The sequence below is a fragment of the Wyeomyia smithii genome, chromosome 1 (assembly GCF_029784165.1).
Source record: "Wyeomyia smithii strain HCP4-BCI-WySm-NY-G18 chromosome 1, ASM2978416v1, whole genome shotgun sequence".
Lineage (NCBI taxonomy): Eukaryota > Metazoa > Arthropoda > Insecta > Diptera > Culicidae > Wyeomyia > Wyeomyia smithii.
Window position 1 is genome coordinate 18,835,002 of NC_073694.1, and position 118,445 is coordinate 18,953,446.

Consider the following 118,445-nt stretch of genomic DNA (forward strand, 5'->3'; position numbering starts at 1 on the left):
ACGGATGAATAGATCATGAATGGAAAAGGTAAGAGCAATGCTTTGTTAAAGCGGGTTACCTTAAGATATGTGGGGTAAAGCATTAAATGCATCAACATATCTATTGAACCGATCTCCAACAAAAGGGTTAGAGTCAGATAAAACTCCATAGTAAATGTGGTTCAAAAGACGACCCGATTTGAAACATTTGAGAATCTTTGGATGCAGAGCATTCAAACAAATCCCAAAGGAGAAACGTCAAAAATTGGATCCCAAGAGTAAATCATTGATTTTTGTGGGATACGCAAACAATGGTTTTAGATTGTGGAATGTCGAAACGCGTTCTATTGATAAGAAACGTATTCGACGAATCGGTCATAGTTTATCGGGGAAATGGAATGAATGAATTCAAACCTGGGGAACATGATTTGAAACTTCATACACAATTCCAATTCAGAGATAACTATGAAGATCTCGGTGAAGATCAGGATCATGAGAGTGATCAGTTGGCGAAACTGATTACGGGAGTGCAAATGATAGTCAAGTCATGGAGAGGAAGATGGATACCAACAAGAATTGAGATAAAGCCAGAGGGATAGAAGACCACCTCATAGGTTTTCGGACTACTCAGCGAGAATGGCTACAATCCAAAGTGGTGAACTTCCGGGGCAAACATTCAGGACTTAAAGGAACTATTGGACTGGGAGGAATGGAAGCAAGCAGTTGCATAGAATAGCAAAAACACTTGGACAGTGGTTAACTGTAGTTAAATTGAATAGCAACAATACTTGGACAGTGGTTAACTGTAGTTGCATTGAATGGCAACAATACTTGGACAGTGATTAACTGTAGTTGCATTGAATAGCAACAATACTTGGACAGTGGTTAACTGTAGTTGCATTGGATGGCAACAATACTTGGACAGTGGTTAACTGTAGTTGCATTGAATAGCAACAATACTTCGACAGTGGTTAACTGTAGTTGCATTGAATGGCAACAATACTTGGACAGTGGTTAACTATAGTTGCATTGAATGGCAACAATACTTGGGCAGTGGCTAACTGTATACCAAAAGGAGTGAAACCAATGTACTCAAAATGGATCTTCTCGTTGAAAGAAGATGGAAGGCACAAGGCACGGTTAGTAGCCAAAGGATGTTCACAGCGACCAGGATTCGACTATAGTGAAACATGCACACCTGTTGTAAAGCTAGAAAGCGTTCGTTCAGCACTTGCACTTGAACACAACGAACATGAGCTAATTGTACATCAAAAGGATGTCGAAACAACATTTTTGAATGGACAATTGGAAGAGGGAATCTTCATGAAATTGCCACTCAATGAAAACGGACAAAGTCAGATTGTTCGTCTAAATAAAAGCTTGTATGGACTAAAGCAAGCAAGTAGATCTTGAAACAAACGTTTCAATGATGCTATGGAAAAACTTGGAAGGTTATTCCAAATGAAAGATCTTTCCGAAGTAAAGCATTACCTGGGAATGGAAAAGATTTCTCAGAAGAAATATGTTGAGAAACTTATCGAAAGATTTGAAATGGTTGAGTGTAAACCAGTGGGGACACCTCTGGTTAGTAGCACTAAATGGTTACTGATCAACCATATAGAGAATTGATCGGATGTCTTCAATATCTCTCATTAACATCAAGACCAGATATCTGTGCTGCAGTAAACGCCCTAAGCAAGTAAACAAACTGTGCACCAGATTGGCATTGGCCAGAATTAAAACGAATCCTGAGATACTTGAGGGGATCAAGTAACACGAAGATTGTGTATGCAAAACACAATGATAGACCAGCATTAGTTGGATTTGGAGATGTGGATTTTGCAAATGATCCTGACGACAGGAAGTCGGTATCAGGATATGCATATCAACTTTATGGAAATCTGCTTTCGTGGTCAACGAAACGACAGCCAACAATAAGCCTATCAACAAGCGAAGCAGAATTAATTGCACTGTGTGCTGCTGCAAAAGAAGGGATGTGGATAACAAAACTTCTTAATGAATTGGATGTGGTTATAACACCATTCATTATAATGGAGGATAGCATTCCGTGCATTAGCATAGCAGAGGAGCCGAGATCGCACCAGAGGATGAAACATTTGGACATCAAATATCTCTTCATACGGGATCTCATCAAGCAAGGACGAGTCAAGCTGCAATTCATCCCGAGTGTAGATCAACCAGCCGACGCGTTCACAAAGGGGTTACCTAAGAACACGCATCGGAGATTGTTTAATCTGCTGAATGTGCAAATTGTGGGGAAGTGTTGAGAATAACATTTCACTACAGTTACTATGAAATGTAAATAAAAGCAATTTGCCATTCATCAGGCGCTTTACTTATATCAGTTAAGAATGTATCTTGATGAGCCAGCATGTATGCAATATTGCACGTAAAGCCTTAAGTGGGAAACTTAAAGCTGTACAACACGTGCGCGGCAGCTTAGGTGTGTGTGCTACAAGCAATAGTAGGTAGACAAGTCTAAGAAATGGAAACACAAATTAAATGTAACAATCGCTAGACCAACACGGTCGCTTGTAATGACCTGACGAGATGAGTTCGAATAAAGATTACCTTTTAACCTGGAATTAAAACCGAGTAGTTTAATTTGGCTTTACATTCCAACACTCTCTGCGTATACTCCAACAGCCGGACGTTCGCTTCCGGTGCTTCGAGGGAGGACATAAGTCCTGGACCTGCAAGTGGCCCGACAGGAGCCAGTTATGCAGACGTTGCGGTCTCCCAAGTGCATGGTGTGTTCCACAAAACGGGACGCCAAACACTTTATGGGAGGCCCCAGGTGCCCAGCTGGTAAGCCGGCTGCGAAACCACGGGCATAAGGGTAACGCAACTGAACCTGAACCACTGCTATGCGGCTCAGCAGCTACTACCCCAAGCAGTCACTGAGTCGCTGTCGGACATCGCCATCGTGTCGGACCCCTACCGCATTCCTCCCGGAAACGGTAACTGGGCTGTGGATAAGTCCAGTATGGCGACCGTATGGACGACGAGCAGGTTCCCGGTTCAGGAGGTTATTTCCACCTCAAACGAAGGGTACGCGGTTGCCAAGGTGAACGGAGTGTTCTACTGCAGTGTCTATGCTCCGCCACGTTGGTCTACCGAAAAGTTCACTCAGATGGTCGACCAGCTATCCATGGAGCTAACGGGTCAAACGCTGTTGGTGGTGGTGGGTGATTTCAACGCTTGGGCTGTTGAGTGGGGAAGTCGCTCTATGAACCAGAGAAGTCAGATCCTGTTGGAGGCTTTGGCAAAGCTCAACTTAGATCTGGCCAACGTTGGGACCAAATGTACATTTAGCAGAAATGGTGCGGAGTCGATCATCGATTTGACGTTCTCCAGCCCAGAACTGATCACGAACTGGAGGGTAGACGATGGCTACACCAAAAGCGATCACCAGTCGGTTTGCTATAGTGTAGCAAACAACGCGAGGCGGCAAGTGACGGGTAGAACCAACACTCACACTGTTCGCGGCTGGAAGACATCGCATTTCGATGCCGAGGTATTCGAAGAAGCAATGAGAAAAGAGTGCTCCGCCCGACTGCTGACCAACTAGTTGCCGTACTATCTCGAGCGTGCGACGCCACCATGCCTAGGACACGCCAACCTAGGAATGGGAAGCCACCGGCTTACTGGTGGACCGAAGCGATAGCGGACCTCCGCAGTGCGTGCCTCCGTGCAAGACGGAGGATGCAGCTTGCGCGAACAGACGAACAGGATTGAGCGACGCAAGATCGGCGCTAAAGAGTGCGGTTAAGGCAAGCAAGAGTGCCTGCTTCGATAGGCTATGCGCGAGTGCCAATACGAACCCGTGGGGTAACGCCTATAGGATCGTAATGGCCAAGACCAAAGGAGCGCTGGCGCATGCAGAGTGATCACCAGCGATGCTGGAGCGTATCATCGGGGGACTCTTTCCACGCCACGAGCCTAGTCCTTGGTCTCCGGCAGTCGAGTCTCACGTCGACGTTCCAGTATCTCAGACACAGACCAGGAATGGTCGGCCAACCTGCCGAACATCCAATCCGTGAGCGACGACAGCCGTGTCGAGATTGAGGGAGTGGTTAGGGTTGCGAATGAGGAACTCATCGCCAACTCCCTAAAGGGGAGCAAGGCACCAGGACCGGATGGAATCCCTCACCTGGCAATCAGGCTAGCGATTAAAACGGCCCCCGGGCTGTTTCGGGCAGTCATGCAGAGGTGCATGGATGACTGCCTCTTTCCGGACAGGTGAAAGCGGCAGAGTTTGGTCTTACTGCCGAAAGCCGGGAAACCGCCATTGGACCTATCGGCATACAGGCCTATCTGCCTGCTGAACACTGTAGGCAAGGTGCTTGAGAGGATAATCCTCAACAGACTGGTGAGGTACACGGAGGGTGTAAACGGTCTGGCAAGTAACCAGTTCGGTTTTCGGAAGGGCAGGTCCACACTGGATGCTATCCTCTCCGTCACCAAGACGGCGGAGGTAGCACTCCAGTGCATAAGAAGGGGCATACGCTAATGCCCAATCGTCACGCTTGACGTGAAGAATGCATTCAATAGCGCCAGTTGGGACTCCATACCGCTTGCGCTCAGGAGCATCCATGTACCGGTGGCGCTGTACAAGATTCTGGAAAATTATTTCCAGAACCGAGTACTTGTTTGCCACACGGAGGAGGGTCAGAAATGCGTTCCAATTACCGCAGGAGTCCCGCAAGGTTCTATTCTGGGACCAGTGTTGTGAAATGTCATGTATGACGGGGTGTTGAAACTCAAGCTTCCTGTAGGAGTTGTGATCGTCGGCTTTGCAGGCGACATAACGCTAGAGGTCTACGGCGAGTCGATCGAGGAGATCGAGTTGACGGCCACGCACTGTATACGCAAGGTCGGAGACTGGATGCACTCTAGGAAACTGGAGTGAGCGCACCATAAGGCGGAGGTCACGGTTGTGAATAACCGCAAATCAGAGCAACAGGCGGTGGTCAGAGTCGAAGACTGCACCATCACCCCAAAACGATCTTTGAAGCTCTTGGGGGTTATGGTTGACGATAAGCCCACATATAAGAGTCACGTCAACTATGCTAGCAAGAGGGCTTCAACGGCTATTGCAGCATTATCTCAGCAAGCTTAAACTTTTTGCCAGCGTGGTTTCGTCCATACCTAGGTATGAAAGCCCAGTGTGGTCCAAGTGGTACTAACAGTTATCTTGGTAAACTGGAAAGTACCTACAGGCTCATGTGCCTGAGGGTTGCGAGTGCGTTCCGTACAGTGTCATACGACGCAATCTGCGTCCTGTCCGGCATGATGCCTATCAGCATAGCCATTAGGGAGGACGTAGAATGCTTCGACCAACGTGACACAAGTGGCATACGAGGTACCAGAAGAACACTATCGATGATCAGATGGCAGCAGGAGTCGTCCAATTCCACGAAAGGTAGATGGACGCACCGACTTTTTCCGGTGGTATCCGGGTGGGTCGGGAGACGCCATGGAAAAGTTAACTTCCACCTGACACAGATCCTGTCAGGTCATGGTTGCTTCAGGCAGTACTTATACAGGTTCGGGCATGCGGGGTCTCCCGTGTGCCCCGAGTACGTGGATGCGGAAGAGACTGCTGAGTATGTCTTCTTCGTATGTCCTCGTTTTGCGCGTGCGCGGAGCGACATGATGGTAATGAGCGGGCCAGACACTACTCCGGACAACCTAGATCAGAGGATTTGTGAAGACTCGAACATCTGGAGAGCGGTTTGTGCAGCCGCCTCTCAAATTGTCCAAGAGTTGCAAAGCAGGCGACAGGTTGACCACCAACACGCCAATTTTAGATAGCTGCCAGTCTCCAGATTAGTTAGCTAATTAGCTAAGAGACTTGATAGAGCCAGGAGGTTGCACAAAGTATGAAACCCGCTCCCCGAAGCAATACTCAGCGGTCGTCCCGGGGAGTATTATGGGTTGGAGACAAGAGGGGTTTTAGTGGGTCCGGTCACTGATTCAAACCAACCCCACACTCTCACACTCCATATTTTTGTGCCATCACTGAAGATAACTGTAACTAATTGAGCACCCAGCAATCACCATGGCTTCCATGGCTGCAGTCGGCATTCGTTTTAGTTTTACCAGAGCTGTTGCCACCAGAACGCTAAGCGTGCTGAAAGCCTAAATCGCGGAAGCCGCATTCTTGACCGCGCAATCTAGTCAAGCAGTTCAGTTCAGTCTTTCATCCAAAATAAATTTTAGTTGTTTAGGCTCGTCATTGATGCTTAGTCTAATTCCATTCAGCAGCGGAAGAGTGATAAAATAAGTTCTCCGCTTGGTAGGAATGGGTTTCACGGCTGTTTTGGTGTAACTTCATATAATCAGCCCTTCTTGTAAGCACCACTGGGAGGAGTGATCATAGTAGAAGGAAAAGAATTGGACCTTCCTCCAACATGGCTGTTTCACCTGCTCAAAAGCAATACTTAAACCCGACTCATTGTAATAATATCGACTGCTTTGTGCTGTCGAGCCGTGCGGATAGATTAAAAGGACGTTTTATCGGAAGTTCCCTCAATATTGAGAAAAACTTTGACCACTGTCGCTTTATATTTTAGCGACATCATCACTAAGCAATGCAGAGCGGTTTCGGTCCTCAGAGACTCGCTGCGGATGTAGTTATTCTAATTTTCACCATCAACTTGAGATAAGTTGACGTCAGACTTATAGGTCTGAAAGCTTTGGGCAATGTTTTGTCGTTTTTTGCTCGGCTTTGGTATAAACAGCACCGCAATGTTCGCTGATGTAAATAAGAACCTCCAGGTCGAGCTTCGTAGCCGCAAGGTTACAGAGTCCGCTTTGACAAGCGAATGGTGATAGGTTCGAATCTTAGTAGTACCAAACCATTCGTTGGACTCTAGGTGTATGGGTTTATTCTCAGGCTCTTCCACACAAAGAATCTTCTATCCAGATTTAATAAGCTCTCGTCTAAAGCTTCGATAATATCATTGACTATAGCACGTTATATGCTTTTAGAGTGATAGCCTGCAGAAGGATATGATAAGGTCGATAAGGAAGGAAGTAGGTTACTAAGTCTGAAGGAGAAGACAAAAAGCACTATAACACGGAGCAGGTTACTTCTCAATAAGTAGCACTGCAAAATAGTAAAAAAAAACAGAAATGTGCAAACAGCAAAAACGTCCGGACAATGCCACAATAGATCAAACAACTACTGGTCGCAGTGGGGTCCACACAAAAAAAAACCTCCAGTGTTTCTGTGGTAGTGACAGCAAGACTACCATCTTCTCTTTTCGATAGCCCAAGACCATTCGTATGATTTTTGGACATCGCTTTCTACAGTCGCATTACCTCAGGCAGATCCTGAAAGTTCCTTCAAAAATCGAATTCTAGATCTCCTTTTGACATTATTTGAAGAATGTTCTATAGGCATCATAGTTGGGCATGATTTTAGCCCTGTTGAAATGGCTTCCATAGATTTGCTTCAGTAACCAAAAATTATTGTAGACAAAGCTCGTACCCGTCATGCCAACCAGGACTCATATTGCCTCGTATGGTATGTCCTGAACAACCCGGGGGCTACCTTTATGACCGTCGTATTGGCCAGGCTCGGGATTCCGTCTGGTCCCTCCCTTGCCTTGTTTACCTTAAGGGGCCATCCACATACCACGTGGACATATTTTTAACGATTTTGACCCCCCCCCCTCTCCCCCTCCGTGGACAAGTGCCCATATGAATTCTAAAAATTTAGTATGGACCGTGGACATTACACATACCCCCCCTCCCTTAAAGGGTCACTCGCTGTTTGTGGTGACTCATCAGCCGGAGACCAGGGGTTCGCTCCAACATCGCTGGTGATTGCTCTGCCGGGGCTGACGAGCCTCTGTTCTTGGCCGTAACGACCTTATAGGCGTCACTCCATGGATTCTTGTTGACTCTTTCACAAAGTCTATCGAAACAGGCTCGTTTACTAGCCTTTATTACGCTCTTAAGCGTTACCTTAGCGGATTTGAATGCCGCTTGACGCTCCGATCTTTGCGCATCGGTACGCACGCATTGCATTAGCCGCCTCGCGCAAAGGCATGCACTACTGAGGTCTGGTATCGCGTCGGTCCTCCAGTAAGCCGGTGGCCTTCCATTTCTAGGCTGACGAGACCGAAGCATGGTGGCGTCACACGCCCGCGATAGTGTAGCAACAAGTTTGTCCGCTCTCCGAGAGACCCTCCCCCTTCGAGTTCTCGAGGCCGTTGTCTACCTTCCAGTTCGTAATCAGTCTGGGGCTGCCGAACGTCACGTCGATAATCGATTCCGCGCCGTTTCTGCTGTACGTACTTTTTGCATCTACATTTGCCAGATCTAAGTGGAGCTTCGCCAAAGCTTCCAACAGGATCTGGCCCCTCTAGTTAGTGCAGCGATTTCCTCACTCAACAGCTCAAGGTTTGAAGTCGCCTGCCACCACCAACGGATTTAGGCCCGTTAGTTCCACGGTTACCCGATCGACCATCTGGGCGAACTTTTCTGTAGACCAATGCGGCGGAGCATAGCAACTGCAGTAGAATACCCCATCCACTTCGGCAACCACGTAGCCTTCGTTCGAGGTCGTCACAATCTCCTGAACCGGGAACTCGCCTGTCGTCCATATGGCCGCCATCCCGGACTTATCCGCTACTCAGTTACCGTTTCCGGTAGAGATGCGGTAGGGGTCCAATACAGTGGCTGCTTGGTATAGCAGCTGCTGAGCCGCGTAGCAGTGGTTCAGGTTTAATTGTGTCACCCTCACGCCTGCGGTTTAGTAGCCGGCTTGATAACCAGGCACTTGGGGTCTCCCGTGACGTGCTTAGCGTCCTGGTGCATACTAAGCACTTGGGAGGCGCCCCGCAGTCTCGCGCTTTATGGCCTGCACCACCGCAGCGTCGACATAAACTGGACCAGTCGGGCCCTTTACAGGACCACGACTTACGTCCCCGCTCGAAGCACCTGAAGCAAACATTGCATTGGGCTGTTGGAGGCTGGGCATAGCGACTAACCAACCTTCAGTTTAGTTTTCTTCAGAGTTTTGTTTCATTCAGATGATGGAAGCTTTACGGTGACAACCTGGGTCCCAGAGGGACCCTTTCGGAGGCGAATTGCCTCTACGGCCACCGTGATCACGCATTCCTTCGCGAAGGCTTGTGCAATGTCGTATCCTTCGGTGATTTCGTCCAGGTTTTTAAGCTGGAGTCTCCTCCGGAGAGAGGGCACGAACTCGCACGTCTTTCCTTAACATTTTTTGGGCTATCTCTTTGAAGGTAGCTCCCTTCCCCTCGCGTCTCTGCGAAGTTTTAGGATCATTTCGCCGGTGAGTCTTCAGTCGTGAAATCTTCAGATTTGAATGATTCCAAACGTTCGCAGCAAGAACCAGAGATTCGCGCTGGAAGTTTAGAAATTCGTTCTCACTCGTTGATTCTCCCGCACGGAAGATAACGAATAATTGTCTCTAACGCTCGCCCTCTGCGCGTTCCTCAAGGAATACGCAAGAAGGCAGTAAGAACAACTTTCCTGATTAAATGGCATCCACTAGTTGTGCGTAACTTCCGAGAGAACTCTCGTAGGTGCCGGCTCGATCTCACAAGACCATTCTTCCGCACAGTCGAGTGAGAGCGTCAGGCGCTTACAGTAAGGCCTGCCAGGTTTAACGAGTCAGAGAACCCGCTCACACGACTTTACTAAGAGAGCTCGGTGTACTGCCGTAATCTCACAGACTGACGTAAGCGCCTTTTTTTTAAATATGGGGTTCTTATGCCAATTTGTTCGTTATTCGAAGACCCATCTTTTGGTATCTTTCTCTTAGTTGTTACTTATTCGTACGTTGCATAAAATCAAGAAAACAAAATAACGTATGCACCATTTCAATACAAAAGTGACAAGTAACCCCTTCGTTTTTGGGCCGTATTGAAAAACTGATCAAATGGATGTACGTCATAATGTTGTATCACGGCAGTGTAGGTGCCAGCCCTACATCGTGATATAACACGTGTACCGACCCATATCTTTTACTCTGCGACTAGTTGCCTCACTGGTATCGGTCCCAATGGGCGGGGTAGTGCATTTGGAGTATGGGAGCGGCCCTACTCGCTCCACCAAAGCTGCTTACGGGGATAAGACGGTCCAGTGCCCGACTACTCACCACACCCAGGTATTCCACGAGCTCCGTTAGTACCTTGAGGTTTGTTTAGCCTTTTTAAGGTGTCTGCTTTTGGGAGAGAGTTTAGCAAATATATGGGAAAATAACATACTTACATGCATACAATGCTTATACAAACTTAAACAATACGATTTTACGAGTAGACAACGTGAAACCCTAACAATCAAAAAATTTAAAAATTAGAGAACAGAAAAATTCCTGAAAAAAGAATTCCAAAGCTGAACTTGATTTTTTAGAATTGAAATGTAGAATTTAGTGAAAGGTGATTATTTGTAAATCAATTTGAGTAAATATTAATACATAAAATATTGCAAGAACTCATTCTAGATAATTAGCTAGAGATAGTATTTAAAATCGATTGTGATTTCAACTTGCATGTGATAACACTAGGACAGTACAATAAGAAGCAAAACTTTGTAAGCATTTTTATTTCCATAAATTGTTACCTTAGCTGGACCAAACAGCCATGTTCCGTGAATGACAGCGAAGCGTTAATTTCTTTTTTTTATTGTGTGTGTTAGATTTGGGTGCAGGGTGCGAAACACCGGTAGGTAGCAGACTGCAAGCCTTTCCCTAGCCTTACGCAGTATTGTGGATGTTCAGACGAAATACATCGTGGGCACAGTAGAATGTGTTTCCGGCTGGTTTCAGAACAAAAACCTGCGAGTAAGCGTGTGGTGGATCCTCGTCGCACTAGGAGAAACGTGATTGATGATGAGATGTAGGCGGTAAGCTTGGTTAGAGGGAACGGTTTGGGGGAAGAAAAGAACTTATAAGGGCGAACAACATGCATGTTTCGACAACAGGGTAGAAATTTTACCAAAATCCAGCCATCACACTGAGGGAATATCCTTTCACTGCGTTCTTTCGGTGACAATGCTCGAACTGACGCTTTATAAAGTACTATTTACATGAAAGGTAAAAATCGCATCCAGTAGAAACAAATTATAAAACGAAGATTTTTAACAAACAGAAGCGCGAAGCCGGGAAGATAGCGTGCGTGATTATAAACTGCCAAAAGTGGGTTAAAGTTAGTAGAAGTACGGTCGATCAAACAAAAGGAACCAAAACGAAAATCGTGAAGTAACAGCAAACACAAAAATGATCACTCACAGCGTGATATGTACATAACTTTCCACCTAATTCAATCGTTACCTTCTGCTAATGTCCGGATGTTTGCCTGAGCTCTTCGCCATGCTAGTACAGACCAACAAGCACGAAAGTTTGTGTTCATAATAATTTATTATATCCTTCTTTGTCAAGCTGTTAGTTAAAGCAAACATAAATCAGAAGCGGCACGTTTAAACATAATTTATCAGAGATATAATCCGTTCGAGTATCTCTAGTTTTTTGCTGGTTGTTTGCTTTCCTAAGAGTGTACGGAAAAAAAAAACGGATCAGAGGGTTATCTTCAACAGTACTAAGATGCCTGCTTCCGACCGAGATAATAAAACCTCTCTAACAAAATTGCGTAGTCTCTGCGTGTGTGCTTAGTCACTTTTTTGCTTTCTGATCGCTTGGTTTTTTTTTACAAAATTTCATTAAATTCTATACGTTATCGTTTTTATCTGCTTGCTCTTGTATTCTTTGTGGCGGCTGCCAGATGTCGTCGCACCCCCTTCCTTCGTATGCCAAAGAGCACTGGCTACTGGCCGTTTTGTGAAAGGATTGAACAGTAGTTTACTACAATAATGGTACACAATAGTTGGTCATCTTGCTAGCAAGATGCAATTTTGCAGAGGATAACAACTTTTTAGTTTTTTTTTTGTTCGTTTGTCTAGGCAGCAAAGGAAGTGACAACGGGCCGACAATTGCCACGCTATGCTAAATCGTGCAACGCTAATCTGAAAACGTCGTGCTGTACGAAGAAGCTGGTTCCGATCGGTTTCAGCACAAACGTTTGCGTGTACGCGTGGGGCTGATCTTCATCGGTCTTCAACCGGTACGGTATTGGGTTGTGACGAACAAACGAAACGAGGACACAGAGAATTGAGACACGGGACACACAATAAGAAAGGTGAGAAGAAAAGGCAGACATTAGTTTTTTTGAGAGTATCACCAGTTTAACAGTTGAGCGATTCGATTTGAGACAAGAAAAAGTAACGGAGGGCATACTTTACTCACCTGTAATCTTCCTAGAACATTGATTAAAACTCCTCCATCGAACATCGGCTGACAGTCGATCGCCGTTATTGCTCGGCTAATTTTTTGGAACGTTAGACTCTGCGATGAAAGAACAGTTGTTACGAAATCTAGACAAAATATTGCACGTACAAACTTACTTGTAGTTTTTCGGCTATTTTGGCTGACCCCTGAATTTGCTGGCCCTCAAAGGTCATAAAGGATGAATCAGCCTAGAGAATAAAATTAAATTAAATAATTTTTTGATTATCGAAAAAAGTTACTCAAATCAGTGATGTCACCAGGCTCGTAAAATTTTGCTAAAATCTGAGAGGGCGTGAAATCCCTCTGATTCACCGTCATACTTGGAAATAAACAAATAACTATTCAAAATACACACACTCAGAGAAAAAGAGAAGTGAAAATTACACGCCAAAAATATGCGGTGAGCAAAAACAACTTCTCGAGGTCATATTTGACGTTGCTTTTTATTTTATATTTTAATAAATGCAAAAACCCGATGCAAGAGAGATAGCCAAACATCGCTCATTTTCCATTCCGCGAGAAGTTGAGGTTAAGCCTCGCAGGATCCGTTTTTGTGTGTGTAGCGAAATTTGTCCGAAACCGGTCGGATCTCGACCCAGAATGCTACTTACGTTGTACATCGTAACCAGCGTGTGCCGCTGGTTCGGGTCGTCAAACAGCGTGTAGTAGGTAGTTACGAATCCTTTCCCAATTAAATCGTACTGCGGATTGAGAGCCATCCTTTATCGTCGCTTCGTCGTCTTCTTACTCCTCCCGATCGAACCGTCAAAAAGAAAATTGACTGACTGCGCTATCCGCGAACCGCTGGGCTTGGAAATTTCGCGAGAAGAAAAACACACAGTGACGACACGAAGTCGAACTTTCGCGAAAACTTTTTCTTTTCTGCTATGACAACAACCGACTGGGAAACGATCGGACACACAAAATCCGGAGCACTTTTCGACTTAAAAATGTCCGCAAATAATGCGTGCAAGCAGGAAAGGAGCCGCACTTGGTGGTGCTGAACGATGATGATGATACACGATACACACACAGCTGTCAACGCATGATGGGAATCGGACCGTTTTACCGAGGGTTTGCTTGTGGCAGCAAGGCAGGGTAGCCAGATTTTACTATAGTTTACAATTTAATGCAAACTGTAACTTGGACGAATTGGGTTGTTTAGCTATATCAGTTCTTTATATCATCTGAAAGATCTGCATTTTCCAAGTAAAACTTAATTAAAAAAAAATTTCTATCGTTGTCCTTCGCTTTTTAAATCACGATTTAAAACTGCTCGAAATCTGCTCGAAATCACTACAATGACATTTCGCCCATATACCAACTAGCGATTTAGAGCGAATTTTTAAGGCCCGAATACACACACGGTGTAATGACGCCTTCTCCATACAAATTCGAAGGCGTAATCGCGCCTTTCGTTGGGACGCCTTCTAGCTGTGCCTTCTAGCTGTGCCTTCTAGTGAAGAAGGTAGTCGTTCGCCGCCTTCGGCTGCGTACTTGACTGCCTACCGTGTAGACGCATTGTGCCTTTTACACGGTCTTGAGTCGCCTTCTTTTGACGAAGGCCCTGGCAACGCCGTGTTGTATCATTCTCCGCCTGCTGGTAATTCTAGAAGTGTGTTGCCTTATTTTTTGCTTTAAACAAAATAAACAAACATGAATTGGGTGGCATGACGACAAGAAGGTTGGCACACGGCGGGGTTCGAGATGGCATGATTGCGTCTTCCGTGTAGACGAGTGGAAGGTGGTAGATGCTAGAAGGCACATTGGATGGTTTCAAGAAGGTACTGACAATTTTCGTCAGAAAGGCGTTGTCACACCGTGTGTGTACTCGGGCCTTTATTCTTCATTTAAGAATCGAAGGATTATGACATGAAGTTTTAAAAAATCACGTTTTGCTCAGAAAATTACACTCTTTCAGATGATGTATAAAAATCGGGAATCTGTGATTTGCTAAACAACCCAATTCAAACAAAAATCGTCTTGAAACTCAAGTGAAAGCTTACACAGTAGGGTGGGGCAAAGTGATCGATTTTCCAGAACCAAGTTTTTTTAGTTTCTTTGGGGCCCCAAACAACCCTTAACTTACCGGAAGTCGATTGGTTATGTTTCCGCTTGACGCTTTTCATTTCAAATTTGTATGAAAATTTATATGGGAAAACCTACCTTTTGCATTTACCTTTCTAGAGAGCTCAATAATGCTCTAATAATGCACTACATTATGTTAAAGTATAGTATTTTAGATGCATAACAACTTTGCAGAAGGCACTGAAGAGCTAGAATGTTCCTAAGAAGAGCTTTAGCTATTTAAAGTTGCTTTTATTTAAATGCAGAAAATCTTGTTTTCTGCCAACCTGGTACATTGGTCAGTAGGACTCCCATCAGAAGTTACCTGTCGTAGGGAAACAACGGGCAACACGAACAGGGCGGGCATGATGAACCGTTACTCATTTCTATATATAACTCTTGAAATTAACACAAATCATTTATGCCAGTTACGTACCAACAGGATTCTGGGAGTTTCGAGATATTATGTAGATTGAAACAATAGTTAGTTATTTGATAAATAATCAAAATAAGCTCACTCTCAACAGCAAAGCAATGTGATGTAGTTTTCGCCGTGTCGAATTCAAGCTTCTGCTGCGGTAAAACTTAAAAAAAATGTAGTTATTAAGGACATTGGAATAATTAAGCGTTGTTAAAACCTTTAAATATACTACATGTAAATGAATGATTGATTCCCCCTGCGCAGTGGACGGTAAGCTTTAAACACATGCTTTTTTTACGCAGTGCGTCGTTCCGTATAGAAAAGAAATTCGCTAGAGTCTTTCATTGGTCCGTCTTATTACCACAGCCAATCCGTTTCATATGCACGTTGTGAAAAAGGGGTTTTTCAAGACTGTTTCTATTTAAGTAAAAACTCATATAAAATCACTCCAAAATAGAAAGGTTTGCATTATTTCATGAGAAGCATTAGTCAATGTCGATTATTATGTAGATCGTTGATTGAAATGTTGTGTTTTGAGCAGAATATTGAATGATTTTCTTAGGACGACCATTTTGCCCGTTGTTTCCCTAACAAGTTTATACACTCAGCTGGATCAAGCAAACAAATTTAGGACAATATTCTAGGCGTAGGTAGAATTTACAACGTGTTTCAGAGATTACTTCCAATACAAATCTGACTGACGCCGGTACACTGGCATTGCTGGCAGCAATTTGCAACATAAATTTCGACATACTCAACTTTGAACCGCTCTAGTATTTTTTTGGGACACGCTAGCTCTTTAGTGTTTTCGGCCAAGTTGTTAGGCATCAAAAAACCTACCATTTGAAGTCATGAAACCTATGGTTTGAGCCATTTTGAGCTCTTTAGAATGGAAAATGCAAAAAAGTTGGTTTTTCCATACAAATCTTTATATAAATTTGAAGTACAATGCGCCAAGCGGAGACAAAACCAATCGACTTCCGATAAATTTAGGATTGTTTGGGGCCCTAAATAGAACAAAAGAATGTGGTTCTAGCTTTCTACTTTCAAGTTTCGTTTTTTCCATATAACGATTCCCCACCCTATTAGGCAACATCCATAAATTACGTAACGTAAAAAACCCAATATTTGGACCCCCCAACCCCCTATATGCAACGAAACGTAACGCCAACACCTAACCCCCCCCCCCCATAAAAATTACGTAACTCTGTAGAAGGATTTGCTTGATAAAAATGCTTGTTTTTGGAGAGTCTCTCCAGAGATTATGTAACGCTGAACTCACCTCCCCCCTCCCCTGTGTTATAATCGTTACGCTCAAGGAAACCCCACCTAACCCCTATGAGCGTTACCGACTGGTGAAAATCTGATTGAGTGTGGAAGGCGGCATCCATAAATTGATGCCGCCTTCCACACTCAATCAGATTTTCAATAGTCGGTATTTTTTTTTACAATTTTCGGCCTGTAAATCAAGAAAATTACCGAGATTTCAACATTCAGTATAAAAATTTTAATGATTTACTGAACATGGCTTACTGAACTGCCGATATTTCCGTAAACAATCACCTCACCATACGAAGTCAGCAGTCGGTAAAAATGAGCAATGAGTTTTCAGTGATTACAAGATATGTATCGAAACATCTGTAAGTTCTCCTGAAATTCACTGATTAATTTAAATTGAGCTCTTTGATACACGTCATTTTATGTTTAATTTTCTGATGCATTGCGGCTGCGAAAAAGTGGATTACGGAACATATTTTATACCTGCTAAAGCAGGAGTGGGGGACATTTTTCGTAAGTATTCAACGCTATTTGCAAACCAGCAGATAAACTATTTTATGTTCATTTTGCCGGAGCTCATGAGTATTGCAAATTTCACAACAACTGGCGCAAAACTTTTATTCAGTTTTAATCAAAATATTTTGTTGTTGATTTTATGTAAAAAAAAACTCTCAAAGTCTGACTATTGACCTTTTTACGTACGAATGTGTTAGTGCCATTAGTTGAGGAAAGTATTTACAAATAGCTGTTTTGTTTGCAATGCTATGTTTTTAGCAGCTGGACAAATATTCAGTTGAACACTAATTATGTGTTTTAAACTTGTTTCTGGTGAAAAGTGATAAAAGTCGAAGCAACGAGATGCGATAATTTACACTTTGGAGGAAACAAAACCAACTTTACACGGGCTTACACGTTTACTAGTGTGCGTAGGTGAAAAGTCACTTATCTCTACACACTTAGATATTATCACCGAGTACGGTAAAATACATCACCGAGATTTCAACAGCTGAGATCTTGGTAAAAGTCTCGGTAATACATAAAAATACCGAGATTCTGTAAAACCAAAAATTGAAAACCTGTCAAACTTTCACGAGATTCTCGGTAATGTTTTACCGAAATACTCAATAAATAATTACGGAACTCGGAAAATTTAACTATCGAAATATTACGAGAACTTCGGTAAAATTTACTGAAGTACGTATTTGGCGTTTTTTTCAGATAAACTCAGAATATGATCAAAACCGATCAAATATACAAATAAATTAAATAATTATTTTGTCAACTGATTCAACAAAACAGAGCATTAGTGTAAACAGGACAGTTGTATTGCTTCTAGGAAATAAAGTAGCAACTACCACACTGCAACTTCCATCCGGCGAAGCGAGTCGATAACCTGCAAAATTGAGTGAAGAAAGAATTGAATTATTCCTTTGTCTTCAAATATTCTTCGCAGCAAAATAAAAACAAGATCTAAAAAAGTATACTCACTCAATATTTAAGTTGGTCTGCAGATTTTTCCATAATAATAATCAGCCGCAAATCCAGCCCGTTTTACATCTACACCGAAACACGAACAAAACTATAAATATAAACAGTTCTGTTTTTCGGAATCTCGGTAAGAGCTTTTTGTTCGACGAAATCTCGGTTAAATGATGTCAGGGTTCCGAGTTTCGGTATTTTAGTTTACTGTACTCGTAAATTCTCTATTTTAGGTTTTCTTCGGTAAAAAAATTTACGGTATTCCGGTAAACACGTTCGGTTTCCGATTTCTCAGTAATTTTTTTACGGAATAACGGTAAACTAAAAAGTTTTCACGTAGTTCGGTATTTAGTATCACCGGGAACCATTGTGCAGTTAAGTGTGTATATCTCGTTAAATCAGGCTTGTGACATAAATTTTATCACTGAGAAACTCAGTGAAATAATCAGAACAAACAACAACTTTCACCGAAAACATCAGAGAAATTTACCGAAAAGTCATCGCTCTACTGAAATACTCGCTTCTTTTGGACAGTTCACGGTTTTCTGATTTCAGTTAACCGCAATACGTTACTGGAGCTTATTACCGAAAAGTCAGTTGTTCATAAACTCAGTAAAATTCTACCGATTTTTCGGTGTTCTAAACTATGGATGAATGGAGTCGCAAAAAATCAATCCTATGGCATTGCACCAGGTTTCAAGGGCTAACATCGCAATGTATGTGTAAACTAGATAGCATTTCGCCGCCACTTCTCAAACACTTTTATCTAACAGCTGACAGCGGGCACCCCACCCACGAGCCCACGATGTATAGATATCATCATGATTGAGCCCAGGACATGAGTTCATTGGCTGTTATTCGGTATATGGATGTCAAAAGTTCGTAAAAATATTCAATCAAGTGAATGTAAATAACACCCATTTTGAAGAGTTCAAAATTTCCGTACTTGTGCCCATTTTAGACCAGTTTAGTACAAACGGAGCAAACCGACGACGAAGAAAAAAAGAATCTCAAAATTTAGTACAGTGCAGTTAATTTGGGCGCAAATGTTCGAGTGAAAGCTAGGACGCTTGTTTTCATTTTGATTTTTCTGAAAATATTCAATAGTTACTAGCAAAACTTGCCAAAGCAGTAATGTCTGGTGATAGTGGCGCTATAGTTATACCGGTGGAATCCCCAGCGGAACAGGAGGTAAGCAATCTAGCCGAAATTGGTGCACAATTAAGTTTAGGTTATGATTCTTTTGTGTGCCCGTTTTCAGGAGCGTCAGAAAAGCTGCCGCAAGCTGCTGAAGGAAGTACAAAACGTTTCGACAATGGACAAAGAAAATGCTGGCAAGCCTACCAAATTGCAGAACTTCTTGGCCAAGAAGGAATTGATTAAGAAAACTTTACTGTGAGTTGTTGCTAATTTCAAAATCGAATTTATTTTTACCGTTGTTTTTGTTTATTTCAGTGTTGACCCACGGGATGTTATTGAGCAAAAGCGAAAAAAGCTTGTGCATTCTCAGGCAAGCCAAACTTCCCCGGAGAAAAAGGTAGCGAAGGCTAAGCCTACAGTCACAGAGGAGGATCTTACCTCGATGGAAGGTCCGAGTGCAGTCTATTGGGAAATTCTGGCGGAAAAACGTCGCCAAGCTCTGGAAGAATCACTGCGGGAAAATGAAGAGCTGCACGAAGAAGCGGCAGCATTTAGGGAAGAAAAAGCCGCCTATCAGGAGGAGATCGCCGCACTCAAAGAAGAGCTGAACCTCTCTCGGGAAATGCTAGAGGAAGCTCGCAATCTGGTCGAGGTTCTGACCGAGATGCTGCAGGAAGGTGAAGCCGAAAAGGAGGAAGCGGCTGCCGGCAGTAAGGCGGGTACCAGCACTCCGGTGGACGATAGTGGGGTCGTTCCAGAGGGTGGCAGTGAAGTGGAAGATGATTTGTAAGTGACAATTAATTGATTTATGGAAGCTTAAAAATCATTCTAGTATTTTTTATGTAAATACTTCATCTCAAAATGTATAACTTCGATCAGACTTTCATGTTTGTTTTGTAGTAATTACACCAGACCGTATTGAAATGATTTCCGATTTTGTTGCATTAGACATTAAACTAATAAGGAACATTTTTTTCTCATCGCTGTTCGTAGTTAAGATTCTCATTCGTTCAAACCGTTTAATTGAGTAGCAAGTATATTTTTCTTTCTTCTAAATATGTGTGACAAAACAATAACATGTTAAATATTGTAATGTTGAAAAAAAAAATAAAGGCTTGGTATTTAAGCGATTTATTAAATACTTCAAAATACAGTTTACAGGTCTATTCCATCTATAAATACTGATGGAATGAGTCACATTTTTTCTCAGTCTTCGGAGATACTTTTCGAGAATAATAAACAAAAGCTACTAGATGTTAGTTACTAATCTTTGGAACATGAGCTTCTAGTTGGCAAGAGTTGATCTTTTTTTACTTTCTCGCAATAATAATGCTGAAAAAAAGCTGTAAAAGAGAAATGAATAACCCGTACATGTTACCACCTGTTAGTGTAACAAACCGTAACATCCATTGTAGTACGCTTCACTGGTCCAGCTTGTTGGTGGATCGGTAGCAATCGTGGTAGTACTGCACCCCTTTACTATCCCGATAGCGGTGGATCTTGCCCTGACAGTATAGGCAGGCAGTATAGAACCGATCGTGCGCTTGATCCCCATAGTGCTTCATTATTTCGGCGATGGTTTCCTTGAGAAATTCCTCTCCGCAGGAGAGACAAACGATCTTTTCGGGTGGATTGTTGCGTTCCAGGAAGCGTTGGTTAACGGCATCATGCTCAGTTATTTCTTCCGGACGCCGAAAATGGTTGCCGCCTTCGCGGGAGGAGGAATGTTGGCCGTTTTTCACCGAATTTTGATATGGGAAACGGCTACCCATCACGACACTATTATGCACGCACTCACGAACTGAATGTTTGGCGATGGTGTAATTGAACCATTATTTAATTGATGAGTTTTGTTTTGGTTCATTGTTCTGTGACAGGTATGCGATATGCAAGGATGCCAGATTGACAGATTTCATGCATTACACGAAGAGTAAGTAAATCGAAAGTTAGGTTGTAATTACTTTCCGATGCGTCAAAAAAGCAATTTGAAATTCTAAGGGTGAACAGGTGAGGCAACCAATTTTTAAAACTTTTTTTCCACCACCAGATTATGGAGCGATTATGCAATATATTAGAATAATATCAAATCAAATCAAAATGCCTGAAAATTTTGATTGCTTGATTATTGATGAATCAATTATTGAATTTTTTAAATTAATAATTCTGGAGTACTTTTAGATAAGGTCGTATGTCTAAACGTGAACAAAAGCGAGCAAAGGTGCTATATCCTTGGTTTCTAAACCCGAACATGAGGAGGAAATACAGATGTTCCATCCCAGGAGATTGGTCAACAAAGGAATGTACTTTCTTGGCTTTGTCACTCCCAACGAATTATATTACTTCTTACATTGGTACGGATTGTCCCCACTCTTACATTATATTGTATTATATTGTGCTACGCAGTAGGTCTGGCCGTTGAGAAGAAAAATGTATGGAAACCATTTTTAGAAATGGTGGATATTTTCCAGACGGATCGGCGGATGTAGTTAAGCGGATAAAACACGGCAGGTTGCAGTGGGCTGGGCATGTAGCTAGAATGCCGGAAGAACGACCAGCGAAAACTATATTTAGCAGAAATCCCGATAGAGGCCGTCGACTTCGAGGTATGCCTCGCACCCATTGGATGTTTACTGTCGACGAGGATGCCCGCGAAATAGGTGTTAGGGGAGATTGGAGGATAGTAGCCCAAGACTGAGTGACATGGCGATGTATTCTGAATTCGGCATTGGATCGATAATCGGTCTGTCACCGTAAAAGTAAGTAAAGTGAGGATATCATTTCCCAGGATCCTCTCAAGTACTGACTGTGTTAGTGTAGACTAGACTAGACTAGACTAGGTCGTATGTCTAAACGTAAACAAAACGAGTGAGAGATGATTTGTGCTTGTGAAGTACAAGGGATAAAACTCACTCGTTTTGTTTACGTTTAGACATACACACTTAATTTATCTCGGCAAACTTCCCAACAGCTGATTGAGCTCGGCGAAGTTTTTAACGAATGTTAGCAGTATGTTTCGACGAACATTTAGCAAATATATCGATTTACCGTAAACCAGCAAGTATTGACGTTTCGTTTGCCGAAGTTCTTAAAAATTCTGCCGAAAACTTGTAGAACATTTCGCTGAGTTTATCAGCTATTGAGTCCTCGGCAATAAAATCTAAGTGTGTACGACCTTATCACAAAGTAGTCGAGAATTGTTTGAAGTAGACTAAAGTCGCTTTTTACGCGGGGGATAGGTGTCGCGTAAAAAAACCGCGTGAATTCCGGAATCTGCGTAAAAACAACGCGCGGATTCCGGAATCCGCGTAAGAAAAAAAAGTGCGTATATTCCGGAATCCGTGTGAAAAAAAAACCACGTAAATTCCGGAATCCGTGTAAAAAAACCACGTAAATTCCGGAATCCGCGTAAAAAAAACGTCTAAATTTCGGAATCAGCGTAAAAACCATGTTGATTCCGGAATCCGGGTGAAGAAATTCCGGAATCCGCGTAAAAAATACCACGCAAATTCCAGAATACGCGTAAATAAAACCCGCGTAAATTCCGGAATTCGCGTAAAAAAACGTGTTAATTCTGGCATCCGAGTAAAGAAATTCCGGAATCTGCGTAAGAAAAAAATACCGTTGGGAAACCCGGAACACCTAAAGTCAACAGAAAATCATAAGCAGTATACTTTTTTCTCTGGGAGAAATTTACCTGTCCAAGCCCCTGACAAGTTTTGTAACAATGTCAATATTTTAGACGAATAATTCCAAGCTCGTCGAAACTTCGCATTAGTACACCAGAATCTGTCACCCATACACCAACACTCCTGAGCTAGCCGCACACAAACACATCCGAAGAAGACAGATAACTGCTCTTGTAGTTTCGCGTTTCACCGCGCTGAAAGTGTTTTAGCGTTTACCAACCAGGGAAAAAAGTGAAACAACCCCGAAACAGCAGCGAGAACCGCAACCAAAACCGGACTAAACATACCTCCACTTTGAAGACTGTCCCTAGCGAAGGTAAGTTTCCGGGATCCGTTCCGGTGAAGGTTGGTTTTTTGGTGTTAAACTTGCACCCATCTCCCCTCGGTGGGATGACTGAAAATGGAAAAGCATAATGGCACTGAGAGCTGCTTGTAGTTCATTCTTTGAATTGGTGGTTCAACTTTTTTTTACTTTTATTGTCCCGTTCCCAGTACGATCTACTGCACGACCGCTGCTAGCTTCTTTACTTGGCAAGTTCAGGAAATAAGTTACGATGTCCGGAATTGCGATCGCGCGTCTCGGTGAAGAAAGGAAAGCATGGCGTAAGGATCATCCCTTTGTAAGTCGGTTTTTCTTTTTTTCTTTCTCTTTGTTTTTGGGGCTTCCACCACCAAAAGCTTAGCGTAAAATGAACGGGGCTTGCGTTTGTATGTGTGCGCAAAGAGGGGGATTATTGCGTGTACAATGCAACATTAGATGCATTAGAGTACACTACTTTATTTATTTCATGGATCTTTAATCGTTCTTTTTTATTTAGGGTTTTGTTGCACGTCCGGTGAAAAATGCTGATGGCACGCTGAACCTCATGACGTGGGAGTGTGCGATTCCTGGCAAGAAAGGTGTAAGTAGTCGACGTTTTTTTTATAATTTATGATGATTAAATTGATCGTCTGTTCCCAACAGACACCATGGGAAGGTGGCCTGTACAAACTACGTATGATCTTCAAGGATGACTATCCAACCAGTCCGCCAAAATGTAAATTCGAACCGCCACTATTTCACCCGAACGTTTACCCATCAGGCACAGTTTGCCTCTCGCTGCTGGACGAGGAAAAGGATTGGCGTCCGGCGATTACCATCAAGCAGATCCTGCTTGGCATTCAGGATTTGCTCAACGAACCTAACATCAAGGATCCGGCGCAAGCGGAAGCGTATACTATCTACTGGTATGTTTGTACGATAACGGACTTTATCGAAAGTTTGATTAACATTGAATGTTCTTTTCAGTCAAAATCGTCTGGAATACGAGAAACGTGTCCGAGCTCAAGCCAGAGCCATGGCAGCCACAGAATAAGCTAAATCGAAGGCAGAGTTATTCAAGAGGCAACAACCGACAGTAATACATCTAAGCAAATCGAATGAAACGCAAATTGAAGAAGTGAAAAAAAAACTGATTGGGTATAAGTGAGAAGCGCAAAAGAGTACACGAAAATAAAAGCAAGTAAAGAATGGATAGTTGCAACGGCGAACTGATTGTGTCCTAATTATAGTATCATAAAACCATTACACTACACATATGCTAATCTTTCCACTTTCAAAGCAAAGCAAACAACAGCAACAACAAAAATCGAGCAGATAACACTTTATGCTAGCCTAGTTGTAAGCCATTTTTAAATGATATAATTTAACGGGGAATACCGACAAATAAAACTAGAAACGGTCACTGGAGAGTTCTGTTGTTCTGAAATGCCGCTTACCATAGTTGACTTGAATTTTATCGCTGTCGCATTCTTTCGCCCTACGGAATCTTGGCAGTTTAAGACAGGGCAAGGTTGACGATTTCGTCTTTTCTCGGATTAATGGAAGAACATTTTCAACGTAAAACCGAGTAACCTGTGTCCAAAAACGTCGTACGACGTGTTTGCAGATGTTTCGAAAGCTAGGAGCTGGATAAAGAGGCTGAAACTGGAATTTAATTATACAATTCTTCCGATTTCGAGAGAGGATTCCTGGCCTTTTTTTAGAATAGCAATTTTGTTTTTTGGTTTCTGGTTTTTGTCAAGGTCCGATAAAAAAGACACGAAAACTCAGAAATAATTCATTGTTTGAATAATATACGTCAACCGGTGACTCTTATTAGGAATGATAAGAAGAATCTGAAACCGGGAGCAATGTAGGGATTTAGCGAATATGTCCGCTCGTTGATCCACGGTGCTGAAAGGTTCAATCTTTATAATTCTAGCTGCTACATTGTCTCGAACAAAATGATGTTTGATATCAATATGCTTGACTACGGATTTTGTGCCATCCCGATAAATCCTATGTTATCTACGTAGATAGGAACTGGCGCTTCAGCTTTGCAGTTGAGATCCGAAACTGCAGCACTCACAGCGACATATTCCGCCTTGCTGGAAGATGTCGATACTGCGGTTTGCTTCCGACTTGCCCAGGAAACAGTTGATCCGAATACCTTGAAGATGGAGCCAGTAAAAGACTTGTCTTCAAGGCCGGATGCGCAGTCGAAGTCCGCGCCAAATAGTTGGTTGGGTTCCTCTTTACGTGTGGATCCGCGTGGATTGTCCCATGCCCCACGAAAAGCATCTGATACATCACACTTCCTAATACAGTAACTGTTCGCTAATTGGGCGAAGAGCACTTCCCAGTTATCGAAATCGTCTCGCTAACTGGGATGTTATTTCAATTTTATAAAAGACTAGCTGTCCCGGCAAACTTCGTCTCGCCTATTTTAGTGTTTAATTTAATAGTTTTAAACATTTCAAATTCATTGATTCCTTGCGATTTGTTTATATCATTTGAAATGATTGGTTTTATCGGATGACAACATCCTCGGCTTTTGGCTTTTGTACATCACCTCTATTCCGGAAATACATTGAATGCATTTCAGTTATTTTCATTTTTTTTGGAAACTGTTAAGGGCCATCTTCGAATTCAAATGGTGTGCAGGGTCAATGCTTGGCTTCTATACATCATTTCGATTACGGAAATATCCATATGTAGTAGTATTCGGTTAATTTCGGCTGTTTCCCAGAAGTTGCCATTTAACAATTCAAACTGGTGTCTGAGGTCAATTTTTAGCTACTTGCATCATTCTGGATCCGGTGATACACATATTGGGTGTTTTCAGAAAACCGTAAGTCGCCATCATGGATTTCAAAATGACATTAGGAGACAATTTTCGGCCTCTGAGCGTCAATCTGGTTGGAGAAACACTCATATTGGGTGAAATTTGGTCATTTTCGGCTGATTTTCAGACACCGGAAGTCGCCATCTTACAATTCAAAATGTTGCCTGAGGTCGATTTGTGGCTTCAGTGCATCATAACAATTCCGGAAATACCCATATTGGGTGGTATCTGGTCATTTGTCGCTGTTTTTCAGAAACCGGAAGTCGCCATCTTGAATTTAAAAATGGCATTTGGGGACATGCCAGAAGAAGGAAGGGTGTCGAAACATTATGGACATGTTTGTAACATCTACAAACATTCACTTGCCAAATTTGGTTATATTTGCTTGATTGGTTCTCGAGCTGTGCGAAATTTGAGTATCATTTGTATGGGACCCCTCCCTTATAGAAGAGGGAGGGGTGTCAAACCGTTATGGATATATTTGTTACCCTTAAAAACATCCACATACCAAATTTGATTGTATTTGGTTGATTGGTTCTCGAGCTGTGCGAAATTCGTGTTTCATTTGTATGGGTCCGTTGTTGAAGAGGGTGGGGTGTTTCTTGTTGAAGAGGGAGGGGTGTCAAATCATTATCGATATATTTGTTACCCCTTAAAACATCCACCTACCCAATTTGGTTCTATTTACTTGGTTAGTTCTCTAGATATGCAGAAATTTGAGTTTCATTTGTATGGAACCCCTTCCTTCCAGAGGAGGGGGGGATGTCGAACTGATATGGACATATTTGTCACTCCTAGAAACATCCACATGGCAAATTTAGTTTCATTTGCTTGGTTAGTTTTTGAGATGTGCAGAAATTTGTGTTTCATTTGTATGGGGCCGTCCCTCCAGAAGAGGGAGGGGTCTCAAACTATCATGAAAACCTTTCTCGGCCCCTAAAACCCCTACATACAAATTTTCACGTCGATCGGTTCGGTAGTTTCCGAGCCTATATGGATCAGACAGACAGACAGACCGGACTGCATTTTTATAGGTATAGATTTTAATTTACAAGTTGATCGCCAGACAGAAAGTTCTATTCTGTTTATTATGTTATGTTGCTATTGGATCCTAAACTAGAAGGCTAAATTAGAAAGTTAACCGCGAAACCAACAAGGAGCAGCATCATCCTTTAATGTTCCCTATTTACGTGCCCTCCGTTCGTTTTGATCATTGACGTTTGCTGTTTTGAGTCTTCATGGCCGAAAACGCCTTCTAAAGGCCAGAAAAGGCCAAAAAAGAAAATGATCCCAAATTGAGCTCAGAATGGTCGAAATCGCCTTCTGAAGGCTAGAAAATGCCAAAAAAGAAAATGATCCCAAATTGAGCTCAGAATGGCCGAAATCGCCTTCTAAAGGCCAGAAAAGGCCAAAAAAGAAAATGATCCCAAATTGAGCTCAGAATGGCCGAAATCGCCTTCTAAAGGTCAGAAAAGGCCAAAAAAGTTAATGATCCCAAATTGAGCTCAGAATAACCGAACTCGCCTTCTAAAGGCCAGAGAAGGCCAAAAAAGGAAATGATCCCAAACTGAGCTCAGAATGGCCGAAATCGCCTTCTAAAGGTCAGAAAAGGCCAAAAAAGAAAATGATCCCAAATTGAGCTCAGAATTTCCAAAAACCCTTCTAAAGGCCAAAAAAAAAAATGATCCTAAATTGAGCTCAGAAAGGCCGAAATCGCCTTCTAAAGGCCAGAAACGGCCAAAAAAGAAAATGATCCCAAATTGAGCTCAGAATTTCCAAAAACCCCTTCTAAAGGCCAGAAAAGGCCAAAAAAGAAAATGATCCCAAATTGAGCTCATTATGGCCGAACTCGCCTTCTAAAGGCCAGAAAAGACAAAAAAAAGTGATCCCAAATTGAGCTCAGAATGACCGAAATCGCCTTCTAAAGGCCAGAAAAGGCCAAAGGAGAAAATGATCCCACATTGAGCTCAGAATAACCGAACTCGCCTTCTAAAGGCCAGAGAAGGCCAAAAAAGGAAATGATCCCAAACTGAGCTCAGAATGGCCGAAATCGCCTTCTAAAGGTCAGAAAAGGCCAAAAAAGAAAATGATCCCAAATTGAGCTCAGAATGGCCGAAATCGCCTTCTAAAGGCCAGAAAGGCCAAAAAAGAAAATGACCCCAAATTGAGCTCAGAATTTCCAAAAAACCCCTTCTAAAGGCAAGAAAAGGCCAAAAAAGAAAATGATCCCAAATTGAGCTCAGAATGGCTGAACTAGCCTTCTAAAGGCCAGAAAGGCCAAAAAAGAAAATGATCCCAAATTGAGCTCAGAATGGCCGAAATCGCCTTCTATAGGCCAGAAAAGGCCAAAAAAGAAAATGATCCCAAATTGAGCTCAGAATAACCGAACTCGCCTTCTAAAGGCCAAAAAAGAAAAGGATCCCAAATTGAGCTTCTAAAGGCCTGAAAAGGCCAAAAAAGAAAATGATCCCAAATTGAGCTCAGAATGGCCGAAATTGCCTTCTAAAGCCCAGAAAAGGCCAAGAAAGAAAATGATCCCAAATTTAGCTCAGACTTTCCAAAAACCCCTTTTAAAGGCCAGAAAAAACCAAAAAAGAAAGTGATCCCAAATTGAGCTCAGAATGACCGAAATCGCCTTCTAAAGGCCAGAATAGACCAAAAAAGAAAATGATCCCAAATTGAGCTCAGAATGGCCGAAATCGCCTTCTAAAGGCCAGAAAAGGCCAAAAAAGAAAATGATCCCAAATTGAGCTCAGAATGACCGAAATCGCCTTCTAAAGGCCAGAAAAGGCCAAAGGAGAAAATGATCCCAAATTGAGCTCAGAATAACCGAACTCGCCTTCTAAAGGCCAGAGAAGGCCAAAAAAGGAAATGATCCCAAACTGAGCTCAGAATGGCCGAAATCGCCTTCTAAAGGTCAGAAAAGGCCAAAAAAGAAAATGATTTTGAATTGAGCTCAGAATGGCCGAAATCGCCTTCTAAAGGCCAGAATAGACCAAAAAAAAATGATCCCAAATTGAGCTCAGAATGGCCGAAATCGCCTTCTAAAGGCCAGAAAAGGCCAAAAAAGAAAATGATCCCAAATTGAGCTCAGAATGGCCGTAATCGCCTTCTAATGGCCAGAAAAGGCCAAAGAAGAAAATGATCCCAAATTGAGCTCAGAATTTCCAAAAAACCCTTCTAAAGGCCAGAAAAGGCCAAAAAAGAAAATGATCCCAAATTGAGCTCAGAATGGCCGAAATCGCCTTCTGAAGGCCAGAAAAGACCAAAAAAGAAAATGATCCCAAATTGAGCTCAGAATGGTCGAAATCGCCTTCTAAAGGCCAGAAAAAACCAAAAAAGAAAATGATCCCAAATTGAGCTCAGAATGGTCGAAATCGCCTTCTAAAGGCCAGAAAAAACCAATAAGAAAATGTTCCCAAATTGAGATCAGAATTTCCAAAACCCACTTCCAAAGGCCAGAGAAGCCCAAACAAGAAAATGATCCCAAATTGAGCGCAGAATGGCCGAAATCGCCTTCTAAAGGCCAGAAAAGGCCAAAAAAGAAAATGATCCCAAATTGAGCTCAGAATGGCCGAAATCGCCTTCTAAAGGCCAGAAAAGGCCAAAAAGAAAATGATCCCTAATTGATCGACCAAACTGGACAAGTATCAAGGCAGTATGCCGTAAGTATCATACTGTGAACAATCCAGCAATCAATTCAAATCATAACAATCGATATCGACCTACGCGAACGAAAAGCGGCAATGATTGGAAACTTGGTACTTGGAACATTAGAACTTCTTTCAAACCGACGCGTGTGGGTATCAGCAAGAACATCATATCAAGAAAACTGGCATCTCTGGATCGATCCCATACAAATGACAAGCGTCGAATTAAACAGCGCACTCCATCTAAGTGGAAGTTTGCTATGAAAGCGCTGGTAATTCGGGACTACGAAGCTGCTGATATTTGTTTGGTTTTTCGCATTAGAGAGTAAAGGAGAGAAATATTTTTGTTTTTGTCAAGGACGGCCTCCCAGCTGAACCTTTCATAGCCGGAAATAAGCAGCTGTTGCGTGCAATCCATCGGGACATTTTAGGCCTGGTTGGACGGACTAACTTGCCCAGTGTATGGAAATGGCCACCGACTCGATTGCAATAATTATCGAGGCATAACACTCCTCAATTCTGCTTACAATTTTCTCGTTCACATCCTGTTTCATATACTGAGGCCGTTGCAGGAAGCCTAGGAGTACCAATGCGGTTTCCGGGTAGGGCGATCTACTTCGGACCTAATGTTCATCTTGCGTAAAATTCTTGACAAGTTCAAAGAGGTAAACTTGCAAACTTATCATCTGTTTATGGACTTCAAGGCAGCATACGATTCAGTTAAACGCAATGAATTATAGCAGATTAAGGTTTTCCAACAAAACTGAATTAGCTGATTCGTGTCACCCTTGAAGATTTTTATCATGCGTCAGGAAAGCGAGTGTAATTTCGGACCCGTTCGTGTCGTTGGACGGCTTGCAGCAAGGTTACGGGCTCTCGAATCTGTTGTTTTACATTGCCTTGGAGTGTGCATATTTCGATTAAATTCAGTAAAGTGTACAGAACAGCCGTAAACCTGAAAACCCTGAAATCAGCTTTGGAAAAAAAATCTATAAATTACTGCCGAACACTTTCACTAACCTTTCAGGCTAAATTTCTGAGTTGTAAAAGTCTCGGCAATTAGGTTCGCAGGATTTCAAAACGAATCGCCCTCATTGATTGCGGTTTCTCGTTTCACGTTCTGGTTTAAATCTTCTATTTAAAAATTATTTACTTTTGAGAATAAGCACAAACACACCGCTTGCGTTTGAATAATAAACTTGCTAATTACCGACATAAGGTTTTACCTCGGTACATTATATCGACAGGCACGGTCTGATGAAACAAAATCAGTGACGAATTAGTTACGAATCGATGCATGTTCCAAAGTTCAAATGGAACGCGAAACCTACATGTTGTACATCGCGCACCGGCTAGAACATTAACAATCTAAATCAGAGACCAGGTTTGAAAGGCTGAGACTGAGACCATGAGATGCATTGATAAAATTAGGTTTGTTTTAGAGTTAACCCCAAATTCAATCTATTTGTTATATTGATAGTTTAGAAGGTCTTATGCTACAAGTATAGACTTTTCCGAAAATTATAAATACATCTTCTTTCTTGAATAAAACAAAAAATACAGGATTTTTCGGGTCATTTTTCTCCGAAATATAGAAAATAAGTGTTTTCTTTCCAGTTTCAATTCAAGTTGGGATTATTTTTCGTAGGATACGTGAGTTCTCTGACTTTTCTCTTAACACTACTCATAAGCTTTTGCACAGACCATTTTTACCACTTTAAGCCAATCTTTTTTAAAATTTTTCAACATTGTCTGCTGGTTTGATATATTTCCTCAGCGTTGCCTTGGTTAAAACCCAAAAAGTTTCAATAGGGCGAATTTCAGGGCATTTTGGAGGATTCATCTCCTTTGGGACACATGTGACATTATTTGTTTTATACCACCCTAGTGCATCCTTAGAGTAATGGCAGGAAGCAAGATCGGGCCAAAAGATTGGAGGATTGTTATGCTGCTTAACCATGGGTAACAACCTTTTCTGCAAACACTCTTTCACGTAAATTTTACCATTCATTGTGTCATTCGTAATGAATGGACGAGATATTTTCCCACATTCACAAATGGTCTGCCAAACCATTACCTTCTTGTCGAATTTTTCGGTGTAAATGGCTTTCACTGGTCCAGGGACATACTTTCCCTTCGGTGATGTATAAAATTGCGGTCCTGGCAGAGTCTTATAGTCCAGTTTTATGTAGGTTTCGTCAACCATGATAACACACCCCATTTTTTTGGTCAGAAGTTTGTCATAAAGCTTCCGAGCTCTCGGTTTCACAGATTCAGCTTGTTTTGGATTTCGTTTTGGCTGCTTTTGCTTCCGACGGGTCTGCAGACCCATTCTTCCCTTGGCACGCATAACGTTACTCGCCGAGGTTCCAAGCTTTCTCGCCACATCTCGTACTGATACTGAAGGATGCCGCTTGTAGTCATGCTTGTCATTTTCCTCAGTATGTGAAGGAGAGGAGAAAAAATCCACCGCGCACTTCCCTTCCAGTATGTGCCTGCGTGCAGCAAATGCTTTCACCACACTGCTTCTTTCTTACTCTAAAGTGTCTCAACCAGCTTACAGAGAGACAAACACACTTCCAGCTCACCCCAAATCTGATAGAAACAAGAGGGGTGAATCACTCTACAGAGAAAACGCAGAAGTGCACAACAGTGTCCACTGGCGAGTAGTCCGGAAGGTGAAAAAAAACCTACCGGGCAAAAACGTAGTCCTCGTGTAGCTACGAACGAATTCCACCAGAGTGAATTCGACCGGCACGAGCGGCACGAGCAACGCAGTCTATTTTTTTCTCCCAATCTCTTTTCCTCTTCTGCCATGCTCAAGAAACCAACTGTGTAACGCACCGCAGATAGCTCTGCAGTGTAATTATTGTGCGTGATGTCCACACGTGTGAGAAAGTACACCATAGTTCATTGTCTCGCAAGAGAGAGATTTCAGATTTCACCGCAGTGCGTTCAGGTAGCTCAACAGATAAAAATCGTTTGTCGCTCTCTTCTAGCATGAGCGTATTGATTTGCTCTTTAGTGTGACGGCAGTTGTCTCCGCAGTGCAAGATGTTCTCCTGCACTCTAGAGGTTTACTGAGGAGAAAAATCAAGCATGCTTGTAGTATTCCTTAATCTTTTTGTCCATTCTGGGATCAACAGGCCCGGGTTTTCTACCACGTCTTGGGGCATCAGTAAATGTGCACTCTTCACAATACTTCCGCAATGCGGTTTGAACTGCTCCGACACTTATACCTTCTTCTCTGGCTAATTTTCTTATAGAAAGACCACTCACGGTGCCCCATTTGTGCACAATTCGCTTTCTTTGCTCGGGAGAAAGGCCACGCATTGTAAAAATTTCGCACTAAATGTTAGAAAAAATGACAGCATCTGTTTCTTTTGGATGTAAACAACAGGACGCAGCCAACGTTTGGTTGAATACTGCACGTTATTTGAAATGACGGTTGATCGTAAGTGTATTTATAATTATCGGAACGGTCTATAATATTAAGTGAAATTTGTCTACCGATGAGAATTTGCTTGACATATTTAATGTCGGTTTGTTTGATTAGGGTATAACTGCCTTTAGTGGACCAGTAGCGTAGCTGCATATTTTGCAAGAAGAAGTGTAATTATCTTAACTAAATTAAGTACATCATTAGGTATGAACATGAAGTTGCATGTTTTCCATCTTTTCTGCATGAACACAAATGAACACAGCCCCTTTTTTTAGAATTTATGTTGGCGATTTTTTTGGCTTATGAGGGTTAACAAATGGCAGACAAGTGCTAATGTGGGTTAGAGACGGTCTCTTTTTTGCGCATTATTATATACCGTGTTTACAACTCAAGAGGAAAAACTGCTTGGCAGCAATTTCTACTAAACCATACTTGTAAAAATTTGTTTATGTAGAGGGAAAATGGTCTAAGCTTACTAAAAATTTATTTACATAGTATGTGAATATGACCCCTTATGCACTAACTTTGGTACAGTGTAAAAAGATCAATAATTAAAATTAATTCTTGTTTTTTAATCCTTCGGTCAGACGTTGAAGCTTATCGGACGCGTTTCATGAATCCACAGTACCATTTATTAATACAGACAATATTGCAATAGCATAAGATAGCAAAAAAAAGCAGCTGTATCAACATATCGGCTTTCATCTTGCAGTCCGAATGACGAGGATTCTCTGAAATTATTCTTGCAACTGTAGACTGTAGCCGCTCTTTGGCAATGGAGTGCCATCCGTGTTATCCAGCGAACAGTCGAATCTTCTTCCGCGGCAGTCAATGCAGTTGGCTTGCCTTTTCGCGGGTTTCCGGACCACTTTCTGCTTGCACGAAACATTACGGTGGATCGTGGAACATTGTAGCGCCTGCAAGCTTCTCTAGTCGACGTTCCACGACGTATTTATAGCTTGAAGACACACAGTAACAGCATCTTCACTATATTTTCCACCAGTTTTCGGCGTTTTTCTATTTTAGCAGCAATTTTTTACAACACGATCAAAACACATCTATGGTAACTATGATTCGCTGCGTTACTTCGATGATAGCTTTTGTTCAAAATGAAGCATTTCAAAATAAGGAAAACATATTTCTCCCCTTAATTGGATATTTTAAGAGTTTTTCTAGTTAAATTTATTGCATATCTTTTAAAGACACTATTATTCTACCCGTTCATTCAAAATCTGGTAATTTTCGCTCGGAAAGTGCAGTACAGTTTTTCGTGAAGCCATTTCTTATAAAAACGTTAACGAACCATGGCCAACCAGGCAGCTGTTGTTGAAAAATGTTTTTTTTTACAGCTTTAATGAAGAATATTATAGTAAACGTCTGTTGCAACATTTCTAGTAAAGAACATTATTGAAATTGGCAAAGCACCAATTAAAATGAGTATATTTATAATGTGCCATTTGGTGAAAGAGCTCAGGTGGTCAACTGAAGGAAGTGGTCTATATTAAGCAGATCAACCCTGGATTGATTTTGATCTATATACAAAATTACATGGAATGATCAAAATTTAAATTTCGTCTTCTGGTAGCAATCAGTACGTATCGGTAAAATATACTTGATACTCACGTGTTATTCTGTATTCAAATTCTCCGAGTGGATATAGTGGATTTATCGATTTTTTTTCTGATTAGGTTGAGAAAATATTAAGCCTGTAGTACACTCTAATGGTCAAATATTTGACCTTCTGACATAATGGTCAAATTTATTTGACATCATGGTTGCTGTTTGCCCGTGTTTGCCTCATGTTAAAATTGGAGAGTGACAAACAATTATATTTGACCAAATTTTTATGTTTTGCTCGGCTCAGACCTGACAGATCCAACTCGCCACCAAATTTGTATCTGTCAAAAACAGCCAAATATTTGACGCTTGGTCAAAGAGTGTAATACAAGCTTTACTCTAGAGAACTAAGTCAAAACAAACTCACGAAACTGTTGACAAATAGAACGTAAAAAGCAACGACTGCTTTGACCACGTGCTAGTCACATCGGATTTCTTTCGTTCAATTCTGCTTCAAAACGCCAACTCAAATGCTTGTAAAAGCCTAAACTCTTTAATTATAAATAAAGTACAACGAATAACAGGCTATTTTGTAGGCTGCTCATGCTCATTTCAGCCCAGTTATGTTAAAACGTATACCGCATAGTCTGTGTGACTCTAGAACAAGATTGATGTGAACGAATAAATGTAAGTACATACTGAAATTTGAATATCTGTGAAAGGACACAATAAATGCGAAATCTTATCTTCGTTTCTTTTTAAACCAAAGCAAATTTAGTCTCTTATCACCAGTGGCATCACAACCAGCGGTGCGTTAAACTTCGGGTTGTCCGAGTACAGCGACCAGGTTCGCTTGCGACAGTCGAATATTCCAACGCAAACCGTCTTGATGATGTCCTTGGCGTCCTTCTCGCGGAAAACCGTATGCTCTTTGGCGCTTTGATCGCCCAACATGCGGATCACATCGTTCAGGGTTTTCGGTGCCTTGAACGCGTTGAACGTTTTCATGCGCTCCACGCTGGAGTCCACTATCAGTCCGGTCACCTCCGGCACCGGCAGCCGGAGGTACATGTTGGCGTGTACGATGTACTCGCCCGGACTGGCCGTCAGGATGTTCAGCTGCGATTGGTCCCGCTCGGCTGGACCCATTTCGGCGTTGTGGAACAACCGATCACCGTCTTGTCTACAGGAAAAAATCAGGAATTATTTATCATGAGTGGCAATGGGTGGTGGATATCACTCACTTCAAGAACGTCATATTAACCGAGCACCCATCGGCAGCTCCCACACCGTTATCGCGCAGAATTTGCTGCGCCTGTACAAAGTTTTCCGCCGACAACAGAGCACGTGTTATGAAGTGGCGCGCTGTAACAAAAGGTAGTTAGGAACCAGCTAACACACTTCAAAAGCATCCAACACTCACGCGTTTTTCCACCGTACAACTTTCTAGCGCTAAGCGTGTTAATCGAGAAGACCAACCCGTGATGGTTGTAGTTCATGGTATAACCGGGCAGATGACCAGCATAGCAAAGCGAGGTGAACCGTTCCTCGGTAACGTTGTACTTGCCCTGCGGGGCATCCGAGATGATGTGAGCCGACACGAAGTAGTAGTGATTGAGTACCTCACTCAGTGCATCCTCCGTGTGAGCAAGGATTTCCTGCGAACAAAAAAAAGAATAGAAGTTGAGAGTAGAGTTTTCCTCCGGCAGTTACTAATGGCCATCCGAGACTCACGCAATCCGGCTCGTTGACGCAAACGGTAGAACATCCGATCGGTTGATTGATGCTGTTTCTGCCTTCGACGGCGACCGGTAGGATATCGTCCATGTGGAGTAGGAATAGCTGGAAAAAGTAAAACAGATATTGCGTAAATCAATCGTTTGAGTAGCGTACTTAGAAAAAGTTCACATTTGCAGCAATGAATTGACTCTAGGTTCAGTTTTAATGTATTGAAAGTTTTGTGAAAAGTGTTCTCAGCAAATTCATAGTCTTTCGCCTAAAGAAATACTGCAAGTTTCCAGGTTATGTATTAAAGTATTGAAAGCATCAATCCAAAGGTTCAAGGATCCAATAATCCCTCGATCGAATAATTCTAAAACCATCTTCAAAAATCTTAAGATTTAATTATCTTCCAGGGTTTGAAAAATCTTTAGATGAAAAGATTTTTAGACAATATGACATATAATAAGATCATATAATCAAGAAATAACTCCTGCGTTGACAAATTTTATAAAAAAAATCATTTGAATGTTGAACATGAAAATCTGAAAATGATCGGAAATATGAGAGAAATAAAAAATGAAGCGAATAAAATCTAAACCAATTTGAAATTTTTTTTTAATAAGTCTCAATGTTAATAATCTTCAGCCAACACTAACAAAATAACTCTTTCAAAATAATGTGGGGGTTCTAAAGTGATTCAAAGTCGCAACCAGGGGGGATTACGGCCTATGAATACCATCCCGAATCCGGAAATAAGCTGGTGATTGATCATTCACGGTTGTTTTCTGGATCGAGAAATACCACTTTGGATTTAAAAATGTTATCTGGAGTCGATTTCCGGCTTTTGGGCATCCATCTGGTTCCGAAAATACCCATATTTAACAGAATCCGGCTATTTTTGGCTATTTTTCAGGAACCGGAAGCAACGTCTTAAATTTTTAATGGCCATCAACCGACTTCATATGCCATTTTGAATCCTTTCAACGCTAACTCATTATTTTCGGAGTTATTTCATTGGTGTTGGATAAAAGTTATTGTAATTGATCATTGTCAAACTTGCGGTCGTGACTTTGCACACAACCCTTCTGCTGTTTACTAAAGGAAGTGTCCCGGTATCTATCACTGATGTTGTTACCATAACTACCACTACTGGTACCCGATGCAACTACCGATGCGGGTACCCGATAAAGGACAATTTATTATTCAATTTAAAATCAGGGAAAAAAGAGACTTGTCTGATACAAAGCTGTTTTGATGCTGAAAATTTGACGGCCGACAGACTTTCATTGCCAGTATCCCAAAAACGATTGTGTGTTGTTAAAATACAGCGTAGCTTCTCACTGGAAAAAGGTAATAACCAGTGCTCCTACCGTTGGTGCTTTCCCTCAAAAGAAGTTGAGTACGTTGGCAAATCAAAGATGTTGAAAACCATAACAAAAGGTGAGAAAATCGAAAATGCTTCTAAATTTTCAAGGCCAGAATCAGACAGAAAATACAAGAATTCTGAGCTAATCAGAATTTCCAAAAACGCCTCTGAAAGTCATAAAAGAAAAAGGCCAAAAAAGATTATCTCAGCTCAACTTATAATCATCGAAAAACACCTCTAAAGGTCAAGAAAAAAAAACAACAAGAAAACATATGCAATTCAGAATCGCAAAACAACGTTTTTGAATACCAGAAAATGCTAAAAAAGAATAAGATCTCAAAGTACCAATAAAATACAAACGGTCACAAACTATGCTTAGAATCTGGCAAAGACAGTAGAGATAAAAAAGTAGGAAAGATCCCAAATTAACCTAACGTTTGCTCTAAAAAATGGACAAAAATTGCCGATTTTTCATGGATCCTTCCCACGTACTAACGAAACCGATGCAGCATTAATCAAAGTAACCCATAAGTCAGCAGAAAAAAAATGACAACTCTATCAGTCGAACTCCCACCGTGATAGCGAAAACAGTTCGGAAGTGTGCGTGTTCGAAGATCGGTACCCCGTCACGTCGAAAGCGGAGTTTTAAACGCCGGATACGCCTGTTCCAGCATCTACAACATCTTGGCACTATCGGGCAACAATCAGAGCATCGAAAGAAAGCCCCGCACACTGTTTCCAAAGCTGCAAAAACGTGATCGAAATTATTTTGACCCAAAAACCTTGATTTTAGAGCCACAGTGCCTTCAGTAAAGTTATTCCATTAACACACATAACAGTGAAAAGTGAATTTTACTTTTTTCATAATCGCATATAAAATTTCATCGTGTTAGGCAAAGTTGTAGCACATTTGATAAGAAACAACTCTGTCAAAGACACCATACTTCTATCTGTCTATTTAAATGGACTTATGTGGAGTTTTCCTCAGATTGCCACTAAAAATCAGTTTTTTCAATATAACTTTCAATAGTGATTTTCTACAATTTTTCAATGTTCTACAATATTGTTAGATATAACAAAACAAGCAATGTCTGCGAAGAAAAATTTATTTTTATCTCACATATTTCTCTGGTTATTGACGATTTTTATTAGAACAATGCAATAATTTACTAACAGATATTTTCATAAACTGCAAATATCTGCAGACTAAACCATTTCTTTATTAAAGTATAACTAAAACATAATTCAATCCAGATATAGGCATTTGTCTCTCACTGTCTCCTGTGTTTATATCTGTAAGTAAATTGGTGCACTATTTTAATAGAAATCTTCAATAACTAAATAATTATAAAAGATAAAAATAAATTTTATTATACCGGAAAACATTGTAGAACATTGAAAAATTTGATAAAACACTATAAAAAGTTATATTGAAAAATATGATTTTTAGGGGCATTCTAGAGGAAAATTCACAATAGTTCATTCAAATTGGCAGATAGAAATATGGTGTCTTCGACAAAGTTGTTTCTTATAAAATATACTAAAACATCACTCAGCAAAGTGGATTTTTATATGCAAAAATGAGAAAAATTAAATTCGTTTCTCTCTTTTGGGTAGATTAATCATCGAATTCTAACTTTCAAATGAAGAACAAAACAACTTTGCTGAAGACACCATGGCCCCAAACTCATTTTTTTTTAGCATTGCATTATTTAAGTAGAATTTTAGCATTATTTAAGTAGAAATCGTCAATAACTAAAAAAAAATGTAAGATAAAAATAAACTACTTCCGAAGAAATTGTTCGTTTGATTATAGGAAACAATATTTTAGAACATTGAAAAATTGTAGAGAATCACTACTAAAAATTATTTTAAAAAAACTGATTTTTAGTGGCAATCTGAGGAAAACTCCACATAAGTCCATTTAAATAGGCAGATAGAAGTATGGTGTCTTTGACAAAGTTGTTTTTTTTATGAAATGTGCTACAACTTTGCCGAACACGATGAGTTTTTATATGCAAAAATGAGAAAATTGAAACTTGCTTTTCACTGTTAAGTGGATTGATTACAAAACTGTAAATTCTATGATATGGAGAATAATTAATGGAATAACTTTACTGAAGACACTATGGCTCTAGAATCAAGTTTTCTCGGTCAAAATAATTTCGATCACGTTTTTGCAGCTTTGGAAACAGTGTGCCCCGGTTCTAAACGAGCAACAAGAAGCTCCAAAGGATTCAGAAGAGAAAGACCAACGGAAAAGTGACTACATCGCTACGTGCGCTTGGCTTGGAGGTCGGTGCAACCGGCCAAACAGTGAAAAGTACCTGGCGAACATGGACATACATGTCAGAAAGCAGCAGTCATGTCCACTGTTCTCGGAGCTGCAGGCAATGACGTCTGAATAAGATGGTCAAGTCGATTTTAGTGATGGACGACAGGACCTCTCCCATTGGATGGCAACGAACGGCAGGGCACTTCATATTTTACTTCCCCCACAAGGGAAGTGGGTTCCGCGGTGAAGTTCATTTCATACAACAAGGTCCCCAAAAAGGTGCTGCGGTGGCTGGCAATCAGCGAGAAGAGGAGCCGCTTTTCTTTCGCTCCGGACTTACCGAGAATGGAAAAGTTCATAGCACGAAGTGCCTGCCGGAAGTTGTGTAGTTCATCAATAAAGATCGTTGAAAGATATGAATCGGCTGAATATCGACGTGGTACCCAAGTTGGCAAGCATACCTAATCTCCCGCAGCTGCGTCTGATCGACAAATTCTGGGCAAACCTGAAGCATAAGATCTACTCCAATAATTTTGTCGCGAAAACTGGGGCAGAAATGATGAATAAAACAAAGAAAGAACTCAAAACATGCCTACACGAATAATAGAAAAAAAGAAAGATCAAAACTAATTTTTGAAAATTATTACAAAAAATCACATACAGAAAGAAATAGGATAAGAACTAGGGAAAAATGAAGTAAATAATAAAATATTTTTATTTTATTTAATTTATTTATTAAAATCATCTGACGTAAAGTCCTAATCAATGTTGAAAAAGCCATTGAAAGTTTCTACAATTAATTAATCTATGTTTAGAAATATGACTAGGCTCACCATACTCAAATAAATGCTCTACACTCGTGATAGTTCTCACACTAAACGCAGCAGGTTCATAATAACCAAAGTTTGTACGATGGTATTGGTTTAAAAGCATAGAAGAGGGCCTCATCATGCGTTGTGATGCACGAAAATTCACCATGGACAGCAGCTTCAGGGAATCCATTTCAGAATTCAAAATCTATGCGATAAATACAGCCTGTTGTAACTTACGGCGGCGTTCAAGGGTGTCAAGTCCAAGTAGGCGGCAACGGTCCGGATAGGATGGTAGGTTAGTGGAATCACGCCAAGGTAAATCTCTCAGGGTCAGTCTAATGAATCATCTTTGTACACGCTCAAGGCGCGGGTTCCATGAAAGTTGGTACGGAGTCCAGACCACACTAATGTTTTCAAGTAAGGGGCGGACTAACGAACAATACAGTGCTTTCATACAGTGAGGGTTCTAGAAGTCACGCGCAACTTTAGCGATGAATTCCAATTGTCTACTTGCTCTTGAAAGAACTGCAGCACGATGTTTATCAAAAGTAAACTTTTGGTCAAGAATAACTCCAAGATCATTTACGCAGCACTTCTCCATGACAGTATAGTTGAAAATGATTGGTGTTTGAGTGCGATGAAATGTTATCACTTCACATTTCGCAGTACTTATAATCAGAGTGTTTAGTTTACACCACGTCACAAATGTATTTGAAAGTGATTGAAAACGATAACAATCCTCGATGTTGCGAATCGTCAAGTATATTTTCAAATCATCGGCGCAAACTAATCTGCAACCGATCCCAAGAGCATCAGCGACATCGTTGAAGAAAATAATGAAGAGAAGCGGCCCAAGGTTACTACCTTGTGGTACACCAGACTTATTCGTGAACGCAGACGATACACCGGATCCCAGCTTGACTTGTAAAATTCTATCACGCAGGAACGATTCAAGCTACTTAACGAATCGAGATGAGGCACCAAGACGGGAGATTTTGTCTAACAATATTTTATGGTCGATTCGGTAAAAAGCAGCTTTAAGGTCCGTGTAAATGATATCAACTTGTACCTTACATTCGAGTTCTGAAATGCAATGCGACGTGAAATGCGTTAGATTTTTTGTCACAGATCGTCCGGGGAGAAAACCATGCTGGTCCAAAATAATGTAGTTGCGTCGCTACTCAATACAACGGAGCTTACAACAATCTCGAAAAGTTTAGACGCGACAGACAAATTGGTTATTCCACGGTAGTTTTTGACATTACGACGATCACCACTTTTGAAGACCGGGAACATATAGGAGTGCTTCCAGACCTCGGGGAACTTCCCTTGTACCAAAGATTTGTTGAATATGGTGCAAAGTGGAGCGGCTAGAATATCAATGCAATGGCACAAAAGCACGGCCGGCATTCCATCGGGACCAACATCGTACGAACATTTGAGTTTCCTTTCGGCGGCAGTAACCATATCGTGTGTAACTTCGAAGATGTCAAGATCAACTAGATCTGCAGGCACATTCGCAGCGGCGCGAGCAGCATCGTCAGAAGAAGAAGAGAAAAACTTCGCAATAATCAGAGTCCGAGAATTTATCTTGCTTTCCGTAACAATAGTGATTGTGAAATATTTACGAGTTTAAACAAATCATTAAATTCCGTATTTGGTTCAAACGAAAAAAATATATATATTTTTTGGTGGAAATTTTATCAAGAAGCAATAGAGTAGCATACATTTAAAACGCGTAAACGTATTCAGGTTTTGAACTTTCTTTTCTGAAAAAATGTAAAAAATCGTTGGAGAGCTAGAACTACATGGATTCTGTTTCTGTTGTGTGCAACTATTACGCTACAATGCCCATGCAGGAAAGTGCCAGCAAGGGAATGAGAAGTATAGTTCGTCATTAAATTTGATCTCGACGTATTTTCGTTTGTGTTCAATTGTTGTTGTTGAATTCTGTTATGTTTGTTATAATATTAGCTAAATGTAAAATGTCTTCTTTCGCTTCTGACGGTGGCAAGGGTCGCTGTCACAAAACATTCATGAACAAACATGTCAAACGAGTACTCGCCACCTCGACGTTTTTTCCCTAAACGTATTTTGTCATTTTTCCTAGAAATTAGAACTACGCACGTTGTGCGCAGAGTTTTCGGGAATTACCAATATCATTGAGCTTGTCATAATACCTTTCAACAGAGATTGAATCCAGTAAACAGCAATAAACCAAAAATAACATCGCTAAACGAATGACAGTGCGTATACCTTCGATACGCGAGTGTCATTTGACCATTATTTCTACGTGCGAGAGCCGACGGTCGTTCTACCTTTACGAGCGAAAACTTACTGCGACGCACACTAACGAAGCGAATCAAATAGAAGTGTTGACCGTTTACAAGCCTTGTGAGTAGGAAACCTGTATATTAGAGAAATGACAAGAGACACTCATCGTTAAGGCAACTGTCAACATCAAAACGGAAAACGGCAATGCAAAATTATACAGATCGCCCGTTTTGCTGTTGACAGTTGCCTTAACGGTGAGTGTCTTGTCATTTCTCTAATACACAGGTTCCCTACTTGTGGGTGGAGCTGAGCACTCATAGCTATCAGCAGTATCCGAATGGCTCTCTATTTAGGGCTGTACATTATCCTACGGTAAGGTGAATCGCTTGTGCAGCTTTTTCACAAATCAGGTAGAACAGACGAACGCCGATTAACTGGATCTAACCCCAAACTTCTCTCCACATTAACCTGCCGGGACCCATTATTGTTATCTGGCTAAACCCAGGTGGAAGAGTCACCCTGGCCAGTTTTATTGAGAGAGGGACTCATTTTTGTCAAAAGGAAGCGAAGGAAGGCTCAGTGGGGATTCTGAGAATAAACCCCGTTGTCATCGAATGCCTAGATTCTTCTTAAACTCGAACTCACGACTACTCGCTTGTCAAAGCGGACTCTGTAACTTTGCGGCTATATAGTTCCTTTTTTACACCAAGTTCAATGTATCCAGGATTGATAAGATGAGGATCAAGGATAAAGTATGAAGGACTTAAATTTCTAATTGTTGACGAACCGAATTTTAGGAACCTCTAGTATTTTTTACATTCGGTTCACCCCGCATTCCATTCCTTTGCAAGGAATTTAAATACCAGAGCCTACTACTGCATGCACGACTCTGACTAAATTACAAATATGTGCCATTGAGAGGATATTGGATCAAGATCATTCACACAAACTGCCGCCACCGCCATGCGCTGCGAATGGATCACGATCAAGTTCGGTACCTACTTAGCGGACACTAATTGCCCGGTTTAATCGGCATTCTTCTTAACCTGAGAGTGAAGTACTTATACTATACTCTGCGGTGTTGTACAGCAATAATCATACACCAATTAGGAACCAGCACATTGGAAGTAATTTACGCACATATGAGTAGCAAAAAAAATATAAATCATTAGTCAGCTCCACCTTGCGAACACCGGGATGGATTCATTGATCGTAGTGTCCACCTAATTAATAGAATTAGTTATTGTTTATCTTGGCTCTAAGGCAACTGGAGTTTGTTGTCAATTTGTCCAACAAACTAATCAATCGTCCGTCACACCTGTTTGACGGATAGACGAACGCATGCGGAGGTTACCGAGGCTGGACTTTTTAAATCGCGTCGGTTGTTACTTTGTAACTAAATAGTTGAGATTAACAGTGTTAATTAGATGATTGATTTTCTCGATTGGTTTGTAGGACCGTGTAGGAGGAAACTGTATCGGCTGCATTGCATACCGAACATTTTTCAACCTAGACGGCCTCACACTAATGACAACTGTTTGATGCCTTGTGGGAAGTATTTTGGATGAAAATTCATCTGCAGTTTCGAAACCCTTTAAATTGAAAACGAAAACAATCACTTCACTGCAAGGAAGACTTTATTAACGTCTTTCTAGACACTCCATCTTTTAGATACAGACATAAACTGCCGTAGTGGAAAACTTCGCTCCCCATGGCAAGAGTCGAAGATTGTTAATTGATTAGTTTAACTGCACAAATTATCATAATCGAGATAAATATACAGCATCCGATACTGATCTGGTACATGCTGCGCTAAGGTGCATACCGCTGTCAAGTAATAATGTATCATTATCGCACTCCCCAACTCGAACGACAGACAGAGAAACACACGGGCGGACGCTTGTGGCCGATAATATGCCACGCTTTATGAAGTAGGTACATTATCGACTATAACAATTAGCTAACGATACAAAAGCACGGCTGGGGCTGATTAGGATGTAATGATCGGCTATCGCGATAGGTGCTTAAGGGGATTGATACTAACATTATCAAAGTTTGAAGTACTGTACGTCGCTACCTACCTTATGAAACTCAACTTGTGCGCCATCCGCGGTTCCTTCCAGCTCGCGAATGTACTGTGGGAAGGACTTTTTCACTGATTCGAGGGTTTCGTTGTACACCTTTCCTGCAAATAAAAAAATTTGATAGAATTAAAGTTTAGTTCCCAAAACCAGAAGTTGTTGATAGTAGGTCGTCGTTAAAATTAGAGACCTCGAAGCTGCTGATATTTGATAGGATTCTGCATAAAAGAGAGAATAAAACAAGGAAATAGTTTTGCTTTTGTTATCCCGCATCAGCCGTTGAAAGCTCTTTGAGCTGTGTAGTCGCGAATGAAATACGTACAATGTTTTTGAATGTAATGGATGCTGGATTTTGGGAACTAAGATTTCTTCATTTACTTTATTTTCTTCATGATTTTCTTATTCATTTTCTTAATTATTCAAATAATTCAAGTGAAGAAAACTATTTCTCTCATAAAAATTTAATTTTAATTTTAAATTCTCTTGAAATTTGTGCTGTAATTTTTGATTTTTTTTTACTCTGTTATCTCAATTCCAAACTATTGTCATTTCATTGAATACTCAGATTCTTCTAGTATGGTTTTATACTACCAATTTAGAGATAAACTCGTCATTATATGAATTCTACTTGTTTCAGGTCGGTACTCCAATGACCTCCAAAATTGAAAGGAAAATGATGAAATCCGATTAGTTATTCTGGCTGTAAAATTTGGTCCTTTGTATTGCGCAGTTCAGATTCTGTAAGTTCATAAAATTATTGATTTCATCAAATAATTGTAAGCTTTGTATTTTGCAAATCCTGGAAATTTTTAATTTTTTTATGCCAATTAACCAATAATTTCAGCATAAATGAAATTTTCAGGTTCCGAAATTCCCTAGATTCCTATCTCGCGTGGAATTCCGAAGTTAGTTTTATTTCGATTTTCCGGCATCACTTCTTTAGGATCCAGTTTCAATTACAAATTGAATTGAGATCTGGGTCAACTGGATTTCCGAATTGTTTGAAGATGGAGTCCAATTTTTTAATATTTTTGTTTTATCGAAAAATGTACGGATTTCTGGATGCTCTACTTTCTGGTTTGTTGTTTGCAAATTCAGGAATTGAGTAGATTTTGGGATATTGATCGCCAATTCAAGATTCTCGCTTTTAAACTCAAAAGTCTGGATTGAACCGTCACTTTTTACGCGGAGTGTACGGGACACCCGAAAAAACGGTGTAAATTCCCACTTTTTCGATTCCCTTCGATTTTTTGAATCAGCGAATTCATAGTTTAAATGATTCTTAAACTTGCGTCTTTAAAAATCTCAGAACTTTTGAGTTTCTGTTTCTGTTTTCCGGTTGTGTTTTGCAATTTTATTATTTCCTAAAGAAATTCTAAGCTCTGGAATCTCAATCTATAAGTGATATGTTTTTTCTTGAATGCGGATTGTGTGCACTCTGAAGAAACCTGTTTTTGTTCTAAATTTAGCCTTTTTGGATAATAGGTTTTCGGCCTTTTGATATGTTATTTTAATAAATTCACCTCATTTTGATGGTTTTAATAAGGTTAAGAGTAGGAAAGTATGAAAAAATCAATATCATGAAGTTACTGCTTACTGAAGGAGAATTGCAATTTCAAACATAAAAACTCCTTGGGCTGAATTTCAAATTCACATTTTGAAATTTGAACAATGTATTGGGCCTATTCTGTGTATAAAATTTTACTGATTTTGGTTATCTGTTTTCCGATTATTATTTTCTTGTACATTTGTATTCTGAATGCCAAATCTCATGAATTTGCAATTTCAGTTAGTTCTAGTTTTAAAATTTTTATTTAAGATAAAAATACGTTTACTAAATTCTCTGACCGGATTTTTTGAATGACGATACCAACGAATAATTTTGTTAGTTTATTGTTATTTTTCTGGACTAGATTAATTCCGGACGGCAGATATCCGAATTAATTTTAACCACTATTTTAGTAAGAAAAGATTTTTGAGATTTACTTAGCTTTTTACTTTACGGAAACAAAATAATTGCTTTCATAATACAATTTTCATGGATGGAGTTGTTTTCAATTTCCTAGATTATCACCTTTCTACAGCGTAGATTCTTATAATTTGATTTTGTGTTCTACGAATTTGATTTTTGTATTTTTGTAAGTTTTATTACATTCAAATCTGGGAAATTTAAAAATTGCATTTACAGGGTGGCAACATAGAAGTGATACACGTATTCGAGTGCCCCTCGTTGTATTTCCTGTCACAGCATGACAAACATCTGAGCATGTTTTGAAAGAATAATGTGTTACTGTTTATTCAGAATAGAAACAGTCAGTTTTCAGTTCCACTCTCAAGAAAATTGCAATGGATTCAAATAGAGAACAAATAAGGGTCTTGCACCTTGACTAGCATCGAGATTAGGAGAGAGCGGTCACATCTGAATTAAGGCAGATTATTCGTCTACAAGACCATTGAGCGTTTCAAAGATACCTGATAAAAAACGAAGTGTTCGGACTCCAGCGGTCATCAAAGCAGTGAAGGAACGTTTCCGGCGAAATCCAGCCCGATATGCAAGTAAATGGCGTGTGAAATAAACATGAGCCACACTTCCATGCAAAATGTTGTCAAAATGGACCTTGGATATTACATTGTAGTACATTGTAATTTAACTTAACTTATAGATGTTATTGAAATCGATTCCGAAGAGAAATAAAAACTGGTTTGAGTTTTATGGCATAAATAAAGTGTATCACTTCCACTTTCAGGGTGGCAAACCCTATAGTATCGATTCTAGTTAAAAGCAAAACAAAGCTTTGGTGCTACATTCTAATTCGGAACTTGACGACGCTTGCGGGGCTAGCACTTCGATGCTACTGACACTAACAGTCTCTCCCGAGCCTAGACTCGAAGCTACGATGACTGGCTTGTTGGGCCAGCATCGCCCCTCGAGACCAACTGGAAGGTCGATTCAAGTTATTCTATTGAAATTCAGTATTGCATTTGCAACCAGTGCAGACTTTGTGTTCTTATTTTTTGAATTTTCCGATTTTGCAGTTACTCGAGTTTCAAAGGTCTAAACTTTTAAGATTAAACTGCATAAACATAGGTCTGGATTCTCGAATCTGAATCTTTAAATTCTAATTTTAGTTTTGCCACCCTAATTTGAATATTTATTAAAATAAATATAAAAAAAAAACTAAAATGGATAATTTGGTGATGATGGTGAAAAACTTCCCATGGAAGGTAATTCAACGCCCGAAAGATTCGCCATGGCAGACGAAAACATGCGTGTAGGCATGTATGACAGTTCTTCTTCGTTTTATTTATCAATTCCTCCTCATTTCTTGCGACAAAATTTTTGGAGTAGATCTTACCCTTCAGGTTTGCCCAGAAATTTTCGATGGGACCCAGCTGCGTCGGTGGACGGTGGGCGAGCTCGCCGACATGGGTACCACGATCGCTTCCAGTAATGGGACGATGTCAGATCCGGCCAAAACACCGCGTCTTCGGCCTTATGGTATTACTTGATGAACAACCCAACTTCCGGTAGTCACTTCGTACTATAAATTTCACCGTTCACGGCCAGTCCGAAGCAAAAGAAGAGCGGCTTTGACATCCTCTTCTCGCTGATTGTCAGCCACAGCAACACCTTCTTGGGGATCTTGGTGCGTGAAATGAGCTTTACCTCGGAGCTCACTTCCTTCGTGCGGGAAGTGAAATACGAAGTGCCCTGCCAGTCGTTGCCGAGATAGGTCTCGTCGTCCATCACCACGACCGCCACGTTGCGGTTCGTCGGAAAAATGCTGCGTTATTGCCTGCAGCTCCGAGATCAGTGGACGAGACTGCCGCTTTCTGACATGTATGTCATCCATGTTCGTCAGGTACTTTTTCACTGTTTGGCCGGTTGAAAATTTTCTCGGTGTCGGCTAGGATTCCCGGAACCCCAGAACCATCAACACTTATGTCGGTGGAGCTGTTACCGACTATCTGTTTGGCCGGTTGCGTCGATCTTCCGGACAAGCACACGCAGCGACGTAGCCACTTTTCTTTCGGTCTTCTTCTTCAGTATCCTTGTCACTAACGGTCGTCGATCGTCCGGAACTGGGCTTTCTTTCGATGCCCTGATTGTTGTCCAATAGTGCTTAGCTGTGTACAGTGATAGGCATAAATAAAAGCCCACCTTGAGTATTTAAAACATTTCTCGATTTCTGGACTTTTATATAAAAATCTGCAGCCGTCATTCCACACGATTGTTTTTTAACTATCGCTTTTTCAGATAATTAACGAGTTATGTCATTTTTGTTGGATTTTGTTTACTCCATTACATGACTTCTTGAATGTGTGCAAAAATGCATTACAAAAATAAAAGCCCACTCCCAAAGAAATATATGGAAATCATTGGAAATCTTTGAGTAACTCGTCGTTTTCACTCCGTCGATGTGCGATATTATTTACAATCACTCAGTAGTTCAGTTGACGCGATATAAACAAAGTGTTGTTCACATTGGCACATAAAAGTCGATTTTTGTTGTTTGCACAAAGAGTTTTCATCAAAATTAAAATGGGTGGGAAAAAAATAAGCATGCAAGTCCAAAATCTAGTAGATCACGATCATTTCGCAGCGGAAGATTGCAGAGCAGTTTGGAATAAGCCGGGGAGCAGTCTGTAAAATTGTGCAGAAGCATAATACTTACGGTTCGCTTGCTGACAGATCCCGAAGAGGCCGTCGTCGGAAGACCGATAGCTGGACGGATCAACGAATCATCCGGGAAGTGAAGAAATCTCCAAAAATATCGGTCAAAGTGATTCAGGAAAACCTCTAGTTGGCGGTTTCAGCTAGAACCATACGCCGCAGACTAGTTAAGCATGGACTCAAGAGCAGATTCACAAAACAACCTCTATTCATCAGAAAGAAAAATGAATTGAAACGGTTCGAATTTGCCCGGAAACATGTGAACAAAACCAAAGACTTCTGGAAAAAAGTACTTTGGACTGATGAATCGAAATTTGAGCTTTTCAACAAGAAGCGGCATGAAAGATTGTGGCGAAAGAATGATGTAGGATTGCGGAACGTTATTTGTTTTTTTTTTTTTTTTTTTTTTTTGTGAATTTGCTCTTTATTCCATGCTCAGCTAGTCTACGGCTTTCGGTTCTAGTTGAAACAGCCAACGAGAAGTTTTCCTGAATCACTTTGACCGATATTTTTGGAGATTTCTTCACTTCCCGGATGATTCGTTGATCCGCCCAGCTATCGGTCTTCCGACGACGGCCTCTTCGGGATCTGTCAGCAAGCGAACCGTAAGTATTATGCTTCTGCACAATTTTACAGACCGCTCCCCGGCTTATTCCAAACTTCTCTGCAATCTTCCGCTGCGAAATGATCGTGATCTACTAGATTTTGGACTTGCATGCTTATTTTTTTCCCACCCATTTTAATTTTGATGAAAACTCTTTGTGCAAACAACAAAAATCGACTTTTATGTGCCAATGTGAACAACACTTTGTTTATATCGCGTCAACTGAACTACTGAGTGATTGTAAATAATATCGCACATCGACGAAGTGAAAACGACGAGTTACTCAAAGATTTCCAATGATTTCCATATATTTTTTTGGGAGTGGGCTTTTATTTTTGTCAATGCATTTTTGCACACATTCAAGAAGTCATGTAATGGAGTAAACAAAATCCAACAAAAATGACATAACTCGTTAATTATCTGAAAAAGTGATAAATAACAAACAATCGTGTGGAATGACGGCTGCAGATTTTTATATAAAAGTCCAGAAATCGAGAAATGTTTCTAAATACTCAAGGTGGGCTTTTATTTATGCCTATCACTGTATGTTGTATCCGGCGCAGTGTGTCGCACAGTTGACATTTTTGCATGACACCGCACGGTGCGTTGAGCCATAGACAAAAATCGTTTTTCTTTCTTTTTTATTTGGATGCATTAACTACCCAGCAGTGTTCACAGATATCTCCTGGGTTGTGAACAAGTATTGGTGAGCTTTGGGAAGCATCACAAATACTAATACACGCATAGCAAGCGTCAGCGTCCAGAGCAATCATTAGTTTCACATTTCGTGCTAAATTGTCGCGCGTTTTCTAAACGTTGGTAAAACTTAATTATTTCGTGTATTCCAATAAAATAAAATGGAAAATAACAATCAAGTTTAGTGCAATATATTTCATTGGTAGAGAGACTTGGTTTCGATTGCGTGTATGATTATTCGGTATGATGAGTTGGTGAAGGTATTAATTTTTGAAAAAACGCGAACTCCAACTTTCGTTAGCGTTTTAAAAAAAGTTCCACCGAGTTCCTCTTTAAAACATATATCAAAAGTTTGCTTGAAGTGTCCTCTACAAAATATATAAGAATTAGCTGCAACTTTGCGAGATTTTTTATTTTTCATATGTCGATGCCGATCGCTCGTGAACCGGCAGATTTTTGAGAAGTGGTTTAACTGCAATGTAAGCAAAAGTACATCCTGTGTATTTCGATATTTGACATCGTCTCTACCAGAAGACACAGTTGAGCATGTTAATAAAAAACGCACAAGTTTTCTGCTGCATATTATTCGAAATTGAACTCGAAATGGGAGAAATGTAATAGAATAAAAAAGTATTTCATGGAAAAGCATGAAATTTGGTTGGAATCATCGCTTGCTCTTCCTCGATTCGGTGAGAATAATAATTATGAATAAAACAACAGTTTTTTCTAGTGGGCGTCCTCAGAAACTTTTTGAAAGCTGCCCACCAGAATAAAAAAACGGCGAGTTGCAGAGCTCGTTGAAAATAACTCCCCAGTAGAACTAATATTTGCTGCTACCTTTTCGAACAACTATTCCAATTCATCTGAAGATGACCTAAAACTTGACTTGATAATATAATATGCATCATTAAGAATTTTAAAATTGTTCATTACTCTGGTAATTAAATATATAAAAAATAATAAAAATAATATATAAAAGAATATCTAAAAGAATACCTAAAATAATCTTTTTTGCCTTTCTCCTAGAAAGGTATAGCAATCACTTGCAAAACCGAAAGTATAAAAGTGCTCCAAAGGGCCGAATGGCATGTATCACTCGACTCAGCTCGACGAGCTGAGCATTTTCTGTATGTGTGTGTGTATGTGTGTGTGTGTGTTGAATTTCATTGTAATCGGATTTTTAGTTTAGAGGTTATGTTTAAAAATGTGAAAATCATGAAACATCAATATCTCAGAAACTACACAACCGATTTGAACAAAATTGGTCTCAAAAGAACGGGCTACCTAGAAAACCCTTAAGTTTTAAATTTCATAAAGATTGAACTTGTGGTTCAAAAGTTGTGAAAAGAAATGTGTTCTGAAAACTGTTTAATCTCACTCATGTTTCTCAGAGATGGCTGTACCGATTTTCATAAAATCAGTGTCAAATGGAAGGTCTAATTGCACCATAAGACCCTATTGATTTGTTTTGCAGTCGGACTATTACTTTGCCTGTTAACTTTAAAAATGTGAAAGCTATGCAAAGAAACATATTCCGAAGACTACTTGGACTCACTCACTTTTCTCAGAGATGGCTGACCCGATTTCCACAAAATTAGTGTCAAATGAATGGTCTAGCTGCCTCAGAAGACCCTATTGAATTTTACTGTAATCTAACTGTAACTTCATTTGTAATGTGCCGACTTGTGAAAATCACGAAACATCATTATCTCAGAAACTACACAACCGATTTGATTATTATTATCAGATGAGCGGGCCAGTTAAGGGTTAACTGATGAATTATGATTGAACACGTGGTTTCAAAGTTTGGCTGCCCTACACGTTCCCATTTCATTTGATTATAATCGAACTTAAGCAACCGTTATGTATTAAATTGTTAATAAAACAACGAAAGTCTATTATCTCAAAGATTACATGACCTATTTGAACATAACTAGTGTCATTTGTTTATTGTTTCTCGTCTTCGAATAAAAATCGTACAGACTAATTATAGCTTATTCTAATTTCTAATTCTATTTTTAAAAGCCGTTTTCGTCATACCCAGTTCATTGAGGTCACTGACATCGTTATATGCTTTCAGACATGCATTATATGCACTATCATGTCCGTAACTAGTTCTGCGGAACGGTAAATTAATCGTGGGATATCTTCGGAGGGCTCGCGGGGGTACATTAAAATTGATGTGTCTTAACAGTTCTGGACAGTCAATAACATTTTCTATTATGTCGAAAATAAACGTTCTCTGCAGCTTGATTCGACGGGCTGCGAGAGTTTCTAAGTTAAGAAGCATGCAACGCGCGGTGTAGTCAGGTAAATTCACTGGATCATTCCACGGTAGTTGGCGTAAAGCATACCGAATGAACTGCTTTTGTATCCGCTCTAAATTCACGGCGTGCGCTAGGTGGTATGGTGCCCAGACTTGAACTGCATACTCAAGAATGCTCCGAACCAATGCACAGAAGAGGATTTTTAGGGTGTATACATCAGTGAAATGGCGCAACTGCCTTCGAATGAGTCCGAGCACTGCAAACGCTTTGGCTGCAATCATCGAGACGTGATCATGAAATCGGAGTTTAGAGTCTATTGTGACTCCTAGATCGCGAATAGAAGTGACCCGCTCCAGGACGTTACCATCGATGTAATATGTATGGTTTACAGAGTCAGAGCGTCTTGTGAATGAGACAATTTTGCACTTCGCTGCGTTCATTTTCATGACATTTTGTGAACACCATAGCGAGAGTTCGTTAATGTCGTCTTGCAAAGCCAGACAGTCCAGAGGTGACGATACTACTCTATAGAATTTAAGGTCATCAGCAAACATCTGCTTCTGGGACTTCAGTCTAGTGCATATGTCGTTTACAAACAAGACAAATATAAGCGGACCCAGTACGCTTCCCTGTGGGACACCAGACGTGAGGACGAACTCTTTGGAACACATGGAGTTCACGCAGACTGAGGCTTTACGGTTAGTGAGGTATGAGTGTAGCCATGCGGTGCTGTGCTCTGGAAACCCCATACGTTTGAGTTTTTCGATGGCATAATCGTGTGGTACAACATCAAGAGCCTTAGAGAAATCGACGTAGACAGCATCGACTTGTTTTCTGTTCTCAATTTCAGGAAATAGTGCGTTTGTATAACACATCAGGTTGGAGGTTGTGGACCTTTGTTGCATTAACCCGTGTTGGTATTCTGATATAAGCGGTCGTGCAACTCTATATAGCACGACATGAACTAGCGACTCGAATATCTTCGCAAGTGAGCATAGTATTGATATGCCACGATAATTGTTGACGTGGTGAATATTGCCTGTTTTGAGGATCGGTACAATGCGTGCGGTTTTCCAGACCGTTGGGAAGATCTTCGATGAGAGCGATAAGTTGAAGAGGCATGAAACAGGATGAGCCAGTGATGCTGCGCAATTTTTGAGAAGTAGTGGTGGAAGCCCGTCCGCTCTAGCGCCTTTTGTGGTGTCGACATTTTCCAGTGCTTTTCGAACCTCTCCAATCGAAAACCTTATTTCTGGTAGACTTGTGTCATACGAATTTACACTCTGGAAGCATTCGGGACGTATCACAGGGGACGATGTACTATGGACACTTTGGAAGAAGTCGGAAAATAATTCAACAGCTTCATCAGCCGTATTTTAGGTTTTACTCGCATGTTGTAAACTGGACGGTATTCTAGGGCCAGCCTTCAGTGACTATGTCATACAAACGAGTCATCTCTCAAACTTACAAATAACAAACTTCATAACAATTTGATATGTGGCTCAAAAGTTATGGAAAAAAAATAAATTCAAAGACTATTTAAAACTATACCTATACCTATATACATTGATTCCTTGCGGTTTGTTTGACTTTGATCATATCCTATGGCCGATTCGTGCGTTTGCAGACTTCAACTGCAAACGCACGAATCGGCCATAGGATATGATCAAAGTCAAATAACAAATCGTTTGAAATGATTGGTTTTATCTAAATGACAACATCCTCGTCTATTGGCTTCTGTACATCGCCTTAATTCTGAATATATTCATATTGGGTGGTATTCTGTCATTATCAGCAGACTTTCTGGCATCAATCTGACACCTGACCTGTCTGAAGTCGATTTGTGGCTCCAGTGCATCATTACGGTTCCGGAAATACCCATATTGGGTGGTATTTGGTCATTTGCCGCTGTTTTTCCGACACCGGAAGTCACCATTTTGGATTTCATAATGGCATTTGCAGACAATTTCTAGATTTTGAACGGCATACTGGTTAAAGAAAAACTCATATTGGGTGGATTTGGTCATTTTCTGCTGTTTTCAGAAACCGGAAGTCGCCATCTTAGAATTTAAAATGCTATCTGTGGTCGATTTTAGCTCCTGTGTACTATTCTAGATCCGGAAATTATTATATTGGGTGGAAATCGGCCATTTTCGGCTGTTTTACAGAGACCGGAAGTTGCCATCTTACAATCCAAAATGTTGTCTGAGGTCGATTATGGAACATATTTGTTACCACTAAAAACATTCACCTGTCAATATGGTGCCATTTAGTTGATTAGTTCGCGAGATGTGCAAAAATTTGTGAAGAAACATGTACTTCCAGAAGAGGGACGGGCGTCAAACCATTATGGACATATTTGTTACCTCTAAAAACATTCACATACCAAATTTGGTTGTATTTTCTTGATTGGTTCTTGAGCTGTGCGAAATTTGTGTTTCATTTTCATGGGATCCCTCCCTTATAGAAGAGGGAGCCGAGTTTCAAACCATTAGGTACATATTTGTTACCACTAAAAACATTTATCTGCCAAATTTTGTTCCATTTGGTTGATTAGTTCTCGAGATGTGCACAAATTTGTGTTTCATCCAACTATTATGGACATAATAGTTACCCCTAAAACATCCACATGCCGAATTCGGTTTCATTCGCTTGGTTTGTTCTTGAGTTGTGCAGAAATTTATGTTTCATTTGTATGGGACCCCTCCCTTCCAGAAGAGGGAGGGGTCTCAAACTATCATAGGAACCTTTATCGGCACCAAAAACTTCTATATACAAATTTTCACGTCGATCGGTTCGGTAGTTTTCGGGCCTATATGGATCAGACAGACAGACGGACTTGACTGCATTTTTATATGTAAAGATTACAACATCAATATTTTAGAACCTAAAGAGTGAATATACATTTATTGGATTGAAACGTTCATGTAAATCTATTTTTACAAATAAAAAATTGAATGAGAAAGGCTGGGTCTGACCGCTAGGTGGATTAATTTAGGTTTTTTTCGTTATAATTGCACCTAAGTCACTTTTGCCACTATGTAGAAGTAAGTAAAACATAGAAGCCGCAGTTTCCGTTACAATGTACAACTTTTACAAAGAGGATTAACGGTTTCTTGTACAGGATGAGTGCGTTGGCGTTTGGGACAGTTCTGTGATTTAGTGAATCACATAAGACCCTTATGCATTTAGTAACTCTGAAGGTAACGAATAACTTTTCTTGTTACATCAACATGTTTTATCGACAAAATCGTGTAGTTTTGATTTTTGTCCCGTCTTACCCTACATTCAACGCACTGTGCACCGTATCGAAAAGAATTGTTGCCTCTCTTGCAGACTGCGACAGCAGCGTTCAACTGTACGCTTCTCTATTTGAGGAAATCGTTTGACTAGAAGCCAACACGGATGGTTAACGATTCTCTTTTGTGCCGATCTCCGGCCGCTTCGATATCTCGACTGTAGCATTGTGCGAATGACAATAATTAGCAATCATGCGACAGTTTAGTACAGCAATAAGATGGAAAATAAATAATTTCTATATATGTACTGCCGAAAAATATCATCAATAGTGAACACCAGAAGAAGATTTCTAAACTATTTCATTCGAAAATACTTCGCTGTAGCGAAAGTCTCATCCAAATTTAGCATATTTAAGCAAAAGCAGGACAATAAAAGCATGAATCTTACAAATTCAATTAACGTCCTCGGATCCAAATAAAAATCGATGCTAAGTAAAATGATTCCACTTCAATTCGTAATAAATGCAATAAATAGCACAGACAGCTACAGTCAATAACACACGAGCCAGAGATTGTCTGTACAATGACAACAGTATAAAGAGAAGTGAGCGAGAGAACTGTTGTTCATATTGAATTCGTGACAAAAAGTAAGAGATAAAGCGGATCGTATGCAACTTCGGTAGCGGCTACTGTCGCGTAGTGTTTTATCCCACAGTGGTAATTACAAAAATCTTGCTACTGTCGTGTGAATACTGTAGCGTACGAGTACATTTCTCCATCCTGATCCGGCGTCCAAAAATTACCGCACAATGTACGATTTCGACGCAGCGGGGTACCGTTCTTTAAACGCGTAGCTTCATTGTTTTCGCCATCACGGTTAGGGTTCGACTGATAGAGCTGTCATTTTTTTCTGCTGACTTATTATTGATGCTGCATCCATGAAATTCTAGAGAAGCATTGTTTCCGATTTTTGTAGATTGCAGATTTTTTATTGACGTTGACTAACGTCTATATCGAAGTTAGGCCCCTGAATTTGAAAATCTAGTAATTCAACCAGGGAAAACCAGAGAAAAGTGGTCAGGTTTTGAGCGCTTATTTTGCAGTCATCTATAATCAGGTTTTCGAGGTTTTGGCATCAATCGATCAGAAATTCTTTTACGGTTAAATTTATGTAACAAAAACAAACTATTGTTTGAAATACACTTTTCAAAAATTGGTAATTAATATCGATTGTCTAAATCATACCGCGCAGCCAATCACTACCTCTCTTCCCAAGCACAGTCGACACTAACGGATACAATCGATCTGACTTTGTTGTTATTGTTGTTGTCACTTTCTGTTTCCGATGTTTATGCTGCTGCTAGCGGAAAAAACCTTGCAAATATGCATCTTTTTGTTGGTGTTAATTTTACGACAGCGGCCGGCGCCCCATCATTCTGATTCCAAAACCGCACCAGTGACATGTGGACGCTAGGTGATAGCAGCTGAAAGGAGGAAATACAAAATAGTACCGGTCATCTCGTGCCGGTTTCACCCGTAATGCTGGTGGCTTTAGTAGCAAATGGCTACTGCAAAACACTTAAATGGCTGGAATTCTGGACGGACTAACCAGGAAACTATAATCGGCAACTGGCACCTTTTGGTGCCTCGAAATTTTGGTACAGAAGCGGCTAATTGAATTTTCTGTTTTACCAAATGCTGCTGCTAGCGGAAAAAACCTTGCAAAAATGCATGTTTGTGTTGGTGTTAATATTACGACAGCGGCCGGCGCAGCTTTCAAGAAACATTTGTCTTTACCATTCCATCATCTATGTAGCCCCTCCTTCTTTCTAATTATCTGACGAAGCCTTGGTATAAAACGTATCGTTCGAACATTTCACCCCATCAGTTTCATTATAAAACCGTACCGGATACATACGGACGCTCGGTGTTAGCAGCTAAAAGGAGAAAAAACAAAATAGTACCGGTCATCTCGTGCCGGTTTCACCCGTGATGCTGGTGGCTACTGCAAAATACTAAAATGGCTGGAATTCTGGACGGAAACCAGTAAACAAGAAATCGGCAACTGGCACCTTTTGGTGCCTCGCAGTTTTATAATAGAAGCGGTTAGTTGAATTTTATGTTTTACAATTGCTGCTGCTAGCGGAAAAAAACCTTGCAAAAATGCATGTTTATGTTGATGTTAATTTCACGACAGCGCTAGGTGTTAGCAGCTTAAAGGAGGAAAGACAAAATAGTACCGGTCATCTCGTGCCGGTTTCACCCGTTATGTTGGTGGCTTTTAGTAGTAAATGGCTACTGCAAAACACTTAAATGGCTGGAATTCTGGACGGACTAACCAGGAAACTATAATCGGCAAATGGCACCTTTTGGTGCCTTGAAATTTTGGTACAGAAGCGGCTAATTGAATTTTCTGTTTTACCAAATGCTGCTAGCGGAAAAAACCTTACAAAAATGCATGTTTGTGTTGGTGTTAATATTACGACAGCGGCCAGCGCAGCTTTCAAGAAACATTTGTCTCTACCATTCCATCATCTATGTAGCCCCTCCTTCTTTCTAATTATCTGACGAAGCCTTGGTATAAAACGTATCGTTCGAACATTTCACCCCATTAGGATTGGGCGATCTTCAGGGAAAGATCGATCTTAAGGATCGATTCAGCCTAGAGGCCCTATGATCGATCCATCTGAAAAATCGGAGCCGCATGATCGATCTCTATTGAAACGATTTTTAAGGCACTTTTTGTGTCGCTGTGAAATTTACCGAGCCAAGCACCATTTTTTCTTAAATTAACTTTGGTAATAAAACCAGTGTACGTGAGAAAGAATAATCTGTTATTCATGAAGAATCCAAGTCACTTTAATAGTCGCCTCTCGTCACTGACGAGATGAGCAAAATGTTATATTAGAGAATATGAGTGGAACTTGGCTGGTGACAGCTGAGTCAAACAGTCCAAAATCCAGCCGACTCACCATCTGCAATATAAAAATTGGTCAGGCGACTCGTCACTCGTCTCGTTTTCTGTAATAAGCCCTATAACAAAAAATCCCTAAACGCGATTACTCGAAATAATGTTTTTGGAGCTTGGTTCGACTGTTGTATTATGGGCAGGAATGGAATGGACTATATGTAGGCATGATGATGTTATAACCGCACGCAACCATTCAAAAGCCGAGAAGATAACAGCCGGAAACGATACACGATACTTGACCTGACCAGAAACGGTACACGGTAGCTTGAGCTTGAACGAACCAGGACTATGATATCGTTGTCAAATCTCATATATTCGCTGCGTACCCAACATCTCAACGGTCTGCGGTTCGCCTGACAGATGCGAGAAAAGTCCAGCAAAAATTCCATTTAACTTGAAATGGTTGCCGGAAGAACTCTTCACTCTCACATTAGAAAGGGATAGCATGATGTCATTCCCTTGGAACAACCGCAACGATACCTGACAATTACTCAAATTCGCACCTTGAAAAAGTTCTGCACGCTGAAAAAAAAAAAAAATTTTCATAAGATCGAGAAAATCGGATCGAAAAAAAGCGATCTTTTCGATTTTTTCAGGGCTGAAAAATCGATAAAAAAATCGAGAATCGGGGTCGAAATGATCGATCTTTTGTAGATCGATTCAAGATCGACCAATCCTACACCCCATTAGCTTCATTATTAAACCGTACCGGATACATTTGTCTTTACCATTCCATCATCTATGTAGCCCCTCCTTCTTTCTAATTATCTGACGAAGCCTTGGTATAAAACGTATCGTTCGAACATTTCACCCCATCAGTTTCATTATTAAACCGTACCGGATACATACGGACGCTCGGTGTTAGCAGCTAAAAGGAGGAAAAACAAAATAGTACCGGTCATCTCGTGCCAGTTTCACCTGTTATGCTGGTGGCTGTTAGTAATAAATGGCTACTGCAAAATACTAAAATGGCTGGAATTTTGGACGAACTAACCAGTAAACGAGAATAATCGGCAACTGGTACCTTTTGGTGCCTCTAAATTTTGTTACAGAAGTTTTGTAAAAGAAGCGTTGCAATTCCCTCTACTATTTGCTTCAATGGAATATATTTTTTTTTATAAGAATACGGTAGTCAACGTCATGCGGTCGTGTCTTGAATACCACCCTCCTACTTTTTTGCTTTTTGTTATTTTTCACCACTGTAATGTCAATCACTGACATCCGGGAAGGCTAACCCCACATCTCCCCTTTGATGGAAGGAGTGATTCCAGAGATTTCGCAACTCAGAAAAATTTCTCGGTGTCCGCTAGGATTGGATATACACCAGTTTGATTGGTTATGAGTGGATCACGGAACCCCAGAACCATCAATACTTATGTCGGTGGAGCTGTTACCGACTACGCTAGGTAGACATCCGAATAATTTTGATTTTTTCGTACACCCTCAAAAGCGAGCTTATTCGGCAACTTGGGGTTCAAGCCGATTGCCGAAAGTCGTCAGGTCGTTTTGCAGGATTTCGCCAAAAAAAAAAAAACTAAGCTTGACGAGTCCTGTCTGTATTTTTTACCGAACACTGTTGATGCAGAGGTCAGCAACGTCGCTGACGAATTTCGACAACACAGCTGCCATTCTCATGAACGATTTGGTCGCACATAACACGTGCGAGCAAACAGGCAGCAGATAAAAGTTCTGCTAAAATTTATGCAAACTATAGGTGTTTAGTAGTAGTTTTAGAGTAAATGTTTTGCCCAATGTCCTACTGACGTACAAGATTTATTGGTATTTGTATTTATTTTGCTATTTGGAGCAGGGAAAAGCCCGGTGGAGTACAACTCCTTTCAAGCATATCCTCCAACTGGCACAAAACCTGCTCAGCTTTTATACATTTCACAGAACTTTACCAGTGAGCCACAAGGCTCTTTAAAGGAAGTGCCAATTATTATATATACATTCATATCACATTATTACATTATGATTTTTTTTTTCTTAATACGCAGGTAGTACTGATTGTTTTTTTTTGTTAGTTGAATTCGAGTGAACTTGTCTTTTGTTGGTGGATGGCGGCGGGTGTTTTCGTGAGCAGTTTGGATGCGGTGATTTACAGGTGGCGGGTTTATTGATGGCGAGTACTTGTCGGTAGTTAACAAAGGTATTGAGCGACTCTCTGCTTCATGGTTCTCCTCAAACATACTTTAAATTTCTTCAAGCTACGAACCATCTTGTAAGTGGGTGATGGAGCGTTGTATAGGGCGCACCCTTTGTAACTAAACCTTTTCTTGCCAAATTCGGTGCACTGCCTTGCTAGGACGAAATTCCCTGCTTGACGAGTCTCTCTATGCTGTTGAATTCTCATTAAATTCATATTGTGATGAAGCGTGGTATCGGTAGCAATTTTATGTATTTGCACCAATATCTGCATTTCATGTAGTGCCAGGATTGGCAAGATTGGGTCTTCTGGATCGGAATACAACAGATGCGAAGGGTGAAGCATGGGTTTGCAATAATCTTTTAGGCATCGGTTTTGTAGAACCTGTAACTCGTGTAGGTTAGATTTGCTTGCAAGGCCCCAATTAGCAACCAGATACTGTAATCTGGAATGAACTAGCACCAAATATAACCTTTTTAGCCAGACTGTAGGAACGAAGGCGGATATTTTCCTCATTATTCCGCACAGTGAACTTAATTTTTTTTGAGCGAATTAATATGTGCAGACCATCTCATTGTACTATCGAGCGTTAATCCCAGAAATGTGAACTGATTGACTTCCTCTATAGTATGATTACAAATTGTTATTTGTGGGTGTTCATTTATACGCCGTTGGGGTGAATGAATCAGCATGTATTTTGTTTTCGTTAGGTTCAATGAAAGTACATTCGAGTTGAAGTATTCGTTTAAAACATGAATATCATGCTTGATTTGATGTTGAATCGACTCGCAGTTGTTTCCTTGGTAAAGTACAGAAGTATCATCGGCGAAAAGTCTAATTTTGCCTCTGAGTTTCAATTGGCAAATATCGTTTATGAAGAGCAAAAACAGCACTGGCCCCAAATTACTTCCTTGTGGTACTCCGATGGTTATTGGGCGAAGAAAACTTTAATGGTTTCCAATTGAGACATATTGTTTACGATCATTTAGATAACTGCGAATGAATTTGCAACTCCTCGAATTCCGTAATTATCCAGTTTTTTCAACAGAAGCTCATGATCTATTGTGTCAAAGGCTTTTTTTTAAATCTATGAAAAAAGCTCCTACTATTTTTCTTTTGTCAAGAGAATCGTAGATGTCGTCCACAAGTTCACAGGATGCGGCCAACATATTTGAACCCTATCGAAAGCCGTACTGTTGCGCGTAAAGTAGATTGAGATGTTTAGTGTACTCAACAATTCTTGTTACAATAAGTTTTTCGATAACTTTGTCGAGCACTGATAAAGTCGAGATCGGGCGATAGTTTGAGAGACTCAGCGTATCGCCAGATTCAAAAACAGGTACACCGCGGGCTAGCTTGAGGCACACCGGGAACACACCAGTTGAGATAATCTCATTAAATACTTCAACTAGCAGCGGGGCGAATAAATCGTGGTGAAGTTTGATAAACGATACTGGAATGCTGGCCGGACCTCCTGCCTTACTCGAATTCATCTTGCTGATTAACAATATGACTTCGTTTGCCGTAGTTGGAGTCAGAAACATTGAAGTGCCTCAGGTATTAAAGTTCCAAATTTATGTATATCACGATCACTATTGATTCCATTCGCTAAGATTACTCCAGCGTCACTGAAGAACTCATTAAATGCGTCACAAATATCGCCAATATCGGTCACTACTACTACTTTACTGCAAAGTTTCGAAGCTTTTTTTGGAACTGTCGATTACAAAGACCAATTTTTCAATCGCTGTCATTGATACGCAAAGGTTACGCATGGATATACGAAAGCTTTCATTCAATTTTTGATAGTTAATGATTATCTTCTGTAAACATTGAATGGAACTTGCGCGAGAGAAACAGAACGAGGAGAATATCACACAGTGATCGCTAATATCATTAACGATTGTTTCATTCGTGACAACATCAGCAAGAGAATCACTGCCTACGACGTGATCGAGAATATTTTAACTCGCAGGTCTGGTTACATTAGTATTTGTTACGTGTATGTTATACGACGTTAGCAGCCTTGTGTATTCTCGAACAATATTAGGGGTCTTCACATCGAGCTCGTATACAAATACTAAGCCGTAAACTGTGTATCTTCCATGACTCGTCAATGGAGGTGAGTATTTTTATGGCTGGGTATTTGTATACGAGCTCGACATGAATACCCATATTGTTGGATAATAAATTCGTTGGGATGTTCAATTCGCCGTTTAGAATGCACTTCCCTCTTTTAACGTTTGATAAAACATCTTCAAGTTCTTTTAAAAATCGCCTAGCTTCAAATGCTGGTAGCCGATACAATCCATGAACATCTATTCGTTTTCCGTGCGTAACCAATTGGCAGATAAAAAACAAACATTCAAAACTCAAATTGAATAAATTGCTTTACTTACTAAAGCTCATCGAGCCTATAATTTATCTTTTGAAAAAAAACTACTGAAATCTCAGCGAAGTTATTCTCTCCGATTAGATTCCACTGAAAAACTGGCCCTTTAGCGCAGTCAAATGCGTACTGAGATTCTCGGCATAAAGTGATATCTGTCAACATATTGGTTTCCCGTGATTCTCGGTAAATAGATTCAGCCGAGGTGGTTTCCGGCTGTCCAAATCGCGGTACAAATTATGCCAAGGTTCGGTGAAATTGTATATCTTAGTTTACTAATATCAAGAAATCAACAATTATGATTTTTTTTATATTTAAGTGTAATTTTATTCGGTAGATTTTTTGAATTTTTGACATCATTGATTAATTCTAAAGTTGATATTTCTGGCATCACAGGTTTTGTATTTCGGGATCCAAATTTTTCAATCTTCAATCTTCGATTTCAGAGAAACAAAAAATTTAAAATTGGCGGGTTAAAATTTTGTGTATTCTGTAATTTTTTGCTAATTTGATTCCAGATTTTCTAATTTTCTAGTTTTTTTTTTTATTATCGAATTTTTAGCTTCATAAATGAATTCAAAATGTTGTATTCTTTTGATCTCCTAAGTTTTATCGTTTCATGACTTCGAAAAAATAAGGAACGAAATTTTCCGAAGTCATGAAGGGATGAATGAATTCTTGATTTCGAATTTAAGTTAGTTTAGACTACAATTTCTTGTTTTTGTTCTCTTTTTAGGCGATGAATTTCCCGAAGCTTTTTCGTATCTTGATTCAATTTTTCTGACCTACTAAGTTTTCGTTCTGGATTCCAAATTTTGAGATCTCTCATAACTTTACTGTGGTTTAGGAAGTTTAAATTTCCATTGGTAAATCTTCGATAAACAATAAATTTTTAAATATCGTTTATCGACTTTCGCAGTTTTGTTGGGTTTTTCAAATGTTGGCTTTACGATTTTCGATTTTTATTTTACCTGATAACTTTTTCTTTTTTTTTTTTTAATAGGGGGGGGGATGTTTGTAATGATTTTTTTATGTACTAATATCTATTCAGAATTAATATTGTGTGTTCTGCCACAAATGGTGACATTTCAACACTATTCAACCTTTTTTTAGTTTCAGTATAGCAGACGCTTCGCAATCTAAATTATCTAAAAACAAAACAATATCGCACGCTAGCCTGGGGGCTAATGCGGTCTCGATCAACTAGATTAGTTGAGAGAGTTCGTTATCGATATTGTTTTTGGCACATTTTGCATATTGTAGGATAAGTACAACGATACACCGTGCCCCAGTGCTGAGTCGAGAAAATTTCCAGCTCGAAAAGATCCTCGACCTGATCGGGAATCGAACCCGATATCACAACCGTGTGAGAGAGCTAGCCGACCGACATCGCTAACCACAGAACCACGGGGACCACTAAATCTAAATTATCTAATTTTTATCTAATTTTCAAGTTGTTCGATGTTGGACTTCAGATTCCAAATATTTTTGCTTACAGATGACAATTTTAACGAATGAATCATGTATTCTATGGATCTTGAATTGTGCCAACTCTAGGCTTTTTTTGCACTCAAAATTTCGAATTTCTGGTATAGATCTATTGAACCCTAAGACTTACTTCCTTCATCGGTGTTATACAGCGGCAGATAGGTATCATTCAGTGGTCCGGATAGTTGCAGAAAGTTTTTGATGAGCGAGGCAAAATTTCTTCCCTGTAAAGAAACAAAAAAGAAACGAAAAAACCAATTAACACCATTGTCGTTTCTCCAAGGTTCACATCGTTATAATTGCAATATCAAACAAAGGAATTTGCATAATTTGTTGACTTATAGGCATGAGACTTGTTCGGCATACAAATTTCATATTTCATCGTGCAGACAATAATGACCAGAACTAATTCGAGAATTACTATTCCCATTACTACAGATGAATTATAGAATAATTTAGGTGGCGACGATTGTGTGTCCCTTGTACGAGGTCCAACCCGACAGAGTCGGGCCTCTCCCCAGACACTCCCCAGTTTGCTTGGAGGCACGTTTTCCAACAAATCAAAGTGATCGTCGTGATCTGTTTCCGCATCGCGCCCGGACTGGACCACCATCAAGCTGGAATGGATCACACGAATCCATTAGTCGAGATGATAATGAAACTCCGCGCAGACTCGTCTGTGATGACGGCAGGGCGGCAGGTGTGGCATTTTTCTTCCTTCTTCTTCGTTGCTGCCGGCTAAACAGTGTTCGACAATTCATTCCTCGTAGGTCGATATGCGCCAGCTGTGGTTATGAGTCCGATTGAGTAATTAATAACGGACTTCTTCTACGGTGTGTTTTATAATACCAGAAGAGAAAGGCAACAGTCGGCAGACTGGCCCAGTGTCACTGTCAAGGACACGTTGCGTAATTCCGAAACCTTTCCCTGACCTTACCCTAGTCGTGAAGTCGCCGAGTTGTGGATTGTTTTTTATTCTGTTTTTGCGTTAAGGAAGAATTGTAAAGCTAACTTCCGATAGGTTGTAAAAAATTTATTGGTTGAGCTAGTTTCCAGCGATGGTTATCTAACTCAGGCTCAGTCACAGCCTAATCGATTGCATTTTAATGAGTGTTCCAGTTCAGTAGGGCAATTATCGATTTGAAATTATGGAGAACTAAATCTTCTAAGTCCCACATTAGCTTTGCCACTTAAAAAATCGTAAAAGCAGCCAGAGAGCAATTGCAAGGCTATTAATTTTGTTTGTACACGACAGACGCAATCCACTTAGCCAGTCAATAATTCGCAGCCCGCAAATCGATATGTTTACTTGGTTAAAGTGTCACTACTGCCGTTACTGGTGCCGATTTCCTTCCTTGGCGACATTCGGCTCAGGTTGTTACATCAAGATCACATTCCATGGTCGCATGAACCCTTAAACAGCTCAGCCTCTTCCGGCGTTTTACCGATTATCGAAAGTTAGTCAAGGGTTTTCGATGTGAATCACCAGGTTGCACTAGTTATGAAATTCCACAGTAATTGTTGGTAATCGTTCGTAAATCAATCCAACAAATCCGACTCGTTTTTGCTTGTAGATCACTCTGAGCTTGAACCTCGAAGGGTTCACACCGCGTTTTTAGCAGCTTGAAACAAGATTAGTGGCACCAGGGACAGGGTTGAGCTGCGTCTAACCTTCCATATTAGTTGAGATTGAACTTGCCAAATCCACCTTGACGTGGATCGGAGCGAGCCGTCCAAAGTACAAAGTGCATACTGTTAAGAGCGGGGCATTCACCTGCTCACAGCTTGGAATGCACAGGTAAGCTCAAGTTCCGCTTGGGGGAAGGAAAAAAAACTTAACCTAGTTCCCATAACAATTGTTTATACAGCTCATATTCAACGCATCTAAAATAACCTTGACTTTAACCGCGGGTGTAAATTTTACAAACATGCTGCGTTTTGTTATTGTTGCATTCAGCAGTGCAGTTTTATTTTATAACGCTTCTGAAAACCAGCAAAAAATGTAACTACATCAAGTTACATTACAAAATTTGGGACGGTTCACTTTTGCTTCTACACAGACGGTTCTGAAATGAATGGTTCCGCGGGTGCGGGATTCACATGACCAGGAATTAATAATTTTTTTCCAATGGGACGTTGGCCAACAGTATTCCAGGCGGAAATATACGCGACAATAGAATGCACGAATACATGCCTGAAAAGAAATTATCGACACGCAAATATTTGCATTTTCTGTGGTAGTCAGGCAGCACTTAAAGCCCTGCTTTTACCCATGCTGAGCAACCTAAGCTGAACAGCTAAAGCCCTTGGTCTCCCCGGGACCGCCGTTAGGCATTACTTCAGGGAGAGGGCCCGTCGTGCTTTTCTCACTTACCTCTATGGGTAGCAGAGCAGCCTATACAGGCCAGTTAGTTAACCGTTAACTAACTGGGGCACGTCGATGGTTTCCCGTCGATTGGTGCCCTGCAAAATACTAACGATCTGTGATGCGGCCGTGATGACCGCATCCCAGATTTCCCTATTTTCGCACATCCTACGCACTATATTCTCTGGCGTGGTGTCCATCCCACTTATTGCCAGCATTTCGTACCGTACCCGCTCGAAGCGCGGACATGTGAAGAACACATGCTCTGCGCTTTCTTCCGCACCCGTACAAGCGGGGCACATAGGGGACTCGGCGTACCCGAACCTATGCAGGTACTGCCTAAAGCAGCCATGGCCTGACAGGATCTGTGTCAGATGGAAGGTTACTTCCCCATGGTGCCTATTAATCCAGCCTGCTAACTCTGGAATGAGTCGGTGTGTCCATCTACCTTTTGTAGTGTTGGACCACTCCCGCTGCCACCTGGCCATTGAGGATGACCGTATGGTGTTGCGAATACCCCTCGTGTCGCGTTGGTCGAAGCACTCTACATCCTCTTTGACGATGATGCTGATGCGCATCATGCCAGCCAGGACGCAAACCGACTCGTACGACACTGTTCGGTATGCGCACGCGACCCTTAGGCACATTAGCCTGTACGTACTCTCGAGTACGTGCACTTAAAGCCCTGAGTTCTTCTTTCTGCCACTCTAAACTAGTGTGGGAATGCATCCTGTCGCTCCGAAAGTTAGCTATAAAAAACCAGGTTAACTTATACTGGGTCCCTGGTCATTGTGGAATCGAAGGAAACGAGAAGGCCGACGTACTAGCCAGACAAGGGTCATCCACTAACTTTGTTGGCATAAAACCTTTCTGTGGAGTCTCCCCGAGCGCTCTAAAAGCTGAACTCGGTGAATGGGAGAAAGCGACCACCAAAGCAAACTGGGATGTCATAAGCGAGTTAGTTTTTTAAAGGGGGGATTTGCTAGTAGCTTAAGTATTTATGATAAATATTAGTAAATAATGAGTATGTGTGTCCAATCACAAATGGTGACTTCTCAACACTGTTAGAAATTTGTAATTTTAATTGTTAGGATTTGTTTGCTTTCGCAGTTAGGACTTATCATTCGTAGGCATTTAAACCTACTTGTCAGAAAAGGGGAAGTAAACTTACAACTAACTTAATTGCTAACTTATTGGCTATAAAGAGAGCTTATCGTAGCAATTGAGGATTGCAACGATTTTTGTCGAAAATTGTTAATAATTTTATTTGACATAACTTCTAATGGTTCAACACCAGTAAGTCTATGTAATTCGAGTGTACCAAACCAAGGAGGACGCTTCAAAATCATTTTCAGAATTTTATTCTGAATCCTTTGGAGCGTTTTCTTCCTTGTTGAACAGCAACTTGACCAGATCGGTACAGCATAAAGCATTGCTGGTCTAAAAATTTGTTTGTAAATCAAAAGTTTGTTCTTTAAACAAAGTTTAGAATTCCTGTTGATGAGAGGATATAAACATCTCGTATATTTGATGCACTTGGCTTGTATACTCTCAATGTGCTCTTTGAAAATAAGTTTTTTAACATAAATTAGTCCCAAGTACTTAACCTTGTCGGACCAACTTAAAATAACCCCATTCATCTTGACAACGTGATTATTGTTTGGCTTGAGGAAAGAAGCCCTAGGCTTATGCGGAAAAATTATCATTTGAGTTTTAGAAGCATTGGGAGAGATTTTCCACTTTTGCAAGTAGGAAGAAAAAATATCTAAACTTTTCTGCAATCGACTGCATATGACACGAAGACTTTTTCCTTTTACGGAAATGCTTGTGTCATCGCAGAACAATGACTTTGTGCATCCTGGAGGCAAATCAGGAAGATCTGAAGTGAATATGTTGTACAGGACTGGACCCAAGACTGAACCTTGAGGTACACCTGCTCTGACAGGAAATCTATCAGATTTTGAATTCTGATAGACAACCTGCAGAGTTCGATCAGTAAGATATTTTTTTAAAATTTTGATTAGGAAAATTGGAAAATTAAAAGTTTGCAATTTCGCAATCAAACCTTTATGCCAAACACTGTCGAATGCTTTTTCTATGTCTAAAAGAGCAGCTCCAGTGGAATAACCTTCAGATTTGTTAGCTCGTATCATATTAGTAACTCTGAGCAATGGATGAGTTGTGGAATGCCCATGGCGAAATCCAAACTGTTCATTTGCAAAAATTGAATTTTCGTTGATGTGTGACATCATTCTGTTAAGAATAATTCTCTTAAACAGTTTACTTATTGAAGAAAGCAAACTGATTGGTCGATAACTTGAAACTTCAGCTGGGTTCTTATCCGGTTTTAAAATTGGAGTAATTTTTGCATTTTTTTTCATAATTTGGGAAAATATGCAATTTTGAAGCAGCAATTGAAAATTTTCACTAAAAATTCTATTGTGCTCTCAGGGAGATGTTTGATTAGTATATTAAAGATTCCATCGTCACCAGGTGCTTTCATATTTTTGATATTTTTAATAATTGATTTAATCTCATTCAAGTTAGTTTCAATTATTTCTGCAGGTAAAAAATTCTGGGAAGAAATTAAATCAAATTGACGTGTGACTTCATTTTCAATTGGACTCACAAAATTCAAATTTGAGTTATGAACACTCTCAAACTGCTGAGCAAGTTTGAGCCTTTTGTTCATTGGATACAAGAAAACGTTCACCATCTTTTAAAACTGGAATAGGCTTTGAAGGTTTCTTAAGAATCTTCGACAGCTTCCAAAAAGGTTTTGAATATGGTTTCAATTTTTCAACTTTACTCTCAAAATTTTGATTTCTCAGAAGAGTAAATCTATGTTTAATCTCTTTTTGTGAATCTTTATAAATAGTTTTAATAACAGGGTCACGAGAACGTTGATATTGACGTCTGCGGACATTTTTCAAACGAATTAGAAGTTGAAGATTTTCGTCAATTATTGGTGAATCAAATTTCACTTGAGCTTTTGGAACAGAATAATTCCTGGCATCAACAATTGCACATTTTAATGCTTCCAAAGCGGAATCAATATTCACTTCGTTTTGCAAATCAAGCTCATTATTGAAATTTATCTCAATATGAGTTTTGTATCTTTCCCAATTAGCCTTGTTATAATTAAAAACAGAGCTCATAGGGTTTAAAACTGATTCATGTGATAAAGAAAAAGTTATTGAAAGATGGTCAGAATCAAAGTCAGCATGTGTGATCAAATCACTACATACATGGCTTTGATCTGTAAGCACCAAATCAATTGTTGAAGGGTTTCTTACAGAAGAAAAGCATGTAGGACTATTCGGAGACAAAGAATAGCATCCTGGAGAACAATCATTGAATAAAATTTTGCCATTGGAATTACTTTGAGAATTATTCCATGATCGATGTTTAGCGTTAAAATCGCCGATTATAAAAAATTTCGAACGATTTCTGGTGAGTTTTTGTAAATCACCTTTAAAATAATTTTTGTGCTCGCGTGTGCATTGATATGCTGCGGCAATAAATAAAATCCCAAGTTCAGTTTGAACTTCAATTCCCAAAGTTTCAATAACTTTCGTCTCAAGATGGGGAAGAGCACGATGTTTGATTCGGCGATGAATAACAATTGCAACTCCACCGCCGGAACCCTGAATCCTATCATACCTATGAACCACGTAATTGGGATCATATTTTAATTTTATGTTAGGTTTCAAAAATGTTTCAGTAATAATTGCAATATGCACATTATTTACTGTTAAAAAAATAAAAAGCTCATTCTCGCCTTCAATGAGCGAGCATTCCAATTTAATATTTTAATTGTTTTATTTAAAATCATTGCTAAATTTTAAATTAGAAACAATTTTAAAAGTAAAATTTGTGCCTATTTGGATGGCTTCGAACATTGATTTTGCCTGCAACATGGCGTTCATAAGATCGAACATTGCCTGTGGCAAAAAAGAAAGTTTACCTGCCGTAATAAGCCCCAGGCAGTTGACATTAGAAAAAATATTTTCGGCAGCAATATTAGCTGGAGTAATAGGTGTACAATTATTTTCTAGCGTGTTTTGCTTACCCATATTAACGGTCATTTTCGAACTACCAACACTAGGCGGTATAATGTTCGAACTACCTGTAACCTGTGCATAAGTTAAACGAGTATGCAAAGGAGTAGGTAAACTATGCGTCACTGGTACGCTTGGAGAATTTTATTTTGATTTTTTTTTACCTTGCCTTGCCTTAACAATTGCTAAACGGGCTGGGCATTGATAAAAATTCGACATATGGTTGCCGTTACAATTCGCACAGCGAAAATTTTTACTCTCTTTCACAGGACATGTGTCCTTTTTGTGAGAAGAGTCTCCACAAATGAGGCATTTTTGGTCCATGTTACAAAACTTTGAACCATGGCCATAATGTTGGTAAACACGGCATTGGGTGATTTGCTTTTCACCTCCGCCAAACTTTCGATATAATTCCCATTTTACACGCACGTTATATAAAGCATGTGCTTTTTCATAAAATTTTAAGTTATTAACCTCACTGCGGTTAAAATGAATAAAATAATTTACAAGGGAAATTCCAGTTCGCTGACTGTTTTCGCCTCGTGATTTTTGTTTCATCAGAATTACTTGGGTAGGGGCTATACCAAGTAACTCTGTCAGAGTAATTTTGATCTCATCAACGGTTTGATCGTTGGTGAGGCCTTTCAATACGACCTTGAACGGCTTGGCGCTCTTCGTATCATATGTAAAAAATTTATACATCTTTTCAGTTAAATACTGAATAAGACGATTCCAATCTTTCAATGTTTGGGCCAGTAAACGACATTCGCCTCTTCGGCCAATTTGATAAGTAACTTTGACGTCGGAGAGAAACGTAGAAAGTTCTCTTTCAAAAATATTAAATTCAGAAGCAATAGTTACCACAATAGGTGGAACTTTCTCCTTTTTTACAGAAATTTCACTTTGAATAGTTTTACTTTCGAACATTTCAATTTCGCCGGCTTCTTGCTCAGGCAGAATATCATATAAATTTTCACTGCATAAGCTAGTTTCAGAAAGAGATGCCTCTCTTTTCCTCCCCGTAGCGATGCGTGGTTTCTTTTTTCGTCCTGCCATTTCAGGTGATACGAAAAAAGTTCAAAAATAATATCAAATTGCAGTATTGAAAAAGAAAGAAATAGGTAGTCTTGAGAAAGACTGATGTAAGTTAACTTCCAGGTAATCTTTAAAAGACACACTGACAAAACACAAACTTTGAAGCTATAGGCAGTCAAAGACCAGTCCACAAGCAACCGCAAATACGTCTGATCTGTCGGGCAGCTTGATGATGTTAAATGTCGCCTGTGTGGCATCGAAAGCGAAACTTCAGAACATCTACTCTGCGAATGCCGAGTATTAATACAACGCAGATTGCGTATCTTCGGTATGGGACACATAGAACCTACCGAAATTGGGAGGGAAAGTCCCGATGAGGTAATAAACTTCATACGAAGTGCGTTGCCCAACTGGGATAAATGTGCAATGTGGCAAGGACATCAACTCGCCAAATAGTGGCGTACCTGCTCGTACGCACTTAGAGTAAGTTGAAGCATACCACAAAAGATCAAACAATGGTCGCAGTGGTTCAGTCTTCTACAAGAGGAAAACTACATTAAACCGTTAAATGTTTCGAAAGTCTAGAAAAAATGCAATAAAAGAATCATAAACTAAGTTGAAAATCACCAAAAGAGCAGAAAAAGTGATCTCAAAATTAAGTTTAGAATCACTGAAATACTACAATGAATACAGCCCTAGGGGTTGTATGAAATGGTGGCGTAGGACTTAATGTATATATTATATGCTGCGACAAACTGTTCATAGGAAACACTACCGTTTATATTTGATGGTCGTTATTGTAAAACTAACGATGTATGAATACATGAAAATTTTAATAGTAATATTGATCTGTTTTCTATGTTTCTGCACGAAAAAACCTTGATATTGAGGTTAAAAGAACAAAAAAAATAACGAAACTAAAAATTATGATTTTCGGACATAAAAAAATCGTTTGGGGTGAAAATGGACAGCTATTGGGGTAATACGGACAGTGTTTGGGGTGATGTGGACAGGGTAAAAAATGTGAGTTTTATAGTATGAATAGTTGCTTAATACACAGTAGAAGGTGGTATTAGGCATACGGAATGATAACTGCAATTCTTAGGCATTGCACAGTGGTTCCACAGTAGGCCAAAAAATTTCCCTTCTCCAATTATTCATACTAGAAATTGAGTATGCGATCGTATGTCGCACACGCGCGTTTGTGTGTGCGTGCGTGTGTGTGTGCGTGTGTGTATGCGTGTGTGTGTGTGTGAGTGTGTGTGTGTGTGTTTGTGTTTGTGTGCGTGTGTGCGCGTGAGTGTGTGTGATTGTGTGTGTCTGTCTATGTGTGTGTATGTATGTGTGATGTAAGTTTCATGAGAATCGGATGATATACCTACCAATTTTTGGCAGCACTTTGAATGTTGCTGTGTCAGGAAATTTCAATGATTTTTATGTTCGAAAATCACAATTTTAAGCCTAACTTCGATTACCTAATTCCCTCTAATTTGATCTGATTTTGGATCAACGAGTTTCGTTTTAAGGGGAAATTTATGTTATTTTTCAGAACTCTTGTGTACCGTACAGTCACGTGAAACAGTTCGGAATGATCGGATAATCAACAGCCTATATGAAATTAACCGTATTTTTCGAATTTTTGGGTCCCGGTTTGCATATCGTCGTTCCAAATCAGTTAATCCCAAATTCGCGAAACGGGAAAATATATAACGAATGTACGTTGACGTACGATTTCTTATTTTTCCTTGAAAGGCCTATCAAATTCCTTAAATTTTCCATTAAATCTTTTAATCGGTCAAACGGCTCAAAAGTTACAATTTTTTGAGAAATGATTGCCGACTTTTGGCAACTTTAATTCATAATGGATCACTCGAAGGACCAAACAAAAAAATACGGGTATAAAGTTTTTCGATAAAGAACAAGTATACCAATGTTGAACATGATCTGAACAAAAAAATAAATCTGATAATAAGAAAGGTTTAACGGCATTTTGGGGGAACAACATTTTCGGACATCAGTGTCGCGTACCTCTAACAGCTATACTCCACTCGCTATTGTGTGACAAACTAGACTGAAGCTGAATTTTCTACACGCAGTCTTTTGTATCGAGTTCAGCGGAGTTTTTTGCCATAAGGGCATGGCCACGCAGTTTAGAGAAAGACAAACGGAACAGAACACTTTGTTGAGTCAAAATATAAAGGGAGTGGAATTTGTTCCGTCCATGTTATTGTTATCCGTACTCGGGAAGCAAGGGAATAGCAAGGAAAATGTATGCGAAAGCTTGACCTTGGAACTTTTCACCTTTTTTCACCATTAAGCAGTAAAGCAACAATGTTGAACATTATATCAAAAAATTGTTACAAATTTTATTTATCCACCGACATATAAAAGACTAAGATGTATTAAGTCGTTCGCTTGCTATAATCGTTTGAAATCTGACGCAACATTTACCGGTTTCATTTTCAATTTCACAAAATATAATCTAGTATAGAAAACAAAAACGTAGTCCTACGTCAAAAACTTTTAAGAGGCCTGCCAAACCGGCCAAACTTTTAAGGTCGTGCAGCCAAACCGAGCCAAGCTGGATTCAGAATATGCTCTCGAGCAGAGAAATCACAGCTACATTTGATGCTTTAGATGCTTCGATCACGGTTACAGCGACGAAAAGCTGCCCACAAGGAGGAGTCCTTCCCCCCTTGCTTGGGTCCCTGGCGGTCGATGCGTTATCAAACAAGCTAACCAAGCTTGGCTATGAGAACAAGTACCAAAAAATTCAATATGCAAAATAATAAAATAAAAATGTCGAATATGTAGAAAAAGAAAATATAGTAAGTTCTGAAAAGCTTTAAAATGCAAGAAAAGGAAGAAAATTGTCAAAATATTCAAAAGAAATGAAAAGAGTACTTCAAAATTGTTATAAATGATTAATCAATAAAAAATGTACTAACAAAATAAAAAATATATCAAATAATATCAAAAAAGCTCAAAAAATTGTCAAGAGATTCAAAATTTTACCTAAAGCAAAGATAAAATTAGAAGGTCGAAAAGGATGGAAATTTGTAAACGAAAAAACTCCAAAGGTTTGAAATGAACGAAAACTATAGCACATAAAAATTTAAAAGGATTGAAATTTCTAAGAAAAATTACAAATGTCTAAAAATCAAACGTGGTAAAACGCTTGAGAATATCGAGAAAGGTATAGAGCTTAAAGAAAATAAAAATGTTGAAAATATCTAATATTAAAAATACAACAACAGAAAACATGAACTAAATCGTTGAAATTGTGAGAGATAATAAAACATTGGAACAGAAACCATAGCAATCACAACATTGAAAATAGTGGGAGGTTGTATCCAAGACACGACCGCAACTGGCGTATAACTCCGCAAATACATTTTTGAGAGTATTTCATTAATGAGTCATAAAATACACTATTGCTTTCTCAAATAAAGAAACTCAAGAAGCTTGCTTCATTATTTACCCCAAGGAGGGCAGTTTACTGTTCAAAACTAAATATGATGCTGATCGCAACCTTCGTGCTGCACCGACAGGTAGGAAATAAGGCACTTTGACAACACTTGTTGCCAAAATAGGGCAAAGCTTCATCGCGGACATTAAAGCCGAAGTCCTCAACCGGCAAATCGAAACGCTGCTGCTGAGATATCGTAGGTTGAATTCAAAACCGTCACAACTCAAAATCGATAATTAGTGTCAAATATTTCTTTTTCCGTTTCCGTGATTCTTTTTTATCTTTAAGACTTCTTATCTACGTTGAACCTGTTTGGGTCGATTATAAACATAATGAACATATTATACGAGTTGTGGCTTCATTTTTTCCTCCTGTAAAATTCAACTGATGATATGTGACCAACTGAGCAAGCGAATTGTTTAAGCCGAAAGCAAATTCGGAAAGCCAGCAAGATCTGCCCCGATCCGCTACTAGTGCTACCGCTATTTTTCTGTTTTGTGCTCGCAGAGAAACTGACACACTTGCTGCTTACACCACAGCTGAGCGAAATGTGATTGGTTAATCACTCTTAAAGAAAATACACAGAAGTACGCTGCGGTGTGCACTGCTGAGATAAACTCGATAGAAGTTTAGAGGTGCAAAGCAAACAATTCAATTCACTTTTCTATCTATTCAATTCACTTTTCTATCTGGCTCTCCCCATTTGATATATGCTTTAGAGACACACAACACAGTAGAAGCACTGCAGTGAACTCTGCTGTGTGAGCGTAATATGTGAGAAGTAATGTCCTTTCGTGTGACAAAGCTCATATCAGTTTATTATCTCTTTGGAGAGATATTTCAGATTTCCGACCCGACAGTTTGGAAAATTTGGCACATAAAAATATATTCTTTTACAGTGTTTATATTTTTTCTAGAGCCGCAATTTTATTATCTACAACTTTACTGAAGACACCTTTTCAATCGAACAAGTCGTCTTTTTGATATAGAAACTTTAATCTAACAGTCACCATTTTGAATAGTCCTTTTTGAAGCAACAGTCGCGAGTCTACATGAAGAAATGATATCATAAAATGGCCTCTTCAACAAAAAGGAACAACTGTGAAAAGTTTAAGCGAAATCGGAAATGACATGCAAGAAAATTTTTTTTACCTATTTTCCATGGAATGCCTCAGGTGAGGAATATTGAGAAAAGTTCAGAAATGTTGAAGAAGCTTCAAAATGTAAAAACATCGAACAGTCAGAATTTAATGGTATTATTAAAATATTCAAAGATAAAAAGTGTCAACAAATATCAATAATTGCCATAATAGATAGAAGATTTCAGAATGATCTGAACATAACAAAAAGAATCGAAAAGAGACGTGCTAAAACGTAATCTAAAAGCAAAAAAAATTCGAAAATCTGAAAAAATATAAACTAAAAATTTAAATGATTTTGAAAATGATCACAAATTTTAAAGAGATCTAAAGTTCAAAATGTTTGAAAATGTCTACAAAGGTCAAGTGTTTCAAAAAAGTAAAAGAAATCTCAAAATTACTTAAAATACAAAGAACAGTAAAAAATGTCAAGAAGTGTAACGAATATCAATGGCCCACATATGTGAAATAATAAAACGAAAGAGTTTTTATTATATAGAATAACAAAAGGAGGTAAGCAATATAAATAAAGATTAATAATCTTCACGAATGTTGAAACAGCTCTAAAGGGTAAAAAATCAAAGAAAATAAAGTTGTCGAAATGTTCAAAACAGGGTTAAAAGTGTTAATTTTCCAAAAATATTAAAATAGATACAAAATGTTGGACCTAGAATAACATCTTCAATAATAAAAAAAAATCAAAAGTCATTCAAAAATAAGGTAAAAGGAATGTCGAATAAGAACAAAAATGTAGAAAAGTCGGAAAGTGTAAGAACAGTAAAAAAGTTATCAAAGACTCAAAAAAGAAAAACATAAAAGAGAAGCAAAAATATTAACAAGTATAAATAACCTTGGAAAATATTACAAAACTCAGAAATGCCAAGTGTCAAAATGGTTTTATTTTTAAAAAGAATGAAAATATCAAAAAAGTTAGGAATGTTAAAAAATCCACAATAGGTCGAAATTGTTTAAGTATTGGAAAATTGAAAAAAAAAAACAATACAGTCATACCTCGATATAAGGCAACCTCGATATAACGTAACTCGATATAACGTAATTTTACCTCGATATAACGTAACTTTGAAAATGTATTGAAATTGAAAATAAATGATACAGCAACTGTTTTCGGGGTATAAATTGCTTCAAATAAGTGTTTGTAGTAAGTTTTAAAATTAATGAAACTTATGCGAAAATTGTCCTAAATGAGCATAAAAAAGGTTTAAAAATACTAATAGGTGATGGGAAATAGGTTTTCGCGCATCTTTGAGTAACCGTCAACAGTCTTGCATCAATTAGAAAAAGAGTTTTTTTTGCTTGTTGAAAATTGTCCTAAACGGGTATAAAAATGGTTTGAAATTACTGATAGGGGACGATCCATTAATGATGTCACGCAAAATTTGGATGAGTTTAGCGTTACGTAACGAAAAATGTCTGGAGAGACTCTCAAAAACGAGCATTTTTATCAAGGAAATGCTTCTGCAGCGTTACGTAATTTTCATGGGGGGGTAGGTGTTGGCGTTACGTTTCGATACATATGGGGGGGTGGGGGTCCAAAAATCGGGTTTTTAGCGTTACGTACTTTATGGATGTCACCTAAGATCAAAAAGGCAGAACACCAAAATAAAGCAGAATAGTCAAAAGAGGGTAAAATGTTAAACAGGGACCAGAAGTATCAAGAGGCCGAAGAAGGTGAAAACTTCAATCAGAAACAAAAAACGTCAAAAGGCCAGAAAAGTTGGAATATTTCGAATATGTATAATAAACCGAAATGTTATTCACTTTGAGGATAAAAAAAAAAGAAAAAGGTCAAATGTCCAAAAAATCTGAAATTAGGTACGGTCGAATATCAAGAATCCAAGTTGTAAGGTAAAAACATCTCGAAGAGCACATCAAAAGAGTAGAAGCAGGATCAACATTACCAAAAATGTAGACAAAAAGGAAAATATGAATAAAAGTTAAAGTAGAATATTAAACAGGTTGAGAAAGGTAGATAATATCGGACAAGAAGGCAAAAAAAGATCATAACACCACCAAACAGATACACATAAATAAATAAACAGATAAACCGAAAAATGTTTGACGTGTCTGAAAAATGGACGATTCGAACAGAGTCAGAAATTGATATTTATAACGTTTTCATGATAGATATTTGAGTCATATTCAAACCCATTCTCAATCATGAGCACAATTATAGTAACGAGTAATATTATCTACTCACTCTAGTTCAGTTCCCAACAGCGTATTATCAATTTCTACTATCTAAGCAGAAGCAGCTGTTTGCTCAGCTTTCATCATTGCAATTTGCGAAACCATTCCATGGCATAAATAATTTGCACGATGAAAATTAAATATTTTTCGGCAATAATAAAAACGACCGACACACAAAAAATCAACTAGTAGCTATTCGCCTGCTCACGCGAAATCCAACTGTTTAAAGTTTATTGACGTCGATCGCTTAATGTGTGCATTCCACCCTCTGTGCTATATCCTGAACCGCGATATGTTAATTCGAAACGATCACACTCTGGTTCTACGTTAATAGACCGTATAATGCCCGGTCACGTGAACGATTTATTGCTTCTTAATTAATCGAAAGACACCTTAAAAAATAAATTATAACAATCGCTGGATATCGAACACCACAGCGCTCAGAGATAGAGCACGGCTGTTGTAAAATCTGATCTGATCCATCTGCGTCGTTCCTGACACAGATTTCTATTGTCACGACATGTCTTGCGAGCCGAGCTGACATAATTGTTGTGTTAACAAACTCGCTTGCAACCAGATGCAACGTTCAACATTTGCATGCTACATGTGCATTTTCTTCTTCTCTCGGTTCCCTGGTTGCGAAGCAATTTGCATTTTGCTTGCGGAACTTGAGCCCTTCGTGAGCACAGGCGATATTGGATAGGCTTCAATGGGTCGGGAAGGTTCAGATCCGTTCCCGGTCCGGCACTAGTGACCGGGTTAATGGCGTGGAACAATAAATGTCACGATTTTAAGGTTACACCGTTAATTAAATTCCAATCAAAGTGTTGTTACGAAATTAAAATCCTAATTAGACCTGTGCGCCGATCCTTTGTCTTACAACCACACGCTAACTTATAGCCGTAGCCTAATTCCCACGGGCGATGCTGCATGGTTTTAGAATTTTTTTAACTTTATTTTATCATCAAAAGTTTCCAGCTAGGTACTCAAATGAATTTTTGACATCCTTTATCAATTGTTTAAATAAAAAAATCACAGGAAGGTTGTGTGCAAAGCCACGACCGCAAGGATGAAGTAGAATACTTTTACAAGAAAACCCAGCTGCTTGCGTGTCAGTCATTTTTTAATTTGTTGTTCAATTCAATATCGGATAAGATACCGATCACATCTTGGCTTTATCACTGACAGTGCGAATAGAGTATTTCTTGTGATAAAACAAACAGTGAAAAGCTGATTTAACACTTAAACTTGACGGCTCATGTGTTGTAAAGATGAGTCAACTTTTTATTGAATGCATTTACTAGTGCCCGCTATCGCACAGAGACTGCATTTCACTAAAGTGCCTTACTGCATCAGCTGCTATCGATACTAAACCCGCTGTAACTGCTACGCTATCCGTAGCCATGCTAATATATAACCTATCGATAGTTACCGATAGTAGTAGAAAATCATCGATAACTATCGATAGCCATTTCAGTCGATATTTCCCATCCTTACTCTTATACAGACAAATAGCAAATTTAAAATGGCAAAGTCTATGATTCTGTCGACCGTGCTTGGGAAGCAATCATATTAACGACTAATCAGATCAGTCAAATTTCGCGCTTCAACAAGGATTGACCATTCTCAATAATATATTTGCTGTCATGATTTGGACTCGATAATTTTTGAATTTTGATAATGCGAAAAATTATTTTTTATGCTGATAATGAAAGCTTTTCGGATGTTGTGCTCATGACTGAAGGAAAAGATAATTTAGTACGTTATGAGATACGGAGATGAAACCAAATATATATCTGTTCCGAATTACTTAAAAGTGAAAATTGATTTAAGAGAAAATATTAAATCTTCAATTAGGTTTTTATTTCATCCTGAAAAGGACAATTCGTTTTTTAATTCAATGTTTGATAAGATGCCGATCACATCTTTGCGTTATCACTGGCAGTGCGAATAAAGTATTCCTTGGGGGAAAATAAACACTGAAAAGCTTTCCAGAACATTCTTTTCATTGGGTGCATTTGCTAGTGTGCCTGCTATCGCTCAGAGACAGCATTTTACTAAAATTTCACACTGCATCAGCTGGCCCTGCTTATATAGATGCTGAGACCAATGTAACCGCTGCGCTATCCCCGTTGCCACAGTAGTGGACGCTTCCGTTGCCATTGGTATCCGCTGCCCTGCATCACGTGGTCCTACTATTGATGCTGAGACGCGCTTTGATATCCGTTGCCATACCACAGCTGTGGTCGTTATCCGCTGCACTGCTACTGCTGTTGTATCCACTGCTGCTGCTAAGGGAGGACTGCTGCTGTTGCAGTCTAGAATTATAATAATGAAATGAAGAATGAAAATAATGAAGAATTATAATGAGCGGCTTCGGCTGAAACAGGCTCTTATATAGGTCAAATAGCATATTTTAAATTGCAAGGTATATGATTCTGTCGACCGTGCTTGGGAAGTAATCATACAACGACCAATCAGAGGTCGAATTTTTCTTCGACAAGGCTTGACTATTTTCAATAGTACAATAGTTTGAATAATAAATTTACAATTATCTTCATTTGGGAAGAATCTTAGAAGATTTTCCAATCTATTGCTGCAAGAACGAAGGAAATCCATCGAATACTAACCGATTTATTAGCATTTGAAATTGGACATATTTTTCACTTTTTTCGGTTTTAGATTTTCATTTCACATCCCTATGTAGCCGAACTTCCTGAGAGAAGTATTCTACTTCAAAAATTGCCGCCGCTGCTGCTAATAATCGGCGCACAAGCCTACTCTTTATGTCAAATAAATCTAAACTTCCTACTAGATCGATCAGCTCGCCACCCACTTGAAGCCCAACCGTAGGGTGATTTGTCATTATCAAACAAACGCTGGATGCTACATTGTAACGTGTCCCACGGCCCGTGACACTGACGGCTCGAGGAAGGCTACTTAGGTTAATGTGTACATAGTTACTACAATCGTGGCCCAGCCGTCTGTCGGTTCGTTTGTCCGCCAGAGGCGGCTATCGATGCTTCAGTTAGCACAACTGTTGTTACGCATCAGGCTGTCGCCCTATCGAGTGCACTAGCGGCCGGATCATACCGAGCAGCTAAGTGGCGGTAATCACTCATCCGTCCAAAACACACCGCAAGGATGCCAGCCACACATGCCGAGCTTAGTAGCTCGAGTGGCACCAGTGCGCGTTAAATACTCGAACTGTCGGTATTGAGATATGTTTGTTTGTTTTTCGCAATTCACTGCACCCCAGCCCGAACCAGAACTGACTTCGACCAATCGCCCTACATTTATTTGCCTATTCCGGCTGCGGACTAATTAAACTATCGTTGACTCTTGTTTCCCACATTATGAAGTTGTTAGTCGTTTCTATAATTATACAACTTGTTTAACTGCGGTCGGAAGTTTTCGGTTCAGGGTTATGCATTTCCTACCCCAGATGCCTAGATGTACTCTCTTTCTCGTGTTCGATGCAAATAACTAAATAAACAAGGATCTGCAGTTGCCACTGCAGTTACACCGCCGACGCGTCGCGCAATGGTCGCTATGTTGTTTTCACACCGATTAGCGGTCTAACGGCTTAGTGTCAGACCTGTTGGCGGCGTCTGACCCACTCGCGCGATGCATGCCTAATCAGTCAGCATCATCAGTAGCACTAGCCTTTCCACGCACGCGTGGTTTGCTTTGATTTATTGACCATCAATTCCGTGCGCGTTTGATCGATATGTATCGGAGCAGGCGTGTAAAAATAAAGTAAAGTGGTTTTTAATGACCGTATGCAGATTGGGAATTACGGATACCTACGAAGCATCAGCAGTCATCAGTTTTCTACTGTTGGAAAGTGTGACCAATTTGTTTAGGTCACATGATTTCCTGTTTGAAGGTTCGAAACAGGACATGACGGCGCTAATAATCGTGGCGGGTTAAACCGTGCCTGCAGACAAAACAAGTTTTGGGAGATACACAAAAACCTGCCAAAATCTACTTATAGTGTGATTAGTATGGATATTATTCACGCATAATTATCGGGAATTGATTTGTAACATTTTGAGTATGTCAATTACTCATTGGCATTTATCGATCTTCAGAAAGGTGAACTTCGGACCGACAGACCGATTGGCCTGTTTTGTTTTGTTGTGTGAAAATATTAAAATTTAAGCCGCTTAAACATCATTTGCAGGAAATTTAATAGCCGAGGCTCGTCGAATGATTGTTAAAACTTATAGTAAAGGCTGCGTAAGTGAAAGAACGTGTCGCGGACGCTACGCTACGAAAATAGCGGGTTTGTTGTAGAAGACTTAGAGTATCCTAAAGCTATGAAAAAATTCGTGTTCGCAGAATTGGAGGTAACACCATAACATGAGCTCTCTACTGACGACAAATGATGCCTTGAGCCAAACTTTAAAGAAAAAACTGCCACATTATAAAAAAAGACACGAAAAAGTGATCTTTTTGCACGACAACTCTTGATCACATATTGCAAACGTCCTCAAATTTATTTTTCATACAAGTTTTTTCATGGTTCGTTTAAAATTTCTTTCACCGTGAAAAATTCTTTGAAACTTTTCTTTTGTATTGCTATGAAATTTTCAGGAAAAAATATAGGTAATGCTTTTTCGAATTTATCACGGTCGAAAAAATTTCAATTTGGCGAAATGATAAAAATTGCCTTTTTTGTTGGGTGCTGGAAATGATGTACTTCCATAGTTCAATGGAATATAAGTTCAAGATATAAACGAATCAACAAAAGAAACAGTTTAAAATATTTTTCTCCTTGACATTCTCGCGAACTTTCGCGAAGGCAATTATGCATGCAATGTCAATTTGATAAGTCCTGCCAATTCTTTGGCATAGTTAGGAGAGTTTAATGCTTGTTAATGTGAAACCTTGGAGCGTCTAGATTTTTGTAATTTGATATTGACGTTCTATGATCACCAAACTGTCAAGCAATTTGAGCTTTGGATGGGTCTTCTTTCTCATCTGCTCGAATAATACGTAATTTCTACGAATGAGCCAACATGGTGTCTTCGGTTTCTTGCCTCATTGCTTCGAATAATTTCGCTGATACGGTGCACTCTTTCTGTCCCTGATGGCGTGAACTGTAGATTTCGAGCCGCTGCTTTGTTACTCGATGATCGTGGTGTCTTCCTTTTAGTTGACAAGGCGTTGATACTCATCAATCAACGATTGGAGAGTAATTGGTGATTCAGGCTTTCCATTCTCTAGCATGGAAATTAGTCTTGCCCGAACATCCGCATATTCAGTGGTTTTCAATCCGCTGACGAAAATCAGGCACTTGAAATGGTCCGGTGTTAGGTTCTGGAACTGAAAATCTTAACAGGCTCGATTGACGTTGCCACCGTAGCTGATCTTCAGATTCGCATTTCACTAACTGCAGACACATGAACCGCTTCCGGAACGTTGACGTTTGATGCCCGAAGATTTTATTGAGACTCTTGACTGTGTCTTCAAACTTCACGTCCTTGGGAAGCTTCGGCAGGATGTAGTTGAGATAGCGGCTGTACGAATGGGTGTCCAGCTTCCGGAGAAGTAGACGCACCTTCGCCGCATCCCTGAATCGTTCTCGAAGAGGTCCTAGCTGCGGTTAAACCAGCGTCCATGCTTGCCTTTCTCCTCAGAAAACCTCTAGGGTGCAGAAGAACATCTCACTGCGAAAACAACTGCTCTCACACTAAAGAGCAAATCGACGCACATGCTAGAAGAGAGCGACAGAAGATTTTTATCTTCTGAGCCTCCTGAAAGCACCGCGGTGAAATCTGGAATCTCTCTCTTGCGAGACAATGAGCTATGGTGTACTTTCTCATACGTATGGACATCACGCACAATAATTACACAGCCGAGCTATCAGCGGTGCGTTTTACAGTTTGTTTCTTGAGCATGGCAGAGCAGGAAAAAAGATTGGAAGAAAAAATAGACTGCGTTGCTCGTGCCGCGTCGAGTTTACCCTCGTTGAATTCGTTTTCTTGGTGTAACAACACGAGGACTACACTTTTGCCCGGTAGGTTTTTTTTTCACTTTCCGGACTACTCGCCAGTGGACACTGTGGTGTACTTCTGCATTTTCTCTGTAGAGTGATTCACCCCTCTTGTTTCTATCAGATGTGGGGTGAGCTGGAAGTGTGTTTGTCTCTCTGTAAGTTGGTTGAGACACTTTGGAGTGGAGAAAGAAGCAGTGTGGTGAAAGCATTTGCTACACGCAGGCATATACTGAAAGGGAAGAGCGCGGTGAATTTTTTCTCCGCTCTTTCCACATACTGTGGAGACTGACAAGCATGCCAGCGTCCGAACGTAACTCCGTTTTCTACGTCGAAGACAAATTCGGTGATGTTCGATGAGAGGGACTCCAAAATCTGCTCCAGGGCATGATACTAAGGCTGCTGCTGCTGGGCCGCCGTCTGCTGTACAAGTTGGACCATCTTGAGAATCATATATTCTCGGTTGCAGCTGCTGAGCAACTCTATCTTCTGCCACGTTCGTGGATTCTTGAGATCCTCGTCGCCAAAATGATATGTCCTGAGGTTTGAATGAACTTAAGAGTTTTTACTAAAGAACATCTATTTATTTTCGAGATTGGACAAAGAATAATCAAATTTTCCACTCTGATGTCAAGGACAACTTCTCACTGGTTGCTTTGATGTAACAATCACTAAACACTAGTATTTATTTCTATTTTTCAAAATACCATTTTTTACTTCTAAAATTTTGAAGAGCTTGCCCTCCCCCCTATTGTAGCAAGGCCATGTTAACGGTGAAATAGAAAAAATCAGCAGAGTATTGCGAAGAAAAAACACATTGAAATAGCGGTTGAACGGAAAATAATTCGTCAGATTCAGAGAGATTAGTCTGAAATCTAGAGCAAAAGATCGCTGTTAACTCTATATTTAACCTTAAAGTGAAAAAAAAAAACTCGACTTTAAAAGACTGTTTTGAAATTTAAAACTGAAGAAACAAAGCGAAGAATAAAAAATAAATACAAAACAAAAAATTTACAAATCGTTCAAGCTTCAAAAACTCAAGAGGAATATAAAGGTATAAAAAAACAATAAAAATAAACAGTCCTTTAAACTGAGAGCATTCAAATATGTTATGTTAAATCATTGAAATTTAGGTAGGAGTATTGACAATGCATTTTTAACAACAGATTGGAACAACAAGGCCAGAAAAAAGCAGAAATAAAAATTGATCAAACAATACTCTCGATTGTCAAAATTTGCTTCTGGAAATTGAAAGTTCAGGCTTGCCAAATATGGTGCTCAAGCCTAGGTAGCGACAAAAAACGAACTCTAAATCAAGCTCAGTATCGAATTGATATAAACGTTTCTGAACCCGAAAAATTGAAAAATGATAATGTATCCCGAAATAAAGGTCCTCATCCATGAATACATTTCTAAATACAAGAAAAAAGCAAAACATACAGTCCTGAACATGACTAAGGCTTACTAATAACGCCGCCAGTGACCAAGGAAAGATTGAAAAAATAATATTCCAAACTATTAGTAAAGCGGGCAATGTATGCAGTTTGCGAGGATGCGAAAATGAACGGGAATAGAAGGTGTGACTTTTAGGCTTAGAAAAAATTTTCCCTCGTCCAGACGGGACTCGAACCCGCAATCTCCGTTGATTGGAGATTGCGGGTTCGAGTCCCGTCTGGACGAGGGAAAATTTTTTCTAAGCCTAAAAGTCACACCTTCTATTCCCGTTCATTTTCGCATCCTCGCAAACTGCATACATTGCCCGCTTTACTAAAACTTAAAATGTGAGTCATATGACAAAAATGAAATTAGTTCGTAAAGTAATTCCAAACTATGATCGACATCGTTGACAATCGCATTGAAACATAAATTAAGAAAATGTTCGAAACTTAGGCTCACAAACAGAATATTTAAAGGCAAAAGAATCAGAATAGAAGAAGTTTCCAATTAGGTACAAATCCACTGAAAAATGTTTCTTAAAACCAACACTGATGATGATAATAAACTAGACTCAGAATCATCACTGAATGATTATTAATGGTAAACCTGTCGCTAACAGTCAGAAATTTGAAGCAAAAAATTAATAATTATAAAAAATAGTTATAAAAACAATTCAACAGGGCAAAAACAAAACTGATTTCAGTGGTGTAATTTGGGCTACGGAATCAATCAGGGGAGCGAAAAGACATTTGTCTGTATTAGTAGCAAAAAAAAGGCAAAACACATGCTTCTGGGTTGTAACGTAATAGTTAATGAAAAAATACCATATGAAACGGTATTCCACATTGATTGATGGCACAGGAAGGCAATTTCAGCCAAAAACTTTCAAAATTTGTGAAATTTTTTTGAAAAAATCTACCAAACAATGTTTTTTCATAATGTTTTTGGAATTCTACGTCATCACTGTTAACAGAAAAGAAGCCCTTTAAACCTGAGATTCAAACCATCTCCGTGCCTTTATATATTTCATTGCCTCTGAATGGCCCGCATTTTCTCCCGATTTTAATCCATTGAACATCAGCATTTTGGGGGTTCATGCTAGGAAAGCTGAGTAAAGTAAAACACATGACTTTGGATACTTTCAAGAGCCGTTTGATGAAAATCTGGGATGAAATGCCGACTGAAGTCGTGCGTGTGGCTTGTGATAATTTTGTGAAGCGTTTGCGGACCGTAATCAAATGCAAAGGCGAAAGACTTTGATTGAATTGATTCAACTGTAACTTTACTACTTTTTCATGATAATAGAAAAAAACCAGAGAAGAAATATTTATCTGCTCTATTTTTATGACATCAATAAAGTGTATCACTTCCACGGTGACATCCTGTACTTATTATTACAAGGAAAAAAGAAAACCTTGGAAAAAAAATCATCAAGGTGCTTGGAAAATGATTCAAAAAAAAAAATAACTAAAAATTGGGTTAATGTTATAGTTCGTACCTATTGATAATGCACTATTGAAACAGGAAAAAGAAAAAATATTTCCCTGTTATCCGAAATCCCGATTCAAGCAAAGAATCGCCATAGAACAGTTTTGAAAAACCCATAAAATTAATTATCCCAAATTAGACTAAGTAATTTATTGCAGATTATAGCAGATTCACTGAAAGAGAGCAAAAATTGAAAGCAGAACAAGCTCAGAAAATATAAAATAATCTTTTGAGGATAGGAACAAAACTATAAATACAAGTGTTATAACCGAAAATAAAAAAAAAGATAAAAACCAAAACAAATATTTTTGACGTGGAAGACGAATTCCACACCGGGAAAACGGATTTTCACTTCGCTTGGGACTCTAAACAGGGCTTATTAAATTTAAAATATCTACAAAAAGCTCATGAAGGTGTGGAAAAATTCACAAAAAAATGATGTCTCTTTGAGCTCAAGAACAAATTGGGCTCCGAATCAAAAAGAAGATTTAAAAATAAACTGATCGAAATTAATACTTATTTTATTATAATAATTTATAATGTTAAGTGTTGAAGGCCAGAAAATGATGAAAAATGGAAAAAATAACAATAATGTCTCTGCGGATGATGCGTTCCAAATTTGTATGGGCCCGCGTAAGAAAGACTTGAGTTAAAAACATAACGGAGAAATGTTTGAACTTCGTATGAATATCATAGTGTCAATCTAGAGACCAAAATACAATACAGTCGCCGTTCGATAACTGCAAGTCTTTTAACTGCAACGCTTTTTAACTGCAAGACCGATAACTGCAACAACTTTGCAGTTATCGGACCGCAATCCGTCAAATCTGAAGTCGAAGTCATATTTGACATTGAAGTGACAAATCTCGCGGGGGGATTCTAAATGCATTCGAAAATGAAAATTGTTGAATCTCTAGAAACATTTCAAAAGGACTTTTTCATTTTTCTCGAATTTTCTCGATTTCGTTAACTTGTTGTCTCTTCATTCTAAATGGGAGATTATAGATCTCCACTATTAATCAATGAAGCAAAATCACCATGTTATGTGATTCACTTCCCGTAATTATTATAAGAGAAAAAAAAATTTCCTTGTGCATTGTTTGGCTAGCTTTCCCTACTCAGTGAGGCAGTGCATAGTAGATCACAAACAATATTTCTCGCGTAATTTTTCAAAGCGACCTATCTAACATTGAGAGACTCTCTTCGTTTACTTTCTCTTTGATCAATAATAATGTTTTTTTTTATATTTCATAACACTCAATGCATAGTAAGCAAGACAGTATTACTATCTCTCGATTAAGGGGAAGAAAGCTTAGAAAATATATATAATGACGACGTAATTAACGAAACAAAGTGAGAGATGAGAGAATCTGTCATTGTTACTTAGGTCCCTTTGAAAAATTACGCGAGATTTTGTGACCTAGCGTTGAATAGACCATTTTAAGACAGGTGTCACGGGTCCTGCTGACGTTGAAGTTGCTTTTACTTGCGTTATGTCACCGGTTCCGAGCTTTCTGTCAAAATTTCATTCGTGAATTGAGTTCAGAAACGTCTCGTAAAATTTATCTTCGCCTACATATTGGTTTTTAAAAGTAGTTACTAAAACGCAATGAATTATGATGCGGAAATATGACTATCAAATTGATTAATCAAAAAGCTTGCCTATTTTAATTTTCTGCTATTTTTTGCCACTATTCCATAAAAAAAAAACATTTCAACATCATTGAAAAATTGAAAACAAAAATGGTAGTGACGGACCCCCCTCTAAATTTTGGCGTGTGTCAAGTGTTGCAGTTATTGAACGGCATTCGATAACTGCAATGTAAACATGTTGCAGTTAGCGAACGACGACTGTATTTGAAATTTTCAGTTTTTACACCAAAAATTTTGATTTTTTAGGAAAACGGATACACATATGATTACTTTCGGCCTGAAACGGCAATCGTGATTGAAATTAGGTCTGAAACCGTTTGTTTCTTGGTGTAACAACACGAGGACTACACTTTTGCCCGGTAGGTTTTTTTTTCACTTTCCGGACTACTCGCCAGTGGACACTGTGGTGTACTTCTGCATTTTCTCTGTAGAGTGATTCACCCCTCTTGTTTCTATCAGATGTGGGGTGAGCTGGAAGTGTGTTTGTCTCTCTGTAAGTTGGTTGAGACACTTTGGAGTGGAGAAAGAAGCAGTGTGGTGAAAGCATTTGCTACACGCAGGCATATACTGAAAGGGAAGAGCGCGGTGAATTTTTTCTCCGCTCTTTCCACATACTGTGGAGACTGACAAGCATGCCAGCGTCCGAACGTAACTCCGTTTTCTACGTCGAAGACAAATTCGGTGATGTTCGATGAGAGGGACTCCAAAATCTGCTCCAGGGCATGATACTAAGGCTGCTGCTGCTGGGCCGCCGTCTGCTGTACAAGTTGGACCATCTTGAGAATCATATATTCTCGGTTGCAGCTGCTGAGCAACTCTATCTTCTGCCACGTTCGTGGATTCTTGAGATCCTCGTCGCCAAAATGATATGTCCTGAGGTTTGAATGAACTTAAGAGTTTTTACTAAAGAACATCTATTTATTTTCGAGATTGGACAAAGAATAATCAAATTTTCCACTCTGATGTCAAGGACAACTTCTCACTGGTTGCTTTGATGTAACAATCACTAAACACTAGTATTTATTTCTATTTTTCAAAATACCATTTTTTACTTCTAAAATTTTGAAGAGCTTGCCCTCCCCCCTATTGTAGCAAGGCCATGTTAACGGTGAAATAGAAAAAATCAGCAGAGTATTGCGAAGAAAAAACACATTGAAATAGCGGTTGAACGGAAAATAATTCGTCAGATTCAGAGAGATTAGTCTGAAATCTAGAGCAAAAGATCGCTGTTAACTCTATATTTAACCTTAAAGTGAAAAAAAAAACTCGACTTTAAAAGACTGTTTTGAAATTTAAAACTGAAGAAACAAAGCGAAGAATAAAAAATAAATACAAAACAAAAAATTTACAAATCGTTCAAGCTTCAAAAACTCAAGAGGAATATAAAGGTATAAAAAAACAATAAAAATAAACAGTCCTTTAAACTGAGAGCATTCAAATATGTTATGTTAAATCATTGAAATTTAGGTAGGAGTATTGACAATGCATTTTTAACAACAGATTGGAACAACAAGGCCAGAAAAAAGCAGAAATAAAAATTGATCAAACAATACTCTCGATTGTCAAAATTTGCTTCTGGAAATTGAAAGTTCAGGCTTGCCAAATATGGTGCTCAAGCCTAGGTAGCGACAAAAAACGAACTCTAAATCAAGCTCAGTATCGAATTGATATAAACGTTTCTGAACCCGAAAAATTGAAAAATGATAATGTATCCCGAAATAAAGGTCCTCATCCATGAATACATTTCTAAATACAAGAAAAAAGCAAAACATACAGTCCTGAACATGACTAAGGCTTACTAATAACGCCGCCAGTGACCAAGGAAAGATTGAAAAAATAATATTCCAAACTATTAGTAAAGCGGGCAATGTATGCAGTTTGCGAGGATGCGAAAATGAACGGGAATAGAAGGTGTGACTTTTAGGCTTAGAAAAAATTTTCCCTCGTCCAGACGGGACTCGAACCCGCAATCTCCGTTGATTGGAGATTGCGGGTTCGAGTCCCGTCTGGACGAGGGAAAATTTTTTCTAAGCCTAAAAGTCACACCTTCTATTCCCGTTCATTTTCGCATCCTCGCAAACTGCATACATTGCCCGCTTTACTAAAACTTAAAATGTGAGTCATATGACAAAAATGAAATTAGTTCGTAAAGTAATTCCAAACTATGATCGACATCGTTGACAATCGCATTGAAACATAAATTAAGAAAATGTTCGAAACTTAGGCTCACAAACAGAATATTTAAAGGCAAAAGAATCAGAATAGAAGAAGTTTCCAATTAGGTACAAATCCACTGAAAAATGTTTCTTAAAACCAACACTGATGATGATAATAAACTAGACTCAGAATCATCACTGAATGATTATTAATGGTAAACCTGTCGCTAACAGTCAGAAATTTGAAGCAAAAAATTAATAATTATAAAAAATAGTTATAAAAACAATTCAACAGGGCAAAAACAAAACTGATTTCAGTGGTGTAATTTGGGCTACGGAATCAATCAGGGGAGCGAAAAGACATTTGTCTGTATTAGTAGCAAAAAAAAGGCAAAACACATGCTTCTGGGTTGTAACGTAATAGTTAATGAAAAAATACCATATGAAACGGTATTCCACATTGATTGATGGCACAGGAAGGCAATTTCAGCCAAAAACTTTCAAAATTTGTGAAATTTTTTTGAAAAAATCTACCAAACAATGTTTTTTCATAATGTTTTTGGAATTCTACGTCATCACTGTTAACAGAAAAGAAGCCCTTTAAACCTGAGATTCAAACCATCTCCGTGCCTTTATATATTTCATTGCCTCTGAATGGCCCGCATTTTCTCCCGATTTTAATCCATTGAACATCAGCATTTTGGGGGTTCATGCTAGGAAAGCTGAGTAAAGTAAAACACATGACTTTGGATACTTTCAAGAGCCGTTTGATGAAAATCTGGGATGAAATGCCGACTGAAGTCGTGCGTGTGGCTTGTGATAATTTTGTGAAGCGTTTGCGGACCGTAATCAAATGCAAAGGCGAAAGACTTTGATTGAATTGATTCAACTGTAACTTTACTACTTTTTCATGATAATAGAAAAAAACCAGAGAAGAAATATTTATCTGCTCTATTTTTATGACATCAATAAAGTGTATCACTTCCACGGTGACATCCTGTACTTATTATTACAAGGAAAAAAGAAAACCTTGGAAAAAAAATCATCAAGGTGCTTGGAAAATGATTCAAAAAAAAAAATAACTAAAAATTGGGTTAATGTTATAGTTCGTACCTATTGATAATGCACTATTGAAACAGGAAAAAGAAAAAATATTTCCCTGTTATCCGAAATCCCGATTCAAGCAAAGAATCGCCATAGAACAGTTTTGAAAAACCCATAAAATTAATTATCCCAAATTAGACTAAGTAATTTATTGCAGATTATAGCAGATTCACTGAAAGAGAGCAAAAATTGAAAGCAGAACAAGCTCAGAAAATATAAAATAATCTTTTGAGGATAGGAACAAAACTATAAATACAAGTGTTATAACCGAAAATAAAAAAAAAGATAAAAACCAAAACAAATATTTTTGACGTGGAAGACGAATTCCACACCGGGAAAACGGATTTTCACTTCGCTTGGGACTCTAAACAGGGCTTATTAAATTTAAAATATCTACAAAAAGCTCATGAAGGTGTGGAAAAATTCACAAAAAAATGATGTCTCTTTGAGCTCAAGAACAAATTGGGCTCCGAATCAAAAAGAAGATTTAAAAATAAACTGATCGAAATTAATACTTATTTTATTATAATAATTTATAATGTTAAGTGTTGAAGGCCAGAAAATGATGAAAAATGGAAAAAATAACAATAATGTCTCTGCGGATGATGCGTTCCAAATTTGTATGGGCCCGCGTAAGAAAGACTTGAGTTAAAAACATAACGGAGAAATGTTTGAACTTCGTATGAATATCATAGTGTCAATCTAGAGACCAAAATACAATACAGTCGCCGTTCGATAACTGCAAGTCTTTTAACTGCAACGCTTTTTAACTGCAAGACCGATAACTGCAACAACTTTGCAGTTATCGGACCGCAATCCGTCAAATCTGAAGTCGAAGTCATATTTGACATTGAAGTGACAAATCTCGCGGGGGGATTCTAAATGCATTCGAAAATGAAAATTGTTGAATCTCTAGAAACATTTCAAAAGGACTTTTTCATTTTTCTCGAATTTTCTCGATTTCGTTAACTTGTTGTCTCTTCATTCTAAATGGGAGATTATAGATCTCCACTATTAATCAATGAAGCAAAATCACCATGTTATGTGATTCACTTCCCGTAATTATTATAAGAGAAAAAAAAATTTCCTTGTGCATTGTTTGGCTAGCTTTCCCTACTCAGTGAGGCAGTGCATAGTAGATCACAAACAATATTTCTCGCGTAATTTTTCAAAGCGACCTATCTAACATTGAGAGACTCTCTTCGTTTACTTTCTCTTTGATCAATAATAATGTTTTTTTTTATATTTCATAACACTCAATGCATAGTAAGCAAGACAGTATTACTATCTCTCGATTAAGGGGAAGAAAGCTTAGAAAATATATATAATGACGACGTAATTAACGAAACAAAGTGAGAGATGAGAGAATCTGTCATTGTTACTTAGGTCCCTTTGAAAAATTACGCGAGATTTTGTGACCTAGCGTTGAATAGACCATTTTAAGACAGGTGTCACGGGTCCTGCTGACGTTGAAGTTGCTTTTACTTGCGTTATGTCACCGGTTCCGAGCTTTCTGTCAAAATTTCATTCGTGAATTGAGTTCAGAAACGTCTCGTAAAATTTATCTTCGCCTACATATTGGTTTTTAAAAGTAGTTACTAAAACGCAATGAATTATGATGCGGAAATATGACTATCAAATTGATTAATCAAAAAGCTTGCCTATTTTAATTTTCTGCTATTTTTTGCCACTATTCCATAAAAAAAAAACATTTCAACATCATTGAAAAATTGAAAACAAAAATGGTAGTGACGGACCCCCCTCTAAATTTTGGCGTGTGTCAAGTGTTGCAGTTATTGAACGGCATTCGATAACTGCAATGTAAACATGTTGCAGTTAGCGAACGACGACTGTATTTGAAATTTTCAGTTTTTACACCAAAAATTTTGATTTTTTAGGAAAACGGATACACATATGATTACTTTCGGCCTGAAACGGCAATCGTGATTGAAATTAGGTCTGAAACCGTTTGTTTCTTGGTGTAACAACACGAGGACTACACTTTTGCCCGGTAGGTTTTTTTTTCACTTTCCGGACTACTCGCCAGTGGACACTGTGGTGTACTTCTGCATTTTCTCTGTAGAGTGATTCACCCCTCTTGTTTCTATCAGATGTGGGGTGAGCTGGAAGTGTGTTTGTCTCTCTGTAAGTTGGTTGAGACACTTTGGAGTGGAGAAAGAAGCAGTGTGGTGAAAGCATTTGCTACACGCAGGCATATACTGAAAGGGAAGAGCGCGGTGAATTTTTTCTCCGCTCTTTCCACATACTGTGGAGACTGACAAGCATGCCAGCGTCCGAACGTAACTCCGTTTTCTACGTCGAAGACAAATTCGGTGATGTTCGATGAGAGGGACTCCAAAATCTGCTCCAGGGCATGATACTAAGGCTGCTGCTGCTGGGCCGCCGTCTGCTGTACAAGTTGGACCATCTTGAGAATCATATATTCTCGGTTGCAGCTGCTGAGCAACTCTATCTTCTGCCACGTTCGTGGATTCTTGAGATCCTCGTCGCCAAAATGATATGTCCTGAGGTTTGAATGAACTTAAGAGTTTTTACTAAAGAACATCTATTTATTTTCGAGATTGGACAAAGAATAATCAAATTTTCCACTCTGATGTCAAGGACAACTTCTCACTGGTTGCTTTGATGTAACAATCACTAAACACTAGTATTTATTTCTATTTTTCAAAATACCATTTTTTACTTCTAAAATTTTGAAGAGCTTGCCCTCCCCCCTATTGTAGCAAGGCCATGTTAACGGTGAAATAGAAAAAATCAGCAGAGTATTGCGAAGAAAAAACACATTGAAATAGCGGTTGAACGGAAAATAATTCGTCAGATTCAGAGAGATTAGTCTGAAATCTAGAGCAAAAGATCGCTGTTAACTCTATATTTAACCTTAAAGTGAAAAAAAAAACTCGACTTTAAAAGACTGTTTTGAAATTTAAAACTGAAGAAACAAAGCGAAGAATAAAAAATAAATACAAAACAAAAAATTTACAAATCGTTCAAGCTTCAAAAACTCAAGAGGAATATAAAGGTATAAAAAAACAATAAAAATAAACAGTCCTTTAAACTGAGAGCATTCAAATATGTTATGTTAAATCATTGAAATTTAGGTAGGAGTATTGACAATGCATTTTTAACAACAGATTGGAACAACAAGGCCAGAAAAAAGCAGAAATAAAAATTGATCAAACAATACTCTCGATTGTCAAAATTTGCTTCTGGAAATTGAAAGTTCAGGCTTGCCAAATATGGTGCTCAAGCCTAGGTAGCGACAAAAAACGAACTCTAAATCAAGCTCAGTATCGAATTGATATAAACGTTTCTGAACCCGAAAAATTGAAAAATGATAATGTATCCCGAAATAAAGGTCCTCATCCATGAATACATTTCTAAATACAAGAAAAAAGCAAAACATACAGTCCTGAACATGACTAAGGCTTACTAATAACGCCGCCAGTGACCAAGGAAAGATTGAAAAAATAATATTCCAAACTATTAGTAAAGCGGGCAATGTATGCAGTTTGCGAGGATGCGAAAATGAACGGGAATAGAAGGTGTGACTTTTAGGCTTAGAAAAAATTTTCCCTCGTCCAGACGGGACTCGAACCCGCAATCTCCGTTGATTGGAGATTGCGGGTTCGAGTCCCGTCTGGACGAGGGAAAATTTTTTCTAAGCCTAAAAGTCACACCTTCTATTCCCGTTCATTTTCGCATCCTCGCAAACTGCATACATTGCCCGCTTTACTAAAACTTAAAATGTGAGTCATATGACAAAAATGAAATTAGTTCGTAAAGTAATTCCAAACTATGATCGACATCGTTGACAATCGCATTGAAACATAAATTAAGAAAATGTTCGAAACTTAGGCTCACAAACAGAATATTTAAAGGCAAAAGAATCAGAATAGAAGAAGTTTCCAATTAGGTACAAATCCACTGAAAAATGTTTCTTAAAACCAACACTGATGATGATAATAAACTAGACTCAGAATCATCACTGAATGATTATTAATGGTAAACCTGTCGCTAACAGTCAGAAATTTGAAGCAAAAAATTAATAATTATAAAAAATAGTTATAAAAACAATTCAACAGGGCAAAAACAAAACTGATTTCAGTGGTGTAATTTGGGCTACGGAATCAATCAGGGGAGCGAAAAGACATTTGTCTGTATTAGTAGCAAAAAAAAGGCAAAACACATGCTTCTGGGTTGTAACGTAATAGTTAATGAAAAAATACCATATGAAACGGTATTCCACATTGATTGATGGCACAGGAAGGCAATTTCAGCCAAAAACTTTCAAAATTTGTGAAATTTTTTTGAAAAAATCTACCAAACAATGTTTTTTCATAATGTTTTTGGAATTCTACGTCATCACTGTTAACAGAAAAGAAGCCCTTTAAACCTGAGATTCAAACCATCTCCGTGCCTTTATATATTTCATTGCCTCTGAATGGCCCGCATTTTCTCCCGATTTTAATCCATTGAACATCAGCATTTTGGGGGTTCATGCTAGGAAAGCTGAGTAAAGTAAAACACATGACTTTGGATACTTTCAAGAGCCGTTTGATGAAAATCTGGGATGAAATGCCGACTGAAGTCGTGCGTGTGGCTTGTGATAATTTTGTGAAGCGTTTGCGGACCGTAATCAAATGCAAAGGCGAAAGACTTTGATTGAATTGATTCAACTGTAACTTTACTACTTTTTCATGATAATAGAAAAAAACCAGAGAAGAAATATTTATCTGCTCTATTTTTATGACATCAATAAAGTGTATCACTTCCACGGTGACATCCTGTACTTATTATTACAAGGAAAAAAGAAAACCTTGGAAAAAAAATCATCAAGGTGCTTGGAAAATGATTCAAAAAAAAAAATAACTAAAAATTGGGTTAATGTTATAGTTCGTACCTATTGATAATGCACTATTGAAACAGGAAAAAGAAAAAATATTTCCCTGTTATCCGAAATCCCGATTCAAGCAAAGAATCGCCATAGAACAGTTTTGAAAAACCCATAAAATTAATTATCCCAAATTAGACTAAGTAATTTATTGCAGATTATAGCAGATTCACTGAAAGAGAGCAAAAATTGAAAGCAGAACAAGCTCAGAAAATATAAAATAATCTTTTGAGGATAGGAACAAAACTATAAATACAAGTGTTATAACCGAAAATAAAAAAAAAGATAAAAACCAAAACAAATATTTTTGACGTGGAAGACGAATTCCACACCGGGAAAACGGATTTTCACTTCGCTTGGGACTCTAAACAGGGCTTATTAAATTTAAAATATCTACAAAAAGCTCATGAAGGTGTGGAAAAATTCACAAAAAAATGATGTCTCTTTGAGCTCAAGAACAAATTGGGCTCCGAATCAAAAAGAAGATTTAAAAATAAACTGATCGAAATTAATACTTATTTTATTATAATAATTTATAATGTTAAGTGTTGAAGGCCAGAAAATGATGAAAAATGGAAAAAATAACAATAATGTCTCTGCGGATGATGCGTTCCAAATTTGTATGGGCCCGCGTAAGAAAGACTTGAGTTAAAAACATAACGGAGAAATGTTTGAACTTCGTATGAATATCATAGTGTCAATCTAGAGACCAAAATACAATACAGTCGCCGTTCGATAACTGCAAGTCTTTTAACTGCAACGCTTTTTAACTGCAAGACCGATAACTGCAACAACTTTGCAGTTATCGGACCGCAATCCGTCAAATCTGAAGTCGAAGTCATATTTGACATTGAAGTGACAAATCTCGCGGGGGGATTCTAAATGCATTCGAAAATGAAAATTGTTGAATCTCTAGAAACATTTCAAAAGGACTTTTTCATTTTTCTCGAATTTTCTCGATTTCGTTAACTTGTTGTCTCTTCATTCTAAATGGGAGATTATAGATCTCCACTATTAATCAATGAAGCAAAATCACCATGTTATGTGATTCACTTCCCGTAATTATTATAAGAGAAAAAAAAATTTCCTTGTGCATTGTTTGGCTAGCTTTCCCTACTCAGTGAGGCAGTGCATAGTAGATCACAAACAATATTTCTCGCGTAATTTTTCAAAGCGACCTATCTAACATTGAGAGACTCTCTTCGTTTACTTTCTCTTTGATCAATAATAATGTTTTTTTTTATATTTCATAACACTCAATGCATAGTAAGCAAGACAGTATTACTATCTCTCGATTAAGGGGAAGAAAGCTTAGAAAATATATATAATGACGACGTAATTAACGAAACAAAGTGAGAGATGAGAGAATCTGTCATTGTTACTTAGGTCCCTTTGAAAAATTACGCGAGATTTTGTGACCTAGCGTTGAATAGACCATTTTAAGACAGGTGTCACGGGTCCTGCTGACGTTGAAGTTGCTTTTACTTGCGTTATGTCACCGGTTCCGAGCTTTCTGTCAAAATTTCATTCGTGAATTGAGTTCAGAAACGTCTCGTAAAATTTATCTTCGCCTACATATTGGTTTTTAAAAGTAGTTACTAAAACGCAATGAATTATGATGCGGAAATATGACTATCAAATTGATTAATCAAAAAGCTTGCCTATTTTAATTTTCTGCTATTTTTTGCCACTATTCCATAAAAAAAAAACATTTCAACATCATTGAAAAATTGAAAACAAAAATGGTAGTGACGGACCCCCCTCTAAATTTTGGCGTGTGTCAAGTGTTGCAGTTATTGAACGGCATTCGATAACTGCAATGTAAACATGTTGCAGTTAGCGAACGACGACTGTATTTGAAATTTTCAGTTTTTACACCAAAAATTTTGATTTTTTAGGAAAACGGATACACATATGATTACTTTCGGCCTGAAACGGCAATCGTGATTGAAATTAGGTCTGAAACCGTTTTTGAGTAATGGAGAAAAGCAACTCTTGAAAAAAAAACGCCTAAAAAAGACCTTACTGTACCAAGAAATTAATTGCAAATTTAAAATGCCAATTGAAAAAAATGTTAGAAATATCCTAATTTTTCAATCGCAGAATATACCTTCAAAAAATTATTCCTAATAGAGCTCACGAGCTTCACAGAATGTTAGATGGGCCAGAAAGGAAGAAAAAGAACATGATTTTATTCTTAACCGAAAAAAAACAAGTCAAAAGCCAAAAAAGAAAATAGCTCATAATTAATGCAACAAAAAACTATCTATTCGCTATGTTTGCGAGATAGTAACGAAACTCAAAAAAAAAAAAATATTAAGAGCAATTTGAAGCCAAGCCTGTGTGAGAATGAATTGAAACCGAATTGATAACACAATTTTGTTACAGTAACAACTTAATTGAGAACAATTGGAAAGTCAGTTAAATTTGTCAAAATTGAATAAAGATAATAAAACCACTTTACATACAAATAGAGCACTAGAAGCTTGGGACGAAAATTATTTCAAGTTACACATTTAAAATTTCTATTGATTTAAACTTCTTAGTTCTACTCACCACATCGTATCCAACATCGTAATGGGTTCCCCTGGTGTACAGGATCGGAATGGCCTGGCGGCGCGGGATATTCTTGATAGACGGAGTCATCCTGCTGGATTCACTGAGGGATGAACAATAAGTATCGGATATCAAACACTCAACTCAGCTGGGTTCCTCACAAGCAACTCACAATGCAGTCCCTGAGGGAGGGTTCGAGTTTCACACTTCTTCTGCTAGACTAGAGCTCGCGCACGATTGTATAACCACCGATCGATCGATCGATTTTGTACCCTCCAGCACTAAGCTAATCGAGTTAGGCAGCAGTACAAAAAACAGCAGTAAAACAATAACGAACAATTTTTTCCTACACAGTATATGAGAGATCCACCTCGGTCGAGAATTGCAGCGCGACTAAGCCTAAAAAGTACTCGCTCTAACCGCTTTATACTATTGGATGGTAGAAAAGACGGAAAAGTGCTCGACACGATCGATGATAGGGTTTTCAAGCTGTGGTAACGATGTAACGCTCGACAAGTACTCTCTCTATCTTCATGAACCAAGCGTTTTAGTAGACGATTTGAATACTATTGCAAGTACCTACAACTCAATTCGCCAGGGGGAAAAATTCCGCGATATCCTAACTGCTGGTGGTCTAATGCTAGACTTAGAACCCTCCGACCGTTGGGGGATGTTTTTAAATGTTTTCTCACCCTGTGCGATACTGTTTATGGTTTATGGCTCGCACCATTAGTATTGCTACTTAACACTGCGATTAGCATTAGCGAACCGAACGGAAACGCGCGCTCCGCGCGGTTTCGATTCGTCTCAGCGGGTGGGTGGAGAGCAGTATAATATATTATCGAGAACAAAATCAGTTTAACATTTTACCCCATGTATCTCGTCCAGAAGTTTATCGGAAAATCGCCTTCGGCTCAGGTGGATTCAGCGATCGGTTGAATCGGCGAGTCTTCCTCGGATCTGCTGGTTTACACTCTGAATCATTCAATTCCGGCGGAGCGCCGCCGTTCTCAACTTTTTTGACAGCCACACGGAACCGTTTAGGCAATGTGGCCGGTCGATTATTTTGATTGAACAGATAAGCAGAAAAACACTAGACACTGTGTGGATACAGACAGTCGTCGATGCGTGGCGAAGACAGGGTCACAAACACAAGCGCTAGAAGTTCCCCCGCGATGCGGAAGATATACACACTATTTTGCAGTTCGATGCACTTTAGTCTAGTCTGGCTTTAGGAAAACGGCTGATTCACGTAATACTTTCCAACGACAAAATCCACATCTGTTATGCATGTGCCCGTTACCATGCCGACAGCTGTGTGTGGGTCATGCTTTCGACGCACGCAATGGAGCAAATTAAACGCAGTTATTTTTATTCTGCCAGAATGACTAAACTGTCGAAAAATGGCGTTAAAAAGGATAAATTGATGCAAATAATAGCTGACCTTTCAAAAACACCGATTTTTTTTTCCTTTAAAATTTGGAGGCCATCTTGGGTGTAAGATAATAGCAGGACTTCCGTTTGGAAGGGGATTTAGCCAGTTGAACTTTTGAAATCTTAAAATGAGCTGATAAATGCATACAACTTGTTTTGAATATCACATGACACTTGATGGCTGATTAAAAAAAGTAAGCATCCTGCTAACCGTTCCTTAGGATTATAGAAAACTGAGATTATGATACGATCTAGTAAATTTTATAAATTGAGCATATCCATGCCATATAGATTTTTGGGTAATTTTTCAAAAAGGTGTGTGCCGTTTAACACTCCGACATACCTAGATAACGCATTTAGTTATTTGAACATTTAATGCTGTTTTATATAACCTTCCGCGTGGTATAATCAGAAACAGTGCCCAGAATCTCTACAAAACTTAAGACACACAATACCCGGAAAACATGTCAGACCGAGCCCCCTAATTTATTGAATGTTCGCGGTTACTTGAATTCGTCGATGCATAAGCCTAACCCAAATTGTTTTTTTTAACGTACAAACATATTGACACATTGACACATGAACCAAATAAACCAGGTAACTATTAGAATGGGGCCAGTAATTAGATTTCTATCAAACAACGAATTATTTTTTGTGACAATGGTGTTGGGTTTCAGTTGCAAAAATTTGCTGTCTTGATAAATGTATATAACTCGATGTCTAGACAGATCGAATTACATCCAGTTTTTGTGTGAATAATATCAGAAGGATTTTGTAACTAGTTCGAGAAATTTGCCTTCAAAACTTATTGTTTCATTATTTTATTATTTTTTTTTTCGCTTTCAGTTTTTGCTAGAATATCTTTTCCGTTTGAATATTTCCTAAAAATCCATTTAAGCTATGGTTCGGTTTTGCTTTCTAAATATCCAGCAACGAAATTTTTTTGTATTTTCATTTAATTTTACGATATCCGGTTTATTAGTTCTATAATATTGTTTTGAAACAATCACCGACACGAATAAGAAAATAAATTGCTTATATTGGCGCTAATAATTTTGACTCGGAATGTAAATCATAATTTTTTTTTGCACGCCAATAATTATCAATGCTGGATTTAGTTTTTTCCTGACAATTTTCCGCCAAAATCTTCAACTAAAACCCTAATAATAAACGACCCCTCAAATTACGTTTCGGTATCTGGGGTGATAGAGTTAACAAAATAGTTAGAATATCGATTAAATCGATTTTCAGCAATATATCGGCTTCTTTCCCTATTATCAACAGCAGTCAAAATAACAAAAAAATCTTATGCTAGAAAGAACAAATTTTCCTAAATATTCAAGGTAGCGGCAATTGCAAAGAAAATTCAATAAAATATCGTCGGAAAGAATATAATTTGGTGTATAAATTTGCGAACAAGGAATGACACTTTTATTAGTCTTCATTCGAATTAGATGACTTATTCCTGGTCCGTTTTTTTTTTCTCCGCTACAACCTAGTCAAGCCATCTAGCACGCTGGGGCACTCTGTTTCTAGTGCAGATGGGATACTTGAGGAAAGTCGACTTTACCGTACTGTCGTCCGGCTTTCTCGCGATATGTCCTGCCTATTGTAGCACCTCAGCTTTCGTTAGGGACACGATGGGAAACTCTCCAAGTAGTGCCTGAGCTCGTGGTATAAACCACTTAGCGCTATCGTTTTGTACTCCACCGAATGTTATCCGCAGATTTATGCGTCTCAGGCGGTGGCGTATTCTTTAATTTTTTTGCATGGGGACTTTTTTCGAGGAACGAAACTTTTGAATTCTACTAATAAACGATATTCGAAGGTCAATTTTTCCCCATTCGCTTAGTATCCCAGATACGCATATCATTTTGCCCAAAGTGGCATTGATCAGTCCTGACAGTTTATCCGGAAACCGTATTTACCATTGTTGGTCTCCATCGACTGTATCATACGCTGCCTTGAAGTCCACGAAGACGTGGTGTGTGGGAACGTTGTCCTCTTGATATTTCCGAAGGATCTGCCGGAGAGTGGAGATATGACGGGGCAGGATTTGGATGAGGACTTTGCAGGCAGCGTTGATCATCGCTATGCCAAGAAAGTTACATACAACTCCTTCCATCCTTTCCCCAGACAGTCTCTTCCTCTAGAATCCTGTGAATTACCATGGAGTGCTGCTGCTAGCGGCAGTCTGTCCTTTCTAACGGTTCCATTTTACTTCAATAACCTAATTGTCCGTTTGATATCCAGGATATCGGGAACCCTGCGACCCTGCTATCGTTTGTAGGCGCAACTTCTGGCTTCTTTCGGCTTTTCCAGCTGTAGACAACCTTGCTTGTGGTCAGGTTTCCCTTCACGACATATCTGGACTCGGTGTGTAGCGTTAGTTCACCTTCTCATAACACTTGAGCGTATCAATTCGATTTCGGTGGTCAGGTGATATTCAGGTGGCTTTGCGGAGGAACAAGGTGCCTTTAATCATCAGACCGCAAAAAGCCGCAAAGTTGATACAGCGTTGGTCGTTCTCGCTTTGGCTGTGTGGCCCTATTGACAGTCTATACATCCCTGTCATATGGACCTGGACGTTCATGTCTCCACAATCTTAATATCCCTCGTCGAGCAGCTGTTCTCTTATCGGCATGCTGTAAAGCTGTAAGTCTTCCTCTCCAGCACCCTTTGAAACTTTTTACCGCTCAGGGTCGTCGGCCGTCCGGAATTGGGCTTTTTTTCGATGCTCTGATTGTTGTCCAATGACACCAGCATGTTGTAGAGCCAGAACGAGCGTACCAGGCGTCCAAAAAAGTGCCGCACGATATCTGTTTTCGACGCAGCGGGGTACCGTTTTTTGAACGCGCACATTTCTGAACGGAGTAGTTTCACTGTTTTCGTCATCACGGTTACAGTTCGACCGATGGAGCTGTCAACTGTTTTCTGCTGACTCATGGTTCACTGTGATTGATACTGCATGGGTAGTTTCTTCAGTGTGTGTGTGTGTGTGTGTGTGCAAGTAAACCCATGAGAAATCGGCAATTTTTAATGGAAACGTTAGGTGCGTGTTGTCCTCGACTCACTGTACAACCAACTGTCATGTCAGATGTTTGACCGAGGAAGGTCCTTTTTGTCGTTTGTAAAACAAAGTGGATGGTTTCAAGGGCACATATACTGCTACTAGGTGGTGGCCTGTTATGTTAGAATGAAATGAAAACGTGGACAATTTGGTTTATTGTTCGGTGATCCTGGTGATCCTTAGGTAGTGTTGTACTACCGAGTTTCGTGATGGAGCTGTCATCTTGCATATAGCTTTTGAGACAATACGTTTTTTGATTCAGCCGTCCGCTCCGGGTCCGACGCTGTCGTGAGCCGCTCCTAACCTTTGAAACAGACGTTAAGCTATGCTAGATTTTCCTCCAAGGAGTACAGTCTCCCTCGTCTTTTTCTGTCAGTATACGACGAGGGTCTCACCGCGAGTTGTTTACTGCGATTTAGTACCACGGAAGGTAGAGATGGGAGTTGCTGGGCAGGTTTCTATGGACCACAAAGGAGTCCATTTCAAGCCTGCAAGTACACTAAGTACTTATGGTACGCACTGCCCAGCCGAATATACATTTTTCGGATGCTTGCACTGTTGAGAATTTCTAAAACATTCGCTACTATTCAAAGAAGTTACATTAAACTTTCGGCATGATATCGACATTATTTGCTTTATACTACTCCAGCACGTCCCTTGTCTAGTGAAATGATGCGAAGGCTTAAAGATAAAAGAAGCAGAGGCAGCCTTTGGAGACACTACCAAATACACCAAATCCATTCATTGAGGTAACGAAAGGTGTACTCCGCTTTCCGTATGAACAAATCGTTTACCATGTCAAGAACTTCTTGACGAAGTTAGACATGTTCTGTATTCGGAGGTTCTTTGGTCCATGAAACTCATGCTTAGCAGTGAAACACAGGTTTCATGGAATATATTTGAAAATCTAGCCTTAGTCTCGTCGTTCATTACGCAGCAGTGTGGTTTCGTCAGCTTTTGGTCGTATAACTTCCGAGCACGACTTTTTGTGACCGTGTTCTACCTCTCGTCACGATCTTCAAACGTACGTAATCCAGCTGGAGTTTTGGCATCCTGCACGAAAGTCTTCCTTAGATGCAGTTTTTCGCCACATCTCGAACCGATGCGTTCGGTTTTCCGTTGAAAGCCCCAACTACGCGCTTGTGATCAGTGACAAGAATAAGAACGATTTTTTCGGATATTGGCTTTCGATGGGAAATCAGACGTTTTTCAAAACGTTAATGATACCAGAGCCCGTGGAATTCTCGATTTCCAACTTTTTCCAATGTCACGTAGCGACAGATTCTTGTTCTTCAACTGTTACGCACTTGACGAAACCGAAAATGCATGTTAAACTGACTCCACCCAAAATTTCAAATAATTTTATACACTGCATATTAAACCCCTATTCAATACTATTATTTTTCCCATGAGTTTTCCTAAAGCTCCGTTACTTTTGGGTGTTATGGTAATCTCGATTTCAAAACTAAAGACAACTACTACTAGCCAACTTTAATTCTTGGAACCCTCGCTACTAAATCAGAAATGCGAAATCGTAAGAGGTGAATATTTGATTTTATGACAGTAACAACTTTTTCGAGTGCTCTTCAATATGAACAAAATCTTTTGATCGTATTCCTGATAGAGTAGCTCATGAAATCGTCGATATCGATATTTTTATGCAAAATATCTCAGAAATGCTTGAATCATCGTAATCTGGTAGGAACTGAAAAAAAAAATAAACAAATCGACTTTCTGGGAAATTTTTGGGGTGGGACCAATATACAATGTCAAGAAACCGAAACTTAAGGGGACATTTGGATCTATAGCAATATTTTAGAGAAAAAGTTTCGTTTAAAAAGTTGTTACATAAAATAAAGCGCTCAATAAAAAATTAACAAAAATTAGGGTGACCCACATTTTCGATGAAATCAAGTATCTATTTTTTTATCTTTTACAATGTTATAACTCCATTCATTTTAAGCAACTTTGTATTGAAAAGTTTTTCTTTATCTTTGAAAACAACAGATTAGAATAAAAAAAAGCACAATTTTCACTCAAACTGTCTTCAAACGACTTTGAGGACTTTTTAAGAGAATCAATTTGCAGTGCTGACATCGTAAATGTCTTGATTCTACTCAAAGTTATTGATGTTTTTTCATAAAAAATATGCGTTTTTCATTTTTTCGTCGTTCTCTTTGAGGCAAACATAAAAAGTATCTCCTAATCTCAATTTGAAGAACATATTCGATTTTATACATGGAGATTTTTTTTAGAATATGTTCTTTTTTACCTTAAATTTGATCTAAAGAGATCGAAAATCGATCAACTGGTTCAAAAGTTGTGAATTTTTGAAAATAAAATACATCGAAAAACCTGTTTTCATGGTCACCCTATTTCGGAGCTTCTTGCCCCCAAAAAGAACGACGAACAAATGATAAACGCATATTCTTTCACAAAAGACAAAAAAGCTAGATACTTGATTTCATCGAAAATTCGGGTCACCCTAATTTTGGATAATTTTTCAATTGGCGCTTTATCACATGTAAAAACTTTGTAAAAGACAGTTTTTCTCTAAAATATTGCTGTCCAGCTCTCAATCCAAATTCCTCCCTTAAATTCGGTTTCTGGACCATTGTGCAATGGAACATATGGAAAAAATTGACCTTCGAATTTTGTTTAGCGGTAGGGTTCAAAATTTCCGTCTTTTAGATAAATGTCCTCATACAAAATTTCAGCTCAATCGGATTTGAGGGAGGAAGTTATTCATGAAATTGTTGATATCAAGAAAAAAAATTGATGCCAAATGTCTTTGAGATGCATAAAAGTCAAGATCTGGTATTGGTGCTTGTTACGGAAGTCACTTCAAGGTGAAAGATATTTCACTCTCACGCTCACTTCACTTTGAGACTCCCGTGAAGTGAGATTACCAGTGAAGTGAAATTGAGAATAGGACTAGTGACATGTGGGAGTTTCCCAGCTCAAAAATTTATAAATCCCGGATAGTCGATTGAGCCGAAATTTCGCATGAGGACATTTTTCGACAAGAGAAAATTTTTGAACCCTACCGCTAAACGAAATTCGAAGGTCCATTTTTCCTTCAGTCGACTTTTTCAAGAAAAAAAAAGATTCTAAAGGAATGGACAACTGGAACTCACGAAAAACTTGAACAATAGTTTTATTGGTAGAACAAATTAACTAATGTGACCGTTCGCTTCAAGCGGTTGTTAGGAAGTGACTAGAAGAAAAAACTTTTCTCTGGTTGTCTCAATTGACTGTAGTGATCGATGCCTGCTTTGTCTTCACCCTTTTCGATCGTACAGCCCTATTTTTGCTCTTAGGTCTTTGAAACGGCTGGAGTCCAATGCCTTAGTGAAAATATCCGCCAGCAGCTCCAGTGTAGAGATATGTTCAATTTTCAGTCTTCCACAAGTGACATGATCTCGTACGAAGTGATGCCTTATATCTATGTGCTTTGCACGTTTGCACTCCACATTTTTTGCTATTCCGATACACCCTCTGTTATCCTAAAAAAGTGTAACAGGCTCGATGTCTTTTAGCCCAAGGTCTCTTAATATACCTGAAAGCAAAATAGCTTCTGTTGCTGCCGAACTCAATGCTACATATTCGGCCTCACTTGACGATGTGGCCACGATAGTCTGTTTTTTACTGGACCATGAAACAGTGTTTCCGTATACCTGAAACATAAATCCGCTAACCGACTTACGATCGACAATATCCGCAGCCCAATCTGCATCAGCATACCCTACCAGTGGATTTAAAATATCATTTCTCTTCAGTACCAGCATTATGTCTTTTGACCCTTTAAGGTAGCGGACTATTCGCTTCAATGCAATCCAGTGATGCTGACCAGGCTGCTGTTGAAAACGGCCCAAATAGCCTACCGGATAACAGATATCTGGTCGAGTGGACATCATGACATACATGCGGCTTCCCAAAAGCTCACGATATGGCTCTGCAACATTATCGTCAACCTTCGCTTCTAATCTTAAATTTTTCTCCATAGGTGTCTTTGACGAGTTGCAGTCTGCCATCCCAAATTTAGATAGGATTTTCTCATCATTGAGTGACTGTGACAATTGCATAATCCCGGTGTTTCTATCATAGACGATCTTGATCCCAAGAAAATGGCTCATTACTCCGCAGTCGGTCATATCGAAGATTTGTGACAGTTTTCTTTTCAATGCCTCAATAGTTTTTAGCTTCGTGCCAACAATCATCAAATCATCTACGTATAGCACGATAGATTGAATCGTCGTTCTCGCCATGCCATGTGTACAGACAGTAGTCATATTTAGATCGCACGAATCCAAGTTTTAGTAGCGTACGGTTGAATTTGTCATTCCAGCATCGAGGAGACTGTTTGAGCCCGTATAATGATTTTTGCAATTTGCACACCATTCCGGGTGAAGCTTTTACACCATCAGAGACTTCCATGTAGATTTCCTCTTGTAGTTCGCCATGGAGGAAGGCCGTCTTCACATCCATTTGATGGAAATAACAACGCTTCTGTATTCCAATAACTAGGACTGTTCGAATGGTAGTCAGCTTTGCCACCGGCGCGTATGTCTCTTGATAGTCCATTTCAGGTTTTTGAAGGAAACCCTTGACGGCCAGCCTTGCCTTAAACTTGACTGCATTTCCATGTTCATCTTCCTTTACACGGAATACCCATTTGGACTTCAGTGGTTTGGATGATTTAGGGCGACTCACAAATTTCCACACATTGTTGACTTCCAGAGACTTTAGCTCATCCTTTACTGCCTTCAGCCAGGACTCACTGTCATCACGGTCGTTCACGCTCCAGTTCGCTGCGCCTCGTGTTTGACTCCTCACAGTCGTCACGTCTCTTATGCGAAGGGAGCGCCCCAGGATTTAACACACTTTTTTGTGCTTCTCCAAAGGCTCCTTCATCCGCACTTCCGCCATCAAGATCGACGAACTCTTCATCACATGACTCGGATTCCAGCAAATTTGAAGCATCATCCGAATTTTCCCCCTCTTGCTGGTATCGCACGAGAATGATTAAAGGTAAATTGGCATCGCTATCACCCTTATCACGAGATGGAAAACATTCCTCGTTAAATTTTACGTCACGTGCAATGAACACTTTTTTCCTTGCTTGGTCCCAAAGGCGGTATCCATTTGGGGCATACCCGATCATCACGGCCTCACGACTTTTTCTATCCAATTTCTTTCGTTGCTGATCAAGTACCCATGCAAAAACTTGGCAACCGAATATACGCAGCTTTCCAAAATCTGGTTTTGCTTTTAACCAACGTTCAGCTGGCGTCACATGATCGTCTAATGCACTAGTTGGGCTGCGATTTAGCAGATATGTACCCATTAGCGCCGCCTCTGACCACATGCGTTTTGGTAGGTTCGAATCAATCAACATCGTCCTCACTTTTTCAACCAATGTTCTGTTGAAGCGTTCCGCAACACCATTTTGCTGCGGAGAGTAGGCAACTGTTGCCTGCAATTGGATTCCCTTATTTTTATAATACTTTCGTTGCTCGTTCGAACAGTATTCACGACCCTGGTCGACAGTCAGCTTACTGATTTTCTTTTTCCAATGAGTCGTTGCCATGGCTTCGTACTCCCTGAAGCATTCATACACCTCTAGTTTTTTCTTGATTGGTTGTATAACTGCGAAATGGGTGTAGTCGTCAATAAACGATACAAAATACCTAGAGCCGTCCCAGCGCGTTCCAATGCACGTGTTGCTCGTTCTCGGGTGCCATCGAATGGTTCTCTGCATTGCTTTCCAAGCACGCACGTGTCGCAGAAGCCAACATTTTTCGGCTTCGGTTCAAGCCCTATCACCATGTTGTGTCTGACCAGAGCATCCATAGCTTGCTGACTAGCGTGTCCAAGCCGACGATGCCATCTAGTACTCACCTCCGATGTACATGTATTTGCTGATCCTATGTCCGTTTCCAACGTTAACTCGAGCTCGTACAGGTTTCCTTGTAATTCAGCAACAACGAAAACAGTCCCGTTGTGCTTCATCACTGTTGTCTCGTGTAAACAATACATCTATGCCAGCCTTTGACATCTTTTTAACAGATAGTAGATTACCTCTCAGTTCGGGAAGATACACCACGTTCTCCATTTCGAACCGCATACCATGTTTTGTGACACCTCTCACCGTGCCTTCGTATTCACCAACTAAGGACACACCGTTTTTTGCGACATCGACAATAAACGGATTTCTCAGCTTACGCACAACATGTAAATAACTTCTATTGCTTACTAGATGGTCGCTGCATCCTGAATCCACAATAAAAATTGCCCTCCCATGGTCAAAGGTCTGTTCGGTTCTATTCACCATAAAGGTCACAGATTTTCCTCTTACAATGGTGTTAGCGTCACCCTCGGATTTCTTAACTCGGCAGTCTTTTTGCATATGGCCAGTTTTTCCGCAGCGGTGACATTTTCCGTTGAATTTCTTCGGCTTCGTCTTGCTTCGACCACCAATGAAAGCAGCGGATTTTTCTTCATACGAGTCTGTTCTATCAGCGCGCTTAGATTCCTCACCTAGCAGCCGTTGTTTGACCATATCCAAGGTAAGCTTTCTCTCGTCTATATTTTCCATTGCAGTTACAAGGGGATCGTAACTGTCTGGAAGACTTTAGCTGTCGCACCAACTCGTCGAATATCAGTAAATGACTTCTCATTAACGTTCCTTCCTTCATCCGAAGCCTGCCTAGCTGCTTACGCAACAGAGTCTGGCTTGCTACTGACTTTTTCGCAAATGTGTCTTCCAACGCCTTCCACATTGCTTTGGCGGTCTCTTTTTCCCTAACGATTTCCAGGCATTCGTCGCCAACGAATCCTACCAACAAAGATTTAGCTTTTCGGTCCGTCTTCAGGATTTTGTTTCTTGGTTCGCCTTCAGCCTCTGGTGCTTCCTCACAGAGTGCTTCCGAAACTTCTGCAGCATCCAAAAAAAGCTTGACGCGGAACCTCCAATTTTCGTAGTTAATACCGTTCAGGTGGGGGACTCCAGCACCTTCCTTCATCGTGGAGCGCATAACCTAAAGGAGTGGACAACTGGAACTCAGGAAAAACTTGAACAATAGTTTTATTGGTAGAACAAATTAACTAATGTGACCGTTCGCTTCAAGCGGTTGTTAGGAAGTGACTAGAAGAAAAAACTTTTCTCTGGTTGTCTCAATTGACTGTAGTGATCGATGCCTGCTTTGTCTTCAGATTCCCCTTGTTACTGGGAAATAAATCCCATATATGTTATCGCTAGATCACAAGCTTTTTTAAACTTCCCTATCTTCGTGAAATCATTTCACCGTTCAAAATGCTCGTGAAATAATTCCACGCGAAACGCCGCTTTTGCCGTTTTCAATTCACTCATATGACACTCATTATGTCGAAAAAAAAATCGACTTCCTGGGACTGGAAAACTCCCTCATATCGAAAATTTGTGAGTCCCAGAGTCGATTTTCTTGTATTTTTGGGGTAACAGCAGATTTCAACGTTTTATGCATTTCTAAAACATTTGGCATAAAAAATCGATATCGACATTTCCGTGCTATTTTTCCAGCTGTATGCAGCCGGTAATGAACTTATGTAATGTGTGAATATGGTATCTAATTATATGTATGGGTCGTCTAATAATTGACCGTAATTGTAGTTCCCAGACTTGGCGCAAAATCACCGGCGTTTGCATGCGACTGTTTAAAGCAGTGTCGAATACCATTTTTTCATTTCTCTTGTTGTATAGGTTATAAGAAAACTTTCACTACACTTTTAAAATGAATAGTGGCTTCCACTGGATTTCATAAAACAATTGTTTGTCCAATTCTCTTTTTAGAGCAGAATATAACTTCCTTCCATTAATTGATTTGAAAAAAGACTAGCGAATCTGGTCGATGCCCCGACAAATTAATCGTTTATTCGCGGACTTCACCGGAATAATTACCATAAACGCTAGTATAAACCTAAACCAATTAAGACACAGACGCTTTGACTAATGCGGAACCACCCGGCAGATTCCCAGCAACCGGCGCGGCCGGACAATAAAACGAAATCACCTGCCAAGCGATTACCGGATAGGGATCGCATAGATTCGTTTGCCCCATCGCACAGTGGCGGGTCTCCGAATGAAAGTCGGACAAAACCCAGAATGTTCATTAATTAAGCAGAAAAAGCCATATTAGGTTGATTTTTGGATGCAAACTTCAATTTTGGTATCAAAAGTTCGAAAAGTCAGAAATATATCTCCCTAAAGTGCAATTAAAATTTTCCTATGACCAAAATTACGTTGTAGTGTTCTCATGTAAGTCATTATTCATTTTCATCCCCATCTTTTGTTATGTTTGAGTGTCCAGCAATCATCAGCAAAACTGAGAATAATAAATATAATATAAAATATTTAAGGATAATAATTTTTTTCAAAATAATAATTTAAAATTTTAATTATTTGTAATTCAAATAAGTCAGTATAGTCAGTTTCTGGCGAAGCAAATATAGGAAACCAGTTCAAATTTCCAAGATGGGAACAAGTCGATTGTGTGCCAAATTTCGCAGTAGGAAAACTGCGATCGTGTGAGATAGATATCATTTTTGCCTCAATTAATACGATGCATTTATCTAGGAAACAAATGTTTTTTAAATAATTTTTATTTATTTCAAAATAACAATGGAAATGATTTTATGTTTACGTTGAATTAAAATACGTGAGTAGAAATTAAAGAAATATTTATGCATATAACATCAATGTTGTGTGTAATTAGCTGTTCTTTAAAATAATCTACTTCCAATAATTGACTGTTTTGTCTTTTTTCCACGCTATCCTATTTTAATAGAAATGTGCATCCGAAACGGATTATACAGTATAATATAAGATGGAATATGCAAAATAGTCCCATTTTAATAGATTTTAAAAACTTAAATCTGAGCAAAAATTCGTCTTTCAACATGGTCAAAATGGGGTTTGCCAGTTTAATGAGTTCTCAAACTAGTAAAAACACAGTGTCTATATGTGTTAGTGCATAATTAGTTACCATCGTATTATAATAATCAGGTATACGAGATATGCTAATTAATCTGAAAGTGCAGATTTTTAGAGTCCGTGTGTAGACTTTAATTGATTTGTCCATATTGGCAGTTTTATCAGAGAGCAGATTTCATATTAAATTTAATATTGAATATTGAACCTAAATTTATTATTTAATTTTTGTAGTAGAAATAAATGGAAACATTACCTACTCTCAATATTTGAAGACAGGTAACATCGATCAGTTCAACAGAATCGAATAGCGAAGAAACCGCTCATTATCACGTAAAAGATGATGGCAAACAACGGTACACAAATTACTCATTCACGGATATGAAATGAGCGTTTAATCTTCGATTTAGATCCTATAGTCTCAAGTTCTAGACACAACAAGTCTAAATCGAAATGTGTTTTCACAAAAAAGGTGGGAGATTTATTAATTTTCTGTCATAAGGGTACTGACAATGAAGGTTATAACCTGATGCTTTGGTTTGAAAAATGAATATTCATGTGAATTTAATTTAATATAATCATATGTGTTCTTTTACCTAGTTCCCACATCTGAACGTAAGCCGATGATGCTCTTCTTGAACAGTTGAATTAAACTACCAACTACTTCTGTATAACAACGCAATTCTCACAAATCACCATGCGCCTTCATCCAAACTATTTTATTTTCAATTGAAATTTTTGTTCAACGGGGCAAAAAGGGGCAAAACGGGCCCTTAATATTCGAAAAGCAGAGAAGATTTCCTATGGAATGCATACTATGCGACATGTGGCAACCGATGGGTCAGATCGTACAGCATACATTTGCGCAAAAAAAAGTTTTTTCAGACCACTCAACAGGTATTTCAAACATTTTCCAACAGTTATGATCAATCATAATAAAAAAAAAACAAACAATGCGGAAAACAATACTGATCATTTATCATCAAAATGCAACCTATCGCATTAAATTCGGTTAAGAATTAGGTGAGTATTTACTAATTAAAGTAAACCCCAATATGTGGTTTCTGAGCGAAAAAATCATTGAAACAACATGACTCAACAACGTTTAAAGAGCTCCTGAAAATTCAAATTTGATCCAATTGTCATGAAATTTGGAAAACTTGTTTTTCAATGCAGTAGAACTCTAAGAAAAATATGAAACATCAATAATTAGAGCTTGAGTTTTGTCCGGCTTTCGGCCACTGTGCATCGCACCGTTCAAGTGCGCGACAATTCAATCGTCAGCCGATCAGACGGTAATTCGTTCCAATTTTACAAGCATGAAATTATCGAATCATATGGCTCGAATGTTTATTGTGCTGACCCATCAATTAAACAAAGGGAAGTGCACAGTCGTATTAAACCATGAACGATCAATCAAGCCGTGGCGGTATGAAGCTAAGATTCTGGCAAATCTCTTCCGAATACCTAAATCGGGGGTGCCATGACCCGGAAGGAAGCTAGTTCAAAATTAGGAACTGCGTAGCGTGTGGTTTTGTTTCACAGCCTATTTTTGGAAACCGCACCAGAAAAACCGCAATAGAAAACTAAAACAAATCATTGCACGCACGTAGGAGAGAACACATCTCGAGCTTACCCCATGTTTTGCGTACTTTTATCGTCACAGATCGCACTACAATTTTTTTCCGTTTTTATTTTGCTCGACGAACGAAGTTCGTAGCTCACCTCACTGCTTACTAACGACGAGTGCAGGGACGAGAAACGTTGACCTAGTGAACACAAGTAGGCCCTTGTCTGTGTAATGTTCGCGTGATAAGAGTATTTTTGAAAATTTACAACTGTAAAGATAACAAGAATGAGCAGTATGTGGTGTCAACGCTTACTTTGTTCTCATCCCATAAAACGGTTGAAGTGATGGGAGTGTTATCGGGCGGGAGATGAATTATTCATCTGTTGTAATGAAGATTGTCTGAAAATTTACTCATCACACTCTTATTGATATAGAAGTTTTCCTTTTTTATAATCATGTATACAGACTTCGCATGCTATTAAAATTCGACTTAACAGTATACAGGTTGATGAAAATTACTGTCACTGTCGCTTAAAAATAACAATTCTTCGCATTTAATAATACCACAGCATGACTTCGCTTTACTACAACAATAGCTATTTTTATTCGTGATAACTGTCGGAAAAGTTGTGAAGACAAATCGTAAAACCGTTAGAGCGTATACCTTTAAGTTTAGGTTGCGAAAAAATTAAACAACAGACGAGATAGGTGCAAAAATGTTATCAGATAATCTCCAAATAAATTTTCTGCTTACTTGAGCACTAAAGTGATAATTGGGTAGACAGTAAAGAGAACGATCTTCAACACGACGATTTATCGCAGTTTTGAACCCACATTCATTTTTAAGCATTAAAATTTTAAGACAAGGACAATTTTTACGCTAGCTATTGATAAGCTCAGTATGTGTTCTACGTGCTGTTCTACGGTTGTTCACGATTTTTATGCTCTCAATCGAAGCGTGATTTCCATGCCGGAAAAGTCCAGCGAAACTGAAACGAATTGACAGTTGATGTATGGTTTCGCACTTCCCACTGAGAGCCTTAGGGACGACGAGGCGGGGCGTCGGCGTGGATTAATGGTTCGTGAAATTACTCACTAGAGCCAAGCACCTGTCGGTTCTGTTTGGTACGCGAGCCTAACTGTTGCTGCCTGTTTGAAGGCCAAAATCGGTGTCGTTAAGTCGGTGCCGAATTGACGAATTAATGACGTCACTCGTAGCCCATAGCGACGACAATCGGTTACGTTAGGTTCTTGGAGCATTACGTTACGTCTTACTTCTATTGATTTCCCGAGTAGGGAGTCAATGTTATGTCACAGCTCCAATCCAATTAGCAAACATGCGAACTTGTTGCTAGCTAGTGTAAAAGCTATGGGTAGATACTAAGTGGGCCAGCCCACAGGAGGTTTAATATATTGATCGGCAACGTACACTTCGGAATGTAAACCACACATTGTGTCAAACAACGTAATAACTAATTGTAGCATCAAAATCCACCCAGGGCTAAACAAAAGCGCGATTCTCAAAAATAATATTCCGCAGTTCTAATTAATAATCGTAGTTCTGATTCTTCCATTATATCTGTTTGAATGACATCAAATGTGATTCTTCGACACTTGAACCAAAATGCTACGAGCACCACATTTTTGTCACCATTTAAAATTGTTGACATTGTTTATTATTTTGAAAGTTCGTTATCGCTTTTGATATCCGTATTTGCTAACATTATCATTATTATTTAAACGTTTTCTGAATTTTTTCTTTGTAGGAGTCGACAATTTTGACGTTTCTTAATGTTTGTCTTTTTCACCTTTTTAAAATTTTAAAAAGTGTCATATCACTAAAGTGAAAACGGAATAAGCGACATTTCACTTGTCCTATTGTCCTATGACTTCATTGGCAATCTCACTTCACAGAGGTTATTTTTGTCACCTCACTTGAGGTGGAATCGGAAATAGGTCTCAAAAAGTGAAGTGAACGTGCGAGTGAAATATATTTCACCGTGAAGTGACCTTCCGTAATAAGCACATTCGCGACGTTTTTCTCACTTACGTGAGTCCCGTAATAGGACTTCATTCACTTCACTCTGATTTCACCGTGAAGTGACTCCCGTAATAAGCACCTCTAAGCACGATTTTGACATGTCCCTGCTCAGTCCTTATGACGTTCAGACAACTGATCGCCACTTTCGTGACAGTTCGAAGCAATTCCTCAGAAAAACGTGAAATGGTCTTGAACAAATGGTGTACTATCTCTGACTTTTCGCTGAATTAATTAGCGGAAATGGAAGGTGTAACCATTGGAGCGGTTTTAAACGCGCTTCGGAAGTATGGTGGACAGCTCTTTCAATCCACAACTCTTTGAATCCAGCTTAATTCTAGGCTATATTCCGGGAGCGTGGCGACAAGTACGGGTTATTTTTCTCCCTAAGGCCAACAAAAGGAACAAATATCTGCCAAAAATTCTTTAGGTCAATTAGCTTATCGTCAGTCGTTCTCAAAACAATGGAAAAAATAATCGGTGAGCACATCAAATCATTATATCTTTCTAAAACTCCTCTTAGTAAATATCAATTTGCTTACCAGGAGGGGAAATCGTCGGTAACTGCACTCCATACTATAG

General features: G+C 39.2%; 4 protein-coding genes and 1 long non-coding RNA gene across 8 annotated transcripts; 2 read left to right on the forward strand and 3 right to left on the reverse strand.

Moving 5' to 3' along the window:
* Positions 1–10,572: 10,572 nt before the first annotated feature.
* On the reverse strand, positions 10,573–13,372 carry LOC129723251 (probable nuclear transport factor 2). Of its 2 annotated transcripts, XR_008727738.1 has the most exons (5): positions 12,940–13,372; positions 12,445–12,516; positions 12,287–12,385; positions 11,318–12,095; positions 10,573–10,855 (listed from the first exon to the last, which is right to left on the reverse strand). XR_008727738.1 is itself a non-coding variant. In XM_055677356.1 (4 exons), the coding sequence occupies exons 1-4, from the start codon at positions 13,045–13,047 to the stop codon at positions 10,742–10,744; spliced, it is 393 nt and encodes a 130-aa protein (XP_055533331.1). In that variant the 5' UTR covers positions 13,048–13,369; the 3' UTR covers positions 10,573–10,741. The 2 variants fall into 2 exon arrangements, 1 of the variants encoding a protein (XP_055533331.1); XM_055677356.1 differs by lacking the exon at positions 11,318–12,095 and having other exon boundaries at positions 12,940–13,369.
* A 5,220-nt stretch (positions 13,373–18,592) lies between these two features.
* LOC129727193 (geminin) lies at positions 18,593–19,834 on the forward strand. Its single transcript, XM_055684758.1, has 3 exons — positions 18,593–18,764; positions 18,835–18,968; positions 19,029–19,834. Exons 1-3 carry the CDS (start codon positions 18,708–18,710, stop codon positions 19,501–19,503), a joined length of 666 nt encoding a protein of 221 aa, XP_055540733.1. The 5' UTR covers positions 18,593–18,707; the 3' UTR covers positions 19,504–19,834.
* LOC129727201 (uncharacterized) lies at positions 19,828–20,592 on the reverse strand. The gene is made up of 2 exons (XR_008728499.1): positions 20,112–20,592; positions 19,828–20,056 (listed from the first exon to the last, which is right to left on the reverse strand). It is a non-coding gene; the product is annotated as an uncharacterized LOC129727201 (long non-coding RNA).
* Positions 20,593–22,509: 1,917 nt separating this feature from the next.
* LOC129718039 (SUMO-conjugating enzyme UBC9-B) lies at positions 22,510–24,123 on the forward strand. The gene is made up of 5 exons (XM_055668439.1): positions 22,510–22,715; positions 22,892–23,019; positions 23,218–23,301; positions 23,364–23,626; positions 23,688–24,123. The coding sequence occupies exons 2-5, from the start codon at positions 22,954–22,956 to the stop codon at positions 23,752–23,754; spliced, it is 480 nt and encodes a 159-aa protein (XP_055524414.1). The 5' UTR covers positions 22,510–22,715; positions 22,892–22,953; the 3' UTR covers positions 23,755–24,123.
* Positions 24,124–34,723: 10,600 nt separating this feature from the next.
* LOC129724208 (beta-alanyl-dopamine/carcinine hydrolase) lies at positions 34,724–115,911 on the reverse strand. Of its 3 annotated transcripts, none has more exons than XM_055678913.1 (8): positions 115,892–115,911; positions 100,784–100,886; positions 65,330–65,423; positions 44,725–44,828; positions 35,929–36,036; positions 35,618–35,852; positions 35,439–35,559; positions 34,724–35,377 (listed from the first exon to the last, which is right to left on the reverse strand). In XM_055678913.1, exons 1-8 carry the CDS (start codon positions 115,894–115,896, stop codon positions 34,969–34,971), a joined length of 1,179 nt encoding a protein of 392 aa, XP_055534888.1. In that variant the 5' UTR covers positions 115,897–115,911; the 3' UTR covers positions 34,724–34,968. The 3 variants fall into 3 exon arrangements, with proteins under 3 accessions (XP_055534888.1, XP_055534905.1, XP_055534896.1); XM_055678930.1 differs by lacking the exon at positions 115,892–115,911 and adding an exon at positions 100,945–101,393; XM_055678921.1 differs by lacking the exon at positions 115,892–115,911 and adding an exon at positions 100,956–101,391.
* Between the last annotated feature and the right edge of the window lie 2,534 nt (positions 115,912–118,445).

Excerpts from the sequence above, each read along its gene's own strand:
- LOC129724208 (XM_055678913.1), bottom strand. Across the intron at positions 65,424-100,783 it reads ACGATGTTGGATACGATGTG|GGAAGAAATTTTGCCTCGCT; the intron begins GTGAGTAGAACT and ends GTTTCTTTACAG. Across the intron at positions 35,378-35,438 it reads GTTAATATGACGTTCTTGAA|ACAAGACGGTGATCGGTTGT; the intron begins GTGAGTGATATC and ends TTTTTCCTGTAG.
- LOC129718039 (XM_055668439.1), top strand. The coding sequence starts at position 22,954 with ATGTCCGGAATTGCGATCGCGCGTCTCGGTGAAGAAAGGAAAGCATGG. Across the intron at positions 23,020-23,217 it reads GGCGTAAGGATCATCCCTTT|GGTTTTGTTGCACGTCCGGT; the intron begins GTAAGTCGGTTT and ends TTTTTTATTTAG. Across the intron at positions 23,302-23,363 it reads CGATTCCTGGCAAGAAAGGT|ACACCATGGGAAGGTGGCCT; the intron begins GTAAGTAGTCGA and ends TGTTCCCAACAG.
- LOC129727193 (XM_055684758.1), top strand. The coding sequence starts at position 18,708 with ATGTCTGGTGATAGTGGCGCTATAGTTATACCGGTGGAATCCCCAGCG. Across the intron at positions 18,765-18,834 it reads AATCCCCAGCGGAACAGGAG|GAGCGTCAGAAAAGCTGCCG; the intron begins GTAAGCAATCTA and ends GCCCGTTTTCAG. Across the intron at positions 18,969-19,028 it reads TTGATTAAGAAAACTTTACT|TGTTGACCCACGGGATGTTA; the intron begins GTGAGTTGTTGC and ends TGTTTATTTCAG.
- LOC129723251 (XM_055677356.1), bottom strand. The coding sequence starts at position 13,047 with ATGGCTCTCAATCCGCAGTACGATTTAATTGGGAAAGGATTCGTAACT. Across the intron at positions 12,386-12,444 it reads AAATAGCCGAAAAACTACAA|AGTCTAACGTTCCAAAAAAT; the intron begins GTAAGTTTGTAC and ends CTTTCATCGCAG. Across the intron at positions 10,856-12,286 it reads ATGTTCTAGGAAGATTACAG|TGCGACGAGGATCCACCACA; the intron begins GTGAGTAAAGTA and ends CGTTTCTCCTAG.